The following is a 114,649-nucleotide window of genomic DNA, read 5'->3' as shown; positions in this document are numbered from 1 at the left end:
CTCTCCTTACAGCCAGCCCACGAACCTCTGCCTCAGATACAACTATCCATGGCAAAGCAGACAGGGTATTTTCAGTCTTAAGCTGTTCCTCATGGACAGATTGTTGCCTGTTCACCAGGCAAATGCAGAATTTTACAAAGAACAGCAATGCTGCCTTCAAGGATTGGAAAGGAGCTCTCTGCCCCACAAGTACTGTCTCAGGCAACGGAATGGTTACTTCTACTTAGTTACTTGTACTTAGTTTGTAATTATCATACTAGCCCTAGTATGTGTTCTGCTTTCTGGGCTTCATGAGTGAACTGTTTCTTCTTACAAGCATGCTTGACAGTAAGGACAGTAGCAAAGAAACCGGTGGAGGGGAAGAGACCTGTGTACAGAGGTTTGTTTTGCTGTAAGCACTGTTTTTTAAGTCTTAGTTGCAGGGAGTAGGCAAGAACCAGTGAGCATTACAAAACACAGCTCAGTGTAAGATAAATACATTAAAATAGATTTTAATTCAGTGAATTCTTAAATAATTTATTATGCAAGCAAGAGAAACTGTCCACAAATAGTAAGTTACTGTATGACTGTAAGTACAATATTTTAAGAGCAGGTCTGGTACTTCCTATACTATATTAAAAGGCTACAATTTTTACTATGAAATCTCAGATATTTCAAAATATTCTACATGCACAATTCTTGTAATAAAAACCTTAACTGAAGTTACTTAGTGCTTTAGAAAAATGCACCTTTGACTAAGATCAGGAAATGAGAAGTTTCTTTTTCCTGCAGGCTGTTGACTTTTTTCTTTTACTCCAACTTTTTAGAATCTTGTAAACTAGATTTTTAAAAAGCTTTCATTTGGCAAGAATATTTCTTTTTTAAGAGTTCTTATTTCATAAAGCAACAAACCCATGTTTTATGCTATCAGGACCATTTCCACATCAGTTACCCAAATTAAAAACCAAAACCAAATCACCACCACACAAAGAAAAAAAACCCCACGAAAATCAACCACACCATCCCCCAAAACCCCGGAAGAACCTGATGCATACATTCTAATTCTGGTAGTAGGCAATCAAACTGTCCTTACCAAGACTTCCAAGAGTGCAAACAAATGCGTGTGCGTGTCTGTCTATATCACTGTGCTTTTCTTTCTATCCCCAATAGTTCTGTTTGGAGGTTAACATTTTTCCCTGAACTACCCATGTTTGACAAGTGGGCCCATGCCCCATGGCTGCATACATACTGAAATGAAATTACCTCATATGGATAAAGTACATATACACAAATGTCATTGTACAGTCCTATTAACAGTTTCTCACCCTACCCACAAATGTCCAACAGTGCTGTAGTGATTTACAGACTGAACTCTAATGGAATACTCAGAAAATGCATTTACTCCCACAACATACAGTCACTGGACTATTACGGAAGATTACGAGCTTCAGACACTGGTTTGGTTCCTGTCATTGCTGCTATACATTGACATTCCTGTACAGATCTTAATTACACAGTTTATCGGCTTTTGCTGATCAGCCCTGCTGTGAATGGAGGAATTCTTTTACTACAGAAGTTAACAAATATGAAACCATCCATTTAAAAAACATACTACATGCTTTACAATCAAATTGAGATCTCTTATTCAGTATAAATACTGTAAAATCTATCAAATGATAAACACTTGAGTGGTCAAAAGTAAACATCTTAAAGAAACCTCTCATATAAGTCAATAGCTTACTTAGCTGTTAGTGCAGTCTGTGCAGTCTTTCACCTACCATTTGAAACAATTTTTTGTATTTATTTCAGGTTTATATATTTATGGAAGGTTAAGAATTCATCTTTTGAAACATAACAGCAAGACAAACTTTTTTTTTTTTTTTACTATCTAGAAATAATCCAAAGCTCACCAGCAAATTACTTCATTAATTCAATAAGGTAAGGTAAAACTATTCAGAAGTAACTGAAAATTACTCTTTCCACCAAGACGGTGGAAAGACGTATCAGTTATGAACTATTAAACAGTGTTTCAATAAGTGTTGCTTGAACTTCACAGGTAAAGTAGATTAACTTTCATTGAAAATTTCCAAGTTGTGTTGAAAGGGAATAAGTAACTTATTAAAACCTAATATTACTTATTCTAATTCAACGTATTACCAATATAATCAGAAGAACTAAGGAACATTTCTACAGCATACATGGACAGAATTAATGTGCATCCACTGGACACGTTACAAAAACATCAGTGTTACCATCAAACCCCTTAATCAGATCAATGTCAACTTTTAGCACCAATGCTACACTCCTGCTCAGCAGCTCTGGTTTCCAGAGCTGGGCAAGGCTGGTCAAGCCACAATGCTGTGATAATGTGTCACTTGGGAGTAAAATTTCTTGATACAGAAAAGTTGGTATCCAATGTTTCAGCACAATACTCTTATAAAAAACAGTGGATCATGAGGTAGAATTAAAAAAGTAACACTCAGTGCATATTAACAGGCATAGAATTAAAGTCATAAGCAGTCTACCAGTTCAAGGAATTTCTGAGAGGAAAAACCAAAACCAGCCATGAAAACAAACAAGCAGACTCAAGAGCTACTTTGATTTCCTGTGTGCTCCCCTTTACCTCCAAAATGAACACAGTTCAAGCCTCTGAGAACAGTAAGATATCTTCAGTTACCTGTAGTCCCTTCAATGGTGTTTAGTAAAATGGTGAGGTGAGAAAACAGCAGCCTAGAAGCAAGTGCTTCGGGAAAAGTCATCATAGTCCACTGCAGGGATAGGGGTAGAACCTGTTTATTACTAACAGGCAACAAATTTTAATGGAGGGGAGTGCAGAGAAATGCAAGTGTTCATACAGTCACAACGCATTCTGTTTCAAAATACTTCAGGCACATTTAACTTAGCACTTCCACTGGTCTAATACCAAGAACACTGTATGCAGAAGTTTTGCCACACAGTTAACAGTTTCATGGGTTTTGTTTGGTGTGGGTCCCTCTGCAAACAGCTTAGCTCCTCCTTTGCATAACAAACTTGTGTTCCACAGTCAGTCTCAAGTTTGGTGCACACTTCACTTCCACTGCTTTTAAGTCACAGATGAGAGAAGTCCCCCTGAACTCTTTCTAACAAATCAGCAGATCCAAGTTGCCCCATACATAGTTTCGTATCACAGGCTGTTACATGTATGCAAAAGGAGCTGGGCTCCAGTGATGTATTTCTAACTGGTCTCAGATACATTTGCATATTTTATTTAGTTATTTCATGGCTTGGGCAATTAACTTAAAGTAAATTGTATTCCTTGCACAGAGTACCAAAAGTATTCAAAAGGTGCAAGTGCTTGAATTTCAGAGTAACCGTCACAGAAAATGGGACATCTCTATTTATTATTTCCTCCATCTACTTTTGAGTTCAAGACAATAGTTTCAGCAACAAAATTGCTCAGAAGATATGCTCTGTAACATTTCAACTTACAAGTTGCTGGGAAGACTATGGGCATTCATTTGCATTTTAAGTTAACTGAGTATATTTACTTTAAAAACTATTCTTCCTCCTCCAGCTGCAACAATGTTCTACTGAGATACTGTCACCAAATCATTCTGCTAAAACTCATGAGAACAGAAAAGTTACGGCTTTTACCAAGCAATAAACCAAAAATCTGTCAGCTGTGCTGACAGTGCATCAGCCAGATGCAGAAAGACTACTAGACACGATAAACATGCTGAAAACCTAATGCAGGAGTAATTGAGTCCTCAGTCCTCAGATTACCAAATGTGCAATATTGAAGGCTTTTTAATACTAAACAATTTCTCCAAAAGATGAAATTTAAATTCTCTTTCTCATAATGCATAAGAACCTTAAGTTTCAATGACTGCTCCACCAACACCCCGTTTATATTGCAGTAGTATTTGCTACCTACACAAATTCAAAACTATGAAAGCTGAAAATACATAAGCCTGATGATCCTATCTCACCTTCACCAATGTCTTCTTTTTCCCTAGACATGTGTTTCGTAGAAGGCTTTGTAAAAAAGCATGCTCTGTTGAGTCAGAGATAGTGAAATCTGAACACCAAAATATGACAGTCTCTTTTACGTAAGATTTCCTGCTGAACTGAGCAGCCGCAAAATCATAGTGAAATACACACACAAAAAAAAAAACCCAACACAAAACCAAACCACACACACACACAAAAATAAGAACTAAAAATCCCACAAAAAAAAACAAACACCACAAAACACAACCAAAAAACCCCACATTTTGGAATATACAAGCAATGAGAATATTATAAACAGATTTGGATGTACAAGACTGAAATAATTACTTACAAGGTTAGCTATATTAACTCAAGGGCTAAAACTTAGCATTCATACTTTGTATGTGATTTAATGGTAAACATTAATGTTTTTCACATCGTATGAAAAGCCCAGTTAAATCCAAATAGATCTTACTGTAGACAGGCATGCTTTTAATCCATTCCAAAACAGTACATGTGAAAAAAGTCTACCTGGTGATACTATGGAACATATCCTAGATAAATTCCTCTCACAGCAATGGTGCAGGCAAGATGTGGAAGAACAGCCAGGTGGGAAACAGCCTTAACAGCAGCAGAAAATTCTGCAGTGTTAAGTTTCAAATGCAGGATGGAGATTTATGTTACTGATGCAGAAGGCTCCTTACGACAGTAACCCTAGAGGCTGAGGAGTCACATATGCCTAAAAGAGGCCAACCAAGGATACCCCCACCGTACAAAACATCCAGTTTGTCTTCAGTGGGTAGAGGGCAGGGTCTTCACCCATTCAACTCCTGCTTCATTTGCCCAGTCTTTTCCTACTAAATTCCCTGGAGAAAACAAATGCAGCTACATCTCTATCCAGAACCTCTTCCTTCTGGCAATAAACACAGTATATGCAACACAGGAAACCATATGCTTTAAGTGTAGCAAAACATTACATAAAGTTGATTCAATTTCTAGCCAATCACAATCAAATACATAAATGAGAAAAAAACTTTTCTTTTTGTGACAGTAACTAATTGTGTTATTACACAGAAAGTAGCTCCTTATCCAATAATCACCATATAGTAGTTTCAGCAATGTGTACAAGGATGTGTACGTGAGGAAGTCCAGCTCTTTGAAACAAGGAGGTGTTGTACCTGTGGAGTCTGGTCGAGTTTTGGCTGAACTGCTACCCTTGCCCCCTCTACATTAGTTTCAAGTAGCCCACTTGAAGTTGCATTGAAAGAAATTATCAACAAGTATTATGGTACAAACAAACCAGAACAATGACCTGATGGCACAGGATCAGAGGTCTGCTTGGAAGGCTGAAAATACAGTGCATGGAAGCAGATTTGTGGATGCACTATGAGAATGCATACAGTGCTGGGCTGAAAACTCATTCTACTATTGTGTTCGGAGATCATAGTAACCATGATCTTATCTGGATTTGGAGATTTCAGAAAGAACACACTCCAACTAAACTGAAGTAAAACCCACAACCACCTGAAGGTCCCGTTGATGCAAGATGTGCCTAGAATTTTGGCTGATACAGAGAAACACGTCCGCTAAGGCACCCCGAGGCAATCTGACAGTGTGTTGGAGAAAACTTGGTTGTCAGTACCACATCATTGTGAGAGTAGAGGGAACGGATTTCTTTCAGAGGACTGGCTTCTTTGGGCAAACAGTCAACAAGCTCACTGCAGTATGCATCAAACCCCAACAAACGGATCCCAAAGCCATGCGGGGATGAAATCATCCGGCCATCAGGACTGAAACAGAGTTCTTTGATGTAACCTCGGCCCACATTGGCTTCTTCAATGCAATGAGTCAATCGCAGGGAACAACGAGGCGAGACAGGGCGCACAGGAGCTCCTTCCTGGAATTCATAGACACAAGTCCACTAAAGGGAGAGGCAAAGAAAGGAACATTGAAAGAAAAGTAAACCACTGCAAATACTCATTCCCTCCTGTGGCATGCTGAGTAACAGGAATGGTCAATGCTATTGCTTGTCTGCTCTTCAATAAGCATCTACTATGAAACACTGAAAACAGGCCAGTTCCTGGACATCTCTACTGCTTAACTGCCTAAGCAAAACAGCTGTCTAGCATCAAAGCTGCTTTTATAATTAAATGGATGCTAGATATAATCCTTTAAAATCTAGTTTTTATCTGAAATGAGCAAAGCCTAATCCTTTGGCCAGGCATCTGCTCTAATTTAGCAAACATTTAAATGAATTCTACAATAAAGTAGAACTCTGCCTACTGTAATTCATAACTGACCATAGGCATTTTGTGTCCTTAACTTCAAAAAGAAAGAAATCTTAAAAACAAGAGGGAAACAGATTTTGAAGGAGTGTTATGAACTGCTCTATAGCCATCTTGTTACGTTAGAGACAGTCTGGGATTTTAACATATAACCTAATCAACTAATCTCCAACGAAATGCAAAACCAGCTCTATGACAAAGTTTGTATCATGTTCAGAGATTCAACTTCAACCACCATACAAGTGTTCTTAGTCATGCACCATGTATTCTACTGACATGAACACAAAGGAAACAATACTAATTAATAGAAGAGAATAAGGCAGACACTAGGACTACAGGAAAGTATAACTAGGTCAATCATCAGTATCAATCAATCCAATATAATATTTGCAATCTCAAAATTCTGTGTTGTATAGAGGTTTGATCTGCTGAGTTTCCTTTCAGTGCTCTACACACTTGTTACCATTACAAACAGTGGTTTTCTTCAGAAACAGCCCCAAAAAAAACCCAGAAAACAAACCCAACAAAACAAAACCCCACAGAACCACCATAAAACACATCCCCCCCAACAAACCCAAAACCAAACCAACCCAAATCTACATCAACTATTAACTGAAGTCAAGTATTCAAATAATTATTTGTGATTTTGGCAAATAAATGTAAAACCTCTGTGTCTTGAAAACAGAGTGGTCTGCACAACTGTCACAGCACTACTTTAGAAATAACCCTAAGACCACGTGGAAAAATCCACGTGTTCTGAAGGCTCTGCCTGGGCTTTGTAAGTGAACTTGAGTTAACCTGGATAACTTCAAGAGCAGGTGCTCAAACCTGCAGATTCTTACTTTTTGTATACAGCCCATGAGAAGTCAGGGTTTTTTCAATATTTCTGAGTGCATTAGACACTGCTTTTTTGTCTTTAAACAGGGTCCCAGTGCAATACAGCAGCAATGATGTGACACTTTACAAACAATTTGAGAAACATAATCAATCATAGGCCTTAAAGTCTGCCGTTACTTCTTTAAAGCAGTGTTTTAGGAAGTGAAATCTGCAAGTTGCAGATGAGCTGTAGCTGGTCTTAGTACTTCAAGTAAAGGCTTGAAATGGTTTCTGCCAGGAAGATGAGCGATATCCAATTTATATTTAAGTTGCAGAGTTTTAGAGTGAGAGCTGAGATCAAGGCACTTTGACATTACATAAACATCACTGGAGTTCACCATACTCAGTCCTACACTGTGGCAGTTTTAAGTAGATGCTGAAATATGCCATGAGATTTTTTTCACAGCAGTGCAGGAGCAGCCTTTGGAAAGCATTCATCAGCACAGCAGGAGCACTTCATCCTGGGAGGCAGAAAAAATTGCAAAGGCACTTGAATTCAGAGGAGCTTCTCTGCTCAACTTAAACCACGTTCACCAGTACACAACTGTCCAATCCTCTGTCTTTTCCAAGCTGACATCTCCTATATTTTGGCAGGTGTGTATTTTTAAGTCATGCATTTTGCAGCACAACTACTATTTGAAAACTTCTCACAGAGCCATAAACTATATTCTGTGGAAAAACTGGGCAACAGAAGTACTGAATGCAGGATAAAAAGTTGCATGAGGTCATAAAAAAGAAAAATATTCTCATTTTGGTCTAAAATTAAATACATTTGTAAGCAGAAATAACTAATTTATTCAAATGCTATCTTATCATAGACTTATAGAATGGTTTGTGTTGGAAGGGATCTCAAAGCTCACCGAGTTCCAACTCCCTGCCGCAAGCAGGGAAACCTTTCACTAGACAAGGCTGCCCCAAGCCCCATCCAACCTGGCCTTGAACACTGCCAAGGACAGGGCAGCCACAACTTCTCTGGGCAACCTGTACCAGTGTCTCACCACCCTCACAGGGAAGAACTACCTAAGATCTCACCTCAGTCTCCCTTTGGTCAGTTTAAAACTATTCCCCCTTGTCCTATCACTACTTGCTCTTACAAAAAGATCCTCTGGCTTTCTTGTTGTCCCCTTTAGGTATTGGAAGGCTGTTAATAAGGTCTGCCCAGAGTCTTCTCCAGGCTGAAAAAAAACAAGTCTCACATCCTGTCTTCACAGGAGATGTGCCTTCTCTGAACTCATTCCAACAGCTCCACATTCCTCTTATGTTGGTGGGCCCAGAGCTGGACGCAGGACTGTAGGTGGGGGATCTCCTCAGAGCGCAGCAGAGCCTTGACCTGCATCTCATATTCTGGGGATGCAGCCCAGCACATGTGGGGTTTCTGGGCTCAAGTGCACACTGAAGCCTGGTCATGAGGAGCTTCTCATCAACCAACACCCCCAAGTCCTTCTCCTCAGGGCTGCTCTCAAAACAGCCTCTGCCCAGCCTGTGTTTGTGCTTGGGATTAATTAAATTTACCCGCAAAACAAGGAAATGTCAATATAGTTTTGTGATCAATACATCTCAATGCATTAAAAAAAAACAACCCAAAAACAAAACAAGAAACCAAAACATATTTGTTTTACCTCCTGGTCATCTGTATTACTTGAGCATCGAAGAAGCGTAGCCCAGCCTTTCGGATGCAGCTGTAGTGATGTAATGCAGTTGCCTCGATCTCTTTCTCCAGGAACCTCTGGTGTTAAGACCTCCAAACTATTTCTAGGTGATCCACCTAGAACGGGAAGTCAACTGTAAGTATCAATGAAATCTAGACATTGATCTTCACCTTCCTCATCAGTCTACTGCTGGGTTTGAGTTGGGTGGGGTTTTTTTTGTTTTTCTACATAGCAATCACATAATCAGATAAAATAAAGATCTTGTTGCTGTTATCAGATTTCTTGGGAAAAAATAAAAATTAGATGCCCGGATTTGGTGTGCAATGGTATTTTATTGGTTTAATAGAAGTTATAGCAACACTACTCTTAAAAAAGTCTTAAGAGCCAAACCCACAGTATTTCACTATTACACTTTGGCCTCTTCTGGATACAATGAGTCCAAGTCCATGATTTTTTACTTTTTAAAAGTCTTTTCCTACCTTCTCGCTGGGAGGACCGTGACATGTGTTTCTCAGACAGTGGACCTGAATCATTCTGGTGACATGGTGAACCAACAGCTCGAGGACCAGAGGAACCTGATGAAGTTACATCTGCAAACAGCATCAGCCATGTGAACATAACAGCTTAACACAGCCCACATACTGTGCATGTTGCCCACTTAACCCTCCTTAGAAGTGCTAAGTAAATGGTAAGGCATCTTGTTAAGAAAATACTTTCCAAAGCTCAGTTTATAGTCTAAAAGTACCATTCTATTTGTGCCTCATATAAATAAATTGCCACCACAGGACACTACTGGGAGTAAGAGCCAAGCTGTATTCCTTCCTTCTTATGCATTGTCTCTGCTAGAAGCTGGGGTAAGAATTTTTCCCCAGGCCATTCCTTTCATATCCAGACACCCCAAATGGCAGTTTCTGTCACTATTTTACTCTATTACTGTCCCAAAGCAGGAGGAAGCAAGCAGAGAAATTTCAGAGCATGTAGTTCTTCCAGCTCTGCTGTAAAGAGCAACCACACTACTACACGACAGTCAACAGTAGTTACTGAAGCTCATGCAGAGTCAGCTCTCTCAACATGGATTAATTTCTTGTGTTACAGGACAAGAACCGAACATAAGTAACGCTAGAGATGGCCAGCTCGAGGTGACAAAACTCCACGGGCACTATATCCTGTAGTGCTACAATCCTGATGCCAAAAATCACCCTAGGACTCCACCTGAGTCAGAACATTATCAGTCAACAGTACAGATGTGTGATCCTTGAATAACAGAGCAGCTAACACGCCAAAGGGTTCCTTGGCAGAATTCAGCCAACTCCACCTCTGCCTTCTTTTGATAGCTAAGAATATCCCATAACACACCTCTAACACAGAAGCTGCCAGACATTTTTCCAAAAGCATTCACCTGAACTTGATGAAGTAGTCCTCCTCGCTCTTAAAATTGGGTAGCTGCCAACCTCTAAAGATTTGTTTAGGTCAAGGTCATGCAAAATCAGAAGATACCCAGAAGAGGTTGAGATCAACATTTTGGAACAGTCTGGCGTCAGCCTCATCCGCATAAGAAAACGGGTGTGAAAAAACTTCTTGTGGGGACATCCATCTTCCGTGCACCTGGACAGCAAAAAAAAAAAAGCACAAGAAGTGGCTGGAATTAACTTTGCCTGAAGTCCCTAATAACGTCCATAGGAGTCAAAAATATAGTAAGCATCCTTGCTCATCCTAAAACTTTTCTGAGTACTGTCTTTATCCTACTTAATGAGATTTGAATGAAATGGCAGAAACCACATTTTCATTACACCACAACAATGAAGACAGAGCTTTTTCAAAAAGGAAGAACTACGTTTTGGCACATCAGCAAGAAAAGCTCTCTTTTTAGCTACTGTACAATAACCATATAATGGAGATTCAAATTCTTGATAAGGGCTATAAACTGATCATGGTATTTACGAATGCAGTATAGCACCATTCAAGAAAGCAGGTTTTCTGTCTTGTACAGAAGAACCCTATCCTTGTAGATACCTAACAGCATGAACAGAATAGAACAGGAAGAACATGAACAGAAACATAACAGCATGAACACAGACACATACCTGTTTGTGTCCCAGATGATCACATTTCCATCAAATCCTGATGTTACTAGTAACCTTGTATTCGTATCGTATTCAATGTTTTTAACCCAGCTGGTGTGACCATGTAAAGTACACACTTTCGTGTTCAGCTTTCTTAAATCCCAAAGTGCTATTGTAGTGTCATCAGAACAAGTTGCAAACAGTCGATTATCTAGAAACCTGAAAATAAGAAAGAAATACTGTGCCTGCTTAGTGCCTTTTCTAACTTGAATATGCTTAAGCAGGAACTTAAGCTAACATGAGAAATACAGTGGCCACAGAGAAAAAAAAACAAACAAAAAAGCCCCACCTAAACAATTCCCCCCAAAAACTAAACAGAACAAAAAAAAAAACAAACAACACAAACCAAACACAAAACACCGAAACAGATAGTAGATACAGCAGAATGTTTGCCAATAGAACAGTTCCATCACAAAATAGTGCTGCTGGGATACGAACCAGTAGTACATCTGTAGTAGTAAACCAGTAAACCTGTAGAAGCGCAGCAGAATTTTTTTTTTTTTTTTTAAAGAATCATGTAAAGATCACACAACTACACAACCACCAGTGGAAAAAATGCTCACAAAGAATCCCTATGGTAAATATATCAGTTACCCATCTGGACAATACTCAGCTTTAAACTTAACAAGTCTTCATACGATACACAGGACATGACTGGTCAGTTTTTAGACCACTGGCAAGCTACTCCTATTGACTGGTCTGGCAGTCTCTGTAATAAAGGTCTGCTAGCCTGAGCTGAATGTGGTTTATGCCTCTTACCCATTTTTGCCAGATCCTATTGCTACTACAGCCAGGCAGTACCAGAAGACGCAGCAATTCTACATTTCTGACTACACAAGGACCCATTGGATCGTAATTAAACCCATGCTCTTTACTCTTTTCATTTCTATCCACATATCCACCCCCATGGTTTTACACAGGACATACAACAGTGCTTTTCCAAGAGATTTAATCCAGCAGATTAACTGTCCGATGTATGGCTCACATTACTAACCACATGGTTTACACTACACATGGTATTACTGTCTTGGAAACATGTAGTAAATTTAAATTTGAACCCTGCAACTGTTTCCACGTTTCCCTGGACCTTTAATTTCATTTCACCTTTGCCCATCTCTTCCTTCAGATGCGGGTCCAGCAACACAATGCTTCACAAGCACTGCTTGCTGCCGCTGCAGAGCCAGGAGAAGCCATGCAGACCTCCTGCATTCAGGAAGGTTTTATACCACCTGGGCAGTCTAAACAGGGTCCATCAAAAAGCAAGGGGATTTTGCGCCCATGTTTCTGCCTCTCCTTTCCCTACACTACAGTTCATGCGTTTGAAGCAGGCACACTGAAGTTGGGCTTTTCAAGTGCACAAAAGCAGGTACATGTATCAAAGTGAGAGTGCACAAAGCACTGTTCAGGATGAGAATTTCAGATCATCTTTGGAAGCAGCAGCTTCAAGTGGCACCTCCCATACGAAGACAGGCTGAGAAAGTTGGGGCTGTTCAGCCTGGAGAAGAGAAGGCTGCGTGGGGAACTCAGAGCAGCCTTCCAGTACCTGAAGGGGGCCTATAAGGATGCTGGGGAGGGACTCTTCATCAGGGACTGCAGTGATAGGACAAGGGGTAACGGGTTAAAACTTAAAGAGGGGAAGTTTAAATTGGATATAAGGAAGAAGTTCTTCAATGTAAGGGTGGTGAGGCAATGGAATGGGTTGCCCAAGGAAGTTGTGAATGCTCCATCCCTGGCGGTGTTCAAGGCCAGGCTGGACAGAGCCTTGGGTGGCATGGTTAAGTGTGAGGTGTCCCTACCCAGGGCAGGGGGGTTGGAACTAGATGATCTTAAGGTCCTTTCCAAGCCTAACTATTCTAAGGTTCTATGATTCTATGATTCTACTTCTAGAAGGACAAAACATACCGGTTTATGTTTGGAATTTGTACCTGATGAATGCATTGGAGGGGGGAAAAAAAGGCACCCTGTATGACGCAGAAAGGAAAATAAAACCTACCCAAAAACCACCACCAAAAGTAGCTTTACATGATTACTAAGGCAAGAATGACCTACACAGACATGTGTGGTAAGTCACCCCTAGAAACAGTGTGGGTTTAGGTCTAAAATATAAAACACTACATTAGGTAAAAACAGCAACAACTCCAATGAAAAATAACCTACTACAATGGGAAGAAATCAACATTTCAGATTTTTAGTGTGAAAGTAAACAAGAGTACATCTCTCACCTGTATAAATCCATTTACCTTTATCTTGGAAGCTACAGGCAAACCTGCTTCACTCGCCACAAACAGGTTTCACAAAAAATAGACAGGGAGACACAAATGGTATTGTGAACAGCTTTCATATACAGAATGACCAAGTAGACTAGGATTTAGCTGAAAAACAGCTAATTGAAGGTGCATGAGACTCAGGAGGAAAGAAATTGAGATTAATTGTTCCTCATCTCCCTACTTAAGAAATCAAAAAAACTAGAGGACCTCAAACTAGCTAGAAAGTTTAAAAAACACTGTTAACTACTCCTGTGCCATGCAGCTCTGCCATGGGAGTTTTAATCAAGCAAAAAACCTGACCGAATTCAGGTGGAAAAAAAAAATCTCCTTCAGATTACTATACACAAGTCCTCAGTGACTAGGAGACTGCTAGAAGAGAACTACTATGTGCTTCTCTGTTCATATATAGCTCTGAGGCACCTGCTATGGGGCACAGATGTAATGAAACTTATTTTTGGTGCTTATTACAAAGAATTTCTGTATTACTGCAGGGCCTGAAGTCCTGCTCATTAAGCAGAAATAATACTCCAGGTAATGATGTACTAACAATATTTTGTAATACATGATTAAGTTCCTTGTAACTAAGTTTATAACAAATGGAGACATGCAGGAAAACACAGAAAAAGACACCAATATCCTACAAAGACAAAATAAAGCTTTAAGAAGCACTCTGAAGGAAAGCATAATGTTTACTACACATTGCTAGGAACTACCTTAGTCTGGTAAATATTAGATAGTAGACCTAACAGTTACCTGCTTGGAACTGGTACTTTTATGTAAATCAAACTACACAAAGAACAGACATTTAAACATCAATGGACCAATTACAAACTTACAAAGCCTCAGAGGCAGATAAAACAGAAAGAAAGAACATCCTTTCAGTAAGAGAAGAAAGTGGCAGGAAGTTTCATTGCTGTTCTCAGCCAAAGAATTAAATAAGTTTAAAGACCAGCACAGTGCAACAGAGACAGCCAACCAGCCAAAGAGCCTGCAACAGAATGCTCTTTGTAAAATATGATCTCACTAACTCAAGACCTAGCAAGAGCAGTTTGAATGTGAGGATCAGACACTGAATTAGGAATGCGTAAAATCCAAAATAAATCCATTTTACCTTTGCCTTCTGATATCTTTATAATACAGCTTTATTTCTCACCTTGCTTTATCTAAAAACTAAGTATGTTTAAAGGACAACCACTGTCAGGCAAGACAAAAAGCTGTATTTCCTTACTGAAAAACACGTTCTAAACATCTCTTCTATTTATGTCAGCTAGCCCCAGCTTTTACGTTAGCTTTTCTGAAAGACAGACATCCAAATGATGCAAAACTTCAGTTTCTTCTAGCAAGGACAGGCAGCTTGTGAAAAATATCAGTTTATCTGTGAATATGTGTTTAAAGCAGGCAAATACATCAGTTTATGTGAAGACACTGGCGCCCCTTATTTTATCCAGCTCTGTTGAGGGGAAATTCTCAGACTGATTCTGCGGATTTCTTGGGGGCTTTTTGGTTTGGGCTTAGGTTTTTTGTTTGGTTTTGGTGGGGTTTTTTAACTCTTTCTTTGAGGATCTGAGTGGAGACTACAGTATTGTCCACAAGGTCCAAAAGTGCCTTAAGTTCACATTTCAAAGTCTATCCTCATACCCAGAACAACTAAAAATAACAGAACTTGAAAGGAAAAACATTAGATGACAAAAATACTGATGATTTAGGTTTCTGCACTTGCCATTTCCTATTTCATCCTGATAAACAGTCAGTGGATTTAAATCACACAGACTGAGTTCAAGTTGAACTGCAGAAGCCATTTCACTTTCCCAGCAGTTCCATACCATACCTGCATTTAAAGAAGACAATCTTTCCTTGGAAATTTCTATGCAACTGTGCCAATTACTCTTACAATTCAAAACACCAGCCATATTCATACAATTCAAAATACCAGCCATATTCATACAAATACCTAATCTTATTATGGTCTCAGAGTTGCACTTCAAACATAAACCACATGCTACTTGTTATGCTCTGATTTACCACATTTGTTCAAGGCATTCCAAAGACAAGTTTAAACAGGTGATAATACAACAGCTTAATACTCTTGCCTCCCATAAACTGCAGTACCTGACAGCATTGCATACCACTACCACCACTTTCAGGTTCCTCTTCTTCCCCTTTTCAGCCTTTCCATACCTCCAATACCCAAAAGAAGAAAAATGGCACAAAGCAAACTGCAGCCTAACAGCTTCACAAAGCCGGCACCCTCCGAGAATGCATGTAACACAAACTTACCACACTGTCAACAAGAAAAGCATCTATGGTAAGACGAAATATTCCTTCTGACTTACCTGATATTATTTACACAGTCTTCATGAGCTTCAGAGAGAGTTTTGATGTGCTTTGAAGATATTGGGTCAAAAAGCAGTACTTCAGTCTGTTCACAAGCAACAGTCAGCACTGACCTGCAGGGGAGTAAGACAAAGCAGAAATATTTGTATTCAGTAAAAGAAATGAGATCTCTGTGCATCCAGTGAACCTCCCCTCCCTGTTCTCACAGAAACACAGCTTCACCATTACTTAGCTTGGTTTTCTGTTCACACTGCACTAATCTGCAGCAGTGTTTACTTTTTCTTTTTTTAATGCCTTCTTGCAGATGCCTATTCACAAGTGCCTAATACACAAAACATGCAGAAGAAAATAGCATGTTGTTTTATTCCAGAGACATCACCTTCTAACTCCCTTTTCAAGAGACCATGACTCTTCTGCCTGGCAGTTGGCATAATTACTGCACAGCTGACGCATTTGCTGGACAGAACACATCACCTTTCAAACCACTTAAAAAAATAAATAAATAAATAAGGTGGTTGTTTTATAACAGCTATGTAGTTCCCAGATCTAATGATGACATTATTTAAATCATACAGTTAGGAGTATTAACACCAGTGAGTTTATTTATAAGTTACTTGAGGGCGATTTGTGCAGTGAAGTGCACAAACCTAGTGGTTCCTCTCTGGGGAAAAAAGAATAAAGCTCTGACATGAAACCCACTGCTTTGTTCATGTGAGGGTACCTGCTTGGTTTTGCAGGGAAAAAACCCAACCCAATCCAAATGAAAAAACAAAAAAGACAACAGCACCCAGGAATAAGTAGAAAGGCATCCACACCAAACATTCTACTGCAGCTTTCCCATCTGACTGTGACCATGCCATGGTATTCCTCTGACATCTGTTGAATGGCAACATTTTTGGGGGAGTTCTGAGACGCTGTAGTTTGCATTTTGGGGTGTCAGAAGACAAGCTGAAGAGCTCTGTAAAATGCAAGGGTTTGACAGATGCTGTACTGTACTGCAGCAGCAAGTGCTGGCAGCCTGCTCATGTGTGTGAACCAACCAGCTGTGAGCCACCTCCAGATAACTTATACTCTGTCACTGCATTAACTACAACAGTGTTCCCCTAAGACCTTTACAGATGTTACTCCAGTTACACCACCTCTTTGTAACAGCAGCCAATGCTGAAGTGCAACCACCAACTTCTGCAAGGCAAAGACATACCCTTTCCTCATCTCTTTTTGTCACGCTGACTTTAATGGCTACTTAGTTTGGCATCCACCCAAAATCAGCATAAAGATGACATTCAGACTGCAAATTCAGGAGCAAAATTTTTAAACCATACTCTAAAGGATAGCACCCTTCCCCAGTAGTCACAGAATGGTTTGGGTTGGGACACCTTTCACTAGAGCAGGTTGCTCCAAGCCTTGTCAAACCTGGTCTTAAACACTGTCAGGGATGGGGCAGCCACAGCTTCTCTGGGCAACCTCTGCCAGTCCCTCACAGGAAAGAACTTAATATCTAACCTAAATCTCCCCTCTGTCAGCCTAAAGCCATTCACCCTTGTCCTGTCACTACATGTCCTTGTCCAAACTCCTCTCCAGCTTTTCTGTCAGTCCTTTTCATCTCTGGAAGCTCCTCTAAGGTCTCCCCTTAAGGAGCCTTCTCTTCTCCAGGCTCAACCAGCCCAGCTCTCTCAGCCTGGCTCCAGAGCAGAGCTGCTCCAGCCCTCGCAGCATCTCTGTGGCCTCCTCGGACTCGGCTCCAACAGCTCCACGTCCTTCGTGTGGTTGCCCCAGAGCTGTACACAGGACTGCAGGGAGGGGTCTCCCCAGAGCGCAGTAGAGGGGGAGAATCCCCTCCCTTGACCTGCTGATCACACTCCTTTTGATGCAGCCCAGGACACCCTGAATGTACAAAAGAAATTACCTTCCAGCAACAGTCGCCCAATGATGGTTTTGATAGTTTCTGGAGCTTAACTTTGTCCTCTTCAAAAAACAGAAGAATACATAAGCGGTTGGAACTTGGCTTTAAAGGACAACTATGGCAAAATCATCACAGGATAGGTGTTCAAGGAAACCAGAACCCTGTTCTGATGAAACGCAAATGAAGTGGCTGACTAGCCGTTAAGGGTAACAAAGATCTCAATTCTGACTATCCAAACTGAAAAATACCTGTTGAGACCACCCTTGTTTGCAAGGTCTTTCTGCCGAGAAAACTTCACCTACAAGCATACTGCAACATACAATTGTGCAGATATCTCTGAGCTGAACTCTGCTTTAAGCTGTTGTGCAAGGGCTTCTTTTATTTTACATGAGTCTGTCACTTGCTTTCGTCTACCCTGCTACAAGTGTCTAAACTCATCTGTCAGTGCAGACCCACAGAATTCACAGAACCCTAAACGAATAAGTAAGTATCACATTTTAAACAGAAACTTAGGTCTCTGAAGACATCTGGCACGAACAAAGAACGGGTTGCCCCCCGCCTTGATCTCAACCGTGTGCCCGTTCATCGCCTCCCCTTCTCCCACAGAAAGGAGCTGGTACACCGCCGGGCAGTGGAAGCGCACCCCATAAACGGGTGTTCTCCGTGTTAGCGCTCTCTCGCTCCACTCGTGCCGTCCTGTGCCTGCTGCTTGCAATGCCTGGGGTTAAACACCAGCCACGCCGCTTGCAGCGTGCCTGGCTGCCGCTGTGACAGCCGTGAGCAAGCGGGAACCGCCGCCGGGTGCAGCCACCGCGCAGCGCCAGGGCGTCGCGTCCGGGCCTGCCGAGCCAGCGCTGCCGCCCGCTTCAGTCCCGCTACTCCTTCTGCGGAGCTGCCTTAGACCGCACGGTCCGCCGGCCTCAGGTCACTACAACAGGGCCCCCCGCCAGCAGAGACCGACGGGGCGCGGGGTCCCCAGCCCGAGGCAGCACGCAGGAGAGCCTCCCGCAGCCCGGCTGGGCTGCTGCCGCCCGAGACACCCTGCGCCCTCCCGCAGTCAGGCACCGAGGGCTCCCCGTCCACTCGCCCGGCGCGGCTGGCACCCGCAGGAAGGGGAGGGCAGCGCCGCGGGACCCAGGGGCTCGCCTACCCGTCCGGTGAGTACTCGAGGTTGAAGACGGCGCCGTGCGTGCGGGTGCTGAGATACATGGAATCGGCGGGCTGGATGGAGCCGTAAAGCCCGGTCATAGCGCGGAACGTGTCCCGCGCCGGGTCCACGGCGGCGCTGCGGCCCAGGCAGCGCCCGCGCAGCCACCCGAACAGGCCGGTCCCCGGCACCGCCCGCGGGAAAGGAGGCGGCAGCGTCGGCTCCATGGCGGCGGGCGAGCCGGCCCGAGGGGCCGCAGAGCCGCTGCCGCCGGCCCCCGCCCCTGGGACCGCGGCTTCCGCGCTCATCACACTGCCGGGCCCGCCGCTGCCTGCCCTTTACCGGCAGCACCGCGCCTGTGCGGCACCGCCCCCCGCCGTACGTCACCGGCGGCCTCTGTGCTTCGCGCCGGGCGCTCGGCGTCCGGCACGCGAGTGCGGTCAGCGGGGGAGACGCGGTCGCCTCGTCCTCCCTTAGCGCGGAAAGCCCAGACCGCTGCTGAGGGCACGGCCCGGACACCTCGGCGGACTACGTCGCGCATTGCCGAGCTGGCAAAATGCCGCGGAACGGCTTGTGCTAAGTCACATAATGGTCCGGCGAGCTTGTTGCCTGCGCAGCCAGGCGAAGACCAAGGCCAAAGCTGCACTCTTCCGGCTGTGCTCGGAGAGAAGCGCTACAGGCAGCAGAAATAACACTGGAACTAGTCACCAGGGACTAGTGAGGCCCTGGCACAGGGTGCCCAGAGAAGCTGTGGCTGCCCCATCCCTGGCAGTGTTCAAGGCCAGGTTGGATGGGGCTTGGAGCAACCTGCTCTAGTGGAAGGTGTCCCTGCCCGTGGGCTGGAACTGGATAAGATTAAAGCTTTGGTCCCTTCCAAGCCATTCTAGGATTCTGTGACTTCCAAACTGTCCTGCGTTCAGCAGTAGCAGTCATTTTTCTCCTTAGTAGCTGGTGCAACACTGTGTTTTTGACTTTTGGCCTGGGAACAGAGCTGATAACACAAATGTTTGGTCTGGCCAAGGACTTTGTGAGCCTCATGCTCTGCCAGGGAGGAGGGGAGGCCAGGAGGAAGCAGAGACAGGACACCTGACCCAAACTGACCAAAGAGGTATTCCATACCACAGCACGTCATGCCCAGGATGTAACGGGGAGTGACCCGGAAGGGCGCAGGCTCTTTTCAGGTTGGATGAGGTATCAGTCAGTGCTCGGTCGGGTGGGGCTGGGGGAGTTATCGGTCGGCTGGTGCTGTGGTATTGTATTCTCTCCCCTTGTTATTTCCTTTATCATTATTATTACTGCTGGTAGCAGTAGTAGTTTGTGTTATACCTTAGTTACTGGACCGTGCTTATCTCAACCCATGGGAATTGCATTCTTTTCAATTCTCCTCTCCATCTCTCCAGGAGTAGAGGGAGGGAAAGAAGGGGGAGAGTGAGTGAACGAGCTGTGTGACTTTGTTTAAATCACAACAGTTCTTTTTGGCACCCAATGTGGGGCACGAGGGGTCGAGATAACAAGGGTTGACATAATGACAGATCTGACCGGATCAATAGTCACTCATCACAATGCTGATTTATTGGCTCTCAAAGTTGTTTCTCTTGATCTCATGGTTTCAGAGTGCTGTACATTACTTAGAGCGGGTATTTGCTGTGTTAGTGTTTATCAAGTGTGGGGCTTGGGCTAAGGTTCTTGTCTCACTGTACTTTGTGGCAATGACTTGTAATACGGGTGAGCTCCGGCAGCAGGGAGGCATGGACGTGGCCGTGGACTTGTACCTGGCCGTCCCGCTGCTCTTTACCGTCCTGGCCCTTGTCCTCGCCTCTGTCCTCATGAGGCTGTGGGGAGCCGAAGGGCAGCAGCCCTGGGAGCCAGCGGCAGCCAAAGCGGCCCGGGAGAGCAGCCCCGAGGACCAGGCGGCGGCGGGAGCGGGGCCGGAGGCCGGGAAGGAGGCGGCTGCTGGGCAGCGGGAGGAGGCGGCCGAGGAGCCGAGCCCCGCGGAGGAGCCGAGCCCCGCGGAGGAGCCCAGCCCCGCGGAGGAGCCCAGCCCCGCGGAGGAGCCGAGCCCATTCCTGCTGCGGCCGATAGCATCCCCCAGAAGCCACCCACCGAGCCCCAGGAGGATGCAGGAGTCCATGCAGCATTTCCCAGCACGGCAGAGGAGGAAGAGCTGCACTCAGGGAAAGAGAAGCTGGTGGTGGGAGAGCCGGCAGGCACAGCAGCTGCACCAGCCCCAATGACAAGTATAGCAGCATCGTTTGAGAGTTCTGAAGGGTTTGAATGGCCTTTGGGTAACCTTGGGACCTGCCTGCTGATTGTGATGGGGATCGGCATGCTGGGACACACACAGAGTGTGTTCTACCCACGACCATTTTGTCTGATCTCAGCAGCTAAGCAGAGTCAGGTTTGGGTCTTGTCTAGGGTTAGATGACGATATAGGAGGAGCAGATTTTCCCCAAGGTTGGAGAGTCATGAGTGGCAGGGTGTGTGGGACAGTATGGGCGAGCATCTAGTCCACTGGGCCCCTCCAGTGCTTTGGAAGCGTCGGAGATGGAGGGCAGCTCTATGGAGTCCCCAGCAACAAGCTGCAGAAACTGCTGAAGGGGACCATGAATTATTTTGAGCCTGGTGGGCCCATGACACTTCAGGCCATCAGGGCAGAGATGCAACATACAGATAGGCTCATGATCGAGGGATGGACTTAGCAATGGACACTATTGGCCAGGTTATTCATGAGTGTGAACACTGCACACAGCCTCTCCTGCTCTGAGAGACTGTTACAAGAGATGGAGCCTGACATCATGGATCAGATGGACTCAGCAGCTTTACAGGAACTGGTCCATGCACTAAGATAAGAGTACACTGAGATAAGAGTGATGGTATATTGAAAATGTGGGATCTGAGCATGACTTGAATGGTATGGAATAAGGGGTGGATACTGTCCTGGGTTCAGCAGTAGCAGTCAGTTTTCTCCTTTTTAGTAGCTGGTGCAGTGCTGTGTTTTGACTTTTGGCCTGGGAACAGAGCTGATAACACAAATGTTTGGTCTGGCCAAGGACTTTGTGAGCCTCATGCTCTGCCAGGGAGGAGGGGAGGCCAGGAGGAAGCAGAGACAGGACACCTGACCCAAGCTAGCCAAAGAGGTATTCCATACCACAGCACATCACGCCCAGGATGTAACAGAGAGTTACCCAGAAGGGCTAATACTGTGGTGTTGGACGAGGTATTGGGGGAGTTATCGGTCGGCTGGTGCTGTGGTATTGTATTCTCTCCCCTTGTTATTTCCTTTATCATTATTATTACTGGTGGTAGCAGTAGTGATTTGTGTTATACCTTAGTTACTAAACTGTTCTTGTCTCAACCCATGGGAGTTGCATTCTTTTCATTTCTCCTCTTCATCCCTCCGAGTAGAGGGAGGAAAAGAAGGGGGGGGAGTGAGTGAACGAGCTGTGTGACTTTTTTTAAACCACAACACAAACACTGACGAAAAGGGAAGTCCACCATACCTTATGCCTACAATATGGTATGCATTTTTTAAGCCTTTTACAGATTTAGAAATAAGCCACACTAGCTTGAGAATTAAAAGCTTGATCCATCTTTCAGATGCATTGCCATCAGGGGGCCATTAGGCATGCTAAGCTTCCTCCTTCTCCTCCTCTCCACGCACCACCCTGCCCATCGTGTAGAATTCTTTGTTTGGGTGTAGGTCAATATAATGAGCTATGCGATTAGACATAGCAAAAAAAGCAGAAATCATGCCTATGTCCCAGGCATCTTCGCGGTCAAAACCATGCCTCTCCAGCTTCTGGAAATGCTCTTCAGTGATATTATCAGCTCGACAGACCGCAAGAGCAAACTCCAGCATTGCCAGGTCCCGGTCACTCAGGTCAGCCAGTTGCCAGTTCACAGTGACCTGTGAGAAGGCAAAAACGAGAGGCAGCACAGATGGACCCAGAAAACAGTAACTGGCTGACCCTCTTGCTTTGCAAACCAAAGAGATGGCAGTAGACAGGGTGCAGGGTTCAGCACCTGAACAAAATGAAAACTCATCTATTTTATCGTCCTTTCAGGGACTATGACACTTTTGCTGAGCAGGTTATGGAGGAGTTCTTGAAATGACCCAATGCCACCAGCACACCATCTCCCCATTGTTAGCAAGTTCTTCCACAGACCAAATTAAAACAGAAAAGAATGTGGGCAGCCAGATGAATGCTCTGCAGGTCAACCATCCCTCCTTGCATCTTGCTTGGAAGGTAGATGACGATACATAGACCCCAACCTCAAAGTCCTACCCTACTGGCTACTGGGCTGACTGCTCACCAGTAAGTCAGGTACTGAGTTAGAGCCTCACACATGTCAAGACTGCTGGGAACCACATAGGCTTTAAGGATCAAAACTTCATGTGAAAAAGCAGACACAAGAGGGCTATTCCCACCTCCCAAAGGACTATGCCAAGGAAGGGGGTAGCACGCTGTTGTAATCCTACTGACCTGGTCAGCCAATGTTGGCTGCTTCGAATATATCCGATGAAGTGCTCCATGTGCTATCACACAGTAGGGACATCTGTTCACAACACTCGTAGCCACAATTATGAGCTCTTTGTCTGCCTTGCTGAGTCGTCCTACAGGAACAGCAAAAGATCTGACACACTTTCCTATTAAAAACATCCATCACAGCAAGTATCATTAGAGAAACAGGGAGAGGAGTGCTCTGTGTATAAGTGGTCTACACTACAGCGTAGGAGATGGGATCCAGAGAGCAATCAGGGTCCTACAACCAAAGCTCCTAGGTGACATGACAAGGAGCAACAGTTTAAACTGAAATATGGTATGTTTACATTGGACATAAGGAGAAAATGTTTTACAATGAGGATGGTGAGACACTGAGACAGGTATGTGCTGAGATGTTGTGGGTGTCCCGCCTCTGAACTGTTCAAGGATGGATGGGGCTTTGAGAAATCTAATGTAGTGGAAGGTGTCCCTGCTCATAGTAGGGGGGGTGCTGGACTAGATGATCTTTGAAGGTCCCTTCCAACCCAAACCATTCTGTGATTCTATAATTATCCATCCACGCAACCAGTTTACCTGGATAGTTGCTCGTGTGGCAACTAATTAGGATGAGGTACATGAGATTTGGTCAACAGGCAAACAACAATTTGGCATAACAGGAAAATTCAGAGAAGCAAAATTACTTGCTCGTTGAGTAGGCAGCTCAGCTGGTACTTCTCTGTGTACACCTCAAAGGCAAATGGCTAGGAAGGGTATTGTCTCTTCATTTTCTGATGCTTTATTGTTGCTTTTACAGAAAAGTGCAGTGTCCTAAAACCCACTAAACAGGTTTTTGCAGGTAAATAACCAACCTCTACAAAAGGAACAATGAAGTACCCTAGGACTGTGGTTTTTGAGTAGTCCTAGTGACCACCAGACAAACCATGACTTCTACAGAGTGTCTATCTCTGTGACTGCTTTAAAGAAGCTGTGGAAAAGAAGACAGTGCTTTGTTATACTCAGAATGAATCCCAGTTATTTTCACAAACAGATCCACAACAGGACTGTGCACAGGATCTGAGGAACTTGCCTGGCTGCACATCACCACTGCTGCTCTTTGCCTTTTTAAAGATAATTAGAAAGGTTTTTTAAAAACTACCTTTCTTTAAAAGCTACCTTTCACAGGGAAGGTCAAGAGCCTTCCCCACAAAAATTACTGCTTTACTGGACTTTGAAAATATTTCCATAAAACCAGTGTTTCTTGTGGAGGATTGGCTTGTCGAAAAAGGTCAAAAGGTCACGTTCCCATCAACGAGCTGAAACAAGACATCTGTGTAGAACATGGTGCAAACCTCTTATGCCAGATAATGAGGAAATGAAGGACACCGGCAAACAGCAACATACTATGACCAATCGCAGCCAAGGCCACTAAGCGATAAGTGCATGAGAAGGAGGATGGTGGGGGGGTGCACAGTGTAGCTGCAAAAATATAGAGCTTACACAATGCCTTATTTGTGCCAAAACCAATCAAGTGCCTAGTATTTGCATATTCACTGTTATATTAACCGAAGGTAGAAGCCCAATAAACGAAGCTTGCTGGTAACTCATATTGAGTCGTCCAAGTCTTCCTTTCACGACAGTTTCTAAGAACATGAAAGACACTGCTAAAACCTATTGAGTTAAGGAGCCAAGAGAGGCCTTCTTGCTCTGGTTCAGTTCAGAAAGTGGCAACACTGTGATGCTGCAGGAGAAATATTCAGGAGGGTGGGATCCAAAATATTTCTATTCTTTAAATCAGATTAAAAGGGAGTATGGGAAAGGTAGGAGCATGGCTTCATTCCAGCTGCATAAGCAGATCAGAAAGCTTCATACAGAGACTGCACATACCATGTGAGAGATGCAATAAGGCTGCACTCCTCACTGCCCCTAGAACTTGCCAAGACACTCTTGCCCTAGTCCCCATCTCCCAAATGTAGGAGGAACAGTCTATATGCACCAGATTATTTTACAAAATCTGGGGTTTACTAAGGTACCTTCAAGAGCCAAAGCAATAAGAGGCCTCTTGATGCCCTCTACCACAGGCTACCACAGAAAATGAGGGAGAAACAGGCAGTCCTCAAACTGCATTTTCTCAAAAGCTGGAGAGCTATGCAGAGTTCCCTACAGCCCTGCGCAGCAGCTGCAGCCAGCCCTTCTTTCCTCTACACCAGGGCATCCTAATGTACAGCAAGCACCTTGCTCCTTTCCCTGCTGCTGCAGGAGACAGATACCCCTGGTTCAAAGTCCCTGATGCAGCACATCAGGTGCCAGAGGGCACAGGCACCCTCACACAAATTTTGCCACTGCTCTTGGGCCGCTCACTGCCAAGAACCATTGTGAAGGAAGAGCTGCAGACAGGCTCAGCAAAGACCTGCCTCTCCCTTGGGAGCTGTTTTATGCTGGACCCTTGGCTGTGACCAGATCTGAGCCACGCTGTGTTGCCTGGCTGCATAACCGTACTGGTTTGGAACCTGAGTGACCTGTTTGAGGACGACTTTCTGGCTTGATCTTGGATCAGCCTTGTCACCATGGACTTGGCTGGGAAATCCTGGCTGTCCCTGGTCCCTGCTGCTGGACCGGCCCTGCTGGTCTCACTCCTATAGTCTAGGGCTGCAGCCTTGCACATGAAACCACTGCCTCTGCCTGTGCCCTTCCAGCACGCTTGGCTCCCAGCTCATCTTCCATTAGGCAGCAGTCTGTCCTTTCTTTGTCATGACACAGAGTACAGTGCAGTGAGGCAGCAGAGCTTGGCTTGAGAGCTGCTTTTAACCACAAGCTAAAGAGTATGAAGCTGTATGCAGTACAAGCAAAGCCAGAAGCACCTGTGTGCAGTTCCAGCCTCTGCCAGCCACTTTATTATGGGCTGGGGGAAGGCATGGTGAACCAATATATCTGTAAATTTTTGCATCTACAAAGGGAAGTGCAGTGTGGTGGTTGTATGGTTTACCTGTGTCTTTGTTCATAATGGTGTTGTAATAAGCAAAGAAAGCTCTGAATTCAGCAGGTCGATGAGACATGGCTTTGAACACATTGGGCAGAAATCCAATCTGTTCAAGGAAAAACAAGTCAAGAACTGCAACTTAACACAGAGCAGAGAGGTGACACTAGTGCACTAGGCTTAAAGAATATTGTTAGCACAGCAGTGCTGGGGAATCTCTGCAGACCCATTCTCTTGCCCTTTGAGCCCATTTATACATATGACTGAACATGTAATGATGTGCCTCTACTTGGTCTCCCTGCACAGATGCTGCTATGCCCATCTGACCATCCTAAACCTTCTGTTTAGGTTTAGGATCTGACCATCCTAAACATTCTGTTTAGGTTTAGGTTTAGGATCTGACCATCCTAAACCTTCTGTTTAAACTCTTTTCTTACCCCCAAGCTTACAGGACATGGCTGGCCCAATCTGAACATTGAGGTGCCAGCATATAGTGGATATATCTGCTGCCACAACGATGCTGCTGTGCTTGTCTCCCCATTCTCCCCGACAAGTGCCAATGCCCAGTCTGACAGTGTTTGAGGCTGCCTTTCCCAGAAGCTTGCTGCCTCTCATATGACGGATTAGCTGATGCTGCACCCACCTGTGTCTCGGTCCCAGCAACTGGCATTTATCAGCATGGGTTCAGTCTCAGTGCCAGGCTGCCCACTGCAGTTCTACTAAACAAGCTAGATTCACTGTGATTGTGGTAACTGCCCACAGACACCATTAGCTCACCAGCTGCTTTTCTTCAGGGGTTTTACGAAAAGGGAGAGTAGCTCAGGTGTCACAGACTCCTCTGGCAACCTCTCTCCACTGCCACACAATTGCCTGTACCTTCCTCCTCTTTCACTTGTCTGCTTGTTAGTTAACCAAGGGGAAGCTCTACCCTCTTCATCCACAACCTATTAGTTTGCTTAGGAACCTCTGGCAAGAGAGGTTAGCTATCTGAGTCCACTAGGTTAACTGGATCCTATATGCAGAGTCTTCATTGACTCCATCCGTGCACTGACACACAGAGGTTTGTGTCACACCATGTGAACTTTGAGCTGACTCTTCCCCGGTAAACCATATTTACCCTCCAGTCTGCTGACTCCTTTCATGATGCAGACTTTACCAGGCCACTGCAGTGGTAGCAGAGCACAGATTTAACAGGCTGGCGGGAAGGATAAGGAGGGATGGACCAGCACTTCCCTGAGAGGAGGCTTTTGGGAGAGAAGTTTTCAGACAGCTGTAGCTGATGGAGTGTTTTAGACATCAGGAAGAACTATGTGGCATTCCTCCTCTGCAACAGTAGGGAAGGACACTCTTGTCCAAGTCCTTCTTCTTCCCTTTATACACCGTTCTGTGTTAGGTGTACTGTTCTGATACTGTGCAGCCCATTTAGCTTTGGAGAAAAAATGTCAAAGCTCAAAAGCAGAAATATCTCCTGAGCCTTTTAATATTGTCATCAAAACAGCTTCTCCTCTGTTTTTTCTCCTTTAAAAGCGTTAAAAATACTCCTAATAGTGTCTCAAGTAAACACAGTTGCTCTCCCAGAAAAGCAAAGAGTTTTTCAAAGTGTTCCAGCTTAACCAATGTGCAAGACCCATCCGAAACAACCCACTAGTCTCATGGAACCAGGCAGACTTACAACCCTACCAACACACTGCATGATTTCCAGTAAAATCTACAACGTGTACACTGTGAGGAGCTTTGCAAGAAGTGCTCCTCACTTCAGCTCCCTGTCAGGTTTCTGGAACAGAGTGAACCAGAACTTCTCTTTTAGCGTGTATAACCTACTAGGGGTTTGTACCCTTTCCACTGACAGAATCTTGCAACTGTTTTACCTTCCTTTCTACTTCCTCCATGAGCTCCACGATGTCGTATGGCATGTCCTTCTTGTTGGGTACTGGGTACCGCCCAACAGACCTTGCAGTGTTCTCTTCCTTGGTGCCGTATGCCACCCAGGGCTGCCGCTGGAGTCCCCCTGAGGCTAGAAGAGGCAGAAACTGGGGAGAAAGGCAGGCAAGTTTATTTGGAGGACCACTTACCATCTTGGCAGCCTGAGGAGAGAGGACTTTTCTTCAGCTACTCGTGCTTTCCTGGTAGGACTCAGGGGCACCTCTGTAAGCCATTTGGTGCCCCATGAGCAAAGGAATCTGTGCTCCAGAAGACAGAAACCCAAGTCCCATTCCTGGCTGTAGCCCTAAGCTGCTGTGTGGGCATCCCGCAAGCATCCTTTGCCCCCTCTTATGCACCATCTTAGCTGCAGGCTACAAATGAAACGATGAAAGGGTAGGAGGCCGTAGAGGCCGATGACCCCTCTCCGCTCCACCACTCCTTCCGCGGCCGGGAGGGGCGGCTCCTCCAGACGGTGCCTCGCCACCATTCCCAGGGGGTCCCGGTCGAGCCCCTACTCACGGGCGGGCGGCCGAGGCACAACCGCACGCCCCGCCGCAAGGAGCCACTCATGACCCGCCTTCTCCACGCGAGCCACGGAGCACGGGTGCCGCAGCACTGCCGGACCTCCCCGCCTTCCCTCCGCAGGGCCCGCCCCAAGCCTCGCCCCGCCTCGCAGGCGGGAGGGCCCGGTTCGGCGCCCGGAAGCGTGCGCGGAGCGTTGGGGGCTTGTCCCGGCTTGCTGTGCCCGCGCGTTACCGCCCGCGGCGCCGCAGGGACACGCTCCGCGCCCCCCGCGGAACGTCCCGCCCCGATCAGGAAAGTGGCGCCGATGGCGGGCGGCGGCGTAGATGCCGGCTGTCTGTCGGTGGAGCCGGAGGGGGAGGCGGCGGTAGCCTGCGAGGCGCTTCGGCTGCTGCGGATCGAGCCCTCGGCCGCCGGCCCCGGCGCGGGGCGGGCGGGCGGCGCGGCGCGGTGCTCGGTAGGTGCCGCGGGCAGGGCGAGGGGCGGCGGGGCTTAGCTCCGCCTTGACGCCGGTCCCGCGGCCTCCTCGTGGGCGGGAGGCCGCCGGGCTGAGGCCCCGCTGCTCGCGCAGAGAAATGCACTGCGGAAGCGGAGGCGCTGGGAGCGGGTGCTGGCGGCCAAGAGGAGCAAGAGGCAGCGAGAGCGGGAGAGGAGCAGGGCCAGGCGGGCTGGTGGCGCAGGTGAGGGGCGGCACGGCACGGCAGGGCAGGGCACGGCGCTGTACGGAGTGGCCCCGTCGGGGGGCTCCTGGCCGAGGGGACGGAGTCCGCCCGTGGCTCCGCTGCCCTGCCGCGGCTCAGGCTGTCCTCTCGCTGCGCTGCTTCCCAGGAGCTGCCAGCCGGCACTGCGGGAAGGCCCCCGCCGCCCTCGCGAAGGAGCGCCTTCTGCAGGCCAAGACATCGGGGCCCCGGCTCTGCGTGGACCTCGGGGTGGCCGACCGCATGACTGAGAAGGTACGGGGCGCCCTGCCTGCTGCGTCTTCTGCACCAGTGTTTCAGCGCAGCTAGAGCTGAAGGGTCTAGTTGAGCTGAAGCTCGACTAGAAGGGTCCGCACAGCAGCTCACCTGAGCTCAGCCTCTGGGGGGGTGCTGTCCCCTCGCATCCCTGCCTGTCCTTACACCCCTTGGCCTGCACGCGGCTTCCTGACTGGCTGCACACCCCGCTCTGGGTTTCCTTGAGGCAGTTGAACTGTGCTCCACAGGAGCAGCCTTTCCAGAGCCTCGGCGAGCAGCCGGTGACTCGGGCATCATGGATGTCTGCAGGCCCTGAGTAGAGCCATGTTACCCCCTGCCCCTTGACTTGTGGGTCACTGTGCTTGTTATTTATTGGAAGGAAACAAGCCGCCTCGCCTCCCAGATCAGGAGACTCTATGGGGCCAACAGGCGGGCTGAGAAGCCGTTTTGGCTCTGTCTGACGGAGTTTGTTGTGGGCTCGTTGATCTATGAGGAGTGTTTTCGCATGAACGACGGCTTCTCCAATTATTTGGTAAGGGTCTCTGATGACAGTGCATTCAAGGCTTGTAGCACCCTGCAGCTGCTGCTGGCCTTCAGTGTTGACCCACGACAGGCTGAGGTGCGCTCAGATGAGAGCTGGGAGTTACTTGGGAATGCAGTTTGGTGGCAGTGGTTAAGTTCAGATCTTCTTACCCTTTGACAGGAGATGAAGACTGATAGATAATGGGGCAATGTACAAAGGCTTCGGGTTAGAGCTCATGTCCTTCCTGCTTGCAGGCGAATTCCTTCTCCAGATGCTACTTCTGTAAAACACCTGTGATACTGGGGACAGGCAGCTATATAAGCTTGGGCAGAGTTTGGGCAGGTCACACATTCATGTCCTGAGTTTTTGCATTGAGGTTGGTCTGACTCGAGCACAAGACACTCACATGGCAGTGACATTAAGCCATGTGTTCTATAGCGCATGTGGGGTCAGCACCTGGTAACAGTGAGGGAACAAACCAAGGTGGAGATTCCTAAATCTCTTAAGAATTAGAGATTTAAAATTAGGTGATTTTTTTTTCTGGTCTCCTTTTCTTAAAGAATAGTGATTTTGATTAGAAAAGAATTTAAGGGATTTTGAAATATGTATTGTTCAATGCTCATATAGAAACATTTTCTAGTTAAGAAAAAACCCACTATCTGCAGGAGTGTAAACACCTAAGGCAGTAGCGTTAGGATATTTCTGTGTCTGAGAGTGGGTTTTGCTCTGGCAAATGGACTTTGGCCTCATGGGGTTCTTCTCTCCATGTCTTGCATTTTTCAGATGGATACAACTCAAGAAAGTTACCTGGACCTGTTTCCTTTGGATGCAATTGTTTATCTCACTCCTGACTCTGAGAATGGTAAATATTTCACATGCTTTAGGCACAGGGGAGCTAGGGCAAATGGGTGTTTTTTATGCTTTTCTTTTTCAGACTGTTTAATACTTCACGTGATTCAATTCCAGGTATTCGCTGTCTCAAATTGCATGAGATGTACTGTGTATTTAGATCTGATGCTAAATCTTCCTATCTTAATCTGTTTTTATGAAATGAGGTTTCAGCTTAGGGCTGTGTGTGATCTGCAGCAGACTTAACTAAAACTTGTGTGTACATCCTCTGCAGCTTGTAATACTAGGAAGTGGGAGAGATGCTGTGGCAGTTTTGGCTACAGTCTGAATGACATCTTTCTTTGAAATAATGCAGCAGCTACAATGTTCTCTTTATTGCTTAATTTGCTACTATGTTCATTTTCTCCTCTTCCTCTATTTCTAACCTGCCACATGTTGCTGAGGGCATAGATCCCTGGTCTTGTTTTACAAAAGTAAATAATTTGGTATGGGTGGGCGAAGGTTTTAGTAGGGAACCCAGGTAGTGGGAACACTGGAGGAGACTGGGATCAGATTGACCAGATTAGCCACATCTCATAACGGACAATGGTTAAAGGGGGCAAGGTATGATATCTCTGGTGCTCTGTGCTTTCAGCCTTTCTGAAAAGGCTGAGAAAAGCATTTCTCTCTTTCACGCTGCCTGCACATCTGTCCCTGAAGTCTCAGCCTCCTGCATGATCTGAGGCTCCAGGGTAAAGGGTGACTTTGGCCCCAGTTTCTTATGGAAGTGGGCTCTTGCTTGGCAAATGGTGTAGCACAGGATTTTACTGTTGTATGGTGGTGAGCAAGTGCTTATCTTGTTTCTAGTCCTTGAAGATATTGATCCAAATAAAGTATACGTCCTCGGAGGACTGGTGGATGAAAGTATTCACAAGGTGGGTAGCAGGCTGTTGGAACATGAAAGTGCTGTCTGCCCCATTATCTCCTGAGAGCAGAGACATCCCACTTGTAGTACCCAGTGCTCCTGCTGCCTTGATTTGAGACATCACTGTTGTGCTGCCATACATTTTTCCCCAAGGTTCTGCCTGGATCCGGCGCCAGGCTAAGAGACTGCGGCCGTCTGGGTGAAACAAGCCCCAGGACAGCTTTTAGCTTTGTAGCTGCTCGCACCCAAAATATTGTGCATGCTGTGCATATGCAAGTTTGTGCACATAGGGCACCTTGTTACTGTTTCCTTTGCAGAAGCTGACTCTGCAAAGGGCACAAGAGCAGTCCTTGCAAACAGCCCGTCTCCCCATTCGCGAGTACATGGTGAAAGCTGTTAACACCAAGAACTATCACTCAGAGACACTGGCAATTAATCAAGGTGAGAGGCTGAGCCATGTCCTGTCACTTGCCTGGGCAGGGGGAGAGGGCTGTCAAGCACTGAAGCCAGGTGTGTTCAGAATTACTCCCCATTGCTGAGTAATGGGGGAAGCAGTGGGAGCAGAGGTTTTTCTTGATAGGAGTTATTCCTGATGCCCACTTTTTAAAGGTCTTGTGTGCTTCTCTGCATCAGCACATTCTCAGGGACACAGGACTTGCTTTGCACAAACCAGTGAACATTTAGTGCGAGGGAGATGTGAGGAGGCTGCTGTTGCTACGAGTCATACAAGGTCCCAGGCAAGGGAGAACAGAAATTGTCCTGCCTGTGTCAGACTCAGTCAAGGCAAAGCTCACAACACCAGGATGATGTGATGTGCTCTACCACTGTGATGGCTTCATGTCATGATTATGGGTTGGGCCACCCACTCACACCAGTGGATGTGTCCATGCTCCTCTACCTCCACCAGCAGTCTGTGGCTTTTTAATGTGAACATCTCTCTGCTATAGATTATGGAGCAGAGAGGCGTCCTAGGCCAGCTCTAGTAAATTCTTACCTCTGGCATGAGGACATCATTGCCATCTCCATCAGCACAAGGCAGAGGAGGTGCTGGAGGGCTCTGCAAAGCACCATGCATAGCTGCTAGAGACCACCGTGTGGAGATGGGGAAACACAGCATCTGAGAAACATTGGTGGAAGTGCAGTAGGTATAACCCACCATGGTGGTCAGCAGCACAGATGGATAGTACAGGTTAGTCAAATGGTGACTGGGGAACCTTGCTTTAGTTGACACAGCCTCTGCTTTGGCTACCCAGAGCTCGCCAAAGTAACCTTCAAAATGGCTTCATGTGCTGTTCTGAAGCTGCCTCAAACACTTGTGTGTCAGATTTCAAATGAGAGGAAGGCATACCACCAGATCCCATGCTAACCTTCTCTGTCATCAGCTATTGTAACTTCCTGATGCTTTGCAGTCAATGGGGTATGTATTAATAGAGCTTGCTATTGATACTGTTATCACATCTCTCTCTTCTTGACAGTCTTTGATATCTTGTCAACTTATTATGAGACTCGAAGCTGGCCAGCAGCCTTGAAAGCTGGAGTTTCTTCTGGAAAAGGCTACGTGCTACCAGAGGCCGTGAAATAAGTGAAAATACCTCAGCATGATAATGCACAAGAAAATTCTTTATTTTGTAATGTTAAAGAGCTGTGCAGACAGGACAGACAAACTCCAAATTTTGAGCAGAGGCACCAGCATGAATATGCATAGAGAGGATATCTCTGCTTAAATCTTGTCCAAGGACCCTACCAAGAGTGACACATTTCAACTCAGCAGTACAATGCTAGAAAATTCTTTTTCCTCTTGAACAGAAAACATAAGCTAATGCAGCCCTGGGATCAAGTGAAAACTGACAGGAATTCAATTCTACTTCTTTACAGATGCTTGTTAGGGTGTTTCTGACTCTTGCATCTACACTTGTTCTGGGGCAGCAAGGAGTACTTTAATGTATTTCTTTCATCCTGCTAAAACAGTAAGTAAGGTGAAGTTAGAATTGCAAAGCTCCCTGGTGAGGAAAATTTCTTCCCATGGAAAAGGACAATGCTGTTCCAGTTGGGGAGCACAAGATGGGATTCACAGATGGAGAAACAGTTTCCAGTTGCACTATGTCCTAACAACTTTAAATCAGTTGAAGACTCGGGGAGTTGTTGAAGCCTATAGCTAATCCTGTGCTTCTATTTTAAAAACCTAAAATAAAATGTTTACTCTTAAACTCCCGTTGCATTCTTATAGTTACTTATGCATGGTACATCATCACTCACTGACATGCAAAGTTCACTAACCCTGAAGTTCCTCCTGGGAGGGTATCTGGGATCTGACTGCCCTGCACAAAGAGAACAGATATAGTTCATAGCCACAGCAGAAAGCATTTTTGATGCATCTAAGCTGATATGTAACCTCAGCCATTATTGCTAAAAAAATCCCCAAAACCCCAACAAACCACCAAACAGCCTCCACATCACTGTAAATGATCAGCTCCAACCACCAGTGCAAGGACTTGAAAGTCTTCTGAGATAAATTGCTATCTCATTTGCATATGTATTTTCATTTTTCTTTCATATCAAGAGCCTTTTACAACACCTGGAGTTCAGTGCCATGAGGCAGGGTCAGCAGGGCCTGTTGCACCAGGCCTTTCGGCTGAATTTGTGTTTGCCAGTGCCTGCAGCTCTGCTGTGCCCTATGTGCCCTTTCAATTCTTAGTCTTCACATTCCCCCTCTCATTAGCTGTTGGTTTGTAGTTAGAGGTTTGCACTTCGGCTCCAGTGTAAGAGCCTTTAATATTACAGTTGAGCCCCTGAGTTTGCTATGCAGCAACATATGCTAGCCCAGACCAGGGGAGGGGGAGTGTTTGGACTTGCTCAAGCATCAGCAAATGTAAATAGAAGAGCTGGCTGACGCACAGAAACCAGATCAGAAAAGCAGGATATGGTGTTGCCTACAGTGCCTGGGACAAGCCTCTTTTCTGTGGTTGCAAGAAAAGGCAGTTAAATACAGCATGGCTTTCTTCCCAGAGAGGTTTCCATTACATGCTCAGCCACAGGTGGTGGACAAAACATCCTGGGTTCCTCCACATGGGGCCAGGGTGGCATCTGACATCATTTTATTTCAGAAACTGCCTGGAGAGTATGGAGTGGCAAGAAAGGCAGGCTAAAAGGCTCCACAGGTGACAGAAGGCTAAGACAACACCTTGAGACCAGCCACCTGCAAGGCCTTTGGGAGGTGAGGGACAAGCCCCAGGCAAGATACATAAGCCACTGAAGTACTCTATGAATTTGTATATTACATAGATTGCTACACAAAATTGCGCACAGCTAGGCTTGAGGGCAGTACGCCCTGTGTCACAACCACCACCTGCACAGGGGTGGCTCTTGGTGGAGCTAAGCTGACACCAGGGACACTTGCTTCCATGCCCATTCTTGAACTGTAGGGCTAAACGCCCTGTAGGGAAGAGCCTGGTAGTGGACAGAAGGAACATGGCTGGGCTCTGCCCACCCAGTGCACTCGTGACATCAAACATCCCCATCACGACAATGGGGGTACCCTGAACTGCTGCAGAAGACAAAACATGGAAGCTGTAAGGGCTCTGTGCTGGCGGGCAAGGATCTTGGCACCCACATCTGGGCAGCCTTGCCTGCAAAGCTGCTGGTGAACAGCCTGCAGAAGTTGCTGGTAGGTTCCCACCACGTCCATGAGTGCAGCCCCAAGCTTCTGCTGCCTTTGCCTGCACAGCTGGCAGTGCGTCACCTGGAAGCAGGCCACTGTCAGCTGAACTAGGTGGTTGAATGTCACCCTCAGCACACCCTGCAGCTCTTTTAGGGGCTGCTCTGTTTTCAGGAGCTCCTGGCAACTGGAGAGCAGATCCCGGGAGACTAAGCCAAGGGTACCCTTGCTCTCAGCACCCTGCTCAGAACATTGACCTTGCAGGTGGGTTGCTTGGTTCCTGGAGAGCTTCCCCACAACCTCCTGAAGCTCTGTGGTGTAGGCCAGGAAGCAGGAAAAATCTGCAGGGCTCATCTGTGCTTGGTCCTTCAGCTTGCTGAGGGCTTGGACATAAGGGTCCCACCATGCCATGTCCCCAGCAATGGAGACTGGGTAACTGCTCACAGGGGTCCCAGGAAGACTGCAGCTGCTGGACGGTGGAGTGGTGAGGGGCCCCAGAAACGTGTTGCACACGGGGATGGTAGTTTCACATTCCCCTTTGTCATCAGACCTGTGGAAGCAGCTGATATAGGAAAGATGACAGCTGCACTTTTCCATCCCAAGCTGTGGTGGAGATGTCTTCTCCATTGTGGAAAAACCCAAGGACCTGGTCATGATGGGGTCAGAAGGACTCTGCTCATCCTCCTTGTGGTTAAAGCAGAGTGCGGAGTGCTTTGAAGCCCCATGGTCTGCTTTTTTCTCCAACAAGCCAAAGGAAACTGGGCCTGAGGAGATGGAAAGCCCTACAGATGGAGGTATAGGAGAGTCTTTTCCCACCTCAGTAGGCTGTTCTCTGGGAAGAGGAGTCTGAACAGGCTGTGGCTGTGGCTGTGTGAGAGCTACATTTCCTGCATCTTTTCTAGGGTCTCCATCCAGCTCCTGGCTGCTTAGCAACTCTTTCACAAACAGTGCTCCAGCTGGGGATGTTTGTATCTCCTTTCCAACAGCATCAGCCCCTAGGCACCCACTAGTCTTCTCAGAGGCCAAAAGCTCTAGTGGGATATCTACCGTTTCCTGAGATGGGCTGGGTGATGTGAGGTCTGTCCTCAGCCCACATGAGAGCCAGGAGAGGTGAGTTATAACCCCAGAAGTGCTGCTGCAATCTGTTGAGAGCTGAGTTGCATCTGGAAAACCTGTGTGATTATTATTGTTCCCTTTCTGTAAGGCTTCCTTGTTTATCACTGGTCTGCTTTTTGCCTGTACCAAGGCACTGTCACTGCTGTTTTCAGCACAGCTGTCACAATTAGATTTTCCTTCTTCACAAAGAGCTGGGACAGGCTCCTTACATGCTGCTTCCCTCTCAGCAGTGAGAAGCAGTTTCTGGTCCTTGTCCACCTCATGGGGAGAGCCCATGCCGGAGCCATGAGCTGGCAGTGTGTGTTTGTTAGCAGGGCAAGTCACTTCTTGGCCAGGGCATGGGTGTGTATCACCAACCTCCTCCGCTGCCATCAGCTCACCCATCTCCTCCTGTGCCACTTGGGCCAGCCAGCCTCTGGTGGCCATAAAGCTCTCCTCACTCAGCAACCCATTATTTGTCTTCATAGAGGAACTTCCCTGAGCGGGTGACCTGACAGCCTGTAAACAAGATGTGCCCACAGGAAGGGGCACACCTTCCTCCAGGGACAGGAAAGGTGGATGTACAGCATGTGCAGGTTGGAGGCCACTGCCCACATGCATGGCAACACCCTGCAGGCGAACAGCTGAAATGGAAGAAACCAACGAGTCAGTCACTGATTTTGTTTCCATGGTATCAGGCTCCATTTCCACCAGGCCAGAGGATGGATTTGGGCTAGCACTGTTTCTCTGGATGCGGGTTGCAGCAGGAACTCCCAGCTCTGCATTCTTGATGTTCTCTGAGGAGGGTGAAGATGGCAGCTGAGCAAGGAGTGTTGGTGTGGGTGGCCAAGAGTAGCAGCTTTGCAGAGGGCCTGGCAAAGCTAAAGGAAAAGTGACCTGTGAGGTGTAATCGGTTTTCAGGAAAGATCTCCTCTTCTTCAGGCTCTTAGCATATGTCATCTCCTTCTCCTTTCTGTGTTTCTCCCTTACTGTCTGCCTTGTCATCAGGCTTTCTCCTAAGCTGTAACACCTTGGTTGCTTTAGCATGCAGGAGCAGTTGTCTGTACTCTCCTGCGATGTCATATTGTAGCCTGTTGGCAAGAAAAAGAACCATGTAAGTCAGAAAATAGCCCTAGGCAGCAGAATATCCATGCATCTATGCAGTGAGCCAAAAACCTCTTAACACAGGTCCTGCAACTGCAGACATAAATGGCTGGCTGCAAAGCCTGCGTCCCAAGTGCCAAAGGAAACTGTCTTTTATGATCAAGCACCATTTTGGAATCAGCTATGTCAAGAAAAATAGAATTTGTGCCTACGGCTACAAAGACTGAAGTCCAGCATTAGTGACAAAGGATGCTGGGTAGTCTCTCCCTTTGCTTACTGGAGCCACTTGATCTGACTGCAGATACATCTGTAATTCCCAAGTTTAATTTGGTGGTATTAGCAGCAGCTACAGACAGTACTGCCTACAGCTGGAGATTTATTAATATGATCAGAAATTTCCAGCTTGGATATTTAGATGATAAAAATTTCCAGAGATTGCAGTGTTGTGTCTGAACATGGTATTGTTACTGTGAATGAATGCAAAATGTAAAACTGTACTAAATACACAAAACAAATGAAGAAGATGAGTTAATGCTGAAAGAGCTGATTATTTCAGAAACAAAAATCCTTTTCTTTCTGAGAAAATACAATGGCCAGGGAGCTGCTCAGCCACAGGACTCCTTGACCCAGTTATGTAACATGCTCCTGACCCCCAAAGATCATTATCTTGTGGGTACATGGAATAATAAAGTTTTACAGCTTTTAGCTCTCCTCAGCTTGAAGAAAGGTAGGAGAGTGAAGGTGCTGCCTGCCAGTGGTAATATTTACCATAAAGCTCCCTCTTAGTGCAACACTCTTTTAATCACTGAAGATTCAGCCTACATAGAAGGACGTACAGAACTTACTCATGCAGCATGCTGGCTTCAGAATCGGGCAGAGCCATACATCAGTATTCTGGAATTCCTGCAGAAACCTGGGAACCTTCCAGAATGCCAAACTCATTTGAAAACTGACTTTTTCTGGGATCTAATGCTTGGATGCAATGACGGATTTCCCTGCAGAGTTGCAGCTCTGACCCCTATGTGCACATCCACTGTATTTCTGCTGAAGAATGGTTTATAAAGAATGGGTGTTCAAAGGTCCTTTAAAAATCCTGGGAAATCAATGAAGAGCTGAAAGATGATCTCTCTAAGAAGACTGACATGGGAAAAAGGCAACACCCTAGTCCATGGGGTGGAAGAAAGGTGGCCTGCAGCATATGGGTGAGGGTTTACCTGCCAAGGCATCTGGAGGGCTAAGCCTGTCTGCAGCATCATAGAACTCCTCCTCAGAGCTGGTGTCACCAAAGCCTGGGGGAGGCTCCAAAATGGGGTCGCTTGCCTCTGCAGTCAGCTGTTCTCCACATGGTGTCCCTTCCTGGGAAGACTCCTCTTTCCAAGGACTTCTTTGAGGGCTGTGGCTGATTTTGCTCTTCTCTACACTGCCTGCAGGGGATATGCTGTAGCACAGGTTGTAATAGCCCATGGTGTTTTTCTCAGACAATCTGGTTTCCACCACAGATGTACCAATGTCCTCCCCTCTCTGCTCAGAGGGACTGTCCTCACACCCAGGCTCCTCTGCATGCGGTACCTGCAAGAAGCAGAAGTAGTCTCCAGTTTCTGCCCTGATGGAGTCTCCTGCAGCATGAATGGGGAAGAAGCTCTTTTCTGAGTGGCTCATCTCCTGAACTGTTGGTGTGTAGAAGTGGAAGAATTCTGGCCTGAAGGAAGAGCACATTTCCAACTCATCTTCCTCCAGTGCATCCATAGAGTCACTGGAGCCACTTGTCTTAAATCCTCGGCTCTCAGTGTTGGCTGAATCTGAAGCCTCAGATGCGCTGTCTGTTGCATTGTCACACGCATCATACTGGTCACTCCCTTCAGACTGAGGCTTTGTGCTGTCCTTTTCCAGACTGTGGAACTCTCCCAGCTCCTCCTCGTTGCACACAGGATGGGCACTGCTGTATGCTGTAGGAGTGTCCAAGCAATGGTCTGAAGAGGAATCCTGCTCCCAGGAGTCTTCAGAGTCACTGCAGGTTCGAGATTCGTATCCTGGGATTTAAACACATCTATCAGCCTGTCCCTTACAGTGGCAAGAAGGAACAGCCGGACAAGGGTTATGAACTTGTCTGCAGAGCAGAGCCTTAAAGCCCAGAGAGTTCTGCCCTCACTTGCTCATCAGCAAACAAGATGAAGGTGCAATCAGACCTCCAGGACCATACACAACCTGTCAGTGGGGGTTTGGTCCCTCCTGCCTACTTTGCCTGGTTTTAAGGCAAAGCAGTACCAGGGGGAGCTGCAGAACAGCAGCCAGCTAACTCGTTGCCTAAAGCCTCAGTCTGTAACCACTATGAGGCGACAATTACCCCGACAAGGGACAGGACAGCATGACAAACGGATCCTCTCTCTCCTGGCAGAGGGCTGCCAGCAGATGGGAGTTGTGCTCTTCTGCCAGCCTCCTGAACAAGTGCTCAGTGATAGGTTTGCTGTTCCGGTGACAGGCATTCAGCTTTCACTTCTTGGGAAAAGCTGCCAATTACTGCTGCTCTTCCGCTGTCTGACAAGTCTGGGGTTGATGGAAACCTGGCACTGTCCGCACCATGGCTGACAGTCTTAATAACTTGCAGATGCCACTGGGCTACTGTTCTAGCATGATACTATTCCCAGGAGGGAATAACACTTCCAGTGCTGGAGGATCCACCCACTTTCTTCCCATCCTTTGACCAAAAAGACCAACAAAACCCACCCAAAAAACTGCACACACAAAAAATATACAAACCCAAAAACCAACCAACCAAACAAACAAAAAGGCTGGGGTTTTTTTAAACCTTCTTCAGCTGAGACACGGTGCAGTTGCTGTTTTTTCTCTCCCCAGGTAAATATGGAGACATTTGCATCCACAAACAGTCTGTAATAGCCAATTATGAGGCAGACAAGGTCTTTTGCACAGTTTGATTCCAGGAGCAGAGTCAGCAGCTTGTTGTTTAAGGACGTGGAGGGAAGAAAACAGTAAAAATACTTTAGAATTTACAAATATTGCTTGTACCACCATCTGCAGGAACATGCTGCACACTGAAAAGACATTCCCCCTCCCCCATACCACCATCATTCCAGAGCGCTGTTTCTGCATGAGGCACAGAGAAACAAGATAAATTGGTTTTCTCGTATTTTGTTTCTTTGATACGTCTCACTGATGGAGGACAGCAAGAAGAATCAATTTTCTTCAGTGATTTCATATTCGTTTTATGAGCTTCCCCTTCTGAATCTGCTCTAAGCCTTTTTTATTGATGATACCACCAGCTAAATGTCAGATTTTCAAAAGAATACATGGTGTGAATGACTCCCCACTTGTTCTCTAGCCCTGACACAGCCATCAAGAACTTACCTTCAGATCCTGCAGATAGATTTTGACAGTGCTCACTTTTTCAGACTCCTCTGTAAGCTCCACTCTGCTGATGTTTGCAAACTCTGCCAGACTTGTTATGATGTTGAGCTTATTATTGATAATCTGGCTCACCCCATACTTGGCACCCACCAGCAAGGCAACATATGATTCTCTGTCCTGTAGCTGTAAGGAGGAGAGGTTAAATCTGTAACCAAAATCTGAGCAAGAATCAAATTGCCTGTGCTGGGCAGGGACTCCTCAGCCACCTGATCTTGTGTACTATTTTAACACTGGACTCTCTTTACAACTGTGCTGTAACCAGCTGCAAAGGGAGCGCCTTGTTACTTACAGGCTTCCAGGTAACCTGCTCCCAGCTGTTCTGTTCTCTTCTCTGCCTTGGGGACCACCAGTTTCCCTGCACCCCCAAGGCAGATGGTAACAGAGAAGCAGTGGCCATCTAGCAGATCCAGAGAGGTCAGATCAGCAGCAGACTGCTATCAGAAGTGTCACCTGACAGGCTGTGCCAGATGGACCAAGTGAGACCTACTGGATTTGGCTAGAAACTTCAGGAAGGCATTCTGGTTTTGGAAGAACTTTCCAAAGTTCTTCCTAACACTTTCTGTTAGAATCAGACACTTAGAAATAAATTAACACCCAAATAATTTGGCAAAACTATTTCAATTTGCACACAACTGTAAACCTAGGCATTACTGTAACCCATCAGTAAGATTTCTGATACAGTCCTCTGATACAGTCCTACTTATATTGCTCGGTGTGCTGTACAAAACAGCTTGTGGTTTATAGTTCAGTACAGATCCAAGTGAGGACAGGCAAAAAAAAAACAAACAAAAAAACCCCACAAGAAACTCTTGGGGGATTGTGAAAAGAGCAGTGTTCTTTTTTACAGTAAGGTTTAAGCATAGCTAATATCTCTTCAAGAATTTTTGAAATATCTCTAGATCTCTTTAGTACTTTACAACATAAAAAATATAAACAGAGGTCATCTGAACAGCAAGAGTCACAGCTTTCAACTTAAAAAAATATGCAGAATTATTGTGTAGGCTGGTGTGTTATTCATTTCAATGGACTTATGCTCAGTTATCCTAGCAGAGTCCCTTACCAATACTTCTCATGAAGTCCCAGGATAGGGAAAAGTAGTGTGACTGAACTGTCTGAAACAGCATCACCAGAGCTAATGTTACATTTTCTACAAGGATCAAAGCAAAGACAGTGAGGAGACTCAGTAAAAGGTTGCTAGTCTCACATCAACAGTCAATTAAGAAAAATACTGAAACATTTCAGCCTTAGATAGGGTTTGCTTTGGTTAAGATACGATCTTACACACTGGTGAAATAAAAAGGTTAAAAGTCCTTCTTGCGTCCTTATCTTTGCAGTTATTGTCTGAGTACAGTAAGAGATGCACAAAGCAAGGCAATAAGACACTATGCCAAAGCCCAGTTGCATAAATAAATGCACTCATACCATAAGGGTGGCGTTAAAGATCTTCCCATTGTACATCTTCAGGTCTCCCAGTATTTGCAGGTAGCTCAGGCGCACTTGAACTGCTGTGAGCATATGCTTCGTTTTGCAAGAGAAGAAATACTGTTTAGAAACATGACAGACAAACAAGGTTTTCCAGGTAGCCTATGGGCTAGAAGATGTTCTTTTCAAACAGGACTTAGTATCTGAACAACACATTTAGCTTGGTCTGGATAGGCACTTGATCTGTACAGGACCACCCCACATTACCACATTTGCCATGTGGCAACCCCACAACAGAACACACTCTGTAGGGAAATTAGAGTGTGTGCACAGCAGATGAAGTTATAAGAGGAAAAGATAGAAGAAAAGTCCCAAGTGATCCCACAGAGGAGAGACGCATGGAGAAAAGACATTGCTTCTTTGACTGTGAGAGATGCTGCCTCCATCCTGGGAGACACCTTGAACCCAGGGAACAAACAGTACCTTTTGCCGAGGGTCCAGTAGCATCTGGTTCTGCTTCAAGTGGTAGCTGATGGCTTTCTTGATGTCCTTCCCTCTCATGTTTCGAAGCAGAGTTGGTGAGATGAAATTTTCAATTCCCCAGTCCCTCCTGCCAGAAAAATGGGAAGGGAGCAAAGGGGGTCCCAGCTGTGCTGTCCCTCAGCAACACAACAATGTGCAGAAAAACAGATGGCCAGAGGCAAAGGGCAAAGGCACCATGCCAGTCATAGAAACATAGAACAGATTGTGTTGGAAGAGACCTTCAAAGGCCATCTAGTCCAATGCCCCTGCAATGAGCAGGGACATCTTCCAACTAGATCACGGTGCTGTAACATGTCTGGGTGTAGCTCATGGAACGTGACTACCTTACTCTATGTGCTTCTGCTACAGTGACAGGAGGTGGGTTGGAGGAACAGGCACTTTCATGCAGAATGCCCATTTTTACATGGTTATACAGGAGACAATCTACAAGCTTTGTCAGCATAATGGTCCCAATCTGCCTGTGCCTCCCAGAGGATGAAGGTTCTTTAACTTTACTTCGGTTACAAGATCATTACGTAACATCTCCAGCTCCCTACACCCAAAAATGTGGATCATTATTCAGCCCAAGGACTAAGTATCAAGGAACTAAGAATGCTGCAGTTGTCTGAAGTCACTTCTCACTCTTCATTAACTGCACACTGTTGGGTATGTCTGGCTGTATGCAGGCATCAGCAGCACTTGCCCAGGCTGGTGGAGGCTGAGTGGTGCAGTTACTACACAAATGTCTGTTATTTAATGATTGGCTCATCACAAATTCTTAAAGCAGGGTTGTTCTTCAGGGCAAGTGTGGTCTAACTGCACTGACATGCAGCACAGCACACTCGCTGCTTGTGAAAGCATTTTTTGGTATTTTTTTTCTAGATCCCATTACTTCACAGGACCTATCACTTATGCTGAAATTAGATATTTCTGAAATAGTTATGGTGGATGAAAGGGTGTAGTGGCTGTGCAGAGTTCATTATTATCCTCTCTCTCAACTACTGCATGCAAATCTTAGTATAGTGGCAGGGGCAGCCTGAGATTCAGAATTTTATGTCCCTGCTCTACCTACAGATCAGAACCTCCCTCTGCTTAGGCACATGTCCAGATGTTATACTGTACATATTACTCAAGCAGCTCAGCAGGCTAAAGACAGTCTCTGAAGCCACCTTGACCTAAAATGACTGGCACAACTAAGAGACTGCAGTCTTTCTGGGTCAGAGACAGGCTTCTATCCAGACCTAAACACTGGGCAAACATAGAGCTGATGTCACTTTTAGTTGGCTCCCTGTTCTGCCAGACTTAGCCACAACATAGCACAGAAATTTGGGAACTTACTCAATGTATTTCAAGGATATTTTATGTGGCTGAGCACAAGCATAGATCCGCTCCTGTATGTGCAGAGCAGCCAGACGTAATGCCATGCTGCATTTCATTTCCACAGCAAATCTTTCCTGAAGCACATCGCTGCAGCTCTGGAACAAATATGGCTGAGTTAGCATGATGATGTGAGCTCAAGAAGTCAGATTAAGGCCTCTGATATAACCATTGTAAGTCATAAAGGGAGCCACTCAGCTAATTTCAATCTCATTCTGTTAAAAAGACAAGAATGTAAGTTGATTTAAGAAAAATTGAATCCAAACGCTCTGTTCCTAAGTGCTCTGCATTTCACATTCATGTAAATGAACTGGCCTGAAATATGCTTTGGTTTAAAGCAGAAATGAGAATTGGATGAGAAGAGATCCAAAAGCATGGAATGCCTCGATTTTACCTGCAAGTAAAGATATTCAAAGGCAATTGGGTCTTCCTGCAGGAGGTCCAAGGGATCCTTTGGGACAAAGCAAACTCTGAAGAGGCACCGGTAGTCCTGAGATTCTCTTTTTTGGACCACCTGCAACAAACAAATAGCATCATGCCACAAGGACTGCTGTAGTTCTTCCCTTCATAAATGCACAGTAAGCCTATGCCTTGTATGAACTCAGAAATAATTTAAAGATACTGTCAAGTGGGATGACTGCAGATTAGCCATTTGTCCTCAGCAAATACAAGGAGACTTTGCTAATGTTTGTAATTTTATCTTAGATTCTTGCCCTGGTTTTTGCTTCTCCCTGTGGTAGCTTGGAAGTTCTTTGACAGCAAAGCTTCATTAAATATCCATTGATCTCATCTATTTGCAGTATAACCAGGACAGATGCTGCAAGGCTATATGATAATGACAGAGAAAGGTTAAAGCTTCTCTGCTTTTATGTTCAGTCTAAGATAACAGCAGCCCTAAATAGACACTTGGATCTTCATCATAATATCAATACAATGTCCCCTGGGTTACACATTAGCATATTTTATTCTGGGAAAATCCTATACAGGCTTACCATCTGAAACAAAGCAGAAATTCTCAGGCACACGTGCTCAGTGGCTGGACAGTGTTAGCTACTGAACCTCTCTGCATCACAGTGCAACACTGACCAACAAAGTCAACAGCATGGACTTAAGACTCCCAAGTAGGCACATTCTCACAAATTAGATTAGTTGAGAATTAGTATCAGAGCAATAGAATTACTAAGAGAACTAACCTCATGTTTGCAGAGGTTAAACTTCTGATTTAGAATTTAATAAAAGTGACACCTGGCTGGGTTAAGTCTCTGACCACCTAGGGGACAGTAAACAGCTGGCTACACAGCTATTTTAAGGTTGCCTGAAAGAGTCTTCTGTAGATTGGCCTATCTGGCAAGTGGCACAAAACATGCTCATCCCCTTAATTGCTCTAAACAGTCCAAACCACACCATCCCACGGGTATTGTTCTGTGGGCACTCTGAATGGAGTGAGACACTTCTGAAAGTGTCATTTCTCCAGGAGCTCTAGTTAATGCTGTAGTAACACATGCAACAGGGAGAGAACAGCACCTCTGGAGATGGGGCCAAGCTCACACCCTCTTGTGATACCTGCAGAACCGAGTTTTCTCTGCACTTTACTGGCCAAAATTAATTTGTGCTGGTAATCCCTCTTCCCCCTCACAGCACGCCTGCAGGGGTATGCAAGGGGTTCTTCTCACCTGCTCGATGAACTCTTCCTCATGCAGCAGATGGACCTTTGCCACATTGTACTGCTCCTCCAGAGCAAGGGCAAAGTGCGCAATGCTCCGGATTGAGAGCTTCTCCTTCAAGGTGAGAACAATGTCCTGGGAAGGGAAAGTCCATAGCTAGTCAAACAGAATTTAGGCAGAGCTGCTGACCACTGCTAGTATATCGCATGAATGTGGATGATTCTAGCCTGCTGCTGCCAGCCATGTGGAAAAGCAATGAAAGGGCAGCAGCGAGATAAAATTCTCTGCAGCCAAGGACATGCTTGGTGCTACAACACAGTGAAATTTCTAGCGCTGTTTCACAGGAAACCAGGGCCTTTATGTACTGCCTTTCCCTCTTCACTAACAGTTTCTGACCACATTGACCTAAACAAACCACAGAGGTCTCAAGGCTAGTGAAAGCCTGCAAGTTCATCAGAAATGGAGATACAGGAGATAGCAACTGCTTTGGGACACCAAGCAGGTAGCTGCTATGCTACCCCAGCTGGATGTCCAAGCAACAAAAGAACATGCCAGCCAGGCAGTCAGCAGGATGGTGTTCAGAGCCAGCCACGCTGAAAGTTTCAGCCTTACAGTTTCTAGTTCGGTGGTGTTGAGCACTTTTTGTCACCCTTGATTTAAATGTTTGCTGTTAATCATTCCAGCTTTCTAGAACTCTGTGACACTTTTTGAAGAAACTACAAAGAACTGGTGGCCCACCAATAAACAAGAATTTGAGAGCATAATTGTACAAATCTTACCTAATTTGATTGAAATTGGTGTTCCTGTTATATGGAGAATTCTGTTGGAATACTAAGTCTCATGAAAATAACTGGGTTTATTTTTGGCAAACAGAAAACATTATATAAGGCTTGACTGAATTGAAAGAGAACTCCTTTTTTTCACTCAAGACTCTTAAGGTAAGCACAAATATTTGACTCACCTCAGTTTTAAGCAAGGATCTCTTAAACAGCAGAGGAACTTTTGAAAGCAGCTAACCTGGGAAGCATTTTACCCATTTGAGTGTTTCTGTTAGGATGCTGATGAGGGTTGCATTCAATTCCAGTAAGGAAAAATATGCTCCAGATCAGAGGTGAGCAAGTTGAACCTAACATGAAGAGCTAATCCATCTTTTAGAAATTAATCCCTTGTGGGTGGGCATTCAGATCTCTCTTTACAACTCATCTCCCCTTTCCTTACATCTCCCTGCTTTATTTTATTATTTTATTTTTCTCTGCCCTGCAAGTCACAAGACTTGCATAGACTTACTTGCATGAGAGACCACAACAGTTATGTGAAGTTTGGATGAGCTAGACAATAAATTTCTCCTTTCTGAGAAAAGTTTTCAGTGCATTATAAATAAAATCTCCTTGCTTTTCCCCTTAACATCCTTTCAGCCTGGTAACTCCAGAAAGCTTGTCTATTGTGCATTTTTTTCTACAGTAACTGCACTGCTGCAGGACATCATATATCCTTTAAAGAAATTATGGCCTCCAATCACTATGCACAGGCAAATCTTATTAACTCCAACATAAACACTGATCAACTCTAAAGATCAGGCTAGAAAATCTTAAGGTTTGTAAGTATGTCTAAGCATGGAAGTTTTGGAAAGTGCTAGTTAGTGGCTCTGGAAAGCAGCACCTTGTATTTTGAAGAGAATGACAGTAACTTGTCTATTATGCCTCCAAGCACAAGTGATTTTAGGTAGATGGTACTGCTTTTCCCCCTTAAGGGGTTTTATGTCTCCACAGGGAAACATAAACATTTCAGCAGTGCAAAAATGAGGCTGCACAGACACGAACTTTAAGGAACAACCATCACAATTGCGCTTGCTGCGTTTACATGATATCCATATGATAACCAAACTTGGACTCCACTGTTCAGGTTCCAAGCCAGGAGACTCGTTCTCTCTCTCATGGATGCACATTGTCGCTGCTATATTAAGCAAATTCTTCTATATTCTGTCATGTGGTTTCCAAAGAAATCAATGTTAGAGTGGACAGCTGCTAATTTGCCAGCTCCCACCAACCTATATACTCTTGCCCAACTTCAATCACACTTCACGAAGTGTAATGGTCTCATAACCAAGTTCTTGCAAGTTTCGTGAAAATTGGGTGCTAAGAAGAAAAGAGAGGTGAATTAAAGCAACATCTCCTCTGCACAAAGAACATGGAAAATCCAGTATGCTCAGCATCAGCTGGCAATCCAGTTCCACTAGCTGGCCAATAAAACCAAGAGGCTGCAAATTCCACTGGATGTACCTTTACTACTGGATTGAATTCAGGTGGTGGGAACAAAGGCAGACAACCAAGCATTGTTACCTTGACAGTAGTGCTTGTCTCAAACCTGAAAGCCTTCGTCTGTCCATTTTCCAAATATACTTTGAGAACGTTGGGCATACAAAGAAGAGAATTCCCCTGCAGAACAAAATCAACAGCACTAATCCTTGGATGTTAAGCCTCCAGGCACTAGTCTGCTCTGCCTGACACAGCACATGCTAGTATAAACTAAAATCTTTATCTGATTTTGCAAACCTCTTCTGTGGCACCAAGCTTTATTCCCTGATGATGCTTATGGCATGGAACAAGGGAAAGAGCATAACAAATGCCTTTACCATAAAACTCCAGCCAGTGCAACAGCAGCACATAGCCTATACATGCTCGCTGGTCACTTCCCACATGATATAGGAAGATTTGGCAGACATTAAAAGCTGAGGGCCATCTTTCCTGGACTCTTCATCAGCAACTGTAGTGACAGGACAAGGGCTAACGGGTTCAGACTTAAACAGGCGGAGTTCGGGCTACATATGAGGAAGTTCTTTACTGTGAGACTGGTGAGGCACTGAACAGGTTGCCCAAGGAATGTGAATGTTCCATCCCTGGCAGTGTTAACGCCAGGTTGGACACGGCCTTGGGTGACATGGTCTAGTGTGAGATGTCCCTGCCCTTGGCAGGGGGGGTTGGAATTAGATGCTCTTAAGATCCTTTTCAACCCAAACCATTCTGCAACTCTATTACCAGAAAAGCAGTGATGTCTGCCAGAAAAGACATCTTCCTGGGCACCAGGCAGCACTAACCACCTTGCTGACACTTTCTCACTGGCAGCAGCAATGACTTCAAGTTCAGAGCTACCTAAACACTCCATGAATGGATCTTGCACACCACAAGAAAGCTGTAGGATTCAGCTAAACATGCAGGCTACCTTATTGAATCCCTTAGGATTTGTGACTCTGGGGCTTCCCAAACAGGAGATGATACCACCAGAGTTTCTCAAGATGGATCTCATATGCATTAGACAAGGCACTGACTTCCATAACAAAAGCACCTCCATTGGGTGCTGTGAAATTTTGGGAACTCGGCTTCTGTCCTTCTAGGGCTGTTGAGAGCTGCAACCTTTAGCCTTCCACCTTACTCCTTTAGTACAACTCATCTGCATCTTCCTTCTTGTTTTCAGTGTTATTGTTTTCCAGTGCTGAGAAAGTTACTCCTCCACCCTTGGACTTCCCTTTTAGCACATCCTTTTTATGTTCTTGGACCAGCATGTTCCTCCAATCTTTATCTAGTTGTCATGACAGTGTCGAGGCTGAGAACAGATTTCTAAGATGATCTTTCCTATGTTCATTTGCTGTGCAACACCTTGTAAAACTCACAACGTTGGTCTGTCTTGACAGAGAGCCCATATACCCTGGAAGTATTACCAGAACAAACATAAACCACATCTGAATCTTGTTCCTCCCCCTCCCCTCCCTGTTTCATGGGGTTCAAGCTGCCTACAGTCATGACTGAGGAAAAAAGAGTGAACATTGCCACTGTTCCTGAGACCAAGCTGTAACTGCATGCTGAGTAGCACAAACAGATCACATCTTTAACAGGCTTTGGGTCCTCCATTCATTTTTCTTAAACGAAAAGTGATGCTGGTTTACACTAACTGCACATTTTCTCTGGTTGCTCTCACAGTCACAAGTTATCATATGAATGAGGCCTTGTACAGTCAGCACATACATGAACTTAAAATCTATATAGAAATTCATAGACAAATTAAGTATCACCACTGTGCTTGCCAGATCCAATCAGATGGCCTAAGCACCCAAATGGAATTTCTCACTATTTTTGAGGCTCTAATAGTCTACTATGAATTAGTCCTGAAAGCTTCTGCTATGTCTTAAGCAGGTGTACCCCTCCTGTTTTGTCTGGTGCAAGGCTGATTTACTCCATGTTACGGCTAGGCCCACAGCTTCTAAATAACACACTGACTGATGCTGCCTGAGGATCCTGAGGGACCTGTATCTTGCATATCATTCCGTTATATGGAAATACATAATCAGTTTGCAATAGAAAATGAAGCCTGTGTAGCATTGAGGCTTATTAACAATTTATGTTCCCAAACTGGAGTTTCAGATTTCAACTGCAGAACGCAGCCTCTGGGTTACTTGCAGTTGCCACAGAGATCATTTAGCAATGCTCCATTAAGATGACAAGAGTAGTCTATTTACTGAAACAGGAAGCTTTGCAGTTTTTCGGGGCCATAATACCCACTTTGGCTGTCTTAATACATCAGTCCACTGAAAGGAGAGCAGTTCTAAAACACTCAAGCAGAGTAGCTGCTGTCTATGATGAACAGTGCTCTTCCAGAAATAGTCATAAATATATAACACATTTATTTACTCTTCCTTCTTGATAATATTTTACTGTATCCAACTGTTGAAAAGGGAAGTTAGCACCATAGAATCATAGTTAGAAGTGGAAAGGACCTTAAGATCAACCACGCTAACATGGGCAGAGACACCACACCCTAAACCATGTCACCCAAGACTTTATCCAGCCTGGCCTTGAACACTGCCAAGGATGGAGCATTCACAACTTTCCTCGGCAACCTGTTCCAGTGCCTCACCACCCTCACAGTAAAGAACTTCTTCCGGATATCTAACCTAAACTTCTCCTGTTTAAGTTTGAACCCATTACGCCTTGACCTACCACTTTAGTCCCTAATGAAGAGTTCCTCTTCAGCATCCTTGTAGGCCCCCTTCAGATACTGGAAGGCTGCTATGAGGTCTCCACACAGTGTTCTATTCTCCAGGCTGAACAGCCCCAACTTCCTCAGCCTGTCTTCATACAGGAGGTGCTCCAGTCCCCTGATCATCCTTGTGGCCCTCCTCTGGACTTGTTCCAGCAGTTCCATGCCCCTTTTATGTTGAGGACACCAGAACTGCACACAATGCTCCAAGTGAGGTCTCACGAGAGCAGAGTAGAGGGGCAGGATTACTGCCTTCGACCTGCTGGTCACACTCCTTTTGATGCAGCCCAGGATATGGTTGCTTTCTGGGCTGCGAGCGCACACTGAAGCCAGCTCACGTTCAGTTTCTCATCCACCAACACCCCCAAGTCCTACTCCTCAGGGCTGCTGTGAATCTATTCTCTGCACCACCTGTAGCTGTGACTGGGATTGCTTGACCTTGTAGGACCTCGCACTTTGCATTGTTGAACTTCACAAGGTTGGCATAGGCCCATGTCTCAAGCATGTCAAGGTCCCTCTAGTGTATCAACTGAACCACACAACTTAGTGTTGTTGGCAAACTTGCTGATGGCACACTCAATCCCACTGTCCACATCACTGACAAAGATGTTGAACAAGATCAGTCCTAATACAAACCCCTGAGACACACGACTCATTACTGGTCTCCAGCTGGACATTGAGTCGTTGACCGCAACACTCTGTGTGCGGCCATTCAGCCAATTCTTTATCTACCAGGTGGTCCACCCATCAGATTTATGTCTCTCCAATTTAGAGACAAAGATATCATGTGCGACAGCTTCAAACACTTTGCACAAGTCCAGGTAGATGACGTCAATGGCTCTGCTCCTTTCCATCAGTTCTGTAGCCCTGTCATAGAAGGCCACCACATTGGTCAGGCAGGATTTCCCCTTAGTGAAGCCATGCTGGCTGTCACCAAGCACCTCATTGTTTTTCATGTGCCTTAGCATGCTTTCCAGGAGAATCTGCTCCAAGATTTTGCCAGGCACAGAGGTGAGACTGAGTGGTCTTTAGTTCCCCAGGTCATCCATTTTCCCCTTCTTGAAAATGGGGGTTATATTTCCATTTTTCCAGTAGTTGGGAGCTTCACCTGGCTGCCATGATTTTTCAAATATGATGGACAGTGGCTGAGAAATTTCATTTGCCAGCTCCTTCAGGACCTGCAGATGGATTTCATCGGGTCCCATGGACTTGTGCACATTCAGGTTCTCAAGATGATCTTGCATCTGACCCTCTCCTACAGTGGGCCTAATGTCTTCATTCTCACAGTCCCTCCATCTGCCTTACAAGACTTGGGCAGCGTGATCAGAGCACTTGGCAGTGAAGACTGAGGCAAAGAAGTCATTGAGAACCTCAGCCTTCTCCAAATCCACGGTACGCAGTTATCCCATTAGCTTCCAGAGAGGGCCCACATTATCCCTAATCTGTCTTTTGTTTGCAATCTACCTATAGAAGCCTTTCCTGTTATCTTTCACATCCCTTGCCAGACTCAGTTTTAACTGGGCCTTAGTTTTCCTGACCCTATCCCTCCTTTCCTGGATGATGTCCCCGTATTCTTCCCAGGCCATCTGTCCTTGCTTCTACTTTCTGTAAGATTCTATTTTCCCCTCTAAGTTTTCTCATCAGATCCTTATCCATCCATGGAGGCCTCCTGGCCCTCTTGCCTCATTTCCTTTTAGTCGGGACACAACACTCCTGAGCTTGGAACAGGTGGGACCCCAACACCCAAATGGATTTCTCTTACCTTTATCTCTCATTAAATGAATGACAAACTACATATTGATTGTCTCCCTCCTCTGCATTTGCTACAACCCCGGTGCCCAAACTCTGAAACAGCCCCATGGAAGCTCCCAGGCAGATACTATTGTGAAGCTCCACCTACAGATTACTGTGTGCAGTTCTGGTGTCCTCAACATAAAAAGGACATGGAGCTGTTGGAACAAGTCCAGAGGAGTCCATGAAGATGATCAGGGCACTGGAGCACCTCCCGTATGAAGACAGGCTGAGGAAGTTGGGGCTGTTCAGCTGAAGAATAGAATGCTGTGTGGAGACCCCATAGCAGCCTTCCAATATTTGAAGGGGGCCTACAAGGATGCTGGAGAGGGACTCTTCATTAGGTATTTTGCATTAGTCTAAGTAAGGAAACAAAACATAAACCCCTCTAGAGATTCTAGTGCTTCCTCGCTGATCACAGATGGGCCTAGGAAACAAGTTGGCACCAGATGCCTGGATGTATAGCCAGGTGCAGACACTCTGTAGGTCCTGGCCACGCTAAGCCAGCCTGGTATCTGTCCCCAGCTGGGACCCATTTCTTCCCAGCATGCGTCCAGCTGTAGCCATACCCTACTGACCTGTGAGTGTCCGTTCACCAGCACTTCCTCTGCGAACCGTACTTTTACAGGGTTTGTTTTCAGCCTTGCCCTCTTCTCTGCAGTAAGAAATGATGACTTGGGCCCGCCCTGAAAAAAATAAGAGCACTTGGTTGGCAACAGGTTGTTGTTGTTAGGTACAAGATGCAGAGGCTCACAGTACAGGCAGGGGTGAGAGCACAGCCCATGCTGAAGCTTCTCACACCACACTCCCTCACGCTTACAGGAACAGGTGATGTTAGGAGTCTCTCAGCTTCCAGGCTTGCTACAGGCAAAACCTGTCTGGGCTACAAGACTTACCTTGGTGGTTGCTGCCCTCTGAACCCAGACCCAGCTGTTCACCAAGTGGACACACATGCAACACATCCTGTACATACTCCTAATTTCACTGCATGTTAACCAGCTACTGTGTTTACACATCTCCCCAGCTCCTGCAATGAAGCCAGAATCCTGCAGAACAACTGTTTATCTACCAGCAGCTGGCTTGCAGTAAGACCGCACAGCACTATAAATGAACACATGCAGAGTGCCTTGCAGTGACAGACAAAATCCCCTATCACTGTATCACAAGAACACAGCCATGTATGTAGCACATCCCAGCTCTGCTGGGGTTTCTAGAGCATACTCTCATATTGCAAATGTTTAAGAAAACTGCCCAAAACTAAAAAGCCAACTTGACTTCATTATGCTTTTGTCACATGACCATATCACATAACCATGCTTTCATCATGATAGGGGCCTAACAACCTCACAAGACACCACATGAGTCTAGGAACCACCAACTTCTTGTTCACAAATGTCCTGATCTTGTAAAACTTGTCATTCCCTAAGAAGGACAGAAGCAGTATCCCTCAATCCCTACACTCTTGTCAGAAGCACAGGTGCCTCCCAACCTGACACTGCACCATCTTGCCCTGAGGCCATTTGGGAAGGACAGAGGATGGGAGGCAGGCAGGAGTCTCTCTGCTTGGCCAGCAAGCCCTTCCAGAATCTGCCGCCCTGTATGGCACATCGTGCCCCACAGCTGCCCTGAGGAGGGTCAAGACCTCCCATATCTCTTCTAGTATGGCCAGTGCAGCCCCGGCAGAGGGTCTGGTATCCACCGATGAGAGGCGTTACCTCTCAGCTCTAAGCACAGCTGCCTTCAGGGTGGGGCAAGAGACAACCCCAAACCAAAGATCAGCCTTGACTGTACTTAGAGGTGTCCTTAAAGTGACCTACAAAGGGAAAAACAAAAACAGGTTTGTGCCCCATTTGCTTCTCAACAATGCATGAAGGCCTGTCAAGGGTGTTCCAAATCCCATGCAAGGTTTTCAAAATCTTCTCCCTGAAACCCTTCTGGCAGGCATTTAAGCCTTGTACAATTCATTCTTATTTTTCCCTTCATCTCTAGAGCCAGATCAAGCACTGGCAAGACTGACAGCCAATGTACTATGCAAGGGAGATTAGATTAACAAAAGAGGGAAGCCACTGTTAAGTGGGTTTGCTTAAAGTTTTTGTGGTTACTTTGGCTTTGTGCACATCTGTTGAATGGGAAACTTTGGGAAGGAAAAATTCATTGAAGAGATTTTTTTTAAATGCACCTTTACTGAATGGCCAAGAAACTTCATGACATTAAGCCTGAGAACTCCAGTAGCTCTTCTGAAGGAATTATCATTCTTGTTTCTAGGAATAAATGAAAAAAACCCTAAACCTCCAAACAAACAAAAAACACTCCCAGAATGCTTTCCAGGGTGTGGGGGGCAAACCCCCTCAGGCCACTTGCCCCCACAAGAAAGCAGAAAGCAGAAAGCACACAAACCCAATTTGCCCTTGCCTTGCAGCTCAGTGTTTACACATACACATTGAAATCCACATGGATAAACACATCATGTTGGCAGTACATGCCTTCTGGGGAGTTTAATGCTACAGGAATGGGCAGTCAGCACCAAAGTTTTGTAATAAAGCTTTCTGTTCCCGAAGTATGAGCCCCTCCTAGGTCCCAGCCCTTAACCACATGGAGCCTGAAGAAAAAGAGAATAATTTTTCCAGCAGTCAAAAGGAAAATCTCAAGAGCTTCCAAGGAGCACCTAGGACAGATGCTGGGCCTGCAGCTTTGGCACCTGTCTTTCATGTCAGGATGGTCCCCATGTCTCAGGCAGCTCCACCACATGGGGGGCACTTCAGGCTGTTCTTAGCGGGCTGGTCACAGCTTGCTGAAGAGACCTGCCTGTGCTCCAGTCATTGTGACCTCCTGTCCCCTATGGAGCCTTGTTGGGCTCTCACAGCTCCTGATGGAGCCTCCAGCTCCAACGAGTATGGGCTTAAACAGTTCAGCAAGCCTCTGCGTGTGGTGGGCTCTGAAATCCACCATGGTTCTTCATCCCGGTGAGCTGTGAGGAGTTACAACTGATTCTCCCCAAAACCTCTTCAAAGGGCATGCATAAAAGGGGGGAACCCATGCAGCTCTCTTCTGGCTTTGGTCAGGCCTTTGTATCCTGTGTGCTAGCCCAGCCGCCACATCTTCCCTGTGGGCCACACTGCAGCAGTGCTGCTGGGAGTGCTGAGTCCTGAAGAAAGGCCACTTACCGATGTGCAGCGCAGGACAGTTAGGAGGAGCTCATCACCTGCCTCCCTGTAACAGAGACATGTAGTCAGCCAGGGTCAGCAGCTGCCTGCGCCTTCCTCCCCAGTCTCATGGCAGACAGTGCCAGTGAGACCTCCAGCCCCTCCATCCCCACTGTGAGGGAAAGGCTCTCAGCACAGTCCAATCAAGACAGAGAAAAGTGAGGGAACCCATTCTCCTGGGCTGCTGTGGCCTTCAGCTGCAGGGCAGACTTGTTCCTGTAGGACAGGCCCCCACTGAGCCAGCCCACATCACCATGCACCTTTGTAACCCCTAGTGAGAACTCATCCCTACACCTCTCCATTCAGCCCTCTGCCACCCCATCCCTGCAGGTGATGAGGAACCACACCTGATGATGTCAGCCGCTCGTTCAACAGATAGGTCATCCACCACGGTGGAGTTTATCAGAAGGACCTGGTCACCTGGCTGCAGCTTCCCTTCGGCAGTGCTCCCTGTGAGTGAGTGGCACACTGTTACTCATGACAGCACCATACCAGCAGACCTCCTCCCACCAGGGACGCTCACTGTGAGCTCCTTATCCTGCCTGGAACACACTTGCCTCAGCAACTGCCTCTGGATGGCAAAATAAAAAGGGGCCATAGGATGCTGAATCCTGATGGGAGCCAGTATACCACTGACCATGTCCATGCCACCTCGCCTGGGCTGTTCTCTGGCCCCATGAGCTGCCCCTGCACCACAGAAAATCACTCTCATGCATTGTCTTTTTCCTTGTTGCAGCCCAACACACATCCCTTCCCAAGGTGCAGCAGGAGAGCTCACAGGCTCTTGGATAACCACAGGAGGACTGGGGGGTAGAAGCAGTGCCTTGACCTGCCTGCAGGGCTTGGCGTTCCTGGCATGCCACTATCCAGACCAAGGATTCACCATCTATGCTACCATCCAGACTGCTGCAGCAGTCCTTGGGAGATGTGGGCTTGGTGATCCCCCTGTGCAACCTGGGAGAGGAGTTCTTCATAACCTCGCTGGTTGATGAGAGGACCCACAACAAGGGAAAAAGACAGTTTATGAGTTTTGCTTTCCAGGAGAGTGGCAGCTGAAAGATGCAAGAGGTTTAAGGAGCAGGTGGACCTCTGATCTGAGATGAATGATTGAGCATGCAACCCACAGCACCTTCCACCTGCCCTCAGGGAGATCCTAGGGCCAGACAGCATATATGAAAGGCAAAACACAATCACCTAGAATTAAACAAATGGCTTTTAGCCATGGACTTACACAGCAAAGGACAGGACTTAAAAGGACAGGTTTCTTCACGCCTCAGTTTTACTAAAATGTTGATTCTTTCTGATTAGGAAAAAAGTGTGACAGAAAACCTCCTTCCCAATTTCTTAGACCCCAATACCCTCAGCTAATTTAGCCATGTTTCCCATAGGAAGAGGCATAAAGAGAAAAATTCTCTCAAAATCACTGTGAAAGGACAGAGACCATACTGTAGTCCCTTTATACTAAACATCCCACAAGCAAAAGCATTTGGACAGGCCGTTCCCTCAGGCAGATGGTGGATGCCACAGCCCACATGGGCAGCTAGAGGCAGAGCCTAAGCCAGCCCTCCTGCCACCCTTCCAACACCTACCTGCCCAGCTTGGGCATAGTCTTTCTCTGGCTCTCACACTCATACCAACAGATAAAAAAGCAGGAATTATGTGTACTCATTAAAAAAGAAAAAGGTATATAAAAAAACAGATTCACAGGTTTTTATTCAAAACCCCCAAGCCACCTTAAAAGCAGAGTTATACCTTTTATAACTGGAAAAGTTGATCTGCCCAACTTAAGCAGAGTTTCACCTGGACTGCCTATAACTAGCAGTGATCTCTGTGTTATAGGGATATAAGCTCCTAGGGAATAAAAACTCCTAAGATTAGATTAAATTCTTCCTTTGCATTTCAGACAAAACATGAGAAAGAACTTTGCTTCAAAATGGATCTTCACATCCCTGAAGATTATCTGTGTCTGAGTGCAGGCTAAGAATTACCAGTGAAGTTGCCATTAGTTTAGATTTTTCCATGCCTTCAGAATGCAGTAGATGTTCAAGCACTCTCCACACTATAGGCACACAGGCTTTTGCTCTTAAAATTCAGGGATCATATGCCAACCAGAAGTACCTGAAAAACTCAAATACTGGCCAGAGTTCATCACTAAGGCCAATTGCGACAATTCAGGCTTCTTGCACCTATGACTGTAGGGACAAGGAAATGGTGCTTACCTGCAGTAACAGAGGCAATTGTAAGAGGAAGGTTTGGACAAATCTCAAAGCCATAATGATGGAGGACCAAATCTTTATATACTGTGACAGTAATTTTGACACGGCTGGCAGGCTGACTGTTGCCATCACTGCTGCTGCTTGTCACAGACACGCTGCCCCTGTGTGACAAAAAACTGGTCGTTAAGATACAATCTGATGATACTTTATAGAAGGGTCATAGATCCACACATATTTTCAGTGGACTGCATCAGTACACAGTGAGGCCAGCACTTCTCTGGATACCCACAGGTGGCCCTGCAATGTGCAGGCCAGCAGTGATCCTCCAGGCTCCACAGAAAGCTTAAGATATAAGACCAGTGGCACTAGCTGGTTGTAACCACAACTCTTCTAGCCACCCCAGCCCAGTGGTCACATAGAGGGAGAAATCCAGGTGTGCCCCACAGTAAGCCCTGACCTCCAAAGATCACAGCAACACCTTTACCCAGTAAGGCAGTGACAAAATTTACAGGTCTCTGCTTCTGCCAGGATCCAGTCCCCCTTAATTTTGATTCACAGACTTTAGGAAAGTAAGGTATCTGTGGGCCAGGATCCCTTGTAAATGCAACTCAGTCTTGAGCTAAAAACATGGGCCCATGGCAAGACACAAAGAGAAGTACAACCCTTCCTTCAAGAAAAGCACATTTTACATTGAGCAATATTGTATTTCTGCAGAATTTTGTGGCTTACAAAACAAGAATGCCTGAAAGCAGGAACATCTGTCCCTGGAAGCCAAGAGGGATGCTTAAAACCACCTTTTTTTTTTTTCCCCTGACCCTAAGGACTACTGTATGAGTATTTCCCACAAACAACTTAAACAATGAGTAAGATCTGCAACCTGTTCCTGCTGAGAACAAGCTTGCACTGTCTTTGATCAAAGGTGATCCACAGATGTTTCTTTCACAAAAAACATGTTTACCTTGATGCACCATCCCGAGAGCGATGAAGCCATTTTGCTACCATTTGCTCTATTCTACATGCTTTGCTTGTCTGGATTAAGTTAGCCTCCAAATCTTCCATTTACCTGAAAGTGACAGAAATCACAGGAAAACAGAATTACAAAAGATACAGGACATCTTCTAGTCACTTTTTAGAATTACCAACACAAAATCACTTTTTTTTTTTGTAATAAAGAGATCCACTGGCACCTTGGGAAAACTACGCTCTTTAGCAGAGGACATTAATATCTGTAACACTATGATTCCTACTGCCCAACCAGTCTTCCCTGCCTGGTGCTTTTGGTTAGTCCATGTTGATAGTCATAGTGCAGACATGACCATACTCATAAGAGACAATGAACCAGTAACCTCTGTAGTCCTTTTTCATGGTTTTTGGATCAAGTTATATGTTTTCCCAATAAGAGAAAGCTGCTATACCTAGTCACAGCGAAGCCCTTCTCTTTTTTAGTCTGGGATCTCTGAAGGATAAGCTTTGATCAATGTACAGGTGTTACCAACATAGACATGTTTCTTCTACTGACCATTTCGGGAACAAGTACACGGCCTTTAGCTGTATCAAACAGTTCAGGGTACAACAACGAGGTTTACAGCCAACTCCTGTCTGCCTTGGGGAGGCAGAGAGTTGGTGTATTTCCTCACTATGACAGATTACCTCTTGGATTAATAGAGTCACAGGAATTCTACAGAGAGTAGTAATGAAGCAAGAAACTGAGTGGCCACCAGAAGCTGCTGAACACTGCTGTTTGCACTAGAAGTCTCTAAACCAAGATCATCAACTCAAATTTGTTTCTGACAAATATGGTCCAGTGTACTGATGTTTACTAATCCTGGAACTCTGCAAATATATGTGGTTCCAGGAATTAGTAAAGTAAGTGGCTCATCTTGGATCTTCCATTTAAAAGCTCTATTTCAACAATATCAAAATGATCACTCACCCAACCTGCTCCTTGTGTGTACCCTCTGCTGTTAACAGGATGTTTTTAGTCCTAGTGAACTGAAGAACTGCAGAACTAAAAGGGTTTGGCTCAGATCTGGTTAATTCATGGCAACTTAAATTGCACCTAACAACATTCCTTCTTTTGAAGATAAAAAGGCAAGGGCAGCTCCCAGATCCCAAACTGAACTCACCAGTCCGCTTTTCCTCTATCAAACCAGACAGAGGAAATTTGCCACCTTAACATTGTGCCTTCTGAGATACAGAAAGCCTATAGCCACATATCATTTTCATTTACTCATTCAAACACTGGAAAGAACTGTTCACTGGGCTGCAAGTGAGCCAAACCAAAATGAACAGAAAATATGTCTGCATCTACAAGAAGTCATGAAGAATATCAACTCTTTGTGTTACAACTGTATTTCAGCAAACAAACAGAATTATTCTAACCACCTTTTACACTGTATCTTCTGGTCAGCTTGCAAGATTTGTATGTCCTGAGCTCCACTCTTGTGCCTTCTGCTCAGTAAGTTCTGTACATTGGGGACATTGTCTCTTACGCTAGGACAGTACACAGGACAGTGTGCTGCTGGTCCATAGCAGGAGCTATGCTATAGCAGATACATTAGTAAGCTAACTACAGAATCACAAGATATAAACAAGATGGTTGGAAGTTGACAGAAATGAGGCCAAAACTTAATCTCAACACAAACTGCACCTCTTTTCATCAGCACCTTCCCAACTCACAATGCTCTCCCTAACTCACATTTTCTAACAAGGATGAGAGGACAGGATCAACATTTCTTGACATCTCTTTCACTCCCAGGAAGCCATTCTGGCCCACTTCCTGCCTGCACAGCAATGGACAGAAAAAGAGGTCCATAAAATTCAACACTTCAAGAGTTCTTTCACTGCGCATTCTCCTGGCTGCTCTTTCTTACGCAACACAATTCAAAACTGCTCTTTCAGTCACACTGCTCCTGTAACTGCCTCTGAGCAGCATCTCTGAACTAAAAACAACTACCCTTGCAATTAAATGATCTTTTCTGAAGAAAACCAGAGCTTATAGGATGGGAAATTTGCTCCCTTTCCAGAGAGTGACTGGGAAGTAACCACAGAACAAGTAGAAGCATATGAATTCTGCAGCCTGAAAGACACACAAAGGATATATAAAAACAAGGCCTAAGCAGTCATCATCTACGCTTACCAAGTTTCCTTTGAGCCTCTATATTCCACCAATTTTGACAGTCAGCTCTGTAGACATTGTAACACTCAAGCAACAGTGTGGCTGCAACCATCTTCTGAATTTGACTTAATCTCTCTTCTCAGTAGCATGAAGTGCTTTGCCTTTCCTACATCCCTTCAAATGCTGTAACATTCCCCTCTGAGCCACAGGGAAAGCCCTGCTTGCAACTGGTCCTTCTTCACAAGCAGCTCTCTGGATGCCTAGCAGACACATGCTTCAGCTACTGATGCATTAAGATCAACTGTTCACTGGTTCTCTCTCTACCTTTATGTGCCTCTCTGCCCCTGCCCCACATCTTTTACTCCTTTGCAGAAAGGACAGCCTTTCCTTTCTATAAGTCTGCTGTGCTTCACAAAATAGAATTTCCAGATAAAGTCTCTTAACCCACAGGACAAGGGGGAAAACCCTGAAGAATAAACATAAATGCTTAAAAAAAGCCAGACAGAATGCTAAAAGAAAAAAAAAAACCACAAAAACACCTTGTCCTTTTAGTAAACCAGAATGTTTGAGTCAAACAATAAGCTTCTTAGAAGATGTGGATATTTCCTGTAACAGTGCAAACGACAAGGCAGCAGCCTTCTTTCTCATAGTGTCCCTAGGATGCACAGGCACTTACATGTGTACCGAGTGGGACGTGATTACCTAGCTTTTTGCACAGAGCCATCATGCATGCGCAGCTGGCTCCTCCTGCTTGCTTCAAAAATGTCATTGTCATATGAAAGCTCTGACCTGAGTCCTTCTCCTCCCTGCCCTTTTGTAACTGTTTTTGAGCCAAGCCCTTGAGCACATCACTAAGCAGCTTGAGTGGGCTGTCACCTTAATACACAAAGATCCTTAAACTCTGTCAGAGGAAACTAAACTTGTCAGGTATTTGCATAGCTAACTGACCCATCCAGACAGCCACTGCTTCATGTCTCAGAGGAAACAGAAGGAAAACAGGTCGAGAGAGCTGGGCTTGTTCAATCTAGAGAAGGCTCCAGGGAGACCTTTAACAGTCTTCAAGTACCTAAAGGGGGCCTACAAGAAAACCAGAGAGGGACTTTTCATAAGCACATATAGTGACAGGACAAAGGGGAATGCCTTTAAACTGACAGAGGGGAGATTTAGAAAAGATCTCAGGAAGAAGTTCTTCCCTGTGAGGGTGGAATCACGGGGAACCAGTGAAATAAACCCATGTATCTCATACGAAGGTAGTAAGCCACTGGCTCAGGTTGCCCAGATGTGCTGTGGCTGCCCCATCCCTGGGGCACAGTGTTCAATGCCAGGCTGAACAGGGCTTAAAGCAACCTGGTCTAGGGGAAGGTGTCCCTGCCCATGGCAGGAGATTGGAATTAGATGATATTGAAGGTCCCTTCCAACCCAAACTGTTCTATAACTCTATGAAACCTGGAGGGTGATTCTAGATTCTCAGGAAAAACACAGCTTGAACATCAGGGCCTTTGCAAACCCCAGAGTATGCAGCCACAGGTCTGTACAACAGACAGCACTGCCGGGAAATGCACTGTTACTTGCATGGAGGATGTCAGGCACCTCTGTCATAGCAGCAAGAATACTGCTTCTGCACCAGTATCCTTTCTCACAGCCTCCCTTTCATTCACAAGAGATCCACAGCAGGTTCATGTATTACACCCCTGCTGCAAACAAGGACAACATAAACTGATCCCACATCACTCAGTTCTTTTCCACTCCAAAGGGAAGCGGAAAGTTGGTGGCAGAGTGCCCTATGAGGAGAGGAGGCAGTGAAAAATGTGTGGGGACTGAACAAGCAGGCAGAAGGCACTGAAAAGAGGAGTATTTAGCTGTTTAGCCCAGATTTGACAAGATTTGACTAGCAAGGCAAAACAAACAAAGAAACAAACAAAGAAACAAACCATTCTATTTTCTAGGAGAATTCTTATATTTTTCTGTGTCATTACATGAAAAGTATTACTTCAAACTGAAATTTTCTGATGGGCAAAAATTTGACTGATGTTTTTGAAGCTACATCTTTGTTTTAAAGTCTTCACTAAAATCAAAATGTAGCAGCAGAAACAGTGGTCAGAATTAGCAGGTCTCCTCCACTCAGAACTGCATGAACAGAAATTGCTGCAATTAAGCTGTCACTAAACAGTTCTGGATGTGGTACATCCATATCTTCACTCATTTGGACTTTTGGAAGCATCTTTCTAAGTATTCATTGTAGTGTATGCAAGTCAGTAGTGAGCAATCTCAAGAAAGGCAATAATAAAACTTCAGGGCAGTATATAACATGTCTTGTCCTCCCCCAGTCCCCAAAGCACGGTACAGTAACAGGTACTGACAAAGAGCATTAAGTGCTCTTCTGTGTGAATGGAGATCATCTGCTGCTTATGATTCGCTTTCTCACTCCCCATGCAGCAAGCCTTCAGTTTATGGACCACTGCGTATGCAGAAAGCAGTGCTGCAAGGCTAAGAAGAGTAGAATCACAGAATAGCTAGGGTTGGAAAGGACCTCAAGATCATCTAGTTCCAACCCTCCCGCCATGGGCAGGGACACCTCGCACTAAACCATGCCACCCAAGCCTCTGTCCAACCTTGAACACCGCCAGAGATGGAGCATTCACAACTTCCCTGGCAACCCATTCCAGTGCCTCAACACCCTTACAGTAAACAAGTTCTTCCTTATATCCAACCTAAACTTCCCCTCTATAAGTTTTAACCCCTTACCCCTTGTCCTATCACTACAGTCCCTAATGAAGAGTCCCTCCCCAGCATCCTTATAGGCCCCCTTCAGATACTGGAAGGCTGCTATGAGGTCTCCACGCAGCCTTCTCTTCTCCGGGCTGAACAGCCCCAACTTCCTCAGCCTGTCTTCATACAGGAGGTGCTCCAGTCCCCGATCATCCTCGTGGCCCTCCTCTGGACTTGTTCCAACAGCTCCATGTCCTTTTTATGTTGAGGACACCAGAACTGCACACAATACACCAAGTGAGGTCTCATGAGAGCATAGTAGAGGGGCAGGATCACTTCCTTTGACCTGCTGGTCACACTTCTCTTGATGCAGCCCAGGATACGGTTGGCTTTCTGGACTGAGAGCACACACTGAAGCCAGCTCATGTTCATTTTCCCACCAACCAACACCCCCAAGTCCTTCTCTGCAGGGCCGCTCTGAATCTCTTCTCTGCCCAACCTGTAGCTGTGACTGGGATTGCACCGACCCAGGTGTAGGACCTTGCACTTGGCATGGTTCAACTTCATGAGGTTGGCATCAGCCCGCCTCACAAGCGTGTCAAGGTCCCTCTGGATGGCATTCCCTCTCTCCAGCGTATCAACCGAACCACACAGCTTGGTGTCATCAGCAAACTTGCTGAGGGCGCACTCAATCCCGCTGTCCATATCACTGACAAAGATGTTGAACAATACCGGTCCCAACACCGATCCCTGAGGGACACCACTCGTTACTGGTCTCCAGCTGGACATTGAGCCATTGACCGCCACACTCTGTGTGCGGCCATCCAGCCAGTTCTTTATCCACCGAGTGGTCCATCCATCAAATTGATATCTCTCCAACTTAGAGACAAGAATGTCATGTGGGAGAGTTTGAACGCTTTGCACAAGTCCAGATAGATGATGTCAACTGCTCTACCCCTATCCATCAGTTCCGTAGCCCCATCATAGAAGGCCACCAAATTGGTCAGGCAGGATTTCCCCTTAGTGAAGCCATGCTGGCTGTCACCAAGCACCTTGTTGTTTTTCATGTGCCTTAGCATGCCTTCCAAAAGAATGTGCTCCAAGATTTTGCCAGGCACGGAGGTGAGACTGACTGGTCTGTAATTCCCCGGGTCTTCCATTTTCCCCTTCTTGAAAATGGGTTTTATATTTCCCTTTTTCCAATCATCGGGAACTTCACCTGAGTGCCATGATTTTTCAAATATGATGGCCAGTGGCTTAGCAACTTCATTCGCCAGCTCCTTCAGGACCCGTGGATGGATTTCATCAGGTCCCATGGACTTGCGTATGTTCAGGTTCTTAAGATGGTCTAGAACCAGATCCTCTCCTACAGCTGGCCTAAGGTCTTCATTCTCACAGTCCCTCTGTCTGCCTTCATAGACCTGGGTGGTGCGGTCAGAGCACTTGGCAGTGAAGACTGAGGCAAAGAAGTCATTAAGAACCTCAGCCTTCTCCAAATCCAGTAGCCAGTTCCCCAATAGCTTCCAGAGATGGTCCACATTTTCCATAGTTTTCTTTTATTTGCAATGTAATTATAGAATCCCTTCGTGTTATCTTTCACATCCCTAGCCAAGTTTAATTCTAACTGGGCCTTAGCTTTCTTACCTGGTCTTCAGCTTCCCAGCTAACATCCCTCTATTCTTCCCAGGCCGCCTGTCCTTGCTTCCACCTTTTATAAGCCTCTTTTTTCCTTCGAAGTTTCCTCAGCAGCTCCTTATCCATCCAAGGAGGTCCCCTGGCCCTCCTGCTGCAGTTCCTTCTAGTTGGGACACAACGCTCCTGAGCAGGTGATCCTTGAATATCATCCAACAGTCTTGGGCCCCCCTACCCTCTAGGCCTGTTTCCCATGGAACCATACTAAGCAGGTTCCTGAAGAGGCCAAAGTCTGCTCTTTTGAAGTCCAGGGCAGTGAGCTTGCTGCACATTCTTCTCACTGTCCTGGGGATCTCGAATTCAACCATCTCATGATCACTGCATCCAAGGCCGCCCTGAGCATCACATTTCCAACCAGCCCTTCCCTGTTGGTGAGCACGAGGTCAAGCATGGCACCTCTCCTTGTCGGCTCCTCTATTACTTACAGAAGGAAGTTGTCTTCCACACAATCAGGGAACCTCCTGGATTGCTTGTGCCGTGCAGTGCCATCCCTCCAACAGATATCAGAGTGGTTGAAGTCCCCCATGAGAACAAGGACCTTCGAGCATGAGGCTGTTCTTATCTGTCTATAGAGTGCTTTATCCACAGAGTCCTATTGATTAGGTGGTCTGTAACAGATCCCCACAGTAATGTCTCCCATCGCTGTTCTCCCTTTAACCCTGACCCACAAACTCTCTGTTGACTGCTCACCTGCCCCCAGACAGAGTTCCATACTCTCCAGCCTATCCCTAGCATAAAGGGCAACTCCCCCTCCCCACCTGCCAGGCCTGTCTTTTCTAAAGAGCCTGTAGCCTTCCATTCCAACACTCCGGTCACAGGAGCCATCCCACCATGTTTCTGTGATGCCTATTATATCATACCCCCGTAGATGTGCACACATCTCTAATTCCTCTTGTTTGTTCCCCATGCTACGGGTGTTTGTAATAGAGGCATCTGAGCCAAGCTCCAAATGAAGCCAGCTCATTGGCTGGAGCGGCTGGAATCTCTCTACATATCTCTGAGCACTTATTATAGGTGTTGCCAACTGACTGGGTGTGTTGGGATGCAATGATGCCCCCGTCTCCCAACGCATCTAGTTTAAAGCACCCTTGACCAGCCTGGCAAGCCTCCTACCAAAACCGCTCTTCCCCTTCTTTGTCAGACCAGCTCCACCAGCCCCCCATAGACCTGGCCTACTAATTTGGGTCCCGTGTTCTAGACACTCCCCCAAAAAAATGGTTTATAGGAATACAACCCTTGCTCTCCTGTTGCAATTTTTTTCCTCATCGGCATCTTACAAAAGCACAATTTGCTGAGACAGCACCAGGCCAAATTGAGACTTCCTAGGAGTAACCAGCAGAGAGAACAAGGATGACCTAGGTTAAATAACCTCTGGCTCTCTTTAGGATTTTCAGCATAGTTCTTTTCTTATACAGCTTTTTGATTCTGACAGAGACATCAGGCAGGTCACCTGAGAGCAAGCAGAACAGCAGGCAGTATGGGAGGAAGCAGATGGAAGGAGATAATCGTCAGGTCTGACTTCAGCTGCCTATGCTGAGCTCTCAAGGCTGGAACACTGTGAGACAGATGATCTGTCTTCTGCCTTCTCCCAAAGACATTATCAGAGGTGGTCAAGCCAGCTGAGGAAAATATCTTTCTTCTGCTTTGAAGAGCACCCCCACGCAAAGCTCCAAAAACCTCCTGTGGACATCAGTGACTCACTAGATTTGGCTGCGAAGGGCAGCACGTTCAGCTGCAGCAACATGGAGGGTGCACATACAGGATCTCTCTCCAACACTCCCATCTTCATATCAGCACTAACAACTCATTACAGCCCAGCCACCCTCATACCAATGTTCCCAGAGCGTCAGCAATAAAGTTATACTTAAGGCTGGAAGTTTCAGATCCGTTTTATTTTTACCGTGACAGTGAAGTATCTCACCTTTACAGTGGCAACAAAACCACCCTTGACCACCCTTGATATGTGACCTTAAGTGTGTCCTCATGAAGCAAACTGACAGGAGTTCAAGGTTTTTGTTTGTTTTAAATTTCCTGGAGTTTGGGGGCTGATTTGTTCTAAATACTGGGAATTAGCAGCTATGACACAAATATTACTATGAGCATATATGTTATTTATAGCAGATATGGAACAACTACATTTTTTTCTTTAGAAAATACACTTTTTTGCCTCAAAAGCAGATGATCAGCATTTGCCTTACCACTGTTGCTGATGTCTTACTATTCCGGCTGATGGTACCAGTGGAAGATGAAGCCAGACTTGGCAGCAGATACCCAATTACTGTAACTTGCTTTCTGTGGGGTTTAAGGAGCACGTATCAGGAACCTGTATAGCAATGCAAAGATTAATGTAGCACTCCCTGCACCACATGCACCTCACATTTACAGGTGCTTCTATATAAAAGGTATAAATATGTGGATTTTGAAGGTCAGTCAGTTGGTAATGTGGATGATGGTGCATCTACACCTGCTGGTCAAACTAAAAGGCAAGAAGAAAATGCATAGGCAGTGGAGTGGAGACAGGGACAGGTATCCTAGGAAGAAAATAGGGATGTAGCCCAGTTGCATAAGGATGGGGTCAGGAAGGCCAAGGTGCAGGTAGAGCTGAACTTGGCAAGGGACACAAAGAATAATAAGGACTTCTATAGGTATGCCAGCCAGAAAACGAAGCTCAAAGAAAGTGCATGTCCCCAAAGAACACAACTGGCAAAATGGTAAAAAAAATATGAGGAAAAGGCTAAGCAACACAACAGCTTTTTTTGCCCCAGTATTCCACAGCAATTTCTCTTCCTACATCTCTCCAGTGGATGGACCTAAAGGCAGGGAGTGGGGGCACACTGTTGTCGTGGTTTAAACCCTGTTGGCAAGTCAGCCACACAGTTTCTCTCTCACACACCCCACCCCCCCTTGCCCTCACCTTGCTCTCCGGGGGGATGGTGAGGAGAATCAAAAGAATGCAACTCCCATGGGTTGAGATAAGAGCAGTCCAGTAGCTAAGGTATAACACAAACCACTACTGCTACCACCAATAATAATAATGATAAGGGAAATAACAAGGGAAGAGAATACAACACCTCAGCACCAACCGACCAATAACTCCCCCACCCTGCCTGACCAAGCACCGACCGATACCTAGTCCAACCCTGCAGTGCCCTAGCCCTTACGGGGAACTCTTCAGTTACATCCCGGGCATGATATGCTGTGGTATGGAAAACCTCTTTGGTCAGTTTGGGTCAGGTGTCCTGTCTCTGCTTCCTCCCGGCCTCCCCTCCTCCATGGCAGGGCACGAGGCTCAGAAAATCCTTGGTCAGACTAAACATCTGAGCAGTAACTAAAAACATCAGTGTTATCAGCACTGTTCCCAGGCCAAAAGTCAAAAACACAGTGCTGCACCAGCTACTAAGAAGAAGAAACAATGACTGCTACTGCTGAACCCACGACAACTGTAAGAGAAGATAAGGTTTGAGACCACCTGAGGAACCTGAACCTACTTAAAGTCTATGGGGCCTGATGAGATGCATTCCAGAGTCCTGAGGCAACTGGCTGATGTAGCTGCCAAGCCACCACACCAAACATCATATATTTGAAAAGTCATGGCAGTTCAGGTCAAGTCTCTAGAGACTGGAAAAAGGGAAACATTGAACCCATTTTTAAAAAGGGTAGAAAGGAGGACCCTGAAAACTACCAACCTGTCAGACTCACCTCTGTGACTGAAAAGATCATGGAACGTATCCTCCTAGAAGCTATGCCATGGCACATGGAGGAAAGGGAGGTGATTCAGGAGGGCCAGCCTGGCCTTCCCCTGAGCAAATGTGATGTTTCCCTGGCTTTTTTGGAGACAAGTTGCATTCACACAGAGCTTGCCCAGAACAAAGGGCAGCCCAAATTGTCCACACACATTTCTGCCAATGGTTCAGGTTGGAAGTCACTTTCAACATCATGTAGTTCCAAACCCCTGCCACAGGCAGTGACACCTTCCACTACATTAGGTTGCCCCAAGCCCTGTCCAACCTGCCCTTGAACACTACCAGCAATGGGGCAGTCACAGCTTCTCTGGGCAACCTGTGCCAGTGCCCTACCACCCTCATGTGAGAGACACAGGTCCACCTGAGGCTTATCCTGCTGCCCAAGGAGCAGGGTCCAGAGCAGGATCCTCCCTACAAGGGGGCCAGAAGCATCCTTGTGTATTATGATGTCAGTCCCATTACAGCAGCACTGCTTCTCATAAACCTCATGAAACCACTCAATTTTGCCATATGTCAATAGGATTGAGATCTGTTCAGTAGAGTTTATCCACCACACTCCTAAGTCAGATGCTTGTCTGATCACCTCTGGGGCCCTAGTTATACTTGCTTTAGTAGAACAGGATGGCTTGCTGTCTTAACAAGGACTTCACGTCTGAGTGGTTGTCCCTCTGACCACATGACAGTTCTGAGCTCTTCAGTCCAGCCTCCTTATGTTAGGGAAGCTGAGCTGGGACCCAGAAAATGAGCAGCTTTGACTTGGTTAAAAGGGTAAGGAGCCCTACAGCACCAGCCAGTGGGTCAGCAAGCTTGTGACCTAGTGCTGTGTGGAAGTAAAGGCCATGTTCCTCCAGGCTGGTCAGGAGGCAGCACACTGGCACAATCCTACACGGTCTTCTGTGCATTCTCTGGTTCATCTACTACCATTGGCAGCCAGAAAGAGAACCTGTGCTGTGCCCAAAACACATGACCTTGTATGGGAAGCAAGACCACGCAAGTCCATCTCATAAATCCAATTACAATGCCTTCTCCAGGTGTTCATGCTAGCAGTCACCACTTCAGACTGCCATGCATTCAGTGAGCAGGCGAGTAGTTCTGGCTTGTCAGCTCACTTAATTAGGTTTTTTATTCAGCCATCAATGCATCTTGGATTTTAGGCTTTTGTTTCTACAGAATGAAAGTACCTTTGCACTTGAGTGGTTACAGTTCAAACAAAGTAGCAGCCACCACCATGCCCGCTCATCAGCCCACCCTCAGAGCCAGGGCAGCTTCTGACCCAGGTAAAATGAACAGGACAGTCTGAGAAAGTGTCATTTCTGATGCTTCCTGCAGCTCCTTAAAAAGCCAGTCTTCAACCGGACCCTTCCCATGATACACCATATCCTCCAGTCTTCGAGGAGGGAAGTGGCACACCATGTAATAAGAAAGCCATGAGGCGTTTCAGGAGGTGCAATCCATATCAGAAACATCATGTGCCCAAGCTGCAGTTCCCACAAGTGCTGCCAAGTCATAGCATTATTTCCTTCTCATACAAAATGGAAAAAACTTTGATGCTCAGCACTTCTTTGTGGTATCAGGAAAAAAATTATTACCATTACCACCCAGCCCACCACCAAAATATAAATTAAAAGCACTATTGTTTTTTAATGTTATTGGAAGCACAGGTTTGCACTTACAAAGAAATGCTGCCCTAAATCAAAAAGTCAGCAGGAGAACTTAGAGCACTTGGCAGCCCATGGAAGACAGAAGAGGTCCTGCTTCAGCCTGTGGTGCTGCTGAACCCTGCCTGTTGCAATTGTGGCACACAGAGGACTCTTCCCAGGAACAGCAGGGACAACTCAAGAGACACAGCCTATGCTGCTTGCACTTGCACATTCTAACCACCTGAGTTCTCCAACGCGGGAGTCTCTCCCACAGCACTGTCAGGTTTTATACAGATACGCTCCGGCTATGAAAGACCATGGCACAGGTGCATGTCACTTGGGACAAAGTTCCTTGCAAGTCTCAGTGCACCCTTCAGATGTTCTTCATGGGGGACCATGCTGTGCAGCAGATGCACCCTTGGCGCAGCATGGTCCGGGGTCTAGGTGCCCATGGAGCAGAGGAATAGCAGAAGACCCCACACAACCTGTGGATACATGGTTTACTGGCAGGGTCACAGATTCAGCACTGCTGGGACCGGATGCCAGCACTGTTGGCAAGGTAGCTCCACACCCAGCCCTGGAGTAGGGCCTCGCTGCAGCAGAGTAACAGAGGAAGAGACCAGTGGCCACTGGCCAGCTAAAAAATGAACCTGAAGCTCCAAATGAGCTACACCCTCCACAGCTATCACCTACCATAGCCATCTTCCAAGAGGCCCAGAGGAATCCGTAATGTGGCATCTTTAAGCAAAAGCCAAGTAACACCCGGCCAGACCCAGGAAGCCAGGAACACATATTGTAGTTTGCCTGAGAACAGACAGAACCATCAGAGGAGCAGGGTGACCAGCACTGCCAGGTCACACCTACTAGAATCATACAGTGGTTAAGTTTGGAAAATACCTTAAAGCTCATCCAGTTCCAGCTCCCTGCCACAGGCCTTCCACTAGACCAGTTTGCTCCGAACCCCATCCAGCCTGGCCTCGAACACTGCCAGGGATGGGGCAGCCACAGCTTCTCTGGGTAACCTGTGCCAGGGCCTCAGCACCCTCACAGGGAAGAACTTCTGCCTAATGTTTTATCTAAATTACCCCTCTGACAGTTCAAAGCCAGTTACCTGTCAAGACAATCCCTTTGCCTCTTTTAGTGTTATCAGACATACTACTGGTGGCCAGAAGTCAATAGCAAACACAAGCACAAGTTACCCATTCACTGCTGCTCCCCCCAGTTAATCTGCAGGGCAGTGGCAGCTGTCAGCTTTCTTTCTAAAGTCATTTGCAAGTCTAGCCTGTATCATCACACCTCATTGTGCTCTGGTTTCCTGCTGACATAAGAGGTTCCACATTTGAATTAGTTTTAAAATATGAGGTTCAGGCACCAAATAATTGTCTCAGCAAAGGGCCTACATCCTTGCCTGGATCATATATTTAGAGCGGAAGGAGAGAAGTAAAAATAGCTATGTGTGCGGTCCATTACACACAAACTGAAGAAAATGATAAACGGAATGTTCAAGGTGGAAAGGAGAAAAATCAATACTTCCCCCTGAACAGCTTTCACCTCTAAAAATGGACTTGTGTGGAAGTGTGTGAAGACTTTTACCCCTTCAGCTATATCTCTCTGGACAAGGACTGCCATGACAGAAAGAATGCCCCAGTCGCTGTATGCACACCACCACAGAATCAAGCAGCTCAGCCTGTTGGTAACACATTTATGGCACCTCTGATTTGAACAACAGGGTAGGTGGGAATCAAACCAAGCAACACAAAACACAACATCAAAGCAGATTCTGTGGAGAACTCCACATACCGGTGCTGATCTCTGTGTTTCGGTGCAGCCCTTTAACCAGCAAACCAGCCTCTAAAGTTCGGCACTTTGGAGTATTCCCAGTGTCTTCCTGTGATTGTATGGAAGAAAAGTCACCTCAGAATATAAAAGTTCAAGGTGGGCAACACAACATGTTCCTTCATATCCATCGGTATGGATAATCTTTACATGTGCCTCGGATTTCACCGAGCATGAAGACCATATATTAGGAAACAACTTTTCCATAGCCTTTTGGCAAATGCCAAGAAAGTAAGAGTAAATAAAGGGAAAATAAATGTATTTCAAAAATAGTGATTTGGGAATTTCATGCTGTGTACAGAGCCATTTCAAAAAAAGCCTAAGAGGTTCTCTTCAGCTTTAAAAACACCAGGCTCTTTGCAAGCATTAGAGCTGAGCTAACTAAATAACATTAAAAACACTGCTTTATTTGCTAGCAGATTGCTCTGCAAGAATTTACAGGGCTATTTACAACAACTTAAGAGCAGCAACACCCAGGATAAATTAGATAGCACTAAACTTGAAAATGTGTGCCATATGCCTGCTAGAGAAGCAAAGGAGTCTCCGTCACAGCAAACTCTACGCTTGGCTGCAAGCCCAGCTGCATCCAAAGCACGCCATTTCTGGTGCCAAGCCATTCTTTCCCATAGCAGTTGCAGTTGGTACAGGACATGACCAAGAAGCTTTGTCAGTCAGTAGGAAAAGAACGACACCTGCCATTTGCTGGGAGGCTCCAGAAGTTTCTTTTAAGCCCCCTTTCCACCCAGAGCCCTCCTACCCCGCTACAATTTCTACAACTTCAGATAGTTTCCCACTAATGGGGTAAACCCATCCTCAACAGAGTGCTGCAGCAAAGATGCATGATGCTCAAGAGGTAGAGATCAGCATGTACATCCAGAACAGGTTACCCAGGTGGAAGATGGCAGGTGCATTTTCAGTGGTTAGATAGCTATCATAAGGATCTACAAATTAAGCAAATCCAAACACTTTGGATTACACCAATCTGTAACAACTGGCAGGCAAACACCGACTGTCACCCTGCCCTTATGTGTCTGTCCTTTAGAGAGGTCTCACCTCTGTGCCCCAGCTGCTCCACAGAAACCCTGTCTTTGTCCACTGAGACTACTGCTCTTGGCAAGGAAGAAGCTCATCACAGAGTGCTACACCTAATGCTTGCATACAAAAGCCACTCTGACTTCTGGTCCCTTAAGCACAGTTGAAATGTCTCTCACAATATTTTCCCATTGTGGTTAAAAATCTAAATCACTGACTGCGAATTCCACAAAAGAGAGGTGCTACTTGGGCTGGGTGTTTTTTTAACTGTTTGCTAGTTTTGCATTTGAGGGATGGTGGTGGTGTACGTATAGCTTCCTCCATGAAAAAGAAAATTATCTCACTGTGTTTGGTGCAAGATAAGGCCAGAAGACACTTAGCCAGTCACCTAAATGAAAAGAGAGGCACACAAAATTCAAGGTTACAAATGTTTCACTAACACAGACATAGCTAAGGCAGCTACCACCCAGCAAGGCAGGTATTTCTGGATGAAAGATAACAGCAGGACAGTAGACCAAATCTCAAAGCCACAAGCTTTCTGTTGTACCCCGGGTTAGATTGCCACAACGTCTCCCATCTCAACCTGGCCACCACCACCAGCTAAGCCAGCGCAGCAACACTCACTTTTCTGCTCACAGCCAGTTTTGGGGCAGACATCCCTGCAACTGGCTATAAACTCCAGCAGCAAAACAATTTTTTCATGTGGCTCTTGAGAAACAGCCGACGCGGAGCCCGGACCAGCAGCACTACTTACTGCAAAGCCTTTTTCACACGAGAACTCCCGTTTTGACCATCTCAGTTGACACACGCGGCTCCGCACCGCTGCCAGCGCGACCCAGCGGGACCCAGCCTGCCCCGCCGGCGGGGACAGCGCCCGGGCGGGCCAGCCCGCTCTTGCAGCGGGAGAAGCTCAACGGCCGCCCCGCACTCCCTCGCCCCTCCCGGCCCCCTCCTCGGCGGGGGCTCCAGCGGGACGGACCCACCCGCCGGAGCCCTGGGGCGCAGCAGCGAGGCGCGGCCCCTTACGAGGGCCCCGAAGCCGCCGCGCATGTCGGCGCGTGTCCCGGGTAGTCCCGCAGCTCCGATGCTCCCGAGACAGGAGAGGACGCACATCTCACCCCACTGCGGAGAAAAGCCCCCCTGTTACCTGCTGCCGGGAGCAAAGAGACGAGCCGGCTGTAGCGACGGCTCAGGTGCGGCCGGTGACCGGGAGGCGGGGCCGGAGCAGCGGGGACGGGTCCACCCCTCCGGGTCCGCGCCCCCGCCCCGCCCCGCCAGCATAAACAAGTCCTGGAGGCCGTAGCCCCTCTCCAGCTGCTGGAGCAGACTCTGCCGTGAGTAGCAGCGCAGCCACAGAAACATACAGAGCTGTCCCGGACGGCCCCGGTCCACTCAATAGTCGTCCCCTCCTGTGGTCTCACCCCGTAGGGACTTAAACCCGCTGATCACATCAGCTCCTCACAATTTGTCAGGCTGGATCATCACCAGCACTTGCATACTTTCTTGCATACCCACACCACTCTAGCTGCTGCACCATTGACAAATGGGCCACTCTGACGCAGCAGATAGAGAGTCTCTCATTCAGGAAAACTGTTAGAAGTGGAGTTGGTGGTGGCAGGACAGAGACTGACCCAGAATGGCCAGAGGAGCACCCTGAACACAACTGTTTATATGCTGCTGTCTCTTTTTATCACCTTATTCCTCTGTTTTCCAACATTTGTTCTCCCCAAACCATGTCAATGCCTGTGTTTCCCCACATTTGGTTCCTCCCTGGGCACCTGTCCTGGGTTTAGCAGTAGCAGTCAATTTTTCTCCTTCTTCGTAGCTGCTGCAGAACTGTGTTTTGACTGCTACTGCTAAACCCAGGGCAGCACCCTATAATAAGCCTTGTACAATCCTTGAATGCTCGTCCCCTGCATCCCATAACATGTCCCATGTTGATGGTAGAGTCCTAAGGATACTCAGACATCATATCCTTTTGATAGGTTTCATGCCCGGACTGTGGGCCTGAGCCTCCCCCAGAACAGCTCTGGGAAGGTCCTGGACAGGATTTCCCTTCCTCTGAGTTCCTAATTTGTGTTCTCAACTGCCTTGGTGCCCCTGTGATCCTCTGGGCTTGTGGAGTTGGGCTTCTGTTGGGCTGATGACTCCTGTATGGGCATGGGAGTAGGCAGAGCAGGGTATCATTTGTGTTTCCGCTGCCATTGTGCCTCTGTGCTCCTCTGCGGGTGTGTAGAGCGCTTTTGTCACATAACACAGTGTGCAGCACTCTTGCTCTTGGTACTCTGGGCACGAAGGTGTTGTGAAGGACAAAGAAAGTGGGTACAAGGCTGCTTGAAGATTGCCTGGCACTATGTGACTTTCATTAGGCACAAATGGGGACACAGGAACCCAAATCCACTGTGTCAGCTCTTACTTTCCTTCTCTGACTCCAGCCTTTGCTGTAAAAATGCCCTGCTCTGTGCTTAAACTCCACTGCAACTGTCCGCAGCTCTTTATTTAGCACAGTGCTCGTCAGGAAACAAAGACTCACCTACTGAAAGGTATTGATTTTTTCTGCTTTGTGCCTTTCTGGTTTTGCTCTTTCATACTCCCTAATTAGCCACAGTATTTCTGCACTTTGGGTCCCTCTGCCTTTACCTATGCTACTCTTTCTGCTCTTTTTTCAGGGACTGCTTTTCTCCCAAAGCAACTCACCCGCAGAAACAATGGCTATTTTTCTTTTCTGCTGATGTAAAAGCTTTTTTCTGTCACCTTTCATGATCAGTACTATTTTGCTGTCCCTGAATTTAACAAAAATGAGGCTGGGGCATGAAATCTGTAATCAATATAACATTAAACAGTGCCCAGGAAAAGGTCTTGCATCAACTGCTGATTCATGGAGCTTTCCTGGACAATCTGCATTGCATTTCCCTTCCTATCAGTCCCCTGGATGATGTTTTCAAAGCAATCCACACAGGAAGCAGGAGCTTGAAAAAAGAAATAATATTAAGTCACAGTTCTTTCCTGGGGATTAAAACGATCCACTAACAGGACAAATCAGACCTTCATGCCAAGCTACCAAAGGCATCAGATTTGTACCTCTGTGAGGTGGAACTGGACATGTGAATTTCTTCTCTCTGATTATTCTAGGTTTCAGAAGCCTGGGGAACATTTCTCCAGAAAGTTACGAGACATTTTGTCTCTAAATAACATTCTTTCATTGCTCATGTTTTGATCATGAAACAGCTGACTAATAAAAGCTTTCTGCCTGTCCCATTTCAAAATTAATTGGAAGCTTCCACCTTATTTTTACTTACCTGCCAAGCTGCTTCTATGAAGAACGCAAAAGTATCAAACCTCTGAGAGCTCATCTTTGTCGTGAGCTGAACCTGTGAACCTATCTGCATGTCCTGTGATCCAGATAATTGCTCTGGAACTGCTGAGCTTAAGGATCCAGAAAGTTGCATCTGCTGAAGAAGAATGACTAAGAGAGATTTCATGAAGGAGAAAGAAACCTTCACATTTCATGTATGTGAAAAATTGAACTTTGCTGATTAGTCAGCTCCTTTCTCAGAGTTCCTTAGTCTGGATGTGGCAAGGCTTCCCAGCCACGTTTGAGTGTCTGTGTGCTGCAGGTTTTTTGGTTCCATGAACTACACAGAAACAGCTCAAGTTCCCTGACATTCTGCCTGCCCTTCTGCAGGATAAAGGTACAGACAAGGCAAAACCCCTGCGTGGTTTGCCACACCAGTCTGCTGCTGCCACCTAGGCTGGTTGTCTGATGACATTTCACCCGTTGAAAGTCATTCAGCACTATGTGAGTGACCCAAACTATCTTAAAATCATAAAATCATTGTATGGTTTGGATTCGAAGTGATCTTTAAAGGTCATCTAGTCGAACCTGCAATCATCAAGTTGCTCAGAGCCCCATCCAACCTGGCCTTGAACACTTCCAGGGATAGCACAGTCACAGCTTCTCTGGGGAGCCTGTTCCAGTGTCTTACCACTCTCATTGTAAAAAAATTATTCCTTATATCTAATCTAAATCTACCCTCTTTTAGTTTAAAACCATTACCCTTTGTCCTATCACTATAGGTGCTACTAAAAAGTCCATCCCCATCTTATAGCCCCCTTTACATTTTGAAAGCCTGCAAGTCACCCTGGAGCCTTCTTTTTTCCAAGCTGAATAACCCTGACTCTCTCAGCCTTTCCTCACAGCAGAGGTGTTCCAGCCTTCACATTGTTTCTGTGGCCCCCTCTGGACTGCTCCATGTCTTTCTTTTACTGAGAACTCCAGAGCTGGACACAGTACTCCAGGTGGTATTTCACCAGAGCAGTTTAGATGGAAAGAATCCCCTCCTCTGACCTGCTGGCCACACTTCTTTTTATGCCACCCAAGACACCTTTTTAAAATATAACATGGCATATGTGACCAGTAAAAGACAAAGCAGCTCAAAAGTCAGAAGAGGTGAGAAAGATGTGTTGTACAGGTGCTTGTACTGGAGTCCATTCAGAGAAATGGCAGTTATGAGGAGGGTGTGTGTTCTTCCAAGCCTTTATATGTGCACCAGCTCTCCCTGGTTGGGTAGACCTGTCTGGCAAGCCAGGCTGCAGGTTGAGCCAGGCCATCTCTCTGAATCTCTCATGCAGAATGCCTACCCCTGTGTGCTTAAAAAGGGCACATTCTGCCTATTTACAGCTCAACCTGACAATCTTGCTAGTAGCTGGTTTCTTATATGCGGACAGCAAAAAGGCAAAGAGCACTGAGAAGCTCCAAAGCCTGCTGCGCAGGCACCTCTCACCAAGCTCTTTTTAAGGAAATACTTTCAGATCCCTTAGCAAGGAATGGACAAATGAACCCCTGAAGCAGAAAAGCTCAAATACATGAGAGCCAAACTATTTGCCCTTCAAACTTCTGTTTTCCTTCTTACATCTTTGACAATCTGTTTCAATGACAGAGAGCTCAAAAAGGAAGCCACAATTTTTGTATGTGATGGAAGGCAACTGAGAGAGTGTGATAAGAGAAATACTTCTGTTACTTATGTAAGTGACCAGAAAATATTTATCCTGAAGATTCAAACTCATTCAAACTGTGCAAACATAATATTTTGCTACATGCTCTAATTCTACTTAAGGGTAGCAATTACTTCTTAAAGCAATACAGACAAATGATACAAATTATATCCACTTTTTGGTTCCCTTCAGCATAAAGGTCAGTGCATCCAAACTTCTGAAGACATCAGAAATCATGTTCAGCCACCTGATGCAGGGGCAGAACATGCTGTGGCTATGTATCACAGTTTTTTGGGGATTGCATTTCCAGTTCTCCCTGTCCCAGGCCATAGGTAAGTGAATGGTGATTCTGAAATATTTGCCTTGAGGCAGGTTTTTGGGCTGGACAGGAAGAGTTGACACAGTGGCTGAATATACCACTGCACAAGAATCTACACAGCGTCGTACCTTGTTCCTAGAAAAAGTCAGTGCAATGTATTTTTCAGAATCTTTCTCTGCTTAAGCTCCTTGCCATTTTGCTTCCCCCTTCGGATTAGCCATCCAGTTGACAGTTCTGCTAAAGCATAATGTTAGACGGAGTAGATCCAGTTTCCATTTTGGAGTCTGCTATTCAATGAAGTTATCTGTGCCAGAGAGTCTTCCTCTTGTACAACTGCCAAGATTCCTGCTGGAAAGGTGTGATTGGCACTGCTGACTTTCCCAGCCCTAAGTAGCTCCCATGAGCTGTAAGCCATGCCAGAGCTTCTGGCTGAAATTTGTTGAAAGGAAAGTCTTTGAACCTAGTGAAATCAGAGGCAGAGCTCTGTGTATAGTCAGATGCCTATCTTGTAGACTTTTTCTCTTCAGTGAGAGAAAACATTACCTGCCTCAGAAAACTTAGGAGAGGAGATGAACGGACAGAAGACTATGCTGTCTCTGGGTGTCTGTTACTGTAGTGCTGGATAGTATGACTACTGTGTGAACTATGGGCAGTGATCTTGCTGTACAGCTGCCCCAGATGCCATGTGCAATAGCTCCATTTAGCTGTGCACCATTTGAGTAGACAAACTCGCTGGAAATTTGCAAAATCCTATATAACAGCCCTTGTCTTCTTACCTACCCTTCACTCCAAAGGCTGCAGATACAGGCTGGAAAACACAGGCAAAAAGAAAAAAAAAAGAAAAAAGGAGACGAAAAATGAGATGAGACTGAACTGAAATGGGAGACCCAGCTTCTCACAGGCAATACCGGCAGGACAAACAGTCCTGTTTGGAGGGTCTGCCAGACCCTCGGTGCCAATGCACTGAGCACTGAGCACTGAGCCTCAGACTCCAGCAGCAAGGGCCATGCACACTGTTTGTGTACCTATGCACTAGAAGAGATAGCATTGACCTTTACACCAGGCCTGAGAAACTGAGAGGCATCAGCAGGGTGGGAGGGAAGTGTCCCTTCAACTTGAATTGGCAGTCACATTAATTTGCTTTTTGTGCTGGTTTGATGAAGCCCAGAAAATATATATTTGTACAGTCTGACCGACTGTGTGGAGCCCATAGAGAGAGACTACACAATGTCAAGCTGAAATTTATTGGCCAGACAGAGACTTCTTTTTTTCCCACAAAGACAAATGCTGCCATTAGTATATGTATCAGTATTGATTCCTCTGATGGGGCGAAAGGGTAAACATGGTAGGTAGCACCAAGGTTCCAGCACTGTCTGCTTTGCCTCCCCCTAGTGCTTCTGCGAGGCTTCCCCTGGGCCTCTAAAATGCCTTTGGTATGAATCAGTGATAAACGACATGATCCAATGCCAGAAGTGAAGGTTTCTGGCACTTCTCTGAATCTTACTGGTAGATGCTCAAGGGGCCGCCATTAGCCAGAGCAAGCTAATGCTGCCTTGCTTAAGAGAAAGGCAGCCATGATGAACCATCTCCATGATGTGGGAGCAGCCCAGAAGCCCCAGAAACACCCCAGAAGAGTGTATGGAGGGCCACTTCACAAAACATCTTCATCAAGGAGGATCAAGCCATCTTAGTGAGTTCCTTTCTCCCACAAACCTGCCTGAGGTCATAAAAAAGACGATCAGGGCAGATTTAATTTCTGAGCACTATTTCTTGCCTTTCCTCTGCACTGGCTGTGGCTTACCTCAGCATCAGTGCCAGCACTTCATGGGAGGGGGAGAATCCTCAGTGCAAGAAGTCTGAATTTTCAGTAGCGCATCCTAGCTCAGGTCCATGGACAGCCCTGACTCTTCTCTGCATTCGCACCCAGCATACAGTCCTGCCACTGTCATCTGTTCCATGGCCTGCAGAGCCTGTTTGCACTTGAATCCTGCAGTTTCCCAGATAGTTTCCACTCACAGCAATGGAAGAAGAAACCAGAACCAAAGCTCCTCACTTAGGCACACACAAGTCATCCAAATCACAGGCACAAGGGAATGTTGATTTATTTAATGTGCATGCAGAAGGATGCCTGGACTTGGGCCTGCTTCTTGGTGGTTTTGCCACTGAGTTAAAGAGGCAGCCAGACCACAATATCATATCCTTGGTATATGAAATGCACCTTGGCTTATGTGGACCTTAACTGACTGACATGTGGAGTGAACTGGTTTCCTTGCTAAAGGAGTACAAATTAATGTTCTGTGTCACTAGTCAACCTTTTCTCAGCAAGGCTAGAAAAAAATGAACCTGTTTTTAAGCAATGTTAGGAAGTTTGATGGCTGCAATATTTTTAAGCAATGTTAGGATGTTTGATGGCTGCCAAAGCCATCAAACATAGAGGATGCATTTATATGGTAATACTGGGAAGTTTAATCCATTCACCTGAGTGTTCTCAAGTCTGTTAGGGAAAACAACATGCCTTCCCCGTCATCTTCCTGATCAGGACATAGGTTTGATATACATGCTACAGTCAAAACAACAGGTTTGTTTTAAGATTCTGCTCTAGCAATGGTGAGCACACACAGGGCTGCTTGGCTGCTTCCTCTGTGCAGCACTGGTCGCAACATTTGTGTACCTTGGTACTCCCTTTTCTCATTCCTCAACCTTCCTTTTTGCAAATCTTGCACTTCCTTTGTCTGTCCGAATCTCCTCCCAAAGGAACAACTGTCTTATAACTATTTTTCCCCACTGGTACTGTGGTGGGGTTTGTTTGTTTGTTTGGGTTTTTTTAACATCTATGTCCACTTTGGTATTTCTGATACTGTTACCTCGGTAATCTTGGCATTACGTGCTATTACGGACAGTTACTGGCATTATCCCGGAAAGACTGCCCTGCTTCTCTCCAGATATCTTTGAAAGTTTAGCTTTTCCTCACATCATTGCTTCAAAGCCACTTGGCAGAACCAGCTGTTCCTTGTGGCATCATGTGCAACTTTTGTCAGCTTTTCATACTATTACCTGCCACATGCAGCCATTTCACATACCATGTTGTGCGCTTGTCCACTTTCTGTTCAGGAACTTTTACCTCAAGTCAGTGGCTAGTAGTCTGCTTGTAGCCCCAGGAAATGCAAGCTACATTTTCATACAATTACAGGACTGAGTAAAACTATATAACACTATACGAGTTATCAAAACTGCACCATTTGGGGGTTTGAGGGAATGCTGGAAAATTACTGCAAACATTTCAAGGACAGTTCAGGAAGCTGTTCATGCTGCTGTAAAAACCCGAAGGCAATGTCTTCTGTTCCTTGCTGGTCACTCCACACCTTAAGTCTCCTGCCTACTCAATGTGGATGTCTCCTAAAGAAAATGTTTATCATCCCCACATCTCATAAAAGGACAAGGAGAATGGGGAGGCTCCAGTAAAAAAACTTGTGGCAACAGCTTCCCAGCCAATGTCCTGGCAGAGTCCTCACTTACATTTGGTCTTCTCCTTGCTCTAGTCTCTTTTCAAGAGTGTGTCATGTTTGATTCAATTTTGCCCAAATTTGCCCAAGTTCCTTTATCTTCTGCAGAGCAGTGCTCAGGAAAACAGCCTCACTTCTGCTTTTCAAATACAAATCAAGACTGGGAGGACGAACAGTCTTGAGATGTAAGACAAGAATCCTTGCTTTTCTGCACAGACGAGCTTGGCACCTGCCAACCCGTTTCTGCTAGCAAAGACCAGAGAAACCTACATTCAGAGTGAAATCTCAACAAGACTTCTTGGAAGGCAGCAGAAAAATGCTAGTTTATGTTAGTTGCAGATCTGGGCAGCTCTATTGTATTTTCCTACAGAGTCTTGCTGTAAAGCTCTCAGGAGGGCAGTGTTCCAACTTCAGTGGTGAGAAGAGATTGCCCCTTCATTTGCACTGGGGAGTTGAATTGAATGTCCTGCAAATATGCTAGGAGTAGGGTAGTTTGAGAACACTCCTCCTTGGCCATTCTTTGCAAAGTCACGGAGGGCTCTTGAGGTAGCACTGTTGCAGATTGTCTTAAGTTTTACTGAACCTTTCTATATTTTGTGTTTGTTTGTGAAACACTTACCTATAGGAACATCTTGATTGAAGAAGTTAGCCCTTATGTCAGTATGGGTTGCTGTGCTGCTTGAAATCCGACGCTGTGTTGCTTGAAGTCCCTGTTCTCTGGAATGTATTACCTTAGTCCTTACTCTCTAAACCATAACCAGGGCACCTAGGGTCTGTTGTATATAGGATGAGTTACTTGACAGGCTGGCAAGGTAGCCAGCCAACTTGTCAACAAAATAAGTTTAGGGTGCCATTTAGATGAATTATCCTTATTATGCTCTCATTATAATACTAAAAAACATACCCACAGATCAAGAAGACCCTTGCTGAGGTGAAGACCCTTCCTTCACACAAGCATAGTAATAGAAGAGAACGACACAGCAGATACCATGATTATGTGCAAATCACTAACTAATCATTGTAACTGGAGTGTACTATCTTGTAATTTTAAGGTATAAATGTAACTATGAGATAGGCATGGGGTGTGCTTGATTTGTGGAAATTCCACCTAGCACCCAGCACTGCAATAAGGAAGTGCCTGCTTTTTAATGCTACACTGATATTAAGGAGTTTTATTCTCCTGACTTCTGGTGACAGCGCTGAAAGGCAGGAAAGCTCTCCCAGACAGTGACACAATGAAAGCAGCTGCGCTGTAATTGGCTTTGCCTCGAATCATAGGCAGTTTGGCTGAGAAAAAACCATTTTTTGCAGTTACCTGCCTACAGTGCATTGCCTGATCCCAAGAAGCATAGGCAGAGCAGGGTGGCCTGCAGAACTCAGTGGGTGGTGGTGGATAGAGACACAAGACACTGACTGCTTGCTTCATTGTCTCCAGGCATTAACAGCACCTGTGGCCATCTCTGACCATATTCCTGGCATGTGAGTAGGAGTTCTGAAAGTATTGCTTCTTCTGAAAGTATTGCCGGCTCCCTGTCACAGGCAGGAAATAAAGGCTTGGCTGGCTGAAACCTGTATGCTACAAACAGAGTTCAGAGGGAGGTAATTCAAGCCAGCATTCAGGGTGATCCATTATCCTGACTGAAACTCACCCACAGCCCAGCCTCCCATGACCTTTAGCGCCCAGAGAGATGGCTTTCTGGTTGGCAAGGGGCGTCGCCAAAGTCAAGATCTTTGTCCCTCTTTGTCTCTTTGTACCTGTTAAGTATTACTGCCCTTGGATGGTCTCCCTACACTTGTTTGGGAACAGGGGTTGCCCTTGTACAAGACTTTGCATGATGGGGTTCTGCACTGAGGTGAAGGCTCCACTATACTAAACGAAGCAGCACAGATAAGTCAGTTACTAGCTGAAGCAGTAACAAACTCTATAGATCGGCAATGGTACCAAAGACAGTGGTGTATTATTCAGGAGACTGCACAACTACATTAATTCTTTACTGCAATTAGAGAAAAAACAGTTATCTATGAAGTCCTACTGTTAATAGATTACTCAGAATGAAGGCACTCAGAAGAGTTCAGAGGGGCCAGCAAGGCAATCTCCGCTCCTGCCTAGTGCACTATAACCTCCTCTCCGCAGTGATCAAGCATGCCGAGACTAGTCTACTTTTCAGGACTGTCCTCATGTACACACAGTAGTACCACACAGACTGGGAAGCCAGTGGGGTATGCAGCAGGGATACAATGATGTGGCTGGAGCTGCTGAGTTTGAAGCTGTTGTGTTGTGACATGCTTTGAAGTGTCATGAAGTGTAATCCACAAAAGGAGGCTCTCTATCTGTGTCCACCACTTCTAGACAGAGCCACGTAGTGCATTCCCATCCCCAAGGCAAGATCAGACATAGTACCAGCTCCTTGAAACCATTATCAATTACAGACCAATCGTTGGTAACAGACATCCCAAGAACTATTACTTGAACAGAGCTATGGAATCACAGAACCATTAGGGGTGCAAGGGACCTCTGAATGTCATCCAGTCCAGCTCCCTGCCAAGGCAGGGCTACTCAGAGCAAGTTACACAGGAACATGTCCAGGTGGGTTTTGAATGTCTCCAGACAGGGAAACTCCACAACCCCCCTGGGCAGCCTGTTCCAGGGCTCTGACAACCTCAACGTAAAGAAGCTTTTCTTCATGCTGAGATGAAACTTGTATTTTAGTTTATGGCTATTGCTCCTTGTGCTGTCACTGGGCACCACTGAAGAGTCTGGCACCATTCTCCTGGCACCCACCTTTGAGATATTCATCTGCATTAATGAGATCCCCTCTCAGTCTCCTCTTCTCTAGAGTAAACAGGCTCAGCTCCTGCAATCTCTCCTCATAAGAAAGATACTCCAACCCCCTGATCATCCTTGTGGACCTCCCCTGGACCCTTTCCAGTAGCTACTTATCTTTCTTGTACCAAAGAGTCCAACACTGAGAACTGGACACAGTTCTCCAGATGTGGCCTCACCAGGGTCAAGTAGTGGGGATTACCTCCCTTGACCTGCTGCCACACTCCTCCCAGTGCACCCCAGGACACTCTTGTCCCAAGGGGTGGCTCCAAGTCAATTTGTCATCCACCAACACTCCCAGGTCCTTCTCAGCTGAACTGCTCTCTAGTAGGTCACCCCCCAGCCTGTGCTGGAACTCGGGGTTCTTCTTCCACTCATGTTCCCCTCCCTACACTTGCCCTTGTTGAACCTCATTGTATTTCTCCCTACCCAATCCTCCAGCCTATCAAGGTCCTGCTGAATTGCAGCACAGCTTCAGGTGTATCAGACAGCTCCTTATCATCAGCAAACTTGATGAAAGAACGCTGTAACCCTTCATCAAGGTCACTGAATGGCACTGTACAATTTCTCTGTGCCTTATTATGTAGGGCTGTTTTACATCTGATGGAATGTGGTGGTGATAGGAGCTGGGAAAAAGGTTCGTGATATATACACGACTCTCCTCCATGACAGCTACATCTAACCAGAACTCCTGTTCCATGCCCCCATGGGCATGAGGAGAAAGGTTTGTGATATATACACGACTCTCCTCCATGACAGCTACTTCTAACCAGAACTCCTGTTCCATGCCCCCATGCAAGTGTACTGCCTGCACCACAGCTCCCCAGGTTCACACCCACAGGTCAACCAGACCAGGCAGCTTCTAGGCTGCTCTGCTGTAGTCTTAACCCCAGGGTGGAGAGAGCTGCCTTCCAGCCCTTGAGGAGCAGAGACTCAGGTGGCACTGATTCTGGATTTGCAGCAGGAAGACTCAAACCAGAAGAAACTGTGTAAATATGTGTCAAGGTTTAGACAAAGAACTGTCTTGTTCTCTGTAGATGACAGAATGGACGAAGGCCAAAGGACACCAGAGGAGGAGGAGAACATGCTTTCACCAAGAGCATTTATCTCCAACACAAGTTGGCAATGAAACTAACTTTTATGGTGTCCTGGACTGCCTCCACTGATATTAAAAAAAATCACACCTCTTTGAGATGAGACCTTTTCCCACAGAGACACTTACAGAACATGCATGGTGAAATAAATCAATACCATGCCTTTACACAGAGATGGGAGAAGAAGAGCCAATGATTGCACATTACTGGCCCATCATTGTAACTGGAGTGTACCACCTTGTAACTTTTGTGTATAAATGTAACCTAGAAGCCAGCATTGGGTGTGCTCGATCTGTAGAAACGCCCGAAGCAGCCTGCGCAGAATAAACGCTGTCTCCTCTCCGAGCAGAGCTGGAGTGTGTTTCAAGACTTCTTTTTCAAACAGGCGGCAGCTCAGCTCCCCACCACAGACCCATCTCCGCCGCAAGAAACAGCATGCTACTGTCTGCAACCTGGCAGGAGCAAAAGAAACACGCACTGCTGCCGGCAGAACCGTCGAATCACCCACTGGTTTGGGTTGGAAGGGCCTTTAAAGACCAGAGTCGCAACCAGTGGAACGGGAATCCCACACGCCCCACCCCGAGTTCGCTCCCCGTCCCTGACAGGACCCCGTGTCCCGGCTTACAGCCCGGCACGCGAGGCAGACGCGCGGCCGCAGAAGAGGCAGGACGCGAGCGGACACCAAGCGGCAGCTCGGCACCCGTACCAAGCCGGACGCGAGCGGAACGGACGCGGAACTACAGCCCCGGAGGCGGCAGCACGGCTCCGGAAGGGGTATGACGTCAGCGCGCAGCACGCCCGCAGCCCGGGCGGCGCAGCCGTGGTACTGCCGCTGCCGTCTAGCACCTCCGCCCGCCCTGTTCACGTGAGGTCCGCGCGCGTGGCTGCTCGCGCCGGCCGCAGCGGCGCGCGGGGACGCCGGCGCTGAGCATGTTCCGCATCGAGGGCCTGGGGCCCAAAATGGACCCGGAGGAGCTGAAGCGGAAGATGCGCCGCGACGTCCTCGTCTCCGTCCGCAACTTCCTCATCTATGTCGCGCTTCTGCGGATCAGTGAGTGCGCCGCCGGGCCGGGGTCGGGTGGCAGCCGGGGCCTGCGTGTGCCGGTGGCTGGGCACGTCCTCACGGGGGCGGGAGAGCCTCGGCATCCCGGCGGGGCCTGGGCGAACGCCGCGCTTCTGGTCTTCCCCATAGCATGGAAGAGCATCGCCATGCTGCCTCCTCTTGCGGGCAGTGCTGTAACGTGTTGCATCAGAGGCTCGCAGCCTTTTTTTCAGGGTGCCCTTCACTCCGTTTGGGTGATTCGACCCCCGCGTGGTGGTGTCGAGCGCTTGCCCAGGGCGTTGAACTGCAACACAAGCGGGCATACCCTGTGCCCCTTTGAATCATGCTACTTCACCCGTTAAAGCAGTCATGCACGGAGAGGAGGGACGATGTGGGAGGTGGGGGGTGGTATCTCACCCAGAGTCTGAATATTTTATATGTCACATAAACGTGTTGTAGTTTAATCGCAGACTCACTGTGGACTTCTTATTACTGTCAGCTGAGTTAAGTTCATGTGGCTTTATTTTATTTTTTCAGCTCCTTTCATCCTGAAGAAGCTGGACAGTATATGAACATTTAAGACTCAGTATATGAAAACATAAAATGGACTGTAGCTGCTTTCTTGTTTGCTAATTAAGCATTGTGATAGAGGCAGACATCCAATACTAAATGGTTTTAAAATGTTTCACTTAAGCATATCTGACCTGAGAAGGATAGCCTATTTGGGAGTATGGGGAAGATGCCTGTTCCTGCAGGTGAATTCTGGTCAAAGAATAGTGTCATCAAGTAACGACTTGTGATGGAACATTTCTTGTACTGTTTCGAAAAACCTTCCACCTCCATTTTGTACAAAGTGTTAAATGTTAGCAAGTTCTTTTTATTATGCAGCTACCTCTAAATTGCCACATGCTATCAATCTTGCTGAACTTGTCTGTATGAAAAATGAAGTTGTTAATGAATCCAGCTTGAAAAACAAAGTTGTTAATGAATCCCGCTCACAGCAGCTTGATTTGAAATAAATGGAAGAACAGTTGTGTCATTTAACTCTGGTAGTGATTTGTTTTTAATACTCATCACTTAAACTAGAGGTCATCTGGTATTGTATCTCTGGCTCTTGTCTTAACCTTGCTCTCTCCTCCACCTTAAAAATCAACTTACATTGAGGAAAAGCAAGAGAGTGAAAAAAGACAAGGTAATGGTGTGTTTTTCAGGTTGCTAAATGTGTAGCAACTGAGAGACATGAACATTTAGTCAAGATTCAGAGAAATAAAAGGAAGAAATGTGCTAAAGCGTTATTCAGCAGATCTGTACCAGTTTTCCCTTCAATCAGAACCTCCCGGGTCTTGAATTGCCACAAAGAAAAGCAGGAACACCATCGTATTTCTTCTTTGAGAGGTAACTGAGTTTAGGCACAACAGTCTTTTTACAATGCCTGTTACTGCCTCTTGCAGTACTTACAGTGGTTTGGGTGTTCCGTTAGTTTGTTGTGGTTTTTTTTAGTATCATGAATCAAGCTTGTTTTACCATGGCAAACTGCTGTATTCTGGTAGTTCAAGAGTATTATTTTACTCCAAGGCTGCCTGCAGCATTGTTGCCTTGCAGTGCCTACACTGATGTCAAAATAGGGGGTATTTCCTCAGAGAAACAGCTTGCTTTACGAAGGAGATTGTGATTGTCCTCTCTGAAAGGGGTTCAGTAAGCTTTGTACTAACGCTTATTAGTATCGACCCTGTACTGAGTTTCCAAAGCAGGAGTTGGATTTTCAGCTGTTTTGGTTTGCCTGAATCTTAAAAGATACATTTAGGATTTGACTTAATATCCCTTAGATCAGCTGCAGACTAAATCTCCAGAGAGGCTTAAATGCTTCTCAGACTTGTACTTAATGCCTGGAAATAACTTAGGGGAGTGCTAGCAAAGCCACCTGTAAAAAGTACTGAGTACTTGCCGCTGAGACAGGTAGAGGTTGAAAGTGCAGTTCATGAATGGCAGGCTAGTAAACTGGGTATTAATTTGGAAGCATAACAATCTGAAGGCTTCTAACCAGAGCTGATGCATGGCCATGTAGCCTTGGATGCCCACTGCAGTCAAATAATCCAGTCCTATTCTCAGGATTTTTCTGAGAAATTAAAGCAAGGATATTCTTGAGCTCATTGTTCTGATATCTTTGTAAAATGGAGCAAGCGTAACTGAATAAATTGTGGAATTATCCAGTTACTAATTAAAATTAATGCATCAGGTAACTGCATTGTTGGAGTTAAAATGTTGATGGTGGGAGTAATGAGATAACAGTGGCTCTGCCTGTGCTGGCCAGAATCTTCAGCCACCCTATCCTCTGCCTGGCTCTGGAGAATGAAACACTGGAATCCCTTTTGATGTTGGGTCTTGCAGGGTCAAGAGGTAGAGGGGTGGAGTACTCAAGCAGTGTAAGGATGTGAACGTTTCTAGCAAGCCACTTTATCCTTAAAATCATGTATGGCACTTTGTCCACTTGCAGGCACATTTCAAGGCATAACACAGCTGACATGTCAGCAGTTCTTCAAACTGGCTGTTGGGAACTGTTAAAAGACTCTTCTAGGAACTTGCTTTCAGGCACATTGAGAGATGAAGCCATCTCTTTATTAAAATAGCGGAAAATAAATGGCTGGTATTTTTCTGATGACTTTGGTTTTCTGCAATCTCATGTGCCAGGCAACTGCATTATCAGCAACCTCCTCACAGGAGGAGAGAGATCTGCAGCAGGAGAGTGAGTGGGGTGTCAGACTGCAGTCTGGCTGATGACTCATCTGTTGCCTTTTCATTTCTATGGCCTGTTCTGCTAAAGTGTAAGATGTGCTGCTGTGTGGTCTCAGACCCTACAGAAACATCACAAGCAGAGTGCCTATGTCAAGTATAGGGTCAGGATAGCAAGACAAGTAAAACGTAAGTTCTTGTGAAGCTCAGAGCTCAGCTTATCCTGTAGATACCTTTTTTCAGGTGATGTTATGACTGCAGTAGGAGGAAAGCATTCTGATTTTCCCACACATTCTAGGCCTTAGTAACATCGAGTTTTCTTTCTGCTCTGTCTCAGGGACCTCTGTCACCCATCTGTGTTGAGGACAGTCTAAGCCTATGTCAAACTCAGTGCGGAGTCCTCATCTGTTTGATTATAGTTAACTTGATGCAAGCAGGTTGCAAGCTTACCTTAGGTAAAGGATGTAAGACTGAAAACAAAGATGAGCCTAAGTCCAGAATTGGACCATATCAACATGACGTTTCCATGCACTTACGCTTCTCAGAGCTGTTTTGTCATTTTCAAAAATAACCTTACCATCATAATACTTTTGGACCTGCAGATTTGTGCATCACCCATTGCATTAAAGGATAATGCTAGTGATCTGTGCTACTCAGTATTCAAATAACAGTTCTGAAGCAGAACATTAAATAGCTTAATTCAGGTAACTGCAGCTTTGTATCTGAGACTGAATAGTCTTTGTGTGGCTCTCATGCATGAAGACCTTTTGCACTTTTTACAAAGTGGTATTCTGGGGCTCTTTTAATTACTAAATGCGTCACAAACATGCAGTTAGAGAAGTCCTTTGTCCAATGCTTTCCCCATTTACAACCTTCCTTTTCAATGACAAGGTTGTGTAACAGGCTTTTTCTGAGGCTGCCTGTTTCAGAAACTAAAGAAATTGGTAGTATTTTTTTGTCTGAACAGAGTTGATACATATACCAGACAAGAACCTATTAGGCATGTGCAAGTATTTACTTAAATTGCATTAATCTTCTGCTTGGGATTATCTGATGCAGGCACAGAGGACAGAGGCATCCTGGGATGTGCTGTATTCAGCAATTAACAAGTTACTGTCCTGGTGTTTGTGAGAAAATAATTCCCAAGTAAAGAGCAGCTGTCTCTAGTTGGCCCCCTTCCTGAGAAAGACATGCTATTCAGTAGAGACAAAAGCACTCTTCCTTTACATGCTGTCAGAATACCTCTCTTCTCTTGTGTTTCCCCAGCGCACAGCTCCACACATCAGCTACACAGCTCTGACCATGTGCTTTGGAGTGAGGCCATCCAGCCATGATCCCGCAGCTGGAGGAGACATAGGCAGGTGGCCCAGCAGCCAGCACATTGGGAAGTGTGGCCCAGCCTACGCTGGGTGCAGACAGTCTCACAGTCATCTCAGTAAGCTGGTAACCTGCTGAAGGCTGCTGACCCAAATGGTGCAACAATCTAGGCAAATGGAAGGATTTGTAAAGCAGTTCAGTTGACAATGGCTGACACTTCCAGAGTGACACCCAGGCTGTACAGAGGCAGGGAAAATCACCTTGTGTGGTTTGTTTTTTTTTGTTGGTAGAACCTGGTAGGAAATAGTAATATCCTTGACTTTTAAACACTGCCCTTACAGTGTCACCCTCCAGTTTATATGTGCTTTTTCTCACTGTGGTGGAGTATCAAGGGCTTGATTCAGTTGCTCACTGGTGGTTGCCAGCCTCTTGCAGCTGCTTTGAGGGGGGCAGGTCTCCATGTGTCCTTTGTCATACTTGTAGACAATATTCCAGCCCCTCAGGCCCCTTCTCAATACAGACAAATGCAGAAAGAAACAAGCCCCTCTATTTCTTAAAAGTTTTTGGTAACTCCACCAACTTGAATACAGCACACAGTGTCACACGGTCAGAAAACCTTAATGGAGTTTTCTGTTCCTGGCAACCAGTGCAAGGGGTGACAAACAAAGGAAGAGCTCCTATGCAATGGCCACTCATTATGACTTCCCAACTGAAGAGCCTAGGCTTTACAGCAGGACTGTTCTTTGTTTACATGCAGTGCTTTGCCTTAGGTTTTAGCCCTGTCTTTTGGATGTATCCCCATCCTGGAGAGTCATCTTGGTTGATGAGAAGTTCCCCATGCCCTAGCAGTGTGCACTTGCAGCCCAGAAGCCCCCTGTGTGATGTGCTGCGTCCCCAGAGTGTGAGCAGCAGGTCGAGGGAGGGGATTTGCCCCAATACTGTGCTCTGGGGAGACCCCCCCTGCAGTCCTGCATCCAGCTCTGGGGCAACAATACAGGAGGGATGTGGAGCTGTTGGAGTGAGTCCAGAGAAGGCCACAGAGATGCTGCAAGGGCTGGAGCAGCTCTGCTCTGGAGACAGGCTGAGAGAGCTAATCTTGCTTACTACACAGAGAAGTTGCATAGCTATTTTGCCAGCCTGCCCCATTTCTGTCCCAATCAACTAATTTCCAGTTACTTTTATTCATTTTTACCAATGCAGCTTCAGCTTCATACTCACTTTCAGTTTTCTACAGCCATAATGTTTTAAGAACCTTTAACATAAAACCATGTCAGGTTTTGAAGCAGTCAAATCATGTGTTGCCTCCCTCCCATATCCCTCATTGTACAAGCACAAGGTGGTTTCAAGTTCAATTTTAGCAATGCAATTAAGTTTGAAAATATCCATTTATCACACGTGCAGGAATAAAATTTCTCTCCACTTAAAGCCTCTGTTCCGGAGGTGTTACTTTTCCAGCAATTGGCACTGCACTGGCAAATGCCAGGTATTTAGTATTCAATCTACTTACAAATCAGGTGGCTTAATGCAAGCTTATTGACTGGTGCCTGAAGATGGGGAGTGATGTTTTCAAATACTGGGACTCACCAGTTTCTCATGATTGGAAGTAATGTGTGACTCATTCACAAAACCTGAAAATTTTGGGAAAAATGAAAATATCAGTGTCTGAAAAAAAAAAAAGTCACATGCTGAAATTTAAAATTCAGAGAGGCCAAAATGTACTGTCTAACCAGCCTAATGACCCTGAGGGGAGGTTGCAGGTCAGGCCTGCGCTAAACCTAGGGTCACACTTGGTGGTAAAAGTGTCAGGGGTCACATACCCCCTTCAGGTTGTGCTGCCATCATGTCACTGAGTGCCACGGCCACCAATGACCTTGAACGTGGTTAGTACAGGGGTACTGGCCCCGGAGAAATGGGGGAGCGGGGGGCTGTGGTCAGGGGCGCTGGGCCCTGAGGCAGGGGTTGCGGTGGGGTCTCTGACACTCCCTCAGTGCCGTCCTGGCCACCATCGCAGCCCTGGTGGCCGCTGAGGCCCGTCCTGGTGAGTCACGGCCTCCTCACAGGCCGGGCTCCGTAGCGCGCGGGGAGGCCGCCGGGGGTGGGGCGTGGCCACGGGGTGCTCAGGTGATTGGCGCGACTGAGAGGGGGCGTGGTCGTGGCTGCTTGAGGGAGGGGTCATGGCGCAAGAGGGTGGGTGGTGCCGCGCGGCGAGGGAAGCGCACAGTGTGGCGGAGGAGCTGTTGGAGCCGGCTGAGGCAGCGGGCTGTGGCAAGGAGCGGCCATTGAGAGAGGGCCCGAGTCCTTTGGCTGAAGGCAGGGTGGCGGCAGTGTCCCGGGGCTGGCCCGCTTGGAATGGCCTGCGGGACCAGAGCAACTGGGAGAAAGGGGACCAGGCCGGAAGGGCCATCCGCCGCATCGCAGTCCTAGAGTGGCAGAAGGGTGTCCTCTGCCGGCGCCCCAGCCTGCGAGTGCCACTGGGAGGCTGCGGGGTGTTCTGGAAAGCCAGCACTGCAAGGGCAGTGGGGTGTACTGGGTGGCCGTGGAATATACGGGAATGGGGATCTGGATCATACTGGAAGTCCTGAGGAGGGCGCTAAGCCATACTAGGATTCGCTGGACCCTACTGGAAAGCGAGGGTCTGGACAATTCTGGGGCTCATGAGGAGGCTCTGAGCCATACTTGGGAGACGTATGGGGGCATGTTGGGGGGGCGGCAATGCCTGTATATTGTCACTTACTGGTGGTTGTTGGAGAGGGGGAACATGTGCCACATACAGGTGGCACAAATCGGCAAGAAGTAGGGCGAAAACCAGGGGAAATAGTGGAAAAAAACTTAGGATAAAATGGGGAAATAGAGGAGCAGAAACAGGCACAAGCCAAGGGAAAACAATGAGATGGGGAAACTTTAGGGGAAACTGGGAAAATGAGGAAAAATACACAGATATGGGTCAGGAATGGGGAGGAGAAAGGGTGAAAGTGCAGCAAAACCAGGAAAAATGGTAAAAGGAGGGAAAAAAGGGAGGGAAATTATGGGGAAAAAAAGGTGGAAAAAATGGAGGAAATCGGGGAAAGAGGAAGGAAACAGCACAAATGAAGAAAAATGGGTCAAAGCTGGGGGGGGGGGAGCAATAAAGAGGCAATATGGGGCAAAACCAGACAGTTACGGTGATTGGGGCAGGAAGAGTGGGGATAAGCCAAAATGGGGCATACAAGAGCACAGAAAACCAGGGGGGAAACCATAGAAAAGTGAGATAACACCAAGAATAGGAGGAAACAGGGTGAAAATGGGTAAACAGGACAAAAAGAGCAAAACTGGGACAAACCCAGTGAAAACTGAGGCAAAATAGGGACAAAAATGGGGGGAAAAAGCAAAAAATGGGTAGTTGGGGAAATGTGGGGGTGGTTGTGGTGCAGGGACAGAACCTATGGGACACGGGGGGAATATGGAGCTATTATGGGATACCTGGAGAAGTGTGGAATAGTTTGGGGGCAGTTGTGAGAACTGCAGGGCGGTTAGGGTCAGTGGAAGGTAGTTGGGGGGCAGCCATGGTTCAAGCTCTTGGAGCAGGTCAGACATGGAGTTCTTGGAGCTGCTGACAGAGGGACTGGGGCTTCTCTGATTGTGGTAAAAGGGAAGTGTCAGGGGTCACATCCACAGTGTGGATGATAGGGTCTCCCCAAGGCCCTGAGCACACCAGTATGGCCTCATAGATCCCAGTACTGCATACACACCGCCCTAACTCACTCTCCACCATCCTAATATGGGCCCAGTGCTCCCAGTATGATGCCAGCGTGAGCCACAGGTCTTCAAGCATGATCCCAGTACAGGTTCAGTGTTCTAGTATGAGCGCAAGAGTTCCCAGTACAGTGCCAGTCTGGGAGTATGATTCCAGTATACTACCAGTGCTCCCAGTATGATGCCAGCCTAAGTCACAGGTCTTCAAGCATGATCCCAGTATGGGCCAAGTACTTCCAGTACAGCAGCAATGCTGCCAGTACAATGCCAGTTTTGGTCACAGCTCTTCATCTAGGAGCCCAGTATGGCCCCAACACTCCCCCTGTGGGCCCAGTGCTCTGAGTATGCTGCCAGTACGAGCTACAATTAAACTAAGATCCTAATATGAGCCCAAACATTCCCTCTATGGACCAAGTGTTCCCAGTACAGTGCCAGCCTGGGCTGCAGCTCTCCAAGTACGATCCCGGTATGGACCCAAACACTCCCAGTGCGCTCCTGGTGTTCCTAGTATGCACCCTAATATGGGCCCTGAAGCTCTGAGTACAGCTCCAGTTCACTCCCAGTGTGACCCCCAACGCTCCCAGTACAGGCCCTGAGGCTCCCAGTATGGGCCCCAAGGCTCCGAGTTCAGCTCCAGCGTACTCTTGGTGTGGATCCCAAGCCTCCCAGTACATGCCCCAGAGCTCACAGGGCACTCCAAGCACAGGCTTTAGTCCTTCTCCAGTGCTCTCCCGGTGCTCCCAGCAGACAGCAAAAACAGTTTTTGCTCTGACCCGTCCCAGTGCCTCTTTGGGCTGCACCCCTAAACCTTCATAATTCCCCTCAAAAACAATATTACCAGCCTGCCATCACCTTTATTGGTGGGTGGGTGCATTGGGTCACAGGATGAGGCCCCCACCAGTGAACTCCATCCGCTGCAGAGGGAAGAGAGAGAAAGCGGGTAAGTGTGGGAACCCCAGTATCCAGGCCAAGGGGAACCCTGGCATCAGGCAATAAGGTGGGGAGACTTTGACATCTGGGCATACCTGTGGGGGGGCAACGAAGGCCAGCCAGTCGGAGGGGCGAGTGGGCAGCAAACCCATGGCTTGGCACTTGTAGAGAGCCAGTGCCAGCCCCAGCCCATTGCCCACCAGGAACACCAGACCCTGCAGTGCCCGCCGGCTTGAGCTCTCCAGTGCCTTCAGTGCTGCAGGGGTGACAGGGAGAGATGGGGAGGATGGGGGACCTGTCCTCACTGGGGACCAGGGGTAATGACAGGTGGGGAGTCACAGGGGGGGTGGGTGGGCACTGGGTGGACTGCACAGGGGTGGCTGCTGGGGGACACACAGGAGTGACCAACATGGGTGCAACTGTCTTAGGGACAACTGTGGGGGAAAGCATGGTGGTAAAGTGACATTGGGGTGACTGCTGGGGGATGCACAGGATGGGGGCAACTGTTCTGGGACATGTGGAGAAACTAATGAGGGATGATACCATAGGAATGACTGCTGGGGGACCCGTGGGGTAAGTGACACAGGGCCAACTGTTGCAGTGGAACAGGTTTGGGTTAAAAGGGACCTTAAAGCTCATCCAGTTCCAACCCTCTGTCACAGGCAGGGACATCTTCCACTAGTCCAAGTTGCTCCAAGCCCTGTGCAACCTGACCTTGAACACTGCCAGGGATGGGGCAGCCACAGCTTCTCTGGGCAGCCTGTGCCAGGGCCTCACCACCCTCACAGGGAAGAACTTCTGCCTAACATATAATCTAAATCTCTTCTCTGTTACTTTAAAGCCATTCCCCCTTGTCCTGTAATGCCATGTCCTTGTAAAAAGCCCTGTCCAGGTTTCAATGTCCCACATATGTGGGGCACGGGCTGTTGCAGGAATATGTGGGGATGACTTTTGCTGGGGGAGATGTCAGGCAGTGGACCACAGCAGGTAAGTGGGGCAAGTGTGGTGTGGCAGGAGCTGGCCGTGTGGGGACACCCGGGGAGCTGTCAACCACGGGGCTGTACTCACTGGCAGAGAGGGACATGAGGGCCTGCAGTGGGCGCCAGCCCATCATACAAACCATCATGGCAGGAAAGATGGAGATGGTGTTGCCAGCCATATACATGATGAACAGGTTCATTGGGATCTGCTTTAGCGGTGCCAGTGCCACATCCCAGCAGCGCTGCAGGGAAAGAGAGAGCTCAGACGTCCATGATGCGGGTGGGACAGGTCTCATACAGCACCTGGGCATGTGGACTGGGGCTACTCAGCCACGGGTCACCTAGACGTCCGGCGGGTGTCCCTCCTCCCCTCCTCCCCCTCCCCGCCTACCTTCTCCATGAGGATTTTGTCGCTCTCGTGGACGCCTCCTTCTCCTAGCTGCCGCTCGGCGAACCCCAGCGGCCCACGGCCTTCTGCGGCTCCCCGGGGCCTGTATGGGGATAGAAGGGAGCAGATGAGGACAGGGAGACCCCAGGACCTCACCAAATCCGCGTCGTTTCCCCCCCACCACCACCACCCCCCCCTATCCAGGCCTCACCTGCCCCCCGGCGCCGCTGCCAGCTCCAACGACCACTTAAAGCGCCGGCCCCGGACCGCAGCCGCTGCCGCCGCCATCTTGAGAGTGCCCGACCGGGAACGAGGGCGCGTCACGTGATGAGTCACGTGATGAACCCGAGCCGTGGCGGCCGACGCCTCCCGCAGGGCTCCGCCCGTTCCGCGGCGGCGTCCTTGTGAGCAGCGACTCCTCCCCGAGCACCACCGTTGCAGCCGCGGGGCAGCGCCGCGGGGTCCGCGCCTTCGTTGGCAACCCTTTCGTGTCTGTCGGCTAGCACGTCACGCCACGTCACGCCACGTCACGTCACGTCACGTCACGTCACGTCAAAGTTCTCTTCGTGTCTGTCTGCTTTTATCCACTGCTCTGTCTTCATTATTTCTCGCATTCTTTAGGGCTCTCGGGTTGTGCACTTTCTGTCTTAGTATTCGTTTATTTGGTTCCCTCAGCCTGTTTTGTCATTCACTCATTCCTCTCTTACCATTTGGATTTTCCAGATTTTGTTGCTCTGTCTGCTTTCATCAGTCTCTAGATTTAATTCGTATCCTGTCGGTCACGTGTTTTTTTTCCTGTTTTAACATGGCTGTTATTTTTTTGTGTGTATGTGTGGCTACGTTATGTAGTTTCCTGTCTCTGTTTTGTAATCATTTCTGAATCCCCATCACTTTAAAAATTTGTTATGTTTATTTGATTTTCTGTCCTTATTTTTTTCCTTTATTTTCATAGTCCCTGATAACTTTAATATTTTCTGTGTTTCCTTTTATCCAGTCCACTGTCTGTAATTTTAAACTTTTTTCTTGTCTGTCCTTTACCTTTGGTTTTCCAGTTTTGTTTGTCTGTGTTGTACTGCTCTGACTTCTTACTCAATTTCATTTCCTTTACTTTCTTAATCCGTCTTTTGAACACCATTTCTTTGTCTACTTTTATCCTGTTCACTGTTTTTGTTTCTTGGCTTTCCATAGTGCTGTTGTTTTTTTAAATTGTCTTTCCATGTCTTCTTTTATCAAGCTGTCATCCCTACTTTTTACTTCTTTTTTGTCTGTTGTGTAGTATGCTGGTTTTTAAATCTGCGTTTTTGGTCTCTGCATTAGTTCACTGTCCATATTTTTAGTTTTTTCCTTTATCAACCTAATTATATTGCTTTCATTTAGAAATATATATACTTTTATTCACTCCTGTTTCTATTTTGGATCATTTCCTGTCTGTCATGGGATGCATAGCTTTCTGAATTTTCTTTCTTTGTCTGATTTTATCTAGTTATTATGGCAACATAAGGGTGAATTATTTTTAGCCTGGTGGGCACATGACACCTTAGGCCATCAAGGCAGAGATGGAACATATGGATGGGCTTGTGATCAAGGGATGGACTTGACCATGGACACTATTGCCCAGGTTATTAGTGAATGTGAAGCGTGCATTTAAGCTCAAGTCTGATAGAAACAAAAAAAACCCCAACAAACCCACACCCCCATTTCTTTACTTGTAGAAAAACATCTCATGCTCAAGAAGCAGCATATTAAATTGCATCTGTGTACACATAACTGTTAAGGTTTTGATACTTTGAAGCTTTACAGAAACCCCAATTAAACAGTAGACTGAACAAACTACTGGAAAAAGAAAAGCGATACCAGATTTCCAAGGCTGTCAAGCAGAAATTTTTACCACCAGGTGGATGTTACAAAGAATGTAATTATCTTTAGAAAAAAGATCTGAATCAATCTTCTGAAAACTTAAAACCCAACCAGTACCTATTTAGATAGATGATGTGGAGTTAAAATAGTATTATGGTTTATGATATGCGTGCAAATACAAGTCACCTAGCTACCCTCTACCCTGGATTTGGAGGAGGCTGAAGTCAGCCTGTCTTCACTGGCAAATGCTCTGAACACACCACCCAAGTCTTGTAAGGCAGATGGAGGGACGGTGAGAATGCAGACCTTAGGTCCACCGTAGAAGATCAGGTTTGAGATCATCTTAGGAACCTGAATGTGCACAAGTCCATAGGACCTGATGAAATTCATCCTCAGGTCCTGAAGGAGCTGGCAGATGAATTTACTCAGCCACTGTCCATCATACTTGAAAAATCACAGCAATCAGGTGAAATTCTTGATGACTGGAAAAAGGGAAATGTAACCCCCATTTTCAGGAAGGGGAAAATGGAAGACTTGGGAAACTACAGACCAGTCAGTCTCACCTCTGTGCCTGGCAAAATCCTGGAGCACATTCTCCTGGACAGCATGCTAAGGCACATGAAAAACAACAAGGTGCTTGGTGACAGCCAGCACGGTTTCACTAAGGGGAAATCCTGCCTGACCAATGTGGTGGCCTTCTATGATGGGGCTACAGAACTGATGGACAAGGGCAAAGCAGTTGACGTCACCTGTCTGGACTTGTGCAAAGTGTTTGATGCATCCTTGTCTCTAAACTGCAGAGATGTAAATTTGATGGATGGACCACTCACTGGATAACGAATTGGCTGGATGGCTGCATGCAGAGTTGTGGTCAAGGGCTCAATGTCTGGCTGGAGACTAGTAACAAGCAAGTCCAGAGGAGGTCCACAAGGATGGTAATGGGGCTGGAGCACCTCCTATTCAATGACAGGCTGAGAAAGTTGGGGCTGTTCAGCCTGGAGAAGGGAAGGCTGCGTGGAGACCTCATAGCAGCCTTCCAGTATCTGAAGGGGGGCTACAAGGAGGCTGGAGAGGGACTCTTCATCAGGGACTGTAGTGATAGAACAATTGGCTATGGGTTTAAGCTTAAACAGGGTAAGTTCAGGTTAGATCTATGGAAGAAGTTCTTTACTGTGAAGGTGGTGAGGCACTGGTACAGGTTGCTCAAAGAGGTAAATGCTCCATCCCTGGTAGTGTTTAAGGCCAGGCTGGACAGAGCCTTGGACAACATCATCTTGTGTGAAGTGTCCCTGCCCATGGCAGGGGGGTTGGAACTAGATGACCTTAAAGTCCTTCCCAACCCTAACCATTCTATGATTCTATTAATTACTTCTATGTCTTAATATCTTGACTGTAGCAGACACTTGAAATAAATAAAGCAATTGAAATGTTAGGGAAGTCAGGTATTCAGTCTTCAAATACTAGGGCAGGAAATATTTCTATGAGGAAGAACTTGTGCACTTACAAGTTGCAAAGACTCCAAGGTTCAGTACATCTCAGGTTTAGTTTGTTTATCCACAAGCTGTCCACATAGCAGAATTAGTTGAATCCTGGGCTGAACTTTTGCAGTTCATTGATGCACTAGATTCCTAAAGAATCTCCTCACTTCTGCCAAACAGGCACTGCACCTAACTCCAAAATCTTTCATAGGGTCCACCTCCCTGTATTGCTTATTTTTGCTGTGTCCTAACTAGGTGTAAAGGCAGATGTTTGGGTTCACTCCTATTGTTTCTTTGCTACACACACCGACATACAGGGGGAGAAAGTGATCAGAATCACAGAATCATGGAATGGTTAGGGTTGGAAAGGACTGTAACATCATCTTGTTCCAACCCACCTGCAGGGAGGGTCGTGAGGTAGGGATGCCTCACACTAGACCATGTCATCCAAGGCATCATCCAATCTAGCCTTGAACACTTCCAGGGATGGGCAGCCACAACTTCCTTGGGCAACCTGTGCCAGTGATGTTGGTGATGGGCTGAAGCAAAGACTGTTCCAGTTTCTGCCAAATGGACAAAGATGCCCTTGCTCCCCAGGACTTTCAAATTCTAAACCACAGTACAACTGATTTATTAAAAAAAAAAAATAATTGTTGGAAAGTGCTGTAGTTAAATGATCTTGGCAGTACTACTGATACAATTTAAATTACAGTCAACAGTTTCAACCAGAATCACAAACCAAAATCCCCCAATCAAAATCACAGTAACCATAATAAGGTTTATTAGCTTCCAGAAAAACATTTGGTTATGTATATTAAAGGATTATTGGTTATTAGCATAATTCTTTCAACCATAGACATTATGAATTTTCTCATGTTCTATGGGAGCTTTAATGAGTTATTCCCAGAAACAAGCTGCATCCAAGCTTGACTTAATGTTTTGCATATTTTCTCGACGTTGCTTGGTATAAATATTTGCTTCTCCTTTTTGCAACCGTTGCTTCAGAATAGACTTTTGCTGTTTGGTCAGTTGACGTTTTATCTTCCGTTTCACCAGTTCCTACAAATAAACAACAAGCATCAGAACTTTCTGAAGATCATTTAGGATTAATACATGACACAATGACACTGCATTTTCAGTATCAACAGGTGAAAAAGGCCAAATTAAATCTTGAGTCAAGCATCCAATTTTAAATTAAATAGTATTAATCGTGACTAGCAATTGTGAATGAACTGATTGTATGTTAGTACATTAACATGCATTAACCTCTTATTGGGTAAATGAGAGTTGTTAATGCTGATATAGAGCTTTGGTAAAACACTAAAGACCAATACATGAAGGAAAGATCTGGAAATCATTCCCCATAAACAATTACAGAAGTATCAGTCCTGTTTTTCTGTGGGCATGGAAATGCAAACCAGAGAGGTACATGGTAACAGTCTTCTTTAAAGATAATTAATGCTGGAGAACATTTGTACGCACAGGTACTAACAGCTATGTTCATTTTAACATGGTCTGAGAGTAAACTAGATGGTAACATAACAACAGTACTTACTGCTGGTATGGTTGAGCAGCTCCCAGCACTTCTTACTGATGTGATACTTTCAGTCCTTGTTCTGTGCTCAGCAATGTGAGCGATACTCTCTTCATTTCTAAAAAACAAATAATTTATTCCACTAGCAAGATAAACATCCTTTGCCTTTATGAGCACAATTTAAGTCTGAACTTTTTGAGATATAATCTGAGAACTCCCAATAGAATCTGCAAGTACTACAAAACAACTACATTTTAAATATTAAGACTAGTTCTTCAAAACAGGCATTATATGAAAGGAAGAATTTGTATCGATCAACAGGTTACCTATAATGAGATCAATAGGAAAGATACTCGCTGCATTTTTTTCTAAAAAAAACCTGAATTATTAGTCTTCAGTTTAAACAAGGGTAGCCAAAGAGTAGTCCTTTTTGAGCTACTTGAAAGATTTACAATTACTAGGGAGAGAGGAGGAACCAACTCCTAGATAGTAAACATGAATCCTTACCTGCAATGTCCGAATTTGTTTAAAGTTGACAAGTCAACCAGATCAGGGCATTTGTCTTCATCTTCCTTATCATCAGAGCACCTTCTTTCACCTGTCTTACTTTCTATTTCAGCAGCATTTTCAGTTTTGCTTATTCCCTTAAAAAAATCAACTGGAGAACTCCCTGCACTTTCATCGGACTTCCAAAGCATGGTTTGCTCTTCAGCTTTTTCTAAGGCTGAACTTAACTTTGACATATCCAGCCTTTGTGTATTTTCACTACTTTCAGTTGTGTCAGCCTCTTCATTGTTATAAAAGTGGTCAGAGGTTCTGCTTCCAGAGAAATCACCCACTTCAGACATGAAGTCTGCATTATTTTCTTTATCTTTGCTGAAGAAGTTGAGCTTATTTTCAGCATCAAATTCTGATGCCTCTGTTGTATTATCATCCTCATCAGAACTTTGTGGGTAAAGCAGTTCACCATCTTCCTGTATTTCTTTTGTATAACCGCTGGCAGCAATCTCTCTATCAAGGGAACACTCTCTCCTGTGAAAGAAGTATGTTTTCTTTCAATAAGCTGATTCAGCAAGCTACCAATATGCTACATTTTGGATTAAAATTACTAATCAAGCTAGACTGTAATTACACATACTACTAACAAAGAGGGTGTACTCTGTTGAAACACACGAAACACCAGATGATAGTGCTAAGCTTTGCTTAGGTAAAGTATTAACAGAATGTGACCTGAGAGAAACAAACAGAAAATTACTCCATCTTCAAAACCAGCATTTGTTTATTTATTTATAGGAAATTATTTTATGTTAGCAGGAATACAATCTGGCTTTAGGTTCAGATTATGTTTAAGGAAACAGAAGAATAAAGAACACACAGAGACTGATTCCAGTGTGGTACCACATTGAAAAAGTACTCAGAATGAAATAAAACCCTTTTAGTTCCAACAGGTTCAGTCTTAAGTTGAAAATTATTTTTCAAAAGGGACAAAAGATATTAATATGAAACTTCGAACATAATAATGTTTGACAAGGCAACCACTATTTACTAGCATTTTAAAAATAAATTTAAAATTGAAACACAAGTTAACCCTCCAAATACTGGAACTGTCAAATAGCTTTGAGAGATGGGAGAAACTGATTCTGCATCACTGGTAACATTTCCCAGATTCTTTACCATTTGGATCAAACTTTTGGATTCATCTTTCTTCCTTAGCTGCAAGAGGAAAGGCAAAGGAGGCAGTAGCTGATTTTAAAGCATGCTCTGGCTTTCTGGAAACCACTTACAGTAACTCTGGTTGAAGAAAATAGGAATGACAAAAATGTAATTTAAAAATGCACAGTTGGGCATATTTTAATTTTTTTTCTTTAATTTTTTTCTACAGGTATCCTACAGACACCCATTTTTCTCATAAAACCAGTACAAATAGGAAACTCAAATACATCGGGAAGTTTATACCTGACATCTTTGAATTCTGGGAAGACCTCACTCTCATAGTTGAAGCGTTTCTTAAAGAACTCCTTAATACAGTTCACATCTCTGTCAAAATACCTGAAAAGAAAAAAATACAGAATTGTACACGCACAAAATCAAGGTAATGAAGTCTACTGCAATGTCAAACTTTTACTGCATATTTCTCACCTTTTACTGAGTTCATTTGGAAATTATTTCTGTTAGTGATCCCAAGACAAAAGCATAGTGAAAAAAACTGCATGCAGTTTATTTCTAAGCATTTCTTAACTGAAAAACATCATTCTATCTGAGAAGCAGTGAATTACATATTTATCCTAAAGAGACATTTCTACTAATTCATAAATCAAACTATGTTTGGAATGTTATTCATGCTGCATGACAACAATAGTAGAAAAAGCATCACAGACAGGTGTATGGAAACAAATCATGGTTGACTATTTACCGTCATGAGCACTTGTCAGATTTACTTAGAAAATATCTTTAAATTTGAACCTACCATTCAGCATTTGTATGTGATGTTGATATCATCTGAGGGAAATCAATCATAGTGACATGGTCATCATTATCCAATATGAGATTAAATTCATTGAAATCGCCATGAATCAAACCATGATTGGCAAGTTTTACAATCAGATCCATTAAGTCACTGTAGACAGAGGCAGGATCTTCCATGTGGTGCACCTGGCACCTGAAAAGTTAAATAAAATACTGTGAACCCTGAAAAACTTAATTTTAAAATATTGACAAAATATATGAAATACATCTGACAGAATTCCAGGGTAATACAAGTTAAAAGGGTCCTTAGGTCTCTAGTCTAAGAAGCTCCTTAAAAGCTGAGTCACTTGTGAGATCAGACCAGATTGCTCAGGGCTTTGTCTAGTTGCAGCTTGAAAGGTTCCAGGAATGGAGACTGTGCAATCTCCCAAAGCACACTGTGGTACTGCCTCACCCTCTGCAAGGGGAGAAAATGTCTATCCAGACTAAATCTCATTTCGGGTTATGCTCATTGTCTTCCCTCTCAGGCACTACTGTCATGATACATTATTTAAATAATGGATACATAAATGTTTATGTCTCCTGTTTCAGGTACCATCTTACAGTCTCAGTAGAAAATAGGTATTGTATTGAAATGCAAAACCTCCACGACATTTTCTTTTGCAAAAATGTATTTTTTAGACCAAGTTATGGGGAAAAATAAAAAATAAAGCTGAAAGTATTGCTGAATATATATCTGAGAAAGCTAAGTACCTTCAGTGTAACATGTCTTTAGAAACAAACCAAGTAAAATGGCAGTTATCTTGTACCACAAACTGTCAGCACTTACAGTTATTGTGAAATATTTTGATCTAAATGCAGCACTACAGTATTGTAAGAATGGATCGTTTGTACAGTACAAAGCATGAACAATGGAAATCTAGCAGCTCTTCAAGAGCCTTCTGTTGAACCCTTTCATATTTATACCAAAATTGGTGACTCTTCTCACAGGCACAGGTCTGTATTATAGAATCATAGAATAGTCAGGGTTGGAAAGGACCTTAAGATCATCTAGTTCCAGCCCCCCCTGCCAGGGGTAGGGACACCTCACACTAAACCATCCCACCCAAGGCTCTGTCCAACCTGGCCTTGAACACCACCAGGGATGGAGCATTCACAACTTGCCTGGGCAATCCATTCCAGTGCCTCACCACCCTTACAGTAAAGAACTTCTTCCTTATATCCAATTTAAACTTCCCCTGTTTAAGTTTTAATCCATTACCCCTTGTCTTATCATTACAGTCCCTAGCAAAGAGTCCCTCCTATCCCACTTGCTCTTTCAATTTGGAAGTCATGTTAACTGATATGTTGCAAGATAGGAATCTCAGGTCCCAGTGACCAGGGGGAAGGGCTGAAGCAAGGAAGATCTACCCTTGGAGTTCGCTAAATACTTATGCAAATGGGACATAGAGGTCCATGGACCCTGACAGGATGTACACCTGAGCTTTAAGGAAGCTGGCAGATGGCACTGCAAGGCCATTCTTGATAATCGTCGATCAGTTATGGCAACTGGGAGAAGCATCTGAAGACTGGAGAAAGGCAAATGACACTGATGTTCAAGAAGGGCAAGAAAAAGGACTCAGGGAACTACAGGCTGGTCAGCCTCACCTTGAACCTTGGAAAGGTGAAGGAACTGGTAACACTGGAAACCACTGTCGGGCACATTAAGGAAAAGAAAATCATTCAGAATAGTCAACCACATGAACTTCTGTGTTGAAGTGACTGGCCCGCTAGATGGCATGGACAGCAGTGAATATTATTTACCTGGACTTTAGTAAGGCCTTTACAGTGCCTCACATATGATCCTCATAGAAAAGCTGCTGATGTACAGTCTAGATATACAGTGAGGTAGACTGAAAACCGAAAGCCTGGGCACAAAGACTCCTTGGAGACCACTGACTCACAGTGTGGCCCCAGCAGTTGAAAGTGGTTTTAGTCCCCATTTAACATCTTCATTAATGAGCTGGATGATTAGGCAGAGTTTGCAGACATCACTGAACTGGGTTTGGCTGATATGCCAGAGGATTGTACTGCCATCCAGAGGGACCTCAACAGGCTCGAGAAATGGGCCTGTATGAACCTCATGAAGTTCAGTGATCAGTGCAAAGTCCTGCACATAGGAACAACCTCATGCACCAGTACACACTGTGTATCACTCAGCTGGAAAGCAGTTTGGCAGAAAATGACCTGGCGGTCCTTGGTGGACACCACGTTGAATATGTGCCAGCAATGTGCCGTTGCTGCAAAGGTGGCTGATGGTATCCTTGACTACATTAAATAAACCATTACCAGCAAGTCGAGGGAGGTAATGCTTCCCCTTTATTCACTGGTGATTGCACACATGGAGCACTACATCACTGCACATACAATATTGGAGACACCAACTAAAAGTCACAAGGATGATTAAGAGACTGGAGAATTTCTCCTGTGTAAAAAGGCTGAGAGCTGGGACCACTCGGCCTGGAGAAGAGGAGCCTCAGGGCGGTCTACTCAATGTATATAAACACCTGAAGGGAGGGTGTAAAGAGGACAAAGCCAAGCTTTTTTCAGTGATGCCCAGTGACAGGACAAGAGCAATGCGCACACACTGAAATACAGGAGAATCTGTATGAACATGGGAAACACTTTTTCCACTGTGGGTGTGACTGAGCAGTGGCACAGCATACCCAAAGAAGTTGTGGAGTCTCCCTCCTTAATGATACTCAAGAGTCATCTGGGCATGGTCCTTGACAACCAGCTCTGTGTGGCCCTGCTCAAGCAGCGAGGTTGGACTACATGACCTCCATAGGTCCCTTCCAACCTCAAACACTCTCTGGTTCTGTGAAATGTGAAATAAAGAGGTAGGCTAGGAAAAACTGAGACCAATTTGCCAGAACATTGGATAAGGTTGTACTTGTCAAAGGCAGCATACCGTCTTCCAAGGTGACCAAATCTGCACTAGTTTTTCAACACAGGCAATGGTCAATAGAAAAACTGGCAACTAGCTGTAATCCTTCCAACTTTTTGGAGATTATTTTATTATGTTGGTGTATTTTAAATAATCCTCATCCAAACCTTATGTCCAAGTTAGAATCACAAAACAGGAAAAGCATGGTAAACTTCCACTGCAGATGTCAACATGGAACTCGAAGTGCTCTATGTAGATGATGGATGTGGAATTATTAAAACAAATGAAGATGGGGAGAAAATATAATGAAGTCTCTTCCATGTTACTCTTCAACTGTTACACTTTGGGATTAATTTCCTTTTGATTAAACTGCCTGCTTTAGATCTTGATTACTACACAAGAGCATGGACTTGTTAGTTCTAGAATTACACTTTAAGCCTCTGGATAAGTACTCAAGTTATTCTACTATATAGGCCTTTTGCATTCTGGTTTGCAAACAGAACAAACCATCCCTTTACGCTCAAAGGTCAAAGATATTTAATTTTCCTAGATGTTGAACAACTCAAGCAAAGTAATCTTTTTTGGAGGAGCAGAACCAGATTATACATAAACAGAGCAGAACTTCTAAACCAGTAAGTTATAACCTTACCTGAATTACCAGAGCAAGGATCACAAACTGGAACTCAAGAACTTGAACGATATTATATTCAATATTGTACATATCCAGTAACATACAGAATATGTGGTTTCTGTGTAGGAAACGGTTGGAATACTAACCTGTGTCATGCTACTCTTTTACCATATTCTTTAAAAAATTAGTAAATTTCACTAGTTTCTTTGGACTAAGAAAAAAAACAATTTCTGTTAATAAAATGATAAGAGAAGAAAGACTACAAGTAGAATGCTAGTAAGTGTAGGTTAGAGAACATTATTCTGCATGGTGAAGTCAGAATTCACTCACATGACAATGAAAAAACCTAACCCTGTTACTTTATTGAACCCAACACCGTTAGGGTTTAATAAGACAGAATTCAAGCTTCAGTACTTACAAAGGATAGCCATCAATAAGCTCCATAACAACTGCATGCCTGTTGTAGTCTATGGGTTTTGGAACAGGAAAATTTCTGTCATGTAAAGCCTGGAAAGAGACAATACATTGAAAAATTAAAATTAAATAGTTAAGAAAACATTATATATATTGACAAACTTCCACCTAAGATAAATGTTACTGTGGAGGCAGCATACATTACTCAAATGCTAACTGGATACATCGTGACACATTTAAGAAGGAAGACCGTGTAACAGCCATTTCAGCTTTTGCTGCAAAAAAAATTAAAATCCTAAATTTAGACACTAAGTGTGCTTATTAAGAGAAACAAGAAAATATATCTAGATCTGTTGAATAGGACAAAAGGAGGAGAGAAAACTAGATTTTTTATAAACAATCATGTTTTTCACTATTAACTTCCAATCACTGTAGAACATCTGTATTTTTTTAAAGCAGGTAAAAAAAATTTGTAGTAGCAACATATGCTTGGAAACGCAATCTTTTCCCACAGTATAGACCAAAGCATTCCTTTTCAGATCAGAACACATGTCTAGATTGAAAGATTTTCCACAACAGCACAGGAACAACTGTAAACACGGGAAATTAGGAAAAAAAGAAAAAAAAAGAATGACAGCTGAACAAAAAACTCCCAATAATTCTGCCAAATAACTGTAAATTTCATTACTTTTTAAGGTATTTTTGCAAGCTTATGCAATAAATTTTGAAGGAAAAACAGTAGAACTGGTGATACATAAATTATCTATCCCTATGTAACAATTGTTGAAACATTTTCATGACACCTGCTTCTGTTCCACAGGACTGTAGTGGCAGGACAAATGTTAATGGGTTCAAACTTTAACAGAAGCTTAGATTGGAGATAAGGAGGAAGTTCTTTACTGTGAGGGTGGTAAGCCACTGGAATGGGTTGCCCAAGGAAGCTGTGAATGCTCCATCCCTGGCGATGCTCAAGGCCAGGTTGGACAGAGGCCTGGGCGAGGTGTCCCTGCCCATGGCAGGGGGGTTGGAACTATATGATCTTAAGGTCCTTTCCAACCCTACCTATTCTATGATTTCCATAACAAAGCTTCATTTTGTCACTGGAAAGTATAAAAGACAAAGTATATGTCTCAGAATTTCAGTGCTGTAAGTCCACTGGGGACAAAAAAAAAAAAAAGTGTAAATCTTACAAGCATTGCAAATATAAACTGATCAAAAGACAGAAACATATCTTCCAGGCTATTACACCACTGTTGATATTGTGTGAGTGGTCACCTACCTTCATATAAGCAAACTCCTTCATTGCTGCTAGCCGGGATAAATACAGCCATGACATTTTATGTCTGTGCTTGTGGTAGTCACGTTTATTTTTCAGACTGCGAAAGGAAGTTCTTCCAAGCCTATGTAATTTCAATGCAAACTGTTGTTCCTCTTCATTTGCAACAATATAAATATCTGCAAGGCACATAATGGCATAGATTTAAGAAATAAATGGTATCCAACAAGCTAGTATCTGATTAAAAAAGTGCAGTGATAGTAATTGTGAGAAGTGACATAGCAAGCTATTTCTGGCATGGCCAGTTCTATTACAGTTAGAAAAGACAGCTACACGGTACCCTATTAGAAGAAATATCTAAGTGATCTGAAACACCTTATATAGCAGTAGATCTTACCGTTCCTATACTCATGTTAACATCCACAGGCTATCTGCACAGCAGATTAAAAATATAAGCAATCCTAGAGAGAAATCTAGGGCAGATACTGCTGTTCTTAATCACACTGTGGAAGAGCCGCCTTTTTTTCTACTGAGTTGACAAACAACCCAAAGGACCAGCCTCTGAATTTAAACACGGCTAACAAACACCCTATGTTTTATTTCTACCATTTGTCCCAAATAATCACCTTCTCATTCTTCAATTACACAACTTATGTGCTCTATCAAATAAACATCAACATGAACATAAAACAAACCAATAAAGTATTGTAATAGTTTTAAGATAGTAAAGTAAAATAGACTTAAGTGGGATGAAAAAGATAATTATCTTTTTGCTAAAATGGTCCAAAACTCTTCACAAACCATGAGACTATCATGGTTTAAACCCAGCCAGCAACTAAGCACCAGGCAGCACCTTCTCACCTCTCTCTTTCCCCTCCCCAGGCAGGATGGGGAGGAGAATCAAAACAATTTAAAACCAACGGTTGAGATAAAAATAGGTTAATAATTGAAATATAGTAAAATACAATACTAATACTACTAGTCTTAATAATAAGGGAAATAACAAGTAGAGATGTATCAAACTAAAAGGGGAAAAAAAACAAAACCAAAACAAAACCAAACCCCAATGAACACAAGTGATGCCCAGTACAATTGCTTACCATCCACTGACCCAAGCAGTGATCACTCCCTTCCAGGTAACCCCCCGATTTCTATACCAAGCATGACACGCTCTGGTATGGAACACTCCTTTGACTAGTTTGAGCCATGTGTCCTGTCTCTGCTGCCTCCCAGCTTCTTGTGCCCCTTCTCACTTGCAGAGCATGAGAGGCTGAAACGTCCTTGATCAGGGTAAAAGCTACTGAGCAACAACTAAGTCACTGGTGTGTTATCAGCATTGTTCTCAGACTAAAGCAAAAACGTATCACTGTACCAGCTACTAGGAAGAAAAATAATTCTATTGCAGCCAATCCAGGACAGAGACAAACAACATCTGCATGCGAAGTACCTTGTACGGGATGAACTAAGAATCAGACAAAATGGTCAAAGTAGAACACCACTCCTGTGAAGAAATACTCAAATGCAGCCAGAAGCCTCACACAGCACTTCAACTGGTGAACAACAAATCTTGGTGTTTGACAGATTAACTGATGTGACTCTCCAGAGTAAAACTTGCCTAGTTTCTAGCAAAGTATATGCAACATTACAGGTGTGTTTACTTAGAAATTAATTTTTTTAATTACCTGATTCTTTGCCAACACCCATCTGGTTTCCAACAGAATTTATGACTTGTCGAGAAGACAGAGTTTTCAAAGCAAGGTAATCATATCCTGCATTAGTTAGCCGATAACCCTGGACAGCTTGGTAAGAATAAAATACAACACATTTAATTTCTCATTATGTATACATTACAATTAAAGTAAGTCTCAATTTAGTCTTCTTTTAGCTTACAGTGCACTACACCCAAGTAATATTTCACCCATAGGCTAACATCAGTCCACTCTGACAGAATGGTAAAAATGTTTAAGTTCCTACAGGTCTATGAAAATTGACAAATGGGCAAAAGACAAACATGCCATCAGCCCCTCTCTAATAGAGGCAATGGTAGTATTTTAAATAGCCTGGGAAAACCCAAGGAGCATTTTGGAAGATATGCATATAAGAGAAACAGCAGGGACCTGGGATTTGGATTGATTACTGTGCACATCTGAACATTGTCTTGACTGATGATTCTTCTATTTTTCATGACTTTGCAAAAAATAAAGTTAATGGTTCATCTTTGTCTGTCATCCTTACAGGCATAACAAGCTCAGCAGACAGCTAAAACATTTGATGCTGCACAAATCCATTTTTCCAGGGTAGGTCCAGAAGGTAAGGCTAGCAAGTGCTCTGGATGCTCACACATACCAAGCTGTGGTACTTCTGCAATTACCACTGTGAGACATTGGGGACAGAACAAGAGAGGGAACCCAATACAAAATTCAAACTCACTTTTAGTTCGTTCATAGGCTAGAAGTTTGTGTTTCACCAACTCTCTCAAAATTTTATTGCAGCCACCATGTTTAAGGCTGGCAATGGAAGCAATTAAGCTAGCAGGAACTATTTCATGGTTTTTCATGCCCATTTCCACCTAAAAGAATAAATAAAAATAGATTTGTTAGATCCTGTGTTCAACAATGGAGTAATAACAGATCCCACTTGAGACGAAAATAGTTTTTCATGGATAAATCGTTACCTTTTTAATTACTTAACCAAACCTTTAATATGCACTACTGCCCTTTGATATCCTTCAAATAATTCAGCCTCAAAATTTCTACACTATTGGACAGAAGATGAATAGCTTATTAGATTTCAGTCTCAGGAGTTCTACATTTCTGAAATGAGACTCTTTTCCCGTACTTACAATCATGGCTCAGTTTGCCTTTCCACTAATACTTCAGCTGTCAGTACAGTCTGGCAGGCCAATTGGTGCAGCCAGCACTTATCACACAACTAGATAAGGCAGCAAGCCGCTCACTGGTAAACTTTTGCTCACTCCTCACTAGACAAGGTGCCAAAAGCAGTCAGCATGCGTGGAGAAACTGGCGACAATACCTTACACCACCTGGGCAGCCCCAGTATTAATAATCCCTTCACGGTGGTCAGAGGAAGGAAGGACCAGCACGACCTCAGGGGGCCCTCCTCACCGGGAAACGCCAAACCGGGCCCTCGGCAAAGCGGCGAGAACCATTCGCCCGCAGCCTTTCTCCCGCTGCCGTCTGCGTCTGCCATGAACGCACGAGGCCCGCCCAACCCTGCTTAACTAGCTAGCCATGCGGAACTCCGTGAGCAGCACTGGGCCAGGCCTCATCCCCTCCCCGCCTTCTCAGCCAGGCCTCATCTCCTCCCCACCGACTCACCGCCGTCAGCACTCTGAAGTGCTCCCTAGAAAGGTACCGGAGCATCACCACGTTCAGCTTCCCCATGACCGGTGCAGCCGGTAGACGTCAGGAGCACAACCAACTTGCTCACACCGAGGTTAACACCGTCCCCCCACAGTGAGGCAACCACCGCATCATCCAAGCGCATGCGCAGAGTGTCCGACAGGGCGCAGTAAGCACCGCCCAAGCGGAAGGGGCTTTGGGCGCGGATTCTGGCAGTTGTGTTTGTTGTGGGTAGGGGCTCGGGTGTAGGGGAGGTTAACGGAGCTGGGGAGGTGCTTGGAGTAAACATGTGGTGAGGAACAGCGGGGTTGGTGTTGTTCAGGCTGGAGAAGAGAAGGCTCAGGGGGACCTTATTGCTCTCTACAACTGTCTGAGAGGAGGATAGAGTCAGGAGGTGGCTGGTCTCCTCGCTCAAGGAAAAAGCAATAGGACAAGAGGTAATGACCTCAAGCTGCACCAGGGGAGGTTTAGACTGGGTATTACAGAAAATTTCTTCACCAGAAGGGTGTTCAGGCATTGAAACAGGCTGCCCAGGGCACTGCTGACACGGCTTAGTGGCCTTGGCAGTGTGGGGGAAGTAAGTTGGACTTCATGGTTGTAAGGGTCTTTTCCAACCTGTATGATTCTATGATGTGTTGGCTAGATGATGTATGTCAGTTAATGCACCTGACTTTAATGTGTCAGGTTTTTTGTTGTTTTAGGGTGGGGTTTTTTGGTGTAGTGATTTTTGTTGTTTTGTGGTTTGTGGGATTTTTTTTGCTTGGGTTTTTTGTTGGTGGCTTTTTGGTTTTGGAGGAGGGGCTGTGTATTTTTCTTTGGGGTGGGTTTTTTTTTAATTAATACTATTTTCACTTCATCCATGTTCTCACAATGATATATTCTGATTTGCTGTCTGGAATCTCTTCTGCAAGGTT

General features: G+C 45.7%; 7 protein-coding genes across 11 annotated transcripts; 2 read left to right on the top strand and 5 right to left on the bottom strand.

Moving 5' to 3' along the window:
• Positions 1-475: 475 nt before the first annotated feature.
• On the bottom strand, positions 476-18,840 carry DCAF10 (DDB1 and CUL4 associated factor 10). 3 transcript variants are annotated; one of them, XM_065662277.1, is made up of 9 exons: positions 18,536-18,547; positions 17,389-17,447; positions 16,270-16,440; positions 15,482-15,595; positions 10,843-11,040; positions 10,158-10,363; positions 9,238-9,348; positions 8,729-8,874; positions 476-5,869 (listed from the first exon to the last, which is right to left on the bottom strand). In XM_065662277.1, the coding sequence occupies exons 3-9, from the start codon at positions 16,407-16,409 to the stop codon at positions 5,501-5,503; spliced, it is 1,284 nt and encodes a 427-aa protein (XP_065518349.1). In that variant the 5' UTR covers positions 16,410-16,440; positions 17,389-17,447; positions 18,536-18,547; the 3' UTR covers positions 476-5,500. The 3 variants fall into 3 exon arrangements, with proteins under 3 accessions (XP_065518349.1, XP_065518347.1, XP_065518348.1); XM_065662275.1 differs by lacking the exons at positions 16,270-16,440; positions 17,389-17,447 and having other exon boundaries at positions 18,536-18,840; XM_065662276.1 differs by lacking the exons at positions 16,270-16,440; positions 17,389-17,447 and having other exon boundaries at positions 476-5,845; positions 18,536-18,822.
• Positions 18,841-22,024: 3,184 nt separating this feature from the next.
• LOC136004848 (uncharacterized) lies at positions 22,025-28,901 on the bottom strand. The gene is made up of 5 exons (XM_065661762.1): positions 28,433-28,901; positions 27,859-28,020; positions 26,000-26,099; positions 23,017-23,147; positions 22,025-22,439 (listed from the first exon to the last, which is right to left on the bottom strand). Exons 1-5 carry the CDS (start codon positions 28,481-28,483, stop codon positions 22,161-22,163), a joined length of 723 nt encoding a protein of 240 aa, XP_065517834.1. The 5' UTR covers positions 28,484-28,901; the 3' UTR covers positions 22,025-22,160.
• On the top strand, positions 28,599-33,871 carry TRMT10B (tRNA methyltransferase 10B). Of its 3 annotated transcripts, XM_065661758.1 has the most exons (8): positions 28,599-28,892; positions 29,007-29,115; positions 29,264-29,388; positions 29,768-29,920; positions 30,695-30,773; positions 31,607-31,674; positions 31,982-32,105; positions 33,140-33,871. In XM_065661758.1, the coding sequence occupies exons 1-8, from the start codon at positions 28,743-28,745 to the stop codon at positions 33,244-33,246; spliced, it is 915 nt and encodes a 304-aa protein (XP_065517830.1). In that variant the 5' UTR covers positions 28,599-28,742; the 3' UTR covers positions 33,247-33,871. The 3 variants fall into 3 exon arrangements, with proteins under 3 accessions (XP_065517830.1, XP_065517831.1, XP_065517833.1); XM_065661759.1 differs by lacking the exon at positions 29,768-29,920; XM_065661761.1 differs by lacking the exon at positions 31,982-32,105.
• FRMPD1 (FERM and PDZ domain containing 1) lies at positions 33,209-75,144 on the bottom strand. Its single transcript, XM_065661763.1, has 16 exons — positions 75,085-75,144; positions 59,126-59,230; positions 58,171-58,328; positions 56,299-56,401; positions 55,913-55,958; positions 53,327-53,434; positions 48,266-48,361; positions 45,936-46,061; positions 44,657-44,776; positions 44,224-44,360; positions 42,847-42,973; positions 42,364-42,483; positions 40,882-41,064; positions 40,325-40,472; positions 38,733-39,548; positions 33,209-37,505 (listed from the first exon to the last, which is right to left on the bottom strand). The coding sequence occupies exons 2-16, from the start codon at positions 59,224-59,226 to the stop codon at positions 35,182-35,184; spliced, it is 4,713 nt and encodes a 1,570-aa protein (XP_065517835.1). The 5' UTR covers positions 59,227-59,230; positions 75,085-75,144; the 3' UTR covers positions 33,209-35,181.
• Positions 75,145-87,421: 12,277 nt separating this feature from the next.
• TOMM5 (translocase of outer mitochondrial membrane 5) lies at positions 87,422-88,758 on the top strand. The gene is made up of 2 exons (XM_065661887.1): positions 87,422-87,723; positions 88,252-88,758. The coding sequence occupies exons 1-2, from the start codon at positions 87,603-87,605 to the stop codon at positions 88,284-88,286; spliced, it is 156 nt and encodes a 51-aa protein (XP_065517959.1). The 5' UTR covers positions 87,422-87,602; the 3' UTR covers positions 88,287-88,758.
• Positions 88,759-96,327: 7,569 nt separating this feature from the next.
• On the bottom strand, positions 96,328-98,130 carry EMC4 (ER membrane protein complex subunit 4). Its single transcript, XM_065663305.1, has 5 exons — positions 98,003-98,130; positions 97,795-97,894; positions 97,492-97,645; positions 96,519-96,679; positions 96,328-96,407 (listed from the first exon to the last, which is right to left on the bottom strand). The coding sequence occupies exons 1-5, from the start codon at positions 98,077-98,079 to the stop codon at positions 96,372-96,374; spliced, it is 528 nt and encodes a 175-aa protein (XP_065519377.1). The 5' UTR covers positions 98,080-98,130; the 3' UTR covers positions 96,328-96,371.
• Positions 98,131-101,884: 3,754 nt separating this feature from the next.
• RIOK2 (RIO kinase 2) lies at positions 101,885-113,872 on the bottom strand. Its single transcript, XM_065661886.1, has 10 exons — positions 113,712-113,872; positions 112,804-112,942; positions 112,056-112,172; positions 110,377-110,552; positions 109,102-109,190; positions 105,128-105,319; positions 104,617-104,709; positions 103,168-103,692; positions 102,682-102,778; positions 101,885-102,185 (listed from the first exon to the last, which is right to left on the bottom strand). The coding sequence occupies exons 1-10, from the start codon at positions 113,775-113,777 to the stop codon at positions 102,024-102,026; spliced, it is 1,656 nt and encodes a 551-aa protein (XP_065517958.1). The 5' UTR covers positions 113,778-113,872; the 3' UTR covers positions 101,885-102,023.
• Between the last annotated feature and the right edge of the window lie 777 nt (positions 113,873-114,649).

Source organism: Lathamus discolor, chromosome Z, assembly GCF_037157495.1.
Source record: "Lathamus discolor isolate bLatDis1 chromosome Z, bLatDis1.hap1, whole genome shotgun sequence".
In the NCBI taxonomy this organism is placed as follows: Eukaryota; Metazoa; Chordata; class Aves; order Psittaciformes; family Psittacidae; genus Lathamus; species Lathamus discolor.
This window is presented reverse-complemented; position numbering and strand designations above follow the sequence as displayed.

Excerpts from the sequence above, each read along its gene's own strand:
- TOMM5 (XM_065661887.1), top strand. The coding sequence starts at position 87,603 with ATGTTCCGCATCGAGGGCCTGGGGCCCAAAATGGACCCGGAGGAGCTG. Across the intron at positions 87,724-88,251 it reads TGTCGCGCTTCTGCGGATCA|CTCCTTTCATCCTGAAGAAG; the intron begins GTGAGTGCGCCG and ends TTATTTTTTCAG.
- LOC136004848 (XM_065661762.1), bottom strand. The coding sequence starts at position 28,483 with ATGAGTGGCTCCTTGCGGCGGGGCGTGCGGTTGTGCCTCGGCCGCCCG. Across the intron at positions 28,021-28,432 it reads TGTGCCTCGGCCGCCCGCCC|TTTCTGCCTCTTCTAGCCTC; the intron begins GTGAGTAGGGGC and ends CTTTCTCCCCAG. Across the intron at positions 22,440-23,016 it reads AGCCAACATTGGCTGACCAG|GTCACTGTGAACTGGCAACT; the intron begins GTCAGTAGGATT and ends GCCTTCTCACAG.
- RIOK2 (XM_065661886.1), bottom strand. The coding sequence starts at position 113,777 with ATGGGGAAGCTGAACGTGGTGATGCTCCGGTACCTTTCTAGGGAGCAC. Across the intron at positions 109,191-110,376 it reads AGGAGTTTGCTTATATGAAG|GCTTTACATGACAGAAATTT; the intron begins GTAGGTGACCAC and ends GTCTCTTTCCAG. Across the intron at positions 105,320-109,101 it reads CTTATTGATGGCTATCCTTT|GTGCCAGGTGCACCACATGG; the intron begins GTAAGTACTGAA and ends TTAACTTTTCAG.
- EMC4 (XM_065663305.1), bottom strand. The coding sequence starts at position 98,079 with ATGGCGGCGGCAGCGGCTGCGGTCCGGGGCCGGCGCTTTAAGTGGTCG. Across the intron at positions 97,895-98,002 it reads GCAGCGGCGCCGGGGGGCAG|GCCCCGGGGAGCCGCAGAAG; the intron begins GTGAGGCCTGGA and ends ATCCCCATACAG. Across the intron at positions 97,646-97,794 it reads ACAAAATCCTCATGGAGAAG|CGCTGCTGGGATGTGGCACT; the intron begins GTAGGCGGGGAG and ends CTTTCCCTGCAG.
- DCAF10 (XM_065662275.1), bottom strand. The coding sequence starts at position 18,840 with ATGAGCGCGGAAGCCGCGGTCCCAGGGGCGGGGGCCGGCGGCAGCGGC. Across the intron at positions 8,875-9,237 it reads ACGGTCCTCCCAGCGAGAAG|GTGGATCACCTAGAAATAGT; the intron begins GTAGGAAAAGAC and ends TTCCCGTTCTAG. Across the intron at positions 5,870-8,728 it reads GTAATACAGATGACCAGGAG|TGGACTTGTGTCTATGAATT; the intron begins GTAAAACAAATA and ends CTCTCCCTTTAG.
- FRMPD1 (XM_065661763.1), bottom strand. The coding sequence starts at position 59,226 with ATGGAAGATTTGGAGGCTAACTTAATCCAGACAAGCAAAGCATGTAGA. Across the intron at positions 44,777-45,935 it reads AGGAAGAGTTCATCGAGCAG|GTGGTCCAAAAAAGAGAATC; the intron begins GTGAGAAGAACC and ends TGTTTGTTGCAG. Across the intron at positions 42,484-42,846 it reads TACTGGACCCTCGGCAAAAG|TATTTCTTCTCTTGCAAAAC; the intron begins GTACTGTTTGTT and ends GTTTCTAAACAG.
- TRMT10B (XM_065661758.1), top strand. The coding sequence starts at position 28,743 with ATGGCGGGCGGCGGCGTAGATGCCGGCTGTCTGTCGGTGGAGCCGGAG. Across the intron at positions 29,389-29,767 it reads CCGACCGCATGACTGAGAAG|GAAACAAGCCGCCTCGCCTC; the intron begins GTACGGGGCGCC and ends ATTTATTGGAAG. Across the intron at positions 31,675-31,981 it reads TGGATGAAAGTATTCACAAG|AAGCTGACTCTGCAAAGGGC; the intron begins GTGGGTAGCAGG and ends TTTCCTTTGCAG.